Source organism: Prunus mume, linkage group LG6 (assembly GCF_029339155.1).
Source record: "Prunus mume cultivar Tortuosa linkage group LG6, ASM2933915v1, whole genome shotgun sequence".
Lineage (NCBI taxonomy): Eukaryota > Viridiplantae > Streptophyta > Magnoliopsida > Rosales > Rosaceae > Prunus > Prunus mume.
In genome coordinates, this window is record NC_142703.1 from 14933322 (window position 1) to 15074345 (window position 141024).

Genomic DNA, 141024 nt, shown 5'->3' on the forward strand with positions numbered 1-141024 from the left:
ATGAAGATAAAGAATTCTAATTTCATATAAACTTTAGCACTTGCAACAAAGTTACTATTAAGAGTCCATATGTAGAACTTGCCTATAAAAATTAGCTTGTAGATTATCTGCAATGGGCTCTTTAAATATTTATCATGGGAAATGAGGTTTGTGGATGAGAAATCAATTGCTTCCCTATGTTTGGTAAGTCCATACATGGAAAATGGTTGCTTTGCATGTGGGAAAGTATGGGGAAAGTGAAGCCCTTTTCTATCTTTGGGTTTTGTTTTCCCTCTTTATGAGAAAATTTGGGAAAATGAGCTAACATTAAATGTATATTTTTCATTTTGTCCCCATTAACAATTCAGAATCAAATATATCATTAAATGCATTTTTTTATTTGATTTAATATGGGTATAGTTGGAAAATTCTACAAACTTTGTTTTCCATTTATACTCAAAACAAGCATGGGAAAGGAAATAAAGTGATGCATCCCGGTTACTTTCCCAATATTAACAAACATGAGAAAGTCTTCCATTTTCCATCCCTTAAAAAATGACATGGGAAATGATTTCCCCTTAAATTCGTTCCGTGAACCAAATGGGGCCTTAGACAAATTTTAGGTAGAGATTAGAAAAATAGTAATCCAACCATGCTTCATGTCCACCATCTTAAAATAGGGAGACTTGTATGGGCTCCTAAATATGAGAAGAGAGAAATGATTTATAGTGGCTCCCAATAATTTAATACTGCTTCATTTTATGCATATTTTAAAATTTTAATTAATGCTAAACTTTTAATTATAGTATTTATGACCACTAAACTATGGAGTATGATTAAAGTTCAAATTTTATAGGGAGCTCCTAAAATAGCTTTTGTGTGACTGTAGCTAAATTTTAACTAAAAAATAAAGTGCATGATTGCAGATGCTCTAAGAAAAGAGTGCCGAAGAACTCTTAAAGCACTTTAAATTACGCTATTTTTACAATGTTAGATCTTGAATGCTAACATTTACAAGAATAAAGTATGCCAAAAAAACACTTCATTAAAGATAAGGCTAAACTATATAGAATTAAAGGCAAAAATATAATATGAATAGTAGAGATGCAATCAGTACATGTGGTTGAGATTTGTGGACAATCGAGGATGTTTCATCTGAGGTAGTGTGCATCATGCTTTTCCCAGGCATTGCACATGATTTCATTCATTGTCTAACAAAATACCATATAACTAATTTCCATTATTATTATTGTTTTAATCCCATATTTCTTTAATTAATTCTATTTTGAGGACAAAACGACAAGGTTTTGGTGACCGTTGAAATAAGAAGCAAGCAGCTCAAAACAAAACCGAACCCAACTCTTTGCTTTTGTTTAATGGGGTACAAGTTCTGCATCAGCAGACCATATCCTTTGCCAGAAACATGTTAGTTTGATTTAGGTATGTTGTCATTAATTAAATACTAATCAGCATTGGATTATGGGTTTTGCCTTAAGCATATGTTAAGAACGATTTGCACGTGGCTGCGAAGCGTCGGGGATGTTTCGTTTAGTCTTCTTTTATTTATTTAAATTATCATCAAGCTTAGTTAATTATGCTTTGCAGCTCTCTAAAAGGGGAACAATGCTTAGTTATTTTATGCCCCATATTCCATTGATGTACGAGAACATGAAAAGGGGAAAACAAAAGGTTTTTGCTGCATTATTTTCTTTCCGTTCAGCTAGATCCAAGCCCATCTGAAAAGGTCTGAACAATATTCCCTTGCTTTTGCTAAATTAAAGGAAAATGAGAACGCTATTTGAGAGTTTCGTTCGGAATTACTTTTAGCAATGCTGTGTTTTTCAGATGGATGATCATGCATGTCCACGCTATGATTTTTTTTCATCAGCACGAGGAACACTGGAATTGGAATTCACATATTTCTACGTTGAAAAGAGGAACCAATAATTTGTTAGTGCCGTATCTTTATGCTTTGATAAATTGACGTGAAAGCGTAGATGTACAAATTAGGTTTCAAATAGAACGGTATTTTGCAAAGTCTGGCGCAGATAAATAAAAGTGTTTTTTTCAGGCTATTTTTAGGAAGCTTCACAGTGGTGACGCGCTAAGTCGCCATATTTGATTCACTGTTCAACATATGAGAGAGAATGCTTGTGTAGTCTTTTGAGAAGGTTGGGATTCTGCATATTTTTAGAGAACCGAACTTTGTGGTTAATGCTTGTTTACTCACTGTTAAATCCTCACCGTTTGTCACTGAACCATCCTCTAGTATTCTTTAAAAAAAAGCTTACCTTGCTAAAATAATAAAAAGGGTTATTTGTAGAAATAGTCATTCCTCAATTATACTCGGAGTTACATTTTATGGTCACTTAACTCAAATATTAGTTGTAGAGGTCACTCAATTGAGTGTTGTGTTGTACAATTAGTCCCTACCGTCAAGTTCTCTAACGATAGGGACTAATGGTGCAACACAACACCTAATTGAGTGACTTTGTAACTATTTTTGGAGTTAATTGACCAAAATGTAACCCGAGTATAGTTGATGGATCATTGCTACAAGTAATCCTAACTGAAAAGTCACATTTGCCCATCAATAATCTAAGAGATGCTTGTCACGTCATCATTTTAAACTGAAAAAGTCACAGACTTAACAGTAGGGACTAAGGGTGCAACACAACATCCAATTGAGTGACATTTGCAACTAATATTTGAGTTGAGTGACCAAAATGTAATTTCAAGTATAGTTAAGGGACTATTACTACTAATAACCCTAATAAAAATGAACCCGATTGCATAATATTAAGTTGGGCATGTTTGTAGATAACCGAATTTTGTAGCAAATTGGTTGGCTCATTTGTAGCGAATTTGACAGGTTGTAATCCTTTCGTTTTTAAATCCTACCCAAAAATAAAATACCATATTGTTTTATTATACTTTTAAAAGCAAAAATGGCTTAGAGCATCTCTAAGGGAGATGTCAAATACCAAACATCAAATTTAAATTTGATGGCTAATGTGACAATTTGTCATTTACACAGTTTTACACTCTACCCGATATGTCAAATTAATAATTATTGTAACAGTCAAATCATTTAAGATGAAGAAGAAAAAAAAATGGAAAATAATAAATGAAAGTAACAGCCAGCTATCTTTAAAAAATAATAAAATATTTATTTGACATCTTGCTTTTGGGATATCAAAAGTAATAATGAACCTCTAGCTTTCATTCTACATCACTTTGACAATTCGTTTGGAGTGATGTGAGATGTTATTTGTGTTAAATGTCTATATAACACTTTTGACATATCGGCCGGAGATGCTCTTATATGATGAACAAAGCTGGAGTTTAACGTAAAAAATATTAGAATAACATTTGACAACAAGGTTTTTAGTACCCTCAAATTTATATAGAATTTAATTACTGAGTGTAGGGATAATAGCTCTTAACCACGTAAATTACAAGTGCATTGCAACTCGATTTCCCTGTTTTTTTTTCTTTTCAAGACCTCGATTTCCCTATTGACTAGTGAAGAAAGAAAAAGCAAAGAATAGGAACATACTTGAGGCAAGGGTAGAGCCCAGCCCAACCCAACCCAACCCAAATCCTTTACAGGTGGTCTCGTACAAAAACCAATGGCAACATATAAAAACCCTCTTCGAATTCTGGATGGCGCTAAATTAAACCCAAAGTCACAACACTCTATCTGCCTTTAGGGTTCTTCAAATCTCTGGACGTCCCTCTTCAATCTCAGAATCCACAAATTCTGACATCACACTCCACACCTGAATCAGAAATTAGGGATTCTCTTCTACGAGATGTCGTCGGGCGGACCCAAAGACGGGGACTTGCAACTGGTGGCGGCGCCTGAAAGGAAATTAGCGCTACCGCCAAAGCCACCGACAACGGCCAGCTCGACGGCGCTTGTGGAGTATACGCCGCCGGTGTTCAAGGAGGAGGAAGAGGACCTCGAGATCAAGCTCCGGAGGATTCTCGAAAATGTCCCCGTCCGCGTCAGCAATACCTCAGGTAGCTCCGCCGGGTCGGGCTCGGGCGACTTTCATCAGGTTTGTATATTACCTGATTCAATATCACAATGGTGACTGTTGTCACTGTATTAATTAGATATTTATGGTTATGTGATAGCTGAGGGATGTTACTATATTAGTTAGATATTTATGGTTATTTGACGAAATTACTGAACAAATTGGAGTATTTTGAGTGATGATACGTAGGGTGATTATATTAGCCTATTGGGGTATCTTGAGAAATTTGGTTATTCAGAATTTAGATAGCTAAGTATAAAACATAAGTAATGTAGTTAGGGGCCTTTGGTTTGGAAATTGAATTTACTTTTGGGCTTAGAACCCCAATGGTAAAACATTTATCTATGTCCATGGTAGAGTTTGATTCTTACCCTCAGTGGGAAAAATCTGGAATTTACTTGCCATGAGGTGGTATTTGAGTGTTTGTCATCCCATGCATAGTGTGACTGTGCAGAGACTGGGGGCCATTGAACTCTCAAGTAAGGGGTTTAAGGTTTTTCAATTTTGGGATTGAGCAAGTCTTTCTTTATTTTAGTAAGATTCACTGCTAGTATATTGAGGGTGTTGTTATATTGTATGTGCTTAGCCTAATTGCAAAAACAAGTTACTGTACATTGGGGCAGCCACGTATGTCCCATAATGTAGAACGATGCGTTACTGAGATGCAAGTGTTGCACACCCGAGTTATGCTCAATTTTTTGGCAATCAAAGAGATTCTGTCACGGAGTAAAGCAGGTTTACTATTCAGTGTTCCTTTGGGATTGGTGGAAACATTTCGGTGCCCATGTTGGCTGACCGGATTTTGAGTATGGTGGTTGCTCTGTTATATGGTTTATTTGTGTGGACAATAGGGTATCATGAAAGTGTTTAATCACTTGGATTGCAGTACATGACCTTAATTAGCAGAATTTTTTCTCTTATAGACGAATCTCTGTCTCTTTATCTTGTTTGAAATAGTATGTTCTGCTTGAACTTTGGGACCTTCCCGATTTAAACAATGTATTGTACTCTTTGAAAAGTTGTATTTTGTTATTATATGTACAAGGGATGGATAAACCTTCTATCTTGAGCAGTGCAGTAGAGTGCAGTGTTTTTCTTCTTTCAAGTTTAAATTAAGGGACAAGAAAAGCCCGGATTTGTACCCCAGTCAGCCTAAAGGAAGTTGAATTGAAGCCAACAGAGCTGTGCCATAGGGTATTGCAATAGAATACAGCCAGTTGCTAGCTGAAACTGCTTTTTTTCTCCATAGTTTTGAGTTTGATGTTGTATCAGTCTCAAGGGATGGATAGTTGATACGTTTGATCAGTATTTGAACACATAAAACTCTAATTTTCTTTTCATTCATCTGCTTTTTGCTTGATATTGGAATATTTGATTAGTTATGATTTGTTGGACACTAAGCTGGCGGCTAAATTTCATGTATACTTTCTTCTCACCCCAAATTGTGCCTGAACAGTATCGGCAGATGAGACGGAAAGAGCAAGACAGACTTGCTAGGATGGAGGTGGACTATCAAAGAAGGAAAGAAGAGGCCGAGTTCATTATGAGAAGGGAGGAAAGATTAAAATCAGCAGAAGAGCGGACAGCAAAGAAACGATTGAAACGTCAAAAGAAAAAGCAAAGGAAAAAGGAGAAGAAGATTAAAACAAGTTCAGGTGGCGAAGAGAATCAGAAAGGAGAGACCACGGACGAGGATGAGGGGAACTCTGATGATCAAACTGAACAAGCTTTTGATAAGCTATAATTCTTGGAATCCACGGGCATAAGGAACAAATACGCACCAAGTTTATTGGGATTTCGTTTTTCTGAAGTCTAGAATTTGCCATGTTTGTGACCTGAATTCGATTGTATGTATAATCCGAGATTCCGAGATGTAACAACCCGAGAGATCAGAAAAAAGATTTAGTTTAACTGGTTTGTATTTTCTTAATGGATCCATCAATCGTATTAGGCTGCTTGTCAAATGCAATGTTGAACAAAAATGATGTGGTTTTGTCTCCATGGGATGCTCACGTTCTTCTCTGGACTGGCATATGTACTAATTGTTTGCTTGCAATTGCATCGTGTTTGTTAAAGGGTTTGCTTCACCCGGTACAAGTATGATAGTTGGCAGTTGATCTGCTTCCCTGTGAATGTTACCTAACGCAGAGTGGCCCCCTTTGCCTTTGCTTCGCATATGAGCTATAAGGAAGGAAACATATAACACAAGACATTCTATATATAATCTTCTTTTTATAAAAGTTGGTTTATAGCATCTAGTTTCCAGTTAAGATGAACGATTTAGTCAAGCACTCTTCTCTTATGATAATCGGGATGGTCCGATGATTAAATACAAAACAAAATACTTATTTAATCTAACATGCTTTTGGCCTGTTTGCCCTGCTTATGTAGGAAGCACTTTTTTATAAGCGTTTTTAATTACATGTACGTCAAAATTGTTCCTAAAAATTCAAAATAATTCTTGAAGACGAGTTTTTTCAAGAAATCGTTTTTAAGACCCGTAAACACTTTAAAGTTTTTTTACCCAACACTATCAAAAATGTTCTTTTTTGTTAGAAAGTACAAACACTTTAAAGTTTTTTTACTCAACACTATCAAAAATGTTCTTTGTTGTTAGAAAGTACTTTGAGCCGTTACAAAAGCAGTGCCAAACAATCCCTTAAAAAAAAACCTTTTTATGATAAGTAGATGAGATTAGAGTTTGCAGTTAGACCAAATGGAAAGTATTAACCCAAGTATTAACCCAGAGATCCAGTTAGCAGTTTGGGCTGAGAAGTTTATTACAGTCCAAAAATAAAAAATAAAAAAAGGTACGTTTCTGTTTCTTCTTCTTTTTAATTATAGTTCATCCATTTTGTAATTTCTGTCTCCCTCCCTATCAAAATACCTCTCCAACTTCTCTCTTTTCTCTGAAAACCCTAATCTCCATGGGAGAATCTGTCCCTCCTCGTCGCATTTCCGTTCATCAAGCTCTCGGCGGTGGCCCTGGTTCTCTCTCTCTCTCTCTCTCTCTCTCTCTCTCTCTATATATATATATATATATATACATGCACACACACATAATTTATATAGATGCTTTTGATTTGTATATCAGTATAGGAATATTTCCGATTCCGATTTGGTTTGGATCCCATCTACTTCCATTGATGACGACTGAATATAATATCGTTTCTAACATTCGATAGATTTGAATTATGTAACTTCTACTTTTTTATTCAATATAATCTTGTTGATTTGATTGTAATTAATTGTGTTAATTTTGGTTCTGGTAGTTGCTGATGTGCTGCTATGGAAGAAATGGAGTGGAGGAGTTTTATTGCTAACCTCTACAGCAGCCTCGTGGTTCCTATTTGAGCGAGCTGGTTACAACCTCTTGTCCTTTGTGGCCAATGTTCTACTGCTTCTTGTGGTCATCCTCTTCCTATGGGCCAAATCTGCTTCCCTTCTTAACAGGTACCCTTTAATTCTTGACGATTTCAACTTTTTCTTTTTGGGTATACTGTACTATTGTTGTCATTATACTGAGAATTTCTGGGTTCTCTTAGCTTAGATTGGAAGTACTTTCAGTAGGAAAATATTAAATTTGAATTTTGAAGTACTTTTACTGAATATTTATTTTGCAAAGAAAGTAACCATGAACACGAGTTGAGACGGACGCAATAGAATCAATAGTTATGGGGAAGATTGGTGATGATTTAAACTGTTCTGAGCATTGATTTTAGTTTGAGGTAATTTAAAATGAATTGCAACATCTACTGTCATTCAGACCTTTGCCGCCTCTCCCGGATATGGAAATCTCTGAGGCCTCTGTCGTGAAGGCTGCTGATGCACTGCATGCTTGGATTAATCGTGTTCTGTCTATTGCACGAGACATTGCTATTGGCCGAAATTGGAAACTCTTTCTTCAGGTTTGGTGTAATTGCTTCCTGCCCTAGGTTTATGGGACAATGAGGTGAATTGGTTTTTATGGAAGGGATTGAACAGAACTTGGTTTATTTTACTATTTGGAAATTTCGCTTTGTGTGTGCAGGTTGCTTTTTGCTTGTGGCTAGTATCTTACATCGGAAGCTTCTTCAACTTCCTCACTCTTGTCTACATTGGTAAGCTCTTCTCTGCCGATTGTATCTTTATATATTTATGTGCATATTCTTGCCAGATTTACTATATTTATTTATGTACATTTATTTAAATATTGTGCAGGGGTTGTTCTTAGTCTTTCAGTGCCAGTAGTGTATGATAAGTATCAGGGCCACATTGATGAGAAGCTTCTTGTAGCAAATAGAGTAATACAAACACAGTACAGGAAAATTGATGATAGCATCTTAAAGAAAATTCCATTGCGATCAAACAAGGAGAAGAAGGTGCAGTAGGTAAGTGTGATCTCTCTTTCTCTGCACTTGCGACACACTCTTCTGTTTACCTATGTATATTATTTCTTCTTCCTCCTCATCCCAAAAAATTGTGCATTGAGGCATTAGAGGAATTAGTTGAGGCTATGCTTGTTATATATGCTGGTTTGCTGAATCCATCTGTCCTGTTGATTTGAAAGAATCTCTGGATTTTGTTTGTATGGTGCACATGGTGTAGGCTGTAGGAAGTGATCAGTGTTTTGAGTTAATGCATCTGGTGAACTATTGAAGTGTGTGGAATCTTTTCTTAAATTATGCTTTAGGATGACCATTATTTGTATTCAGAAAGGCATCTGTAATTTTTCGAACCCCATTTTACTTTTTGGTATCTGGGAAGGAATTTTTAAGAGAGATATACTAAAAGAGAAAGGATGCATGTAGAAGCGCATTCAGTCCCTTTTACTTTTCGGATGCACCTCCCATTTTCTTACTTTCAAATCTGGGAAACAGAAAAAGGAAGGCCTGAACTTTGAGTGGTTAGAGAGGAATGGAGGGCAATCTTTAGCACGAGTGGAGTGAGTATGAACATTTAATTTATGGGTGTGGGTATGTGTTGAGTGAATGGGTGTCTTATTTTGATGGACGATTGAGTAATTTCTGTACAGCTCCCATTCATTGGCAATTACAAATTTAAGTTATTCCTGTGTTTAGTGTCTGTTTCAAGAAACTGTCTTGTTTTCCTTGTGACCCTGTGATGTCTTTGTGTGTATTGAAAATCTGCATGGACACAAAGGGAGAACCACACTTTCGCTGGGGGAAATTTTGGCCCAATTTTTTGGTTATATTTATTTATACCTTTAACACACTACTTACCCTAGTCATCCTGACTCAAATTATTGCTTTCCTCTGGTGAAAATTTAAACAATTCTGTCATATCACCTCAAACCAATTTACAGCTCCTATAAATTAAAAAGGAAGGAAAAAAGAAGAAGAAAAATCACACTAGATGAACCCCTTCCTCCAACTCACTCCGACTCTCTCTCTATCTAGAAAACAAAAATGCTCAATTTGTCATTTGGATTAGTGTTATACTGACTATACATTTTGTATTTGGATTATTACTGTATTTACTTTCCAAACAAAGTATAATGTTTTCATTCGTAACTTGGTACTTTTGGTTGATGTGACAGACCAATTATCTTAAAACTGTTTTACTTTGTTTAAAGTGAAGCTCATTTGAAAGTGTAAAATTTCTGTAGACCAAGAGAACCCATATGAGTGTTACCCATAATATTTTATTTTGACGTGCATTTGCATATCAATAATCTAACTATGAATTTAACTCGGTTATTGTTTGTGGATGCATGATAAATTGAAAAGGTTTTGGTGCCTTCAAGCTCTAATTCTGAAGTACTTGCATATATTGTCTCCGAAAATCACTGTTTGTTCATACAGAGTGTTGTCATTGAAGATTGTCTTTATGATATTAGCCCTTTCTCTAGAATTTCTCGTTCCGCAATAGACATCAAGTCTTTTCCTGTTACATTTGGACTGCTCGTTCATTTTATTTCACTGTCTATGTGTACCAGGTATAAGTTTTTTTGGAGTTTTTCGTCTTTTGCGCATCAGTCAAACCATCAGATTCTGGGGATGTTAGCCGTGCTTGGTTTTACTAGTTGCTTCTGATATACTGAAACACATCAATATATGGTGCAGGGTATCACGGAGCTCAGAAAAGTGTGATGACAGCCTTAAAGACGGTTTACAACGTATGAAGTGTTACTTCGGTTATCTTTTTGTTGGCATGCTGCTATACATATTAACAGCCAGACGGCATGGTTGACAACATTTGGGTGGATCCAATTAGTGTCTACGTTTGAGTTTCAGCGTTACATTGTTTTTGGCTCTGGTGCTTATAATCTTGTTAGGTTTTTGGTCAATAGTTATTGGATTATTGGATCTTGGTGGTTGATCTTTACTTGTTATATGGGGTGAAAGAGAGAGAATTTCATCATTTTAATCATATCGATTGTTTTGGTTTGCAATCTTTTATATGTCGATATTTGAGTTTGCCTTGGAAATTCAACTTGTAGAATTTTCTTACCATCCATATTCCTTGTTTGCTTCTTGGATGGTTTTGTTGAGACTTGTGACACTTGCTACAATTACCATAGTATTTGTAATCACATAAAAATGCAATTGGAAACAAGCAACAAAAATCTGCGAATATAATACAGAACCGAGTCTGTCGTATAACATTATGGAGAAGAGAAAACATTTCAAAAATCATGGCTTCAAAGCATTTTTAACAAGAAGACACCATGCTAAAAAGATAGCGAGTCAGAACTTATGCGATCCTTGGAATGGGAATGCCTTCTGAAGGTGGCAATGTCACTGAGCGCAACAGCTCTAATGAAAAACAAGTCCCAGGAAATGAGAAAGGATGGTGTTAGCCGCTGCCTGCAAAAGGAATATACAGAGAGAAAAATCAGTCTTCTCCACTTAATCTTCTTGTATAAAAATCATAGCCAAACTTTTGGTTCAGTGGTGTATCAGAAATTATATATGAATTATGGATTGTATTGAGTTTAATGGTAACTGTATCTGAGAGTTTGAAGCATACTGGTGCTCATTACAGCAATGAAAATGTAAACAATTTCCGGCTTTTTATTATAGTGTAATAAAACGAAAGTGAGATATATGAATACCTGCACTAAGAATACATCCAAGGCAAGAACGGGACTGTAACCAGGAGAGAGACCCTGGTAATACGGATTCGCTGAGGAAGTAAGAGCCTTAGCAACTAACAGTCCCACCGTGGCTTGCATGCCAAGAACAGAAGCACCCATACCCAACAGGTTCAGTACTATGCCATTCTTTAAGCTCCTTATTACATCAGCACGAGGAGGAGCCTGCAAATTAGAAGCAGTGGACACGGATGTAGAAGGTAAAAGGTCTCATCAAAGAACAGAGGCATTTATCCTTCACAGCATTTCGAAAATTGGAATATAAGCTAACTTCAATCAGATGCTTAATAATGAGACGATTATGACAGAAGAAAATAAAGAACCAAAATAAAAGCAGATGAAGAGATCAAAAGCAGTTAATTTACTGAAATGTGATTGTTATTGCAATTTATCTGGGTGACTGGTAGACTCTGAGGGTGCCTGACTCTTTCTTTTTAATTTACCATCGATGAGCAGAACAATTGTTTTCATACTTCAGCCTATGCCCCAAGCTAGCAAAAGATATTTTTAGTTCATTTAGTCCAGAGAATGGGATAGAATAAAACCCTAATACCCGCCAAGACAAAGAGAAATAGTAGCAGTCAGGATTCAATCCATCCAAGGAGAAATGCCAACTAAAAGAAGATAAATGGGTCGACTAAACCTTGAGATTCTAATCGATGAGTAGAAATGGTTCTAAATAGTACGAATACTACCATACACATAGAATACAGGGGGCACAAGGCCTCCTTCCGGCGCAGGGCATTCTCTACGCGCTGTATCTCCTCTTCAACTCGAGTCAACAGGCGAAAGAGTAGACCTCAAAAGCCTCTGCCAACCAAGGTAAGTGTGCAATCACATAAAACTTAGAGATTTACGGGAGGCAAGGTTTAACAAGTAATCACTCCATCTCATCAATCAAGCATTGCAAGAAATTACACCTATCAGCATCCCATGGAACTTCACATCAGCACATCAAGCACAAAGTCAAAGCAGCATTTGTCCACAAAAAAGTATAATCACCTATATGTATCAATTTCAAGAAGGCACATACAATTCAATATAAACACACTAGCTTTCCCACGATTGACAATTGAAAAATACCTTTGCAGGGTCACTTGCAGTTCTTCGAAGCTTATCAGAGAGGCGAATGTACCCGAATGACCAAAACACAGAAATGAATGCCGCCACAATCCCACCGGCAGTGGCATAAAAAGTAGGCGGTGACGAAATCTTGCCAGTTATAACAACTGAAAATGAAAGAATCACAGCGGCCACAACAGTGCACACCAACTGCCCCCAAAACCCTAAACCACCCAACCTCTTGAAGTACCTGGCTGTGCTCTCTAACCTTTTGGCTACCTGCACAGTACACACACCACACAAAGCACTTTGCTTTTCAATCAATCCTCCACTACCCATTGCAAAATTCGTAATTGTCAAATCTATGGTTTCCAATTCGTGTCAATTCATTAGCAATTTTTGAAATTTCATGTTCTTATAGTTCCCTACATTTTCTCGGAAATCAAACAAATTAGAGTAAAATTGGCAAAGTAGAAGAAAGAGAACCTGAAGCAGCTTGGCCTTTTCAGATTCATCGTTCGGGGAAGTGAATGTCTGCGAAATTGGAGTAGAAGAAGCCCTTATAGTGGTGAAGGAGAGCTTTGATCCTCTGTGGTTGGGAGCAGCAAATGAAGGAAGAGACAAAGACGAAGAAGAAGAGAGAGTGCGGCTGGGCACGTGGCGGTCGGAGATTGATCGAAGAGGGAGATGATTAGCTAAGGGTCGAGCAGTGACAGCTGGCGGTGGCGCCGCCGTGAAGTAGCCGGCGCGAGCTGCCGGCGATAGCAACGTTTGCATAATTAATGGGCAAGCAAATGGCGGAGAGAGAGAGAGAGAGAGAGAGTGGGAGAGGAGTAACTTCGCTGCGGTGTGTAGCCTGTACAGTACTGAGGTGGTATCGTACTGAGGTTGGGAGGAGAGCTGAGGAGGCTATCAATGGCAATGGGCTCTTTTGTTGGGTTGAGTCGGACTGTGTTTGGCCCATAAAATGTTCACACTGAAATTTCATCAAATCTGGTCCACAAAGCCCAAAAGTGGAAAATGTGGAAAGAGGTCGAAATAGGGTACTAGCAACTTTAGCCGTCAGAGAACGAGTCGGGGTGAGCACGGTTTGAATTGGGTCGGTTTTTAATTCAAACTGATACGCACTTGAATCGATCAACTAGAACGATTCGAATTGTATTAATTTTGACATTAACTAGAAGACCAGTTGAACCAAACCAATTCATTTAGTGATCGGTTTCATCACAAGTAAACGAATTTAAGAAGAGTTGAAAATGATCTATGTGTGTGTGACTACATGTTTCATCTTTTGAATGGATACCCAAACTCTTACAATTCAATCCCCACCATACCTCAAAACGACATTGAGCTATGCTTAGAGGTAATGGCTATAGTGAAGTGTCATGTGGTTACTAACTCATGCACCTTGGCCCCTCCATATCTCTTTTGCATTACTTAGGAGAAAAGGAAATTCAACTAAACAGTAGAAACATGGGAGAATAATTACACAAAGTAAGCAATCATATAGGGTTACATTGATTCGAGCGTGAAATATACATGTGCAGTTTGGTTCAATTGGCCGTGGTTTTCTAAGAGAAGAAATTTTTCAAGGGCGATTTAGTTTGGTTGAGCTGGTTACTTATTCGTTTCAAATACCAATCCAAATTAAACCAATTGGTGCATATTGGCCAGTTTGCGGGGTTGCTCAAGTTTTTATCCATCATTAGTATAATTGTCTGCCCTGCACTGATAATATGTAACTTAAAAAGATATCTGTTTGATAATTTTAAAGTTGAACGTCATTTATCCAATGTGAAACAATTGTATTTGATTCACCAACACTAATTGCTTACATTATTCTACTAGGTGAAATGGCATAAATTCCTGCCAATGAGTTCCTAGCTCAATTGTAAGAGCATTTGTCTGCAGATTAATGGATCTTAGATTCAAATCCTAATGACACTTCCCTCTCACTTTCAAACTTTTTTAAAAAAGAGAGAGACATAAATCATCATAACCATTCCATGAGTGGCCGAGGGACATAGAGGGCATAGCAGCACTTACAAATGAAAGTAAATGGTGGATTCACAATGATCATTATCAACGAAGGCGTCTTTCTCCATTGCAGATTACAATTATGCGGATTCAATATAGATTTTTATTTTGAATCGTTAGATGGCTTGTGTAGTGGAGATTTAACGGTTTTCGCTTGTTGTATTAAATCTTCATCGCACAATAAATTTAATGGTTGAATCCGCATAATTGTAATCCTCAATGGAGAAAGACCCATCAACCAAGTATGTTGTGGACAAGGAAACATAAGCATATATACTGGGCATGGCTTTCTATCTAGCAATGATATGTGATTCATAGCCTCTTGCTTAAGGAAGGAGAAAAACCTGCGCGTGCAATCCATGCATGATATGAGAGGGCCCAGATGTCAAAAACAACTACAACTCCACTAACTAAATCACAAGAAAGTTTTAATTTCTACAACCAAACATGACACAAATGCAACCCAATTTCAACGTGCACCTCAATTCATGACCCTTTTTATGTTTATTTTTTGTTTTCAACCCAAAAGAAGTTTTGTCCATATAAGAAATGTCCAAACTCTCGTGTCACTTCAAACAAAATGGTAGCTCACATTGATTTGAACCAACATAATATAAATCTTGTCCAGCAATATTGGTCCCATGAATCAGATTCTCTCAAGCTGCGTGGACGAATAATTGGTTCTGATTATTAATATTTTATTAGAAGGACATTGTGATTAGATATTGTACTGTTTGGGTTTAACTATGATTTGATGCAGTGAGACAACGTTTTCACCACGGCATCATATCAGAGGGAGGGTCGACTCCATTTACCAAAGTAACTTCTACCCCCACCTAATCACTTGTCTTACTCATGCTTAATTAACCTGCTCAAGGATTTAGGTAAGTTTGTTAGAAGCGGATGTGTTCTTCATTTTGCACCCGAATTCAAATTCCCTTTTCACGCAGTTTAGATTAATTAATGTGCAACTTTTCTGTAACTTAATAAACATGGATTGTAGCTCTGCAACTTCAGCTAAGAAACCAAGCTTAAGTAACATTTATGGCGTAACAATCTAGATATATCAAGCTTCATACAATTTTGTTTGCAGTGTTTAGTGATTTAATTAAGAAATGTAATTAAGTTTCATGCTGTAAGCAAGTTGCTTCTAATGGCCAAAGGTGATAGGATCTATACAATCAAAAGGTAACATGTGAGCTTATGAAGTGAACCGAAAGGAAAGCTGGCTTGCTTAGCTAAAGAGAAAAGTGAATGAGAATGGGGTGGAATTCAGATTTTTATGTAGATTCACCCTAGAAGTTCTCCCTGACCAATCTTTTGACAAAGAATATATGAGTAAAAGGGATACAAAGTGCACTGGCAATCAGCAGTTCATGCTTTTTTTTCCTTCTTTTTTTGAGAGGGGGTCTAGGGTTCTTTCTCAAATTTTTTTATTTGCAGGGTCTTAAAAGTTATATTTCCACAGTTCTTGGTATGATTTTATTTGCACATACACGTGGGGTGATATGGAATTGTGTGTAGAACCTATTAAGATAAGTATATACAACAACAAATATGGCAAAAAACTAGTAGTTTGGGTGGATTGAATTCTACGCCATCTTCAGCATATTGTTGGGCCTTGGAACCATTACTATTTAAGTAGGCGGTCCCCTCCTAAGATTATTTGGAATTGCCCCAATTCTTGTCTATCTCTCCTAAGTTTGGTCCATCAAATGTCCAAGCAATATTTGTACTACACGTATGTATGATGTATATATGATGTATCAGTCAATGTATGCATCTGATGTGGAGAAGGACAAGTGCTTCTGAGTAATCCAGTGAGTACTACAAGTTTGGGGCCAATAACCATGACAAACTATTTTCCAGTTTTGTTATGTTATCATCTGAGTTTGCGTATGAGTTCAAGACCATTCAATTATCTTACAACCCAATCAACAAGTCTATGAACTTTGTTTGTGCATGCTGTTGAGAGTATATCCTACATCTTGAAAGTAAGGCTATAACTCTTACTCAGCATAAAGATACAGGAATGCTAGTTACATTTTCTTTGTGCACTCTCTTTCTACCTTCTTCATTCTCCTTTTCATTCTGCAATGTTGTATGATGATGGAAACCGTTGATTTTTGAGGTCATAAGGATATTTCCCGCAAAGTATCAACCAAATTAGAAATCGATTAGCTATTATTAATTGAATGATAATTGTACGATTTATTTATTTTTTTACTTACATGATTTTTAAAGTTTGATCTTGAAGATAGACAATTTCGATGGTGAAACTACATTGTAGAATGAGCATATGGAATGGGATAAGTGGAACGAAAAGGTATAAGGTAGAAGGTAGCTGAAAAAATACTAGATATTTGAGTTGAATGCTTTAACTTTATCACATGTCACCATAATGGTTTTGTATCAGAACTCTGTGTAGGAAATTAAAATAGTGCAGACTGACTTGCATGAACCACCTTCTGACCCTGTTGACTAGTTCTTCCCTCTCAAGCAACATCCACCATCTGAGAAACTCTTACTAGCAGTATCATTTGCCTCACTCAATTGATCAAGTACATTGATCTCTAAGCCTTTTCATTTTTATATTTCCTTGTTGAAGGAATTTTGAGAGTTGTCTCATAATTTTATATGTATACAGATGAAAAGCATACCAGTCACCAAGGCTATATAGGCACAAGACCAAGCAACCACAGCAGTTGGACCAAATTAATTAAAGGTTAATTTTGCCATGTTTAATATAAGATTAAGTACCCACAACCTCCATTTTCCAACAATAATCCATGATTAGAATAATGGGGAAGGATTATGAAAAGGGGAAGTTAGAGAATGAGGAGTGGTTTAGTCAAAAAGGGAAAACTTGATTAGTGGATTAGCTTGGGATACTACATTTTTAGTGACCACAACGGTTAGTGTAGTGGGCTCGATGCAAAGTAAAGTAAGGCAAAGCAGGTCTTATTTGTTCTGCATTTTTAGCTACTACCAACCCCTCCATTAATCCAATTCATATATGATCAACTCTAGTATATAACTGATATTGGCTTCCATCTTATATTTACTTTAAGAGAAATGAAAAAATAAAATATTTCTTCTTGTTACCATTGAGATGGGGTGTTAGTTGGATTGATCTAGATATTTGGTGTGCTCCTAAATGATCCTAAGTTCAAATCCCGACAGTACCTTTGTATGTGAGCTTTACCCCTCCCCCTTCCGAACTTTGGCAAATTTCTTGTCCATTTACACTCGACCTCAATAGTACAGATCTGTCTGTCATCTGTCATAAAATTGCATCTGTATATATCTACATATCAAATTGCATGTCATATCTTACCATAAAGTTTATCTTACAGTGATCATAACATTGCATAAATTAAATCGAATAATTATTAAGTGTAAGATTTTTGCACTCTGCATTAAATTCTGCAAGAAGCTTTATTGAAGGCTCTTGGCAAGTCATACTGCAAACTGCAAGAATAAAAAACCAGAAAAATAGAGAAAAAGAAAAAGAGAAAACCCAATGACTAAAAGGAGCTCAACTGAAACTATGCAATTAGCAAAAAATATATTTTTTCATATATGCAATAAGTTTTTTTTTTTTTTGCTTTATAAAAAAATACATATGTAAGGAGTAGTCAATACTGCGAACTGAAAAAGAAGAGAGCCAGACAAAAAAGAAAGGGTCAAGAAAAGAAAAATAAAATCCTCCCAAAACCAGTGTTTCCACAGTTATAAAAGGTGGAAGCCAGTGCAAATGGATCAAATTTCCATGTGAAGCCTCAAACAGGACGGCAGATTTTAACCCCTTCTCTGAAGAACACGTTATGGGCTCCAACTCACTTGGTTGTCCTATGTCCAATATCAGAAACAAGATTCCTCACAGCTTTTCCATTTCCAATTATGTCCAAAGAAACACCAGAGTTTACATAAAGTCTTACTGAGAGTTTGCAGAAGATAGCCAGTACCTACCAGAGCCATAATTTTATTGTCATTCCCTTGTTGGGTTAAGTTCCATTCATTTTCATCAACTGCAAATATTTTACACCATCCCTTTTGCTCTCTCCCCCCCTCCCTCCCTCCCTCTCCACTGAATTCACACCAACTTTGTTATTCATAATGCCAAAACTTTGCCTTTTTGATCTCTTCCTAGTTCCTTTTAGCAAAACTTAAACCAAGTTTGCTTCAGCTTTAGATTTGGTTTGGTGACCAAAACAACAAACTGTAGTTGGTCACCATCTCTCTCTCTCTCTCTCTCTCTCAGAGGCACAGACAGAGACTCTTTTTCTACCATGAACTTGTAAATCCCAACATGCTCAGCCTCAGCAACAAGTTCAAGCAATCATGAGCTCCAGCGCCCAAAAACTCCATTTCTGTTGGAGGGTCACTTCCATTTTTGTTCTGCTACTTAGCTCAACTTTGGCTCTAAACTCAGATGGGGTTCTCTTGCTTTCTTTCAAATACTCAATCCTCAGCGACCCTCTCTCTGTCCTTGAAAGCTGGAACTACAATGATGAAACGCCATGCTCTTGGAATGGAGTGACATGTACACAAATGGGAAACCCAGGAACACCAGACATGTTCAGAGTCACCAGCTTGGTCCTCCCCAACAGCCAGCTTCTGGGTTCGATTGCATCAGAATTGGGTTCGATCGAACACCTTCACAGCCTTGATCTTTCCAACAATTTCTTCAATGGGTCCCTGCCTTTGACCCTCTTCAATGCCTCAGAGCTTCAGGTGCTTTCTCTCTCTAACAATGTCATCTCTGGTGACTTGCCTGATGAGTTGGTTTCAGGTCTCAAAAGCCTCCAGTTTCTCAATGTTTCTGATAATGCTTTGGCTGGCAAAGTCCCTGAAAATCTCACTACTTTGCAAAACCTCACGGTTGTCTCTCTGAGAAGTAATTACTTTTCTGGTAATCTTCCAACTGGGTTCAATTCAGTTGAGGTTTTAGATCTGTCTTCAAATCTGCTCAATGGGACTCTGCCTCTGGATTTTGGTGGAGACAACTTGCGCTATTTGAACCTCTCCTACAACAAAATCTCAGGAAAAATACCAGTTGATTTTGTAAAGAGGGTTTCAGAGAACTCAACCATTGATCTCTCCTTCAACAATTTGAGTGGACCAATTCCAGACTCACAAGCTCTGCTCAACCAGAAAACAGAGCAGTTTGCAGGAAACAGTGAACTTTGTGGCAAGCCATTGAAGAGCCTTTGTCCAATTCCTTCTACTCTCTCCACACCACCCAACACTTCTTCTTCTTCTCCAGCCATTGCAGCCATTCCAAGAACATTTGACACAACCCCAGTATCAAGCACACCTGGTGGACCAAATGGTACTCAGAACCAGCCACAGAGTGGCCTCAAACCCAGCACCATCGCCGCCATTGCTGTCGGAGACTTGGCCGGAATAGCCATCCTTGGATTGGTCATTCTCTATGTCTACCAAGTCAGGAAGAGAAAACTTCTCAACACAACAAGCAGCAGTGCCACAGAGCTAGAAAAGAAACCAGAAATCTTCTCAAAAGAAGACATAGATCAGAAAGGTTTGCAATTTAGTTCATTTCTTTCAAAATTTTCCATGTAATTTCTCTTGATATTTATATTCTGTAATCTGTATCTAATACTTTTGCCCGAAATGCAGTAAAATCTGTTGCATGGTCATGCATGACAATCAAAGGGGAAGAGACATCAACAAGCTCAGACAGTGACCAAGATGACAAAAATGGGCAAGTGGGTGGTGGTGCGCAGAGTAAAAAGGGGGAGCAGTCTCAGAAAGGCGGTGTCTTGGTGACCATAGATGGGGATCGAGCAGAGCTTGAGCTTGAGACATTGCTCAAAGCATCAGCTTATGTATTGGGAGCCAGTGGCCCAAGCATTGTGTACAAGGCCGTGCTTGAAGACAAGACTGAGCTTGCTGTGAGGAGAATTGGAGAGAGTGGGGTGGTGATGATGAGAGATTTTGAGAGCCAAGTGAGGGCCATTGCCAAGCTCAAACACCCCAATTTGGTCAGGGTTCGTGGGTTTTACTGGGGGACGATGAGAAGCTCGTGATCTATGACTATGTCTCCAATGGCAGCCTTGCAAGCACCACCAACAGTAAGCTCCCTCTCTCTCTCTCTGTTTTTTGGCTTACGTTAGTGAAATTATGTGTTTTGTGCTACATTGCGCTGTTTCTCATCCTTGTTTTTTTAATTAGAACTAACTAGAATCATACTTCCATCTAATTTTTTTTACACCAATTATTATTCTTTTGAACAAGTTTAGTTTCACACAGTTTTATATGGAATTGTGAACTACCAATTATTATAGCAGTATTTTTTTTGGTACTTCCAGCATGCAAGTTGTCTTCCAGATTTAATTAAAAATTAACCCACCAACTTTATTTGTTTATTTAAAAACAATTTTGTTTCTTTATAAATGCATTGTCATAATTCTTTCTTTATTTATTTCTTGGGTGTCTGGAATTCAGAGGTCCTGTTTTGCAGTCTGTTTTTTTTCATAAATTTGATAATCTGTTTTGTAAACCCAATGGCCCATTCTCCAGCTTTATCACCTGACCTTTGATTAAAATAAAAGCTTTGTATCAGCCCATGACATTAGTTTTATTTCTTTGATTACCGCACACTCTGTCATCTGTTAATGATTCACAAGTGCCAAATTAGTGAGAAGATTCATAACTGCCCGTGAACCATGATAAAAGGTACATGGAAATCTTTTTTCTGGCCCAAATAGTCGAAAACTATTGAATTGGAGCTCAGAGAATCCCTGCGCCGAATCGGTTGAGTTGACAAGTTCTCTGCCTCTGCAGGATATAGCGGTGCTTGCTTGGAAAAAGTTAAAACAAACTTGGGCCTACTCGTTTTGCATTATTTGCTTTGTTTGATTCTTAATAAACATAGTAGTTAACTTTAACGAAACCATTAATCGCATCTCTTACGGTCACACTGAAAAATTTCTCGTACCTGTGGTCCAGGGTTGCATTCGTGCTCGTACTTTGGGATATAAATGTTTAGGAATGTACTGCCTCGTACATCTGTTACATTAGTGTCATCTATCTCAAATATGTTTGGAATTTTGTAGGAAGAGCAGGGTCGTCACCATGTCATCTACCTCTTGAAACTCGGCTGAGGATAGCAAGAGGGGTTGCTAGGGGGCTGGCTTACATCCATGAGAAGAAACATGTGCATGGGAATATCAAACCAAGCAACATTCTTTTGAATTCTGATATGGAGCCCATAATTAGTGATTTTGGCCTTGATAAGCTGGTATTAGGAAACATGGGTAGTCACAAAGCTAGCGGTTCTTCCAGGGGTTACTTTGGAAGCCTAAAATCAACCGCCACTCGAGAAGGAATGCATGATGTGCTCCCAATTGGTGGCAGCCCTGCCGCCGCTATGTCATCCTCCGGGGGTGCATCGTCGCCTTATCAAGCGCCAGAGTGCCTAAAGAACTTGAAGCCAAACCCTAAGTGGGATGTGTACTCTTTTGGTTTAGTCTTGCTTGAGCTTCTCACAGGAAGGATACTTTCGGAACGAGAATTAGTGGCACAATGGACCCCCGGTTCGTTGACTGAAGAGAAAATTCGGGCTTTAATCATGGTTGACGTGGCGATTAGGACTGAGGTGGGGGGCAGGGAAGATGCCTTGCTGGCTTGTTTGAAATTAGGGTTTAATTGTGCTAGTTTTGCTCCGCAAAAGAGACCGACCATGAAAGAAGCCCTCCAAGTCCTAGAGAAAAGTACTAGTCCTCCTTCCACTCCTTCAAACTAATGATGTATTGAGGTCCCACTAAAGTTGCCTTGTTGTGTTAAAGCATTTTCTTTTTCTTGTTTTGTTGACTTGAATGTTGCATAAAAAGCATAAATGTCGATATAGCTTAGTAATAATTTTATGGGAGAAAGCCGTTGTATTGTATGTATGTTTTGCGGATTAGTAAGAATTGATATATGAATTGTAATAAGATTGTGTTGGTGGCGATTGGCATGGAGGGCAATTACAATTATGTTCTTTTGTCGGCTTATGTTTCTATGACGTGAATCTGAACGACGTGTTAATTGACTCTTTCATCAATGTATGGACTAAGTTTCATAATTTAGCAACATGCATTTGTCTAACAAGAGAAAATTGCTCTGTTAAGTGCAGTTATCCCTACCCGTAAGGTCATATGTTCCAATTCCTCTCTTCCAATATCGCTTAAAAAAACCTACCGAATTATTTTGGATGAGTCGCATTTGGGAAAAATATGAGCTAAAGCCCAATAATTGTAGTCTATAAACTTTCACTTAGACCAGCCCAACCCAGGTTTAATTTTTGCGCCACAAAATCAAATTTCCCACCAAAAAAGCGAACATTTCAATTCAACCGTATATTTTTCCCACCAAAAAAATTTAAAAAAGAAAAATTTCAATCGTCTTTTCCCACCAAAAAGCAAAACTTAAGTGATATTTTCCAAAATCAATTTATAGACGAGATTATTATCCCCTCTCTCTCTGCTCAACTCAAATCCCATTTTCTTTTGAACTCCATGGATCGTCGAAAATCGTTGCAAATGCTTATGATCGACTCCGATTCTGATGATGTCTGGCACGCAAACGTTACGAAGGCGGTGATCGCACACGTGACACTCTTAAAAGCTTGTCACGACGCCAACAGGAGAAGTGCCCGGAAACAACGCCGTCGCAATCGGAGGCCCCTCGCTGCCGTTGGGCCCACGGGCACCGGATACGACTCATGCGTAATCAGCGACGCCGGTACCTCATTCAAGGCAAAGAACAAGAACGGGAAAAAGAAGAAGTCTCTATCCCCGCAACCAAACAACCCCCCAGCCACGGAATCGCTGGGCATTTTAGGTATTTACTAATTTCTGTGATGGTTTTTGACAGGTGGGTATTGGGTATGGGAATGACGAGGGGCACATGGAGAAAGTGAGGGGGGTCCAGTTAGGAATGGAGCTCCCAAACGTTGTGTGCGTGGATGCAAAGGGATTGGAGCTCGAAGATGATCGTCTACATCTGATCGCCAAGGCTCAGGTCCAGTTGGGTCAAATGTTGGCTGATGCTCAACTCCAGCATTTTAGTTCATCAAAATCTAATTCCCATCCTGCCCTTTAAATCGATCCTATTTTGAAGCTATCTCTGGAGACTTGGCTCCAAAGGCAATTCTGGGAATTTATGGGTGTCCAGAGGCTTTTTTTGGGTGTGCATAGAAATCACCCTTACGTATGTTGTTTCTAATTCTGTATGATTCTGATGTTGCCAACCATTGTGAACTGCATAGGCAAGGCCATGCTCTGATTTTCCATAGAGAGAGAGAGAGAGAGAGAGTGAGTGATGGTAATTTGTCAATTTCAGTCTGATTCATTTTGCCACTAAATCAATATTATTTTTCAAAATCAATTTTATAAATAAGTTAAACCCTCTCCATTTCACCATACGATTTTCCCAAAAAACAATTGAGATATGGAGGATTTTTCTTCTTCTTCTGATTCTGATGATGATTTTATGTTGTTTGTCTTCCCAATATTGCTACTTGCAGCGAGGGAGGAAGAACTCGCCAACAATGGGAGGCGGAAACGACGCCGTCTCGCTCGCGGGGTCTTTACGCGACACTGGGCCCACTGACACCGGGTCTCCCAGTCCTTTAATCAGCGATGCTCGTACCCCAATTAAACCAAACAAGATAAAAAACCAACCCCGTATCCCCGCAACCAAACACCCACGCCCACCCACCCAAGATGGAATCTCAATCGCTCCAACCCAAACAGATCTTCATCTTATCGGGCCAGAGCAACATGGCCGGCCGCGGCGGCGTTTTCAGAGACCACCATCACCACCAACATTGGGACCGCGTCGTTCCGAACGAGTGCGGCCCCCATCCATCCATCCACCGCCTCAGCGCGCATCTCCGGTGGGAGCCCGCGCTCGAGCCGCTTCACGCCGACATCGATGCCACGAAGGTATGCGGCGTGGGGCCGGGGATGGCGTTCGCGAACGCCATGAGGGAGCGCGTGGGGGTGGTGGGGCTCGTGCCGTGCGCGGTGGGCGGGACGGCGATCAAGGAGTGGGCGCGTGGGGAGCACTTGTACGAGAGTATGGTGAAGAGGGCGAGAGAGAGCGTGAAGGGCGGGGGTGAGATCAAAGGATTGTTGTGGTACCAAGGGGAGAGTGACACGTCGACGCAGCATGATGCTGATGCATACCACGGGAACATGGTGGAGCTCATTGAGAATGTGCGCGAGGATCTTGGCTTGCCTTCGCTTCCTATTATCCAGGTTAGGAGTTCTTTACTTATTTGATGTCCATTTTGGGTAGTCAGTTATTGTAAAATGCTGATGATTTTGGAGGCATGGTTTGAAACTTTGATAATATTTTGCCAAATTCATTTTTCAATGAATACTGGCACTTAAAATTATTATTATTTGGATATTATTATATGAACAGAACGTGTGTATTAGACCAGTTAATCAGGACGGTGAGTCGGTTATTTACACTGAAACTCGAATTCCCCTCTTCGTAATTATAGATTAAATTAATTTATAGTACCTTTAAAGGTTTTTAGGTTTTAGACATAAAAAAATTTTCACTTTTGGAAAAAGCAAAGTTTTTCAAAAAGAAAAAATCACTTAACTTTCAAATCAAAATACAAATGTATTGAATTCTTAGAAATCTAACAATAAATAAGGCATTTTGTCCATTTTTGCTTCTTTTAAAATTTTTCTCTTTCCTTTTGCTTTTTCCAAAATGTCCCTAATTTTAAATTATGAATTGTGCAAAAAGAGTTTTTATGGTAGGTCATTAACAGTTATTATTATTATTTTTGCATTTGCAGAGTTTGATCTTTAAAAATATTTGTTTACAGGTGGCTATTGGGTCTGGGGATGCAAAGTACATAGAGAAAGTGAGGGAGGCCCAATTGGGAATGAAGGTTCCAAATGTGGTTTGCGTGGATGCAAAGGGATTGGAGCTCAAAGATGATCATATGCACCTGACCACCAAGGCCCAGGTTCAATTGGGTCAAATGTTGGCTGATGCTTACATCAAACACTTTGTATCATCAGAAGCCGATGCTCATCCCGCCCTTTAAAAGTAAACACTCAAATTTCGTTGTGTTTGTTTGTTTGTCGGTCTCCTTTAACTTGTTGGCTGTGTGCTACAACTATAATGTCAGCAGGTCTTAAGTTCGACGACCGTCGGTGTATTACTAGACTACACTATTGTGGACTCTGTATGCTAGTGGGTTGAATGTAGCTTTTGGGCTTTTGGTCCGCTGAGCCTACGAGGCCTGATACTAAACCATTAGATCTTTGTTGATGGGTCCTATCTTTGTTTGATTACACTGCACTTTGTTTACTCGGGAGAGGTTACAATGAGGAGTTTAAAGTGAGGAGGTTATTTGAGGGGACCGATTTCACCATCAAAACATTTAAAATATTTAAGTCTCTTGATTTCTTTACATTTGTTGATGGTAAGATTAATCTCCTCAAATAGTCTCCTCACTTTAAACTCCTTATTATAGCCTCTCCGCTGTTTACTCATTGAATTAACAACATTCTCATCGTCACTTTCATCCCATTTATCAAGTGAACTGCAAAATGATGATAACTTCATAAGTAAGGTCATTGTCTTTGACTTTGAAGTTGGATCCCATTCATTAAGTCTACATAGAAAATGGTTTTAAATATAAATGAATTCGTGACATTATATTAAAAAGCACACACATGCTTATAAGCGTTTTTATGACTCATTATGCTTTTCTTGATTTCTTCCTTGTAGAATTATCCCATCATATGAATAAATCGGGTTATTTCCCCAGTAATTGTGGATGGCTTTTCTTCCTAGATGATTTCGTGCTAGATTTTTGTCTCCCTTGTGTTTTGCAAGGTTTGTTGTTCTCGGGTCTTTATCTTTGTAGATCTATCCTTTTCGTCTATATTGTGGGGGCCTTGAAGTTTTGGGATTAATGAGGTGGATCTCCATCAGTCCGTGTTGAGGGGTGGAATTGTTGATTTTGTGGATCCACTATCAATTCGTGCGTTGAGTTTAGGAATGTTTAGAAAACATTGTGACCATGTGTCCTGATAAAAGTTGAGTGAGATTTGCTTTTTATTTGAAGGTGTTTTAGGTGTTTCTGATCTCCAACTCCCAAATTAGTAGAGTTTTATCTCTCATATAATCTTCTTACAATACTGGATACAATGACTTTATGGATCTCATATAATCTTCTTACAGTACCGAATACAATGACTTTATAGATCCTCTTATGTTTTTCAATTTCCTGTGAGCTGTTATGAGTGAAGTAATTTGTAACTATCTTATCACCTTTTAAATTCCTAAAGCTATTTTACTTTTGCCACTTTATTAAGACACAAAATGCAATGCAGCAGCCACCTTCCCAAAGCTTTAAAGGTACCTGACTTCAACTTGCTTTTTTCATCTGCAGAACAAAATACAAAAGTATTAACAAAAGTTCATAACAGTCTAATTAGACAAGGGAGCCGTTCAATGATTTCTTTTAATCGAAGCGAAAACGAATTTTTATTCTAACACCAACCCCCAAAAACATAAAATCACTTAAATATATGGCACGTGGTCCCCGCCCACGCACTCTGTCTTTGATACTTGATGAGATCTCATGCTGGATCTGATAGCATATCCTAGATTTTTAATTTATTTAATTTAATTATTATTTCGCTTTCCATCTCTGCCAAGTACCAACCAACCCCGAGCCACTGAGCTCGATGAGAGGAAGAAGGGGAAATATCATTTGCTATGCGTGGGAGAGGGGATAGATGTGGCCAAGGTGGGTATTGTCAAAATAGTGTGTAAGACAACTTGCATTTACCAATCTATAGGTTTTTTGTTTTCCTTTTTCAGTAACGAGAGATTTGAATTTGGAATCTTCTTTAACGTTAAGAAAAACATACCATATATCAAAAGTTGGTAGGTACATGTATCAAGGGCTAGTAACGGGCGATTTGAACTTGAATTCTTTTTTAACATTGAAAAGAATATACAATGTATCAATAGCTAGTTTGTTTAATCAAATCTATTGTTAACCTATAAGATAAACATAAAATTTAATTTGAATTTTCAACTAAATAATGGAATTCCAAGATGATATAGATTAACCTCTACACAATTTAATTTCTATAAACAAACTCAAAAAAATGACAATTAGCGTCATTGAATTTAATTTTAATTATTAAATTATTTTAATGTACCCTATTGAGTATTTTAAGTTTTATCAACGGAAATTCTGAATGATTTTTATTTCTACCAAATATAAAGAAAAGCAGTTATTGGATAAAAGGCAAGAAAAGGAAAGAACAGGAAATAGTGATGTGGCTTGGGGGTTGGTGTTTTACCAAAAACTAAACTTATTGGAGAAAAGTCCAGAACCCCAAAACACACACTCTCTCTCTCTCTCCTCCACTCTCGCTCCTCCCACCTTTTCCCTATTTTCCCTCCCCCGCAAGACCAGCGCGTGAAACTCCCGCCTGTCTCCAACATTTCTACCTGAGTCTGAGGGCTGACCTCACACAATCTCTCTCCCCACTTTCCTTCTCACCAAACCCACCCACCCCACCCAACTATATATTCAAAACCCACCAACACACCCACACACCCACTCTCCACCGCTATAATCAACGCCAGCGTCACCAACACAATGGCCACGTCAGCACCCCACGCCCTACGCACCCCATTTCTCCGAAACCCCTCCCTCTCTCTCTCCTCCAAGCCTAATCTGTCCTCCGTTTTCCCCGTCTCTCTCTCCTCGCGCCGCCGGGCCGCACCGCGGCTCGTGGTGGTGCTCTCCGCTGCCCGGCTCGACGCCAAGCCCACCGTTCTAGTCGCCGAGAAGCTCGGCGAGGCTGGCCTCGACCTCTCAAGGAATTCGCCAATGTCGACTGCTCCTACAACCTCAGCCCCGAAGAGCTCTGCACCAAGATCTCGCTTTGCGACGCGTTGATCGTGCGGAGCGGGACCAAGGTCAGCCGCGAGGTGTTCGAGTCTTCCGGCGGCAGGTTGAAGGTCGTCGGAAGGGCCGGCGTCGGCATCGACAACGTGGATCTGGGGGCGGCGACTGAGTTTGGATGCTTGGTGGTGAATGCGCCCACGGCCAACACCGTCGCCGCCGCCGAGCACGGGATTGCTCTCTTGACCGCCATGGCTCGCAACGTCGCTCAGGCTGACGCGTCTGTGAAAGCCGGTGAGTGATTCTATTACTGTAATCTTTTCTCTGTTTTAAGAAATGTTCGTTGGGGCATTTCGTCGAACATTTTTTATTCAATTTTGGTGCGTTGTCAGGGAAGTGGCAGCGGAACAAGTATGTTGGTGTTTCTCTTGTTGGGAAGACCTTGGCTGTGATGGGATTTGGGAAAGTTGGATCTGAAGTGGCTCGGCGTGCCAAGGGGCTCGGCATGCATGTGATTGCGCACGACCCATATGCACCCGCGGATCGTGCTCGCGCCATTGGTGTGGAACTTGTGAGCTTTGATGAGGCTTTGGCATCTGCTGATTTCATATCCTTGCACATGCCTCTCACTCCCGCCACTTCAAAGGTTCTCAACGACGAGACTTTTGCGAAGATGAAGAAGGGAGTTAGAATCGTGAACGTTGCGCGTGGGGGAGTTATTGACGAAGATGCACTCGTCAGGGCACTCGACGGTGGAATTGTTGCTCAGGTTGGTTCTTACCCTTTTCATATTCAATATTCATAAGCATTTTAATACTTAGCAGGAAATTTAATGTTTTGTTCTGTTTTTGTTTTTGTTTTTTGATCTCTAGGCTGCTCTTGATGTGTTCACTGTGGAGCCACCACCACAAGGCAACACGTTGGTGTTGCATGAGAGAGTTACTGCAACTCCTCACCTTGGTGCCAGTACCATGGAGGCACAGGTGGGTTTTGTTGTTTTGCATCTGTCTCTTAATGCCTAATTTTTCTCCTCACCTGGGTATCTTATGATCTTTGGAATTTATGTGCAGGAAGGTGTGGCCGTTGAAATTGCTGAAGCTGTCGTTGGAGCCTTGAAAGGGGAGCTTGCTGCCACTGCAGTCAATGCACCAATGGTTCCTGCTGAGGTATGATTACAATTGCCCAATATATACTTGTATCTTTCGTTCTTACTGGCTTGTTTGTAGATGTTATAAAACTTTATAGTTGTTTGTTTTATGCAGTCATATCAGGGTTCTAAGAAGTCTCTGAGTAGTCGAGTTTTTGAAATTTTCGAGTTTCAGTTTCCAAATCTAAAATCTTTGTAATGTGGTAGTGTTTGGTAAAGAAGGGGTGTGGGTTCTATTCTTACAAATTATGTAAATATTTTCAAGCTGTTGCAGCGATTTACAATTTCTTTTGGCATTCTTGATTGCAGGTGTTGACAGAACTGAAGCCATATGTTGTACTTGCTGAGAAACTTGGGAGACTGGCAGTCCAACTAGTGGCTGGAGGCAGTGGTGTGAAAACTGTCAAAGTTTCATATGCCTCAGCTAGGGCTCCTGATGACCTTGACACTAGGCTGCTTCGAGCCATGATTACTAAGGGTCTCATTGAGCCCATTTCCGACGTTTTCGTGAACCTGGTCAATGCTGATTTCACTGCTAAACAGAGAGGACTAAGAATAACAGAAGAGCGAACCGTTCTCGATGGTTCACCCGAGAGCCCACTCGATTCAATCCAAGTTCAGATTGCCAACGTGGAATCCAAATTTGCCAGTGCCATATCAGAGAGTGGAGATATTACGGTGGAGGGTCGGGTTAAGGATGGGGTTCCTCACTTGACGAAGGTTGGATCATTCGAAGTTGATGTGAGTTTGGAAGGTAGCATAATACTCTGCAGACAGGTTGATCAGCCGGGTATGATTGGAACAGTTGGAAGCATTTTAGGAGAGGAAAATGTGAATGTCAGTTTCATGAGCGTTGGAAGGATTGCGCCAAGAAAGCAGGCTGTGATGGCAATTGGGGTGGATGACCAACCCAGCAAGCCAGCTTTGAAAAGGATTGGAGATGTTCCAGCCATTGAAGAGTTTGTTTTCCTCAAGTTGTAGTGTTGCATTATATTAATCTGTGCCTTTTTGTATCCTTATGCTTTTATCTCTTTTAAAGGGGGCATGGCTTTATCTTGCCTGCCCGATTTTGAAAATCCTTTGGGTTTCTGGTAGATTTAGGGTGAGAATGAAGAATAAATCAGTTTGCGATGCCTATGGATGTACTTTATTGAGTTATTATTGCCCCCAAATTTCAATTTTCTCATGTTTTGATGAATCACAATGTTGATATTGCGTGCCAAATTCCTTGCAATGCTTTTAATTTGCTTTGCAGTTGCAAAAAGTAATTATTACAAATTGCTTTCATGGCAGCTTTGAGAGAATGCAGTCCTTCCTGCAGGATGAGGGAATTAAATGACAGCTTCTGTTTTGGATGAGGGAATTAAATGACAGAATTTGGATTTCTATCGTTTAAATTTCTAGCAATTAATAATTTCAGTGTTTGACTGTAGAAATTTCCATTGGAAAGTTTAGATTGATGCCAAAAATTAATACCAAATTGTTCCTATGCATAGTAGGTATCGGATGAAAAGGTTGTTCCTACGCATAATAGGTATCGGGTGAAAAGCACTTTTTCATTGCTCGTTGAACTCATCAGAACACTGAAAATTTTCTCCATAACATGAATATTATTTCCTTATGGTGTATGTGAGAGAGAATCATCGTTCTACGGCCCATTCACCATGCACAATCTTTAGTAATCTAATGTGGATAAAAACTCATGTGGAAGTATCTGACCAAAAATAAAACTTACGTGGAAGCCTCGACTCAAGAACCAGAAAGGAAAGGAACCTGAGCTACAGTTGTTGGTAGGGAGATGTGGAGGTTTTGAACTGCTAAATAGGCAGCAATACCGGCAGCATAACCGGCAAAAGCAAAACCGCTCACCTGCACAGCAGACAATGATTTTTTTTTACCAACACCAAATAGGGAAATGAAACTTCAAATATGTTTTCGAAGACGATATTCTACACCAGTTGATTAATACCTTCCGCAAGTACCAAAAGAAGTCCACCTTTTCCATCCCCATAAAAGCAACTCCAGCTGCAGAACCAATAACTAGCATGGATCCACCAGTACCAGCACAATACGCAATCAGTTGCCAAAACTCAGAATCCTTTGGAAAGGAAGTTAGATCGTACATCCCCATAGTTGCAGCAACCAGTGGAACATTGTCTATAATTGCCGATACAACTCCTATTGAACTTGCAATCAGTTCAACATTGGGGATGTGAGCATCCAGAAAATTTGCTAACTCCCGAAGAATTCCCGCTGCCTCCAGGCTAGAATAGAAGAAAGTTAAGTTCAGAAAGTGAAACTCATGAAGCCACTTTTTAAAAGAAGCAGGGGACAACCTTTGCATATTCTGTACATAAAAAGCCAAGCCATGCAATATATATGATTGACTTGAAACTTCTTGACTGCTTAATTATATGATGCAATTGCACGAAAAAGAAGTTGACTACAGTATTTGTCTATTCACCTGCTAACAGACAACAGGATGCCAAGGAAGAAAAGTGCTCCTTGAGTGTCAATTCGTGACAAAGCCTGTGGTACCTTTAACTTTTGTCTTTCTGATTCACCATAATGTATAGCATCAGTCAGAACCCAAAGGACTCCAAGTCCCAGCAGAATACCCATGTAAGGAGGCAAACCAGTTAGGGCCTTGAACACTGGAACAAAAACCAAAGCTCCAATGCCTACAGAGAAAACAAGCTTTCCCCGAGGAGCCATCTGTTCAGATGCCATAACATTGGACGTGTCCGGCGCTTTCCCACTTACTTCACTGAATGGAAGAAAAACTCACATCATTCCTCTATTATCCATTAAGTAATTCTAAGTTATTAACTTTCATATCTCAGTTCCCCGTCTTTGGTCTGACAACACAAAAGAAGTACCTAGTCAGGGACATGAGTGCCAGCGGAACAGCAAGAGAAACGGCTGAAGGTATAAACAAGGTCTGTAAGCAAGAAAATGTGTTCATTTTATGTCAGAATATTGATAAAATAATTCTTTAAGGATGATATTTTTATGTAGACAAAATAACAGATATCTGAACAAAAAACTTGGCACATAGGACCAGAAACTCTAAATGGAATTGTCAATTTCAAGTGGTTTGCCACATAAAACAGGGGTTATGCTTATATCCACTCTAATTGATTACATAACTGCTAAATCAATCAGGTCCACAAAATTTTATAACACTATAATAAAAAAATCAATTATGTATTGTCATCCTCAACATTTGGTAAGCCAAATCCAAAAACCAATAGAGCTATCATCTTGTTGTAACTAACTTGCAGTTCAAACTTCCAAGTTCAGCATAGAACTAATATGCAGCAAAAACCAAGTTCCTAGACAATTCCATGATTGCTTGTGTACAATCTCCACTTTTATATTAGACAATACATAACCGGCATCAAGCATAAATCCCTAGCAATAGATAATGCGACAAGGTGAAAATAAATGAAATCAATAAAGAATAATACTATTTGTACCACATTTATTGACCACTTTGCTGACCACCTCTCTAATAGAAGTGGGCCCCACTAATGTATGTGGGACCCTCCTGTATTAGAGAGGTGGTCAGTAAATGTGGTACAAATAGCAGTACTCATAAATAAATAAGAGAAGAAATTTGATATATGAATAAGCTTCTCAGAATGAGGAAAAAGACCTTCATTGTTTCCAATGTGGATATCTGACCATGTATCCACAGCATAGTAGTGGTAACATCACCAATAGGAGTCCATGCACCACCAGCATTTGCTGCTATGACAACAACAGCTCCTAAAATCCTGACAACAAAATACAATTCTGTAAACGAAGTGAAAAATCATGCATCAATTTGGGGTCCATTATTGCATCAATACAACTTCATAAATGACCCATTGAGGTATGAACTATGAACATGCTAAAAATTATGACAAAAAAAAAAGATATGAACATGCTAAACTAGTGCTTAAGAGATGCCATTTCTAAGAAAAAATATGAAAATCGATCAATGCCATTAAAGGGTATCCAGGAATGAGTACCAAAAATTCAATCTCAACGTGCATGTCAAGTTGCTGTTTAAAGAGAATCTTTATAAAATAATCTGGAACAAACACAGTTGTAGTAGTGATTATCAAATTTCTAATTGATTTCATAAGTGACGCTTGCACAAAGAGGTATAAGCCTCACTTAGAAGACATACGATTTCTCAAGTGGTTATCCACAAGGTGTTAAAGATGCAACAGACAACTGATCATTTTTAGAATGAGGAGGATGATAATATTCCCGGGCTAGAATAATAATAAGTGGCAATATTGCAGGCAGGGCAATATATGGGGTAGTTTCCCAACTGACATAGAAATGTTGCAACTGTTTCCCAACTAGTAATATGCAAGATCTCATCTTCCCTTTTGTTTCTTGAGAAACCGGAGAAACAATGTCTTCATTCAATGAAAAATTTCAGACAAGAATCTCAACAGATACATTCACCTTAATATGACCTTGAAACACAGTTGCACATTCTTACCTAGAACTATTCCAAGACATTAACAAGAAAGAGTAACTTTTAAAAGTTGAAACTATTAAAAGAAAAAAGCACAGTTGCCTCACATACACAAGTAACATTACATTGGCTGATATCTGCTGAAACCAATATCAGGCAATCTTCGAAAAGAACCTCACATAGAAGAGATAGATAGTAGATGGTCAGAACATACTTGCGAAATTCGGAGGAAGGAACTAGTTTTCTCAGTAAAGAAACCATGACAATGGTAGATGTCAGGTTGTCAAGAACCGAACTAAGGCAAAAAGTCACAATACCCACCTGCAGAGTCAAGCATTAGTCTGATAGAATAAGTCGAACATACCAAATGCTCAGTAGAAAGGATTAACATACATCAACATGACAGCAGAAGCAAAGAACTCACCACCCAAAGGAGCGTCCTTGGCTTTCGAGTGGTTATATTGTCAGTAACCAGCTTAAATCCTTGATGAGAATCAACGATCTCTACAATTGTCATTGCACCAAGCAAGAAAAATACTATTTCACTGACTTCAGCAGATGCATGTTGTAACTCTGAAACAGCTATATCAGTTGAAGGAGCCTACAGAATATCAAAATTAATTCTAGGAGAAACTGTGTACAAGATATTGCAAAACCAGGTGGCAAAATATAAATCTTACCCCAATACTTCTCACCACCCACAAGCTCACAGCCATTAACAAACCTACTCCACTTTTGTTGAAGGCCAGAGATTCTTCAAAGATGATGCCCACATATCCTATTCCAAACAGCAATGCCATGGCAACATCCTGTATCACGAGTTGGTCATATCAACTTAATGTTGAAATAAAACATCCTTTTTAAAGGTGTGCAATTTTCTACAGAAAAATAACTTAAGGAATCATGGGAAAGGCACAAAAAAAAAAGGATCAGGCTGCAAAATAAGGATGTACCTGATTGGCAGCAACCCAGGAATGGTTAATTGCTACTGCCCCTGTTGCAGCTGCTGCAAGTACTGCAATAGCTTTCAGCAAATCAGTCTTTGGCCGGTAATTGGCCTCAAAATCATGTGAGCTCGTTTCGTCCAATGAACATAAAGGATCACATGATCCAGAACTTGGGGACAAATCCTGATAATATGCTAAAGGTGATCCATAAATTGTGAATACCAGCAACAAACAATGGCAAGATGCCTACACTAATTGAAACATAAAAACTTTATTTGATAGAGTCGTTTGAAAGGTTCAGAGAATTTAGTTCACTATGGAAACCAGCAACTAATAGATTATCTATTAGGTAATTCCATTCCCATGAACTAATAAATAAAATTATGTGCAGGGGCAACTGATACATTTCTAATACTAATGTCAAGGCATTAATAAAACTTTATCGCTAAAGGAGACTCCAAATCTCAACAATTTAATCAAAGTTACTAAATTTCACAAATTTAGCCGAGTATATTGAATTTTGGACCCAACTTCGCAAAATTTAATCAATCAGATATGAAAACTTGTACAACTAACAACTGGGTACTGTTAAAAAAGGAAGCTTTTGTCAAAGAAGAACCTGAAACTCTTTCTCAGAGCTGGGCTGAACTTGCTGCTGCTGAGCCGACGAAGAAGAAGAATTCGAACCTCTAGCTTTGTCTTCAGCTCTGGCCAGTATACCACTCCCCGGCAATCTTGAGCCTCGAATTCCACGCAAATATGAGCCAAAGCAAGGCTGAGAAGGAGATAAGCTTTGGGTCTGAGAAAGAAAGGGCAGTGAGCGTTTCTTCAAATGGTGGTGGGATGGAGGCAAGCGGACCCCAATTGAGAGGGAAGCCATTGGAGCTAGGTAGGGTTGAAGAGAAGAAGAAGACGATGAGAGTACTGGGTTTGGATCAGTGTAAACTGCAGAGCTTCTTTGTTATGTAATGTTTGGCAAGTTGCATGGAATTTGAAAACTATTTACAGATATGTGGAAGTAGTTGAAATGGGAGTGGAAGTAATGTTTCTTGTTGGGTTTGTTCCGCTGATGAAATATTATTATCGGAAACTTGAAAAAGTTTGGCCCTACTCGATCCTCTTCGTCCCTGCAAAACCTCTCCAATCAGCTATTAATAATTTTTCATATAAAAATACTTATTGCATTTTTCATCTTTTTAATTCCATTCAATATTCATCTTCTTTTTTTTATAGGAGTGGTATTAGAGGAGCGGATTGGCCACATTGGATAGTAATTGCTCTTAATTGCTTAAATTACAACTTGGTTGCTCTGTTTTATAATTCTGACTTGTCAAAACATAATTTTCAGTTAAACTCCTCCTGATTTCCTCATGTGTGGATTGTTTGATTAAAGAAAATAAAATCAGAGCTGCCATCCACCACATAGTGCAGTCTAAAATATTATATCTCCAAATATCCTATAATTTTTTATATAAAAAAAAATAGATACTATTGTTTTGAGTATAGGGAATTTCAGAAGAAGAAAAAGGGAAAGAAAATAAAAGGTTGACAGGCACAAAACTCTATCCAAAGCTTTGTAATTGTAATGTCCCAGGGTGACACGTGTCCTCTTACCCTCCCAAAATTTGTATGGTTTGGTTTCCTTCAACTACCACTTCCCCCTTTGCTCTCTCCAAAATTGTAGCTCTCTCTCTGAAAAATGGCTGTAGCTCAAATCTCTGCCTCTCTCTCCCTTTCCATCAGAGGTACCCTCTCTCTCTCTGTAATTGAATATTGTAATATTGAAATTTCCATATGTAATATGTTTGAGCAAGTCTAAAATATGCAACAGATGCAAGTGGTATTAGCTCAGCAGCAGCAAGTCCTGCTCGGCTTCCCCTTTTCAATTCCCCTAGAATTGGGACTGCCTTTGCTACTGGTTCTCCACTCAGTAAGCCTTTGACTTTACAGCTTTTATCTTCTCTGCTAATTGCCTTGACTTTCTGTTTAGCAATCCACCATAGCCTGTACTATCATGGGTAGCAAGATTTCAAAAACTATGGGAAAAGTTGTTTTCTTTAAAATTTATTTCATTTCTGGAATGAGGGTAATGCAGCTCAATTGGGTTTTATGAACATTTAAAGAAGCGTTGTGTGTAATTATTATTTAGTGGAAAGAAAGTATGTTGATATTAGGACTGCAAAATCCCTCTATAAATTTTTTACAGAAGCTTCTAGTTTGCAAGTTCTTGTATGCATAAGAGCATAAATGGCACATTAACTTCTTACTCACCTTGATCACTCATCTTCTAAAGTGTTAGGTTTCATTTCACTGTTTTGCTCTATTTTGTGGGATAAGAGCTGATGTTTGAATTTGTTTTCAGTCATTAGAACTGTATATCATCAAAGGAAGGCAGTATGCAAATCAATGCCACTTTCTGTAAGGTGTGAGCAAAGCACGAAGGAAGGTGGTTTGGATGTATGGCTTGGCCGGCTTGCCATGGTTGGCTTTGCTGTGGCTATTAGTGTTGAGGTAGCGACGGGAAAGGGACTTCTGGAGGTATGAACACATGCTATAGGATTTTTACATCCCACCCAAGATTGCCTTTTTACTTTCAATTGCATTCATATTTATGGGAAGTAGTGTTGGTTTCCATACACTGAACAACCGGCTTAAACCAAAGATGATTTACCAAGTGCATCAAAGATATTGAAAATTTATCCTTGATGTTGCTTTAAGTGTTGATTTAATTCTGTAGGAAGACTTACCAGACCTCAAATAAGAAATTAGAAGTAGGATCTATAGATTATTTGTGAGTTCATTTCTAATACTTGAGAGACTTGGAGCCGAACTCAGTTGAAATCTTGTCACTTTGAGCTGGTTCTTCCTACATACACCAAGTCTTAGGGTTACAATGACTATCCATTGAAATTGTGGTCCCTCACAGAGTGAGCTTCTTCTTCCTTGTCTTTAAGCTTTTGTTATCTCCTTGCTTTTAAGGAGATGCCTTCAGATCTAAAGCTAGCTTCTGATGAACTATTTCAACTCTTTTGGTTGGGGTATGGCATTGCTTATGCGGATCTTTGTTGCCGCCAACTGTTTAATGCATTACAGTTTCAAAGATTTTTTTAGTTAAATTCCCAGACGCCAGCTTTTCTTCAGTCTAGGAAATTTTGGAGCAGGGAGGCTCTCATGTCACCTGCTCATTATATCTTTTAGATGATTTGAAAACTTAATCTTACCTGAATAAGCACTCCCTGTTCCATCCCTTGGAATGTTGTACTTCATATAAAGTCACCTTATGTACAAATAGACAAAGACAACTTTCATTTTGCCACATAATTCTCAAAGAGATCGAGATTTCTATGAGATTGTTCCTTGTGTTCCTTTCCTTGTACTACTTTGAATTGGAAGCAGCCATGAAAACAGAATAACATCATAGTCACAAAGGATTTCCTTACATTCATAAAAGTGTCTTTTTTCTAAGGGAATATCATTCTCAACAACTACAATTAATGATAAGTTTTCATTTTGATTGTGCAGAATTTTGGGCTCACAAGTCCCCTCCCTACAGCTGCCTTGGCTGTTACAGCATTGGTGGGAGTTTTAACAGCAGTCTTCATTTTCCAGTCTGGCTCTGAAAAGTGAACACAGTTTAGATTGCTGTGTAGTGCTTGTATAGTTTGTAATTCTGACATGTATTTCAAACTGAACATTTGTTCATTACTGTAATTTTGTCAGAGTGGCAACAATTGCGGCACGACTTAAGGTTGAGGATGTACTTTTATTATATAAATGAGGGCTTAAGATGATACGGAGGCTTTCTTTCTGGGTTGTTGCTTTTACTTGAGCATACTGTTGCTATGTCCAAATGATGACATCAACCTAAAGCCATTTGATGATTTGTATCTAACTTTCTGATAGTGGAATTGCTTCTAAATTGTTTAGACTGGCTACCAAAAAAGCGATTGATCATCAATGAGAAGGAAAAAAAAATTACTATTAAAGTTGAATTTCTTTTAATAGACTACTGCAATTTTTTCGTCATAACTATGAAAAAAAGGTGCATGATTCCGCGAATTTCTTCTGAAAAATAAAAAATTAAGAACCATAGCATTTCACTCTAATTTCTGGATTAAAAGATATCTTAGGTAGGATTTATTAATCAGAAACTGATCTGGCAGAGAATTTCTCCTAGAAGGAGCATATTTGTGGTGCTTGTTGAGAAGGAACTTTGTTTTTTTTTAATTAGATGCAGACACAAATGAGTACATAGCTTTTCAAAAGTTTCAAATATATATTCTTTGTGAGTTCCATGAAACCAGCCAACAGAATATTGGCCATGCCCACTGATGTTGTATGAATGTTCCCTTATGATGGCAACAATTCCTATTGCAAACAAAAAAATAATCAATTTTTCTTCCCTTTTAAAATAGAATTTATTCTTTTCACCTTTTGCATAAGCCACCTATAATATTGTCCCATCTGGGTTTTGCTTTCAACTCAAGACATCTCGTTCTCTGTATAAAAACTGATTGAAACCATTGATATATTCTCTAGTTGGTGAAGTATTCATATTCCCAGGCTCTAAATCTTGTTTCACTCCTAATAAATTTTTTGATCATTTTTTTTTGGTGGCATGGGTGGAGCCATTTCTAGGCTTGCAAAGAGGTTCTTTCCAAAGAATGGAGTGAGGATTCTAATGGTGGGTCTTGATGCTTCAGGAAAGACAACAATCCTCTACAAGCTAAAACTAGGAGAAATTGTCACAACCATACCCACAATTGGTATTTTCCCAGAAACCCTTCCTTGAAGTAGCATCTATAGATTTTGATCATTCATCAATTAGAAAGCAGTTCTAAAAAATGTGTGTTCTGAATACTTACTCACACCACAGATCTCATTCCTTCTCTCATTTTCATCAACATTTGTTTCGAACTAGTCCAATCGATCAATTTACACTGGTTATATGATATACCCTTCACTTTCATGGAGCAGGCTTCAATGTGGAGACAATAGAGTACAAAAATATTACCTTCACTGTTTGGGATGTTGGAGGGCAAGATAAGGTACCAAGCTTGATCTCTTTTATATTTGTCTGTGTAAAGAAAAACTGATTTTATTGATTTCTGGATATAGTTGGAAATTATTTTGGTTCAAATATGCTTAAAATATTTACCAAGGAAATGATAATGAGTTTGGTATTGTGATCACTATCTATTGTGTTCATCTTCTCCTTGCTGCTAACCAGATAAGGCCTTTATGGAGACATTACTTTCAGAATACTCAAGGCCTTATATTTGTTGTGGACAGCAATGATAGAGAGAGAATCGCAGAAGCTCGAAGCGAGCTTCATCACATTTTAAGCGAGGTTAGTGAGGTTTGCCCGTGAGGAATAAGTTACCTGTTCTTAAATTTATGAAAAGGAGCTCTCAACTAGATCTACGCTTGCAGAATTATTGCATTTCTGTGACATTACAGCTGTACCTGAAAGAAAAGGAAATAAAAACCTTCACTTGCTGTCCCTTTTTGCAGAGTGAACTTAGCAATGCAACACTCCTGGTACTTGCTAATAAGCAAGACCTTCCAAATGCTATGTGTGCTTCTGAGATTGCCGATAAACTTGCCTTACACTTGCTCGGTCTACGTTACTGGTATGCATATGGTTTAATCTTCTTGAATATGCTTTGTAGATATTTCATTCAAATCGATTCCTTTTCCTGTTGTAGTGTGAACATCACAGTGAGGCCAGGCCTCTGTGAGCTATAACAAGAATGCAGAAGAACCTGCTATTGAAACTAAAAACAAAATCTAAAAAAACAAAGCAAATTGAGAGATTGAGCCTGTTGCAAGCTGATCATTTATTGATTCTGTGTTTGCCATGGCATGTTTAATTGATTTTGATGAAATTATCTTGTGCAGGTACATCCAAAGTACTTCTGCCACCTCTGGACAAGGACTCTATGAAGGTCTTGATTGGCTATCTAATAATATTATCACTGACAAGACATGATGTAAAAGACTTCTATAAGATTCAAACCAGCCACTTTCAATCTTTTTTATACAGTTTGATGGAATCAAATTTGATTAGCAATGCAAAGCGAACACATCATTTCTTTGCATACCCTGCATATACTTTTGCACCAAATGGAGATCCAATAGGACTTGGTTTTAAAAAATGGAGTGCATCCAAGGTTGTCTTGCTGCCTAAATGTGAATGTTGGCTGGTGGATAAGATTTGAATAGGAAAAGTATTGATTGTTCTCTTTTTTCACCATGTTGAATAAATCCACTAACTTTGAGAATAAAATGTCCAAATAAACTATGAAAATTTCTGTTGGTTTATGCAGTAAGATCAATAACAAAAAGATACGAATTTAAGAACTGAGATTTTTTTTCACCTGAACAAGGTCATTATTAAGCTAAATCATAATCTACCAAATTTATTTTTGTCTAAACTAAAATATAGTTCATGCTTTATAAGCTAGTTATATAATATAGTACTACTAGTGAAGTGAAGCCATAAGATTTTGCAGAGCAACCCAAAGTTAACCAAGTCCCATTGAAATGGTGAAGCATTTCTCCATATCATCCCCCCCTCCTAGGCCGCCCTCGTCCTCGAGGCCTTGAATCATCGAGATATAACTCAGTTCCTTCCACAGCTCCAACAGCCCACAGTTGAGTACGATCATCATGATCAGTAGTATTCATTCGGAGTACCTTATTTTCGATGACAACTCCATGATCTGCGTGAAGTCTGGCCTTCAAGTCCCCCATGGTAGTACCCTCGTGTACCACGTAGTCATAATAAGGGCCCTGAGAGCTCAAGCAGATCCTGACATGACTTTTTACAAGGACATGAATGGCAGCATTAGGGGGAATACCATAGTCTTGCAGAGTCAATTCATCCCTCAGTAACTGCCCGCAGGAGAGCTCTTGCCTCTCCGGTAGGATTGGGACTTGAAACAATTGCCAAATCAGCTGTTTGAGGTCGATAATTCTTGTAGTGCTGGGAATTGGTAGTACAGGGTATACCACACCTCTGCATACGACATGGATCGGCGTCATCTATCAAATATCAATCATTTTGTTATTAATATGTGAAAATGTGCAAAGCATATGATTATAACCTTGGACAAAGATTACAACTTAATTAGCAGTCGCAAATTAACGATTTACGAAAAAATGCTTACCACAAAAGGAGGCAAATTAGCATTGGGATCCATTGTGCTGCTAGTCAGTTCTCTCAGTTGAATGCATGCTTCATTGCGAAGGAGATTCAGCTTGTTAAATGTATCTCCTCAAGGCATTAGCATGGGGTTTGCCTTGAATGTGATTTGCATGTTTTTAATTCATGCATATTTTGTTCCAAAACTTTAGACTAAACATGAAGTCAACCCAACTTAATTATTGTCACGCATCTTCTATGTGAAAATGCAGCCAATGCCATAAAGAACAATTTAAATTTAGACTTTATTAATCTAAACATAAGCATAAGAATAGGACCATGTCAACATGAATACGATTGATGTCAAGTTAAGTTTAATGTCAATTACTTTACGTGTAACTTATCAATTATTTGGTTTAATGATATGAGTGATTTTTATTGTTTCAACAAATAAAGAAATGATATAGATTTTTATTGTTTCAACAAATAAAGAAATAGATATAGATTTTTATTTTGTTTCAACAACTAAAGAAAAAAGTCGCCGTCTGTGGGAATCGAACCCACGACCACACGGTTAAAAGCCGTGCGCTCTACCGGCTGAGCTAAGACGGCATTTGCATCACAACAGATTTTGAAAACCCTAAACTCTACACAAACGTAAAGCCACTTGAAGTAATAGCATCAACATAATCTTAAGCTTGACCGGTCGGATGAACCATATTGTTATAAGAACGTAGATCATGAATATTTGAGATGCAAGTACGTAACCCAAAAAAAAATTTATCCTGAATACATCAGAAGGTCAGAGAGCCTATATCTTAATTTTATTGTGTACATAACTGGTTATAGATTTGAGAAAACTGGAGTTTTCCCCTTAAATTCTAATCAAACTTTTCTCGCAAGGGCCTCTATGAATTTCAGGAAGTTTCATGAACATTATGAATTATTTGAAAAATATTTTTTAATTCTGATTCAAATCCATATTTTTTATATATTGTTTCATTTTGTTCATTTTATATATTTTTATTTATTAATAGTTACACAAAAAGATTGGACTTGAATTCCAAGCCCTCATGGAGTCTGAAAACCAGGCCTGAAGCCCAGAACCAACCCAATGTAAATAATCGGGCCTTTCCTTTAAGATTCAAACTAATTAACCTGTCTTTATATATTCAACAGCCCCCACCCGGCCTGAAGTAAGTCCAAGCTGAATTTTGTGCGTGTGTAATGTGCTACATTTTCACCCAATGCTTTCGCGCCTCACTTTCTTTGTCATTTTTCCCTTCAGTTTTTCTTTTTGTTGTTGGTATTTTTGAATTTATGTTTTTACAAATAAGCTCATTTAGAAAAATCCAAAACTAGCTGCTTGTCACTTTTTAATGTTTCTTCAAAAAATTTAACACACTAAGAATCAATTAAGAATGACAAGCGACTAGTTTTTGGGTTTTCTTTCCAAACAGGGCTCTGTGAGAATTTTTGTATAATATATCATGTTAGAATGAGTCTATTTGTGAAAAGCTCAGTTTTTATTATTAGGATATGAGAATTTAGAATAAACAAAAGAGAATGAATTAAAATTAAGAATAAAATTATCCAAGTAAAAATAGCCCACGGTAGTAGTGAATTAAAAAGATTTTGCAGCAAACCAAGTCCCATTGAAACGCTGAGTTATATTTCCATACCATCTCACATACGTTTTTTATCCTCAATGAGAAATAACTTAGTTCCTTCAACAACTCCGGCAACCAAGAGTTGAGCATGATCATCAAGATAACTATTATCCACCATCCAGAGTACCTTATGTTCAATGTCAACGCCTTGTTCTGTCTGAAGTTTCGCTTTCAACTCACCCACGGTAATACCATCGAAGACTAGGTACACATAACGAACGCCATCGAACTCCAAGTAGATCTCAACTTCAATTTTCTTATAGATAACAAGGAAAGCAGTAGGGGGAATGTGATAGTCTTGCAGAGTCAGTTCATCTTTCAGGCACTGCCTTTCCCATGACAGCTCTTGCCTATCTATTGGGACGGGGATGTGAAGCACTTCTGAAATCAGTAGCTTTACGTCGATAACTCTTGTAGCCATGGGAACCAGCAGAATGGATTCTCCTCCACTCCATAGGAATGTGATCAGCGAGGTCTGTCAAATACCAATCAATTTGTCATAAACTTAGAAAAAAGAAGATTAGAATTTAATTAGCAGTCACAAATTAGTGAGTTACAAGATGCTTACCGCCGGAGGCAAATAATTCATTGTGGTTGTAACTTGTACGTGTGCTTCAATGCGAAAGGGGAATGAGAGCTTGTTAAAATGTATCTCCTCATGGCAATGGCATTATCATGGGGATGGTCGAATGTTATTTGCATGCATCGAAAGGGTCCTTTTAAGTCTCATGCATATTTTGTTCCAAAACTAGAAACGAAAAAGAAATTTCAGAATGAAAACTTTAGAACTTGGTTGCTTTCACGCACTTTCGATTTCTTTTGGTTCCTCCGTTTCAAGAAATGTGTACATGACAATCCGCTTTGGTTATATTGTCGCTAAAATTACAAAATTGATGTTAAAATTTTTGACTGGTCAGTGGTCAAAGTTGGATTCTTATTATCAGAAAAAGCTATTTCATTAAGAAAATTATAAAAAGTAAGTAGATTTTGCACGTATGAAAAAGCGTTCATCCAAAACATAAAAAGGCATCGGTAAAAAACCCTTCCGATGTCTAATCAATAACCCAATCTAATTTTTATTGGCACTAAACCCTAAACTCTTGAATTATAAATGCAATTCAAGAATTTAAATAAAATATTTTTAAAAAATTCAATAACCCAATCTATGCCACAACCATCCATTAAAATGTTGAAGTACATAATGAAATGAATTAGGGTTCATCATTGGGATGACTTGTTATTTTTAGGTTTAGACCGAGTTTTTTAGACTTTTTCTTTTAATTTTTGAGTTGGGCAGGATTGAAGTTTCAAAAGTCAAGGTCCCAGCCCACTCATTGGGCAGGGCCTAGAAGTATAATTCACTTCTAGTGATAATTGTGGTATAATTCAGGGGAGAAAACGACATTTTATTCTAAAATTTATGTTACGCTAGTTACAAATTTCAGAAAATTGGAGTTTTCCTCTTAAAATTCTAATCAAACTTTTCTCAAGGGCCTCTCGTGGAAGGAAGTTGCATGAACACATTATTTGAAAAATATTCAGCAATTCCTATTCATATCCATATTCTGTTAATTATATCTTGTTTCATTGTTTCTTTTTACCTTGTATTTTTTTATTTTTAGCTGCACAAAAAGATCGGGCTTGAATTCCAAGCCCTAATAGGGTCTGAAAACCAGGACTGAAGCGCAGAATTTCGAGTGTGTGTTTTACCCAAATGCTTTCGCCTTACTTTGTCTGTCATTTTCTCGCTCTCTTCATTTTTTGTATTTTTATTTTTTGTATTTTGAATTCTTTTGGGCACATTAATTTATTTAACCCAGTTTATGACTAGGATATGAGAAATTAAAATAAACAAAAGGGCAGGCATTAACATTAAGAACAAAATGATGTGACAAATTTAAGAACTGAAAATTTTCACCCAAACAGACTATTCTTTCTCAGGCTAAATTAATTATAATTTGTCGAATTTATTTTATCCAAACTGAAATATATAGCCCATGATTCTTAAGCTAACTTATAATATAATAATAGTGAATTAATAAGATTTTTCAGCAAGCCAACCAAGTCCTCTTGAAATGCTGAATTATTTTTCCATTTTATCTCACCTACGGTTTTGATACTTAACGAGATGTAACTTAGTTCCTTCCATAACTCCGGCAGCCCAGAGAAGAGCATGATCATCAAGATCAAAACCGTTCATTCGGAGTACCTTGTGTTCAATGTCGTCAATGCTTTGTTCTGCGCCAAGTTTCGCCTTCAACTCCCCCACGGTATTACCATCATAGACTACACACACATAATAAAAGCGACTGTACTCCAAGTAGATCTTGACTTCAATTTTGGTAAGGACAGTAAGGGAAGCATTAGGAGGAATGTGATAGTTTTGCAGAGTCAGTTCATCCTTGAGGAACTGCCCTTCCCATGAGAGCTCTTGCCTGTCTGCTGGGACTGGGACATGAAGCGCTTCACAGATTAGTACTTTCACTTCGATAATTCGTGTAGCTACGGGTATCTCCAGACTGGACATTGCTCCTCTCCATAAGACTATGATCCGCATGTTCTGTCAAATAACATTCATTTTGGTATGTATGAAACTGTGCATGCATTATGCATATAAACTTAGAAAAAGAACATTAGAATTTAATTTGCAATCCCAAATGAATCATGTACAGGATAAAGCTTATGGAGTGGAAAAATGCTTACCGCCGGAGGCAAATTAGAGTCCAGATCCATTGTGCCGCTGATTAGTTGCATACTTTCAATGCGAGAGGGATCAGCTTGTTAAAATGTATCTCCTCATGTCATTAGCATGGGGTTGGTCTAATGTGATTTGCATGCAACGAACGGTCCTTTTTAAGTCATGCATATTTTGTTCCAAAACTAGTTGACGAAAAAATAATTTCGGAATGAAAACTTTAGACCGAACATGATGAAGTTACCCAACTTTTATTTCTCAGCTCACACGCACTGCAAAGTGCAAAGTGCAAACTCACTCATTTTATTTTTAAATTGTTGTAAAGAAAAGGATGAGAAACTCAACAAACTCACTTTCATTCATCAAATAAAAGACTTTAGAACAAATCTCGAATACATACATATAATCATTAGCACTATACGTATAAACTAAACTCAAACGTTATCTACTTGTATATAAAAGTTCGACTCTAAGACATCCGACACTTTACAACTTGCTCCCAATGTTTATCATGTATAGTGCCCCTTCAACCCTAAAATAAAAGAGAAAATATTGGCTGATATTTCATCATGGCTGGTTTAGGAGAGAACGTACGTCAGACAGAATAGTGATGATCTGATTTGGTGTTCCTAATTTTTATTCTCTTTTTCTATGCCGCAACCATCCATTAAAATGTTGGAGTGCATAATGAAATGAATTAGGGTTTGTCATTGGACTGACTTGTAATTTTTAGGATTAGGCCGAGCTTTTTGGACTTTTTTTTTTTAAATTTTCGAGTTGGGCAGGATTGAAGTTTCAAAAGTCAAGGCCCCAGCCTGCTCATTGAGCCGGGCCTAGAAGTATAATTCACTTCTAAGAGCATCTTCACCCACAAGGGCTAAGTCTAAGGCAAGGGCAAGTAAGGGCTGCAACTATTCACGTGAATAGTGTAAGCCTTTGCATTTGTGGTTCCACCCATGAGGGCAAAGTCTAAGGCAAGTCAAGGGCAAAAAAAAATATATGTATGCAACAAAATATAAAATTGTTATGTATTTATAGGGAAAGTGAATAAAATTGTTATGTATTTATAGGGAAAATATCCATAATTTTTTGGTATTTTTTTAAAAATTGAATTTTTTATAATTTTTTTGAATTTTTTTGCTCGTTAGATAACACCATCACGACGTGAAGCCCAGGAAAAATCTGCCCTTGGCTTGCCCGGCTGGTGGGACCAGAGCTTGCCCTGCAAGTGGTCTTATTGAGTGTATTGGACTTGCGGGGCCTTTTGATTTGATATGGAGCTGCTCTAATGATAATTGTGGTATAATTTAAGAGAGAAAATGGCAATTTACTCTAAAATTTATGTTACACGAGTTACAAAATTTCAGAAAATTGGAGTTTTCCTCTTAAAATTCTAATCAAACTTTTCTCAAGGGCCTCTCGTGGAAGGAAGTTGCATGAACACTACGAATTAATAGGGTCTGAAAACCAGGATTGAAACGCAGAATTTCGAGTGTGTGTTTCACCCAAATGTTTTCGCCTTATTTTGTCTGTCATTTTCTCGCTCTCTGCAATTTTTTTTTGTTGGTATTTTGAATTCTTTTGGGCACATTAATTTATTTAGGGCTTGTCCAATATAGATCCCTACATTTTCTATTTCCTAGACATATACCCATCACTTTATAAATCTATGTGTAAAACCCAATTTCAAATTTAAACGACTAGTATGATATAAGAGGTCGTAGTATTTCTATGTTTTTACATCATTGCCACCAAACTTCATATTTTATTTATAATTTATTTCAAGCATTTCATTAACTGTCATAATTGTAATTAATATACTCCCTATTAATAGCATATCAATCACCCCATTTCTTTTAGTTGTCATTCCCTCACACATCTCGCCCCCTAAAATTACAACAACAACAAAAAATCTGTAAATTACATATCCAATAATGTACCTATGAAAAATATAATATAAATATATACATATAAAATATAGGTATATTATTTACCAAAAAAAAAAAAACAAAGTCAGTTACTTTGTAATTGCATATATTTTTCATAATTAAAAATAGGTACACAATAATTTATATAAAATATAGGTACATTATTTAACCACAGGTAAATTATTTTACAATATACCTATAAATGTGTATAGGTACATTATTTGAAATAGATAATTATGTACACTTTTCATACTAGGTAAATTATATTTTTCATAAAACAAACAAGTAATAGGTACATTATTTTTTCAACATAATTAGTATGTACAGTTTTATTCATAAACAATTATAAAGTGGATTATTAGTCATGTATAATTCATAAAAAGAAAATAACATAAACATTTTAGTAAACAAACCGATTACCTAAATTTGAATTTATTGTTAAATTTTTTTAAAAATGTTTTAAAATTAATTCCTACATCCATTACAACCATTTGGAGATCTTTCCAAATTCAACATCTGTCATTATATACAATCCAATTAAAAACTGTTTCCATATTGATTCATACATTAATATACAAAATGCAATAATGGCTTAGTTGGGGGTATTTTTGGAATTTGAAAAGTACAATAAATCAGATTTTATGCTTAATTAGGTAACTTGCTGAGTTGGATCCTAGTCATGAGTTTTTACTTATACAAATTGGGTATTATTTATAGGAACAAAAAGTGAAAGGTTTTAGGTACGGCAAATTGAATTTGAAGGGTGTAAGCCAAATTTACTAATTTATTTAACCCAGTTTATGGCTAGAATATGAGAAATTAAAATAAACAAAAGGGCAGGCATTAACATTAAGAACAAAATGATGTGACAAATTTAAGAACTGAAAATTTTCACCCAAACAGACTATTCCTTCTCAGGCTAAATTAATTATAATTTGTCGAATTTATTTTATCCAAACTGAAATATATAGCCCTTGCTTCTTAAGCTAATTTAAAATATAGTAATAGTGAATTAATAAGATTTTTCAGCAAGCCAACCAAGTCCTCTTGAAATGCTGAATTATTTTTCCATTTTATCTCACCTACGGTTTTGATACTTAACGAGATGTAACTTAGTTCCTTCCATAACTCCGGCAGCCCAGAGAAGAGCATGATCATCAAGATCAAAACCGTTCATTCGGAGTACCTTGTGTTCAATGTCGTCAATGCTTTGTTCTGCGCCAAGTTTCGCCTTCAACTCCCCCACGGTATTACCATCATAGACTACACACACATAATAAAAGCGACTGTACTCCAAGTAGATCTTGACTTCAATTTTGGTAAGGACAGTAAGGGAAGCATTAGGAGGAATGTGATAGTTTTGCAGAGTCAGTTCATCCTTGAGGAACTGCCCTTCCCATGAGAGCTCTTGCCTGTCTGCTGGGACTGGGACATGAAGCGCTTCACAGATCAGTACTTTCACTTCGATAATTCGTGTAGCTACGGGTATCTCCAGACTGGACATTGCTCCTCTCCATAAGACTATGATCCGCATGTTCTGTCAAATAACATTCATTTTGGTATGTATGAAACTGTGCATGCATTATGCATATAAACTTAGAAAAAGAACATTAGAATTTAATTTGCAATCCCAAATGAATCATGTACAGGATAAAGCTTATGGAGTGGAAAAATACTTACCGCCGGAGGCAAATTAGAGTCCAGATCCATTGTGCCGCTGATTAGTTGCATACTTTCAATGCGAGAGGGATCAGCTTGTTAAAATGTATCTCCTCATGTCATTAGCATGGGGTTGGTCTAATGTGATTTGCATGCATCGAACGGTCCTTTTTAAGTCATGCATATTTTGTTCCAAAACTAGTTGACAAAAAATAATTTCAGAATGAAACTTTAGACTGAACATGATGAAGTTACCCAACTTTAATTTCTCTCATGCACTGCAAACTACAAACTGACTCATTTTATTTTCAAATTTTTGTAAGAAGGAGAAACTCACCGAACTCACTCGTTCATCAATTATAAGATTTCAGTCAGAACAAATCTCGAATAATATGTATAATCATATTAACAAACTATACGTATAAAGTAAACTCAAACGTTATATCTACTTGTATATAAAAGTTCGACTCTAAGACATCCGACTTTACACAACTTGCTTCCAATATATGTTTATCATGTATAGTGCTCCTTCAACCCTAAAATAAAAGAGAAAATATTGGCTGATAATTCATCATGGCTGGTTTAGGAGAGAACGTACGTCAGACAGAATAGTGATGATCTGATTTGGTGTTCCTAATTTTTATTCTCTTTTTCTATTGGCCCCTTTCAAAACATTTAACTCATGGGACACTTGAGACACACGAAACACAAGAATGGATATGAGAAAGACGAAACAAATAGATTAATCGAACGAGATGGACGAAAATTGAGATAAGGGAGTGATACCCTTAAAATAAACCAATAGTTTAACATGAATCATTAATGATTTAAGAAGGAAATTGTCAAGCACTTAGAACAAAGTTTGGCTCTTTAAAATTGAGCAGGAGCACATCCTCATAACAAATGGAATTTTGACACTTGATAAATTCCAAAAGACACAAATGTTGAAGGAATTCAAAAGAAGAAAAAATTAAAGGAATTTGACACATGTCAAAACCCCATTTGTTTGAAGCAGCCAAATTTTTTTCTTATTTTATTAACATTAATTAATAATTATAAATTAGAAGGAAGCCGCATAAACATTTGAAAAATATTTTGTAACTGCTATTTATATCCATATTATGTCGGGTGCATGCAAGAGGTCTCAAGTTTGAACTCCCATGACACCATATATTCTTTTAGGCACATTAATTTATTAAACTCAGGTTATGAACTTATGACTAAGATATGAGAAATTAGAATATTGGCGGGTGGATAAGATTTGAATGGGAAAGTAATTGTTCTCTGTTTTCACTGTGCCGTGATGTGCTGATTATTTAAGAACTGAGATTTTTCACCCAAACAGATCTTTATTGCTTATATTAATTCATCATCCAACAGATACACATTTATTTTAAATTTCCAAACACCATACTGTTAAGCTAAGTTAATTATACTCTATAGCGAATTTATTTTACAAATTTATTTTTCGTCTAAACTACTGTAGCTCATGCTTTATAAGCTAATTATATAATCTAGTACTAGTGAACTCATAAGATTTTGCAGCAAGCCAAAGTTAACCAAGTTCCATTGAAATGGTGAAGTCCGCATATCATCTCACCTACGCATTGAAACGCTCAACGAGGTATAACGTAGTTCCTTCCACAACTCCAACAGCAAACAATTGAGCATCATCAGGAAGATAAGCATTCCCCATTCGGAGTACCTTATTTTCGATGACAACGTCGTGTTCTGCGTGAAGTTTTGCCTTCAACTGATCTATGGTGGTACTATCGTGAATGACATACTCATATTGAGTGTCACCAGCCTCTAAGTAGATCGTGACTTTAATTTTTTCGAGGAGAATAATTGAAGTCTCAGGAGGAATGTTATAGTCTTGTAGAGTCAGTTCATCCCTTAGGAATTGCCCTGCCCATGAGAGCTCTTGCCTGTCTACTGGGAATGGGATGCGAAGCACTTCCAAAATAAGTTGTTTTACGCTGATAATTTTTGTAGTGAGGGAAATCAGCAGAATGGATTCTCCTCCACTCCATACGAATGTGATCAGCGAGGTCTGTCAAATACCAATTATTTTGTTATATATATATATATATAATTGTGCATGCATATAAACTCAGAAAAAGAAGACTATAATTTAATTATTATTCCCAAATGAATGATTTATTATAAGATAAAAGGGTTATGGAGTGCAAAAATGCTTACCTCCGGAGGCGGATTGGAGTCGGGATGGTAGAAGGGATCAAAATCGAATATTTCGTTGGGATCATAGTCTTCCCACATTGTGCCACTAGTTAGTTTTATGCATGCTTCAATGTGCGAAGGGGAATGATCTTGTTAAAATGCATCTCCTCATGGCATTAGCATATGGGGTTGGTCCAATGCGATTTGCATGCAGGCATGCATCGAAAGGGTCCTTTTAAGTCTCATGCACATTTTGTTCCAAAACTAGTTAACGAAAAATTAATTTCAGAATGAAAACTTTTGACTAAACATGATTAAGTCAACCCAACTTAATTGCTGGGAGTCATATCAAAAGTATCAAGCTTAGGCATTGATCTTGTGCATGTAAAAGTATCAAGCTTCGTAGCTTGAATTTCAATATGCTCAGATTCAAAGTAATGTTCGAGATTTTGAAACAATGAAAATGTTGACCATATGAATCTTTTCGGCCAGCTAGGTAGATTTATTCAAATAAAATAATTGACGGGCCGAGCAGATTAAGTAATAAAGATGTCCTTTTTAGTGTGTATGTGTGGCGTGCTAGTACCACGGTCACAAGTGGTACAATTGAGTGAAGAAATAGTGTTCTGCACTACGATCTTGACTTCTTTTCGAGTGATTGTGATTAAGATAGGAACAGATTCTCGGTTTTCAAGTTCTAGGCCTCGACCACAAGGCTTTTAGAAAAATATTCGGCAATTCCTATTCATATCCATATTCTATCAATTATATCTTGTTTCACTGTTTCTTTTTACCTTGTAATTTTTTTTTTAAGCTGCACAAAAGGATCGGGCTTGAATTCCAAACCCTAATAGGGTCTGAAAACCAGGACTGAAGCGTATAATTTCGAGCGTGTGTTTCACCCAAATGCTTTCGCCTTACTTTGTCTGTCATTTTCTCTCTCTCCAATTTTTGTTGTTGTTGGTATTTTGAATTCTTTTGGGCACATTAATTTATTTGACCTAGTTTATGACTAGGATATGAGAAATTAAAATAAACAAAAGGGCAGGCATTAATATTAAGAACAAAATGATGTGACAAATTTAAGAACTGAAAATTTTCACCCAAACGGTGTATTCTTTCTCAGGCTAAATTAATTATAATTTGTCGAATTTATTTTATCCAAACTGAAATATATAGCCCATCATTCTTAAGCTAACTTATAATATAATAATAGTGAATTAATGAGATTTTTCAGCAAGCCAACCAAGTCCTCTTGTAATGCTGAATTATTTTTCCATTTTATCTCACCTACGGTTTTGATACTCAACGAGATGTAACTTAGTTCCTTCCATAACTCCGGCAGCCCAGAGAAGAGCATGATCATCAAGATCAAAACCGTTCATTCGGAGTACCTTGTGTTCAAAGTCAATGCTTTGTTCTGCGCCAAGTTTGGCCTTCAACTCCCCCACGGTAGCACCATCATAGACTACACACACATAATAAAAGCGACTATACTCCAAGTAGATCTTGACTTCAATTTTGGTAAGGAGAGTAAGGGAAGCATTAGGAGGAATGTGATAGTTTTGCAGAGTCAGTTCATCGTTGAGGAACTGCCCTTCCCATGAGAGCTCTTGCCTGTCTGCTGGGACTGGGATGTGAAGCGCTTCCCGAATCAGTAGTTTCACTTCCATAATTTGTGTATCGCCGGGTATCTCCAGAGTGGATATTGCTCCTTCCCATAAGACTATGATCCGCATGTTCTGTCAAATAACATTCATTTTGTTATAAATGAAACTGTGCATGCATTATGCATATGAACTTAGAAAAAGAATATTATAATTTAATTTGCAATCACAAATGAATCATTTACAGGATAAAGCTTATGGAGTGGAACAATGCTTACCGCCGCCGCCGGAGGCAAATTAGAGTCGGGATCCATTGTGCCGTTGATTAATTAGTTGCATGCTTCAATGCGAGAGGGATCAGCTTGTTAAAATGTATCTCCTCATGGCATTAGCATGGGGTTGGTTGTTCGAATGTGATTTGCATGCATCGAATGGTCCTTTTAAGTCATGCATATTTTGTTCCAAAACTAGTCAACGAAAAAATAATTTCAGAATGAAACTTTAGACTGAACATGATGAAGTTACCCAACTTTAATTTCTCTCATGCAATGCAAACTACAAACTGACTCATTTTATTTTCAAATTTTTGTAAGAAGGAGAAACTCACCGAACTCACTTGTTCATGAATTATAAGATTTCAGAACAAATCTCGAACAATATGTATAATCATATTAACAAACTATACGTATAAAGTGAACTCAAACGTTATCTACTTGTATATAAAAGTTCGACTCTAAGACATCCGACTTTACAACTTGCTCCCAATATATGTTTGTCATGTATAGTGCCCCTTCAACCCTAAAATAATATTGGCTGATAATTCATCATGGCTGGTTTAGGAGAGAACGTACGTCAGACAGAATAGTGATGATTTGATTTGGTGTTCCTTATTTTTATTCTCTTTTTCTATTGGCCCCTTTCAAAACATTTAACTCATGGGACACTTGAGACACAAGAAACACAAGAACGGAGATATGAGAAAGACGAAACAAATAGATTAATCCAATGAGATGGACGAAAAATGAGATAAGGGAGTGATACCCTTAAAATAAACCAATAGTTTAACATGAATCATTAATGATTTAAGAAGGAAATTGTCAAGGCACTTAGACTTAGAGTATCTCCAACCGATGTGTCAAAAGACAGCTGGCTTTTACTTTCATTTATTATCTTCTTATTTTATTTTTTTTCTTCTTTATCTTAAATGATTTGACTGTTACAATAATTATTTATTTGACATATCGGGTGGAGTGTAAAACTATGTAAATGTCAAATTGCCACATCAGCCATCAGCCATCAAATTTAAATTTGATGTTTGGTATTTGACATCTCCCTTGGAGATGCTCTTAGAGCAAAGTTTGTCTCTTTAAAATTGAGCAGGAGCACATCCTCAGAACAAATGGAATTTTGACACTTGTTAAATTCCAAAAGAAAAAAAAATGTTGAAGGAATTCCAAAGAAATTTGACACGTGTCAAAACCCCATTTATTTTGAGGAGCCAAATTTTTTCCTTATTTTATTAACATTAATTAATAATTATAAATTAGAAGCCACATGAACATTTGAAAAATATTTTGTAATTGCTATTCATATCCATATTATGTCAATGGGGTGCATACAAGAGGTCTCAAGTTCGAATTCCCATGACATTATAAATTCTTTTAGGCACATTAATTTATTAAACTCAGGTTATGACTAAGATATGAGAAATTAGAATATTTGGCTGGTGGATATAAGATTTGAATGGGAAAGTAATTGTTCTCTGTTTTCACCGTGCCATGTGATGTGCTGATTATTTATAAGAACAGAGATTTTTCACCCAAACAGATCTTTATTGCATATATTCATCATCCAACAGATACACATTTATTTTAAATTTCCAAACACCATACTGTTAAGCTAAGTTAATTATACTCTATCGCGAATTTATTATTCGTCTAAACTACTGTAATATAGCTCATGCTTTATAAGCTAATTATATAATCTAGTATACTAGTGAACTCATAAGATTTTGCAGCAAGCCAAAGTTAACTAAGTTCCATTGAAATGGTGGTCTGCATGTCATCTCACCTACGCATTGAAACGCTCAACGAGGTATAACGTAGTTCCTTCCACAACTCCAACAGCAAACAATTGAGCATCATCAGGAAGATAAGCATTCCCCATTCGGATTACCTTATTTTCGATGACAACGTCATGTTCTGCGTGAAGTTTTGCCTTCAACTGACCTATGGTAGTACTATCGTGGATGACATACTCATATTGAATGTCACCAGCCTCTAAGTAGATCGTGACTTTAATTTTTTCGAGGAGAATAATTGAAGTCTCAGAAGGAATGTTATAGTCTTGTAGAGTCAGTTCATCCCTTAGGAATTGCCCTGCCCATGAGAGCTCTTGCCTGTCTACTGGGAATGGGATGCGAAGCACTTCCAAAATAAGTTGTTTTACGCCGATAATTTTTGTAGTGAGGGAAATCAGCAGAATGGATTCTCCTCCGCTCCATACGAATGTGATCAGCGAGGTCTGTCAAATACCAATTATTTTGTTATATATATATATATATATATATATAATTGTGCAGGCATATAAACTCAGAAAAAGAAGACTATAATTTAATTATTATTCCCAAATGAATGATTTATTATAAGATAAAAGGGTTATGGAGTGCAAAAATGCTTACCTCCGGAGGCGGATTGGAGTCGGGATGGTAGAAGGGATCAAAATCGAATATTTCGTTGGGATCATAGTCTTCCCACATTGTGCCACTAGTTAGTTTTATGCATGCTTCAATGTGCGAAGGGGAATGATCTTGTTAAAATGCATCTCATCATGGCATTAGCATATGGGGTTGGTCCAATGCGATTTGCATGCATCGAAAGGGTCCTTTTAAGTCTCATGCACATTTTGTTCCAAAACTAGTTAACGAAAAATTAATTTCAGAATGAAAACTTTTGACTAAACATGATTAAGTCAACCCAACTTAATTGCTTAGGCATTGATCTTGTGCATTAAAAGTATCAAGCTCCGTAGCTTGAATTTCAATGCTCAGATTCAAAGTAATGTTTGAGATTTTGAAACAATGAAAATGTTGACCGTATGAATCTTTTCGGCCAGCTAGGTAGATTTATTCGAATAAAATAATTGAGGGGCAGAGCAGATTAAGTAATAAAGATGTCCTTTTTTAGTGTATGTGTGGCGTGCTAGTACCACGGTCACAAGTGGTTGTGGGTACAATTGAGCGAAGAAATAGTGCTTTGCGCTCCGATCTTGACTTCTTCTCGAGTGATTGTGATTGAGATAGGAACAGATTCTCGGTCTTCAAGTTCTAAGTCTCGACCACAAGGCTTTTAGAACAAGCGCATGGTTGGATGGTGTCACCAAGCTTATAGCTTGGTGGTGGCACTGGGCTCGGTAGCTCAATGGTTTCATATATCTTAAGAAATGCAGGTATCCCAAGAAATCTGGATGGATTGGGTTGTGCTCAAGAATTGACTTTGTAAACGACAAACAAAGAAAATGTTGTTGATATAAATGGACTATCGAAATGGGGAATGCCCAAGAACTCATAACGGTTTCTGAATTCGTTTTAAACAGAGTTACACTAAATTCTCAGGATAAGCATTATAAACTATTAATTACATTATAAAAGGTTTAGAGAGTGCATTTGAGCATAAGTTGAGCTTGATTTGTTTGATTGGTGCTAGACCTTTTACACAGTTGAATGAGGCTCTTATTTATAGACTTTGTATTTCTTCGGCCGAGACAATAATTATGGTCGTGCTCTGACACCCATCCAATCAATCTCCATAGCATTTTTTTACGCTCTCTCACGATTGGTCAAAATGGGCGGTGGAAAATATGACATTCGGTTGCTTTCTAACAACTTAGGCGGTAGAGCTCTGACCTTGATCGGTTTGGCCTCTGGATCTTGCTCTCTTAGTGAGGCAAGTACTTCTACGATCACAAAGGATTTGGCCCTTGTTGTTTGTTCTCTCGGTTGGGCAAACAACTCCTTAGTCTACAAAAGCATACTTAGGCCATCTCTAGTCATGGGCTATATCCTAAATATAGCCCTAAAATAATGCAAAACCCATCTTCACCATGGGCTAAACAAAATTTTGATCAAATTTGGAGGGTTACATTTGGCCCTTTAGCCTCCAAGCCAAATGTAGCCTAACTTTAGCCTAGGCCAATTTTTTTGTGGGCCCCATGCATTTGCATTTCAACAACTAACATTAAAGCATATATATTTTTAAAAGCCTTTTTAAAAGTTTCAATTCGTGTTGTTTAAGAAAAAAGTATAAAAAATTATTGGTCATGACCATTGGAGGTCAGACCATTGAAATCCATTCTTTTTTTTTTTGGGAGTTTCACTAAAACACCCAAAATGGAGATTAAAATTATAAAAAAACCCAACACCCAAAACACTTTATAAACACACCCAAAACCCATCATTACACACACTCAAAACCCATTTATAAACACACCCAAAAAGTTGACTTTGGGTGTGTTTCTATGTTTAAATAGTACTTGGGTTTTTTTATAAATACATGTCTAGGATTGAGTTTATTTATAAATTTGTATTTATATATATATATATTTTATTTATTTAATGTGATCAGCTTTTTAAATGTTTTCAAGTGTTGTTTAAAAAAAATTATAAAAAATTCTTGGTCATGACTGTTGGAGATCAGACTATTGAAACCCCTTTTTTTCTTTTTATTTTTTTAAATGTGGTCACATATATGGAATATTGTCTCTAAATAGTAGTTTAATTAAATTAAACAATATATAGTTGTGGAATGTATGAGTGTTGTACCATATGTTTTCTCAAAATAATAAAATATGAAGGACCCTAAAATATAGCCATGCATAGCTAGAGATGGAAAAATTTACCCCAGCACTATTTTTTAAAAAATTAGTATTTTGGAGGGCTAAATTTTTAACATTGGACTACATTTAGCCCTATGACTGGAGATGGCCTTATCTCCTTTTGGATCGGGCTTGTTCCTTTCAAAACGCAAGCACTAAGTAAGCAAGCTTCTTTCCGTTTGCTCCCTCAGTGAGGCAAACCTTCTCTAGATTCGAAGAGTTCGTTCTCTTTGATTTACCTAGGCCATTCGCGTGGGTTGAAATATTTTTTTAGGCCCAAAACATTAATTCTTCTTTCTCCAGTTCCTGCCCTCTTTGAAGGCTCATGGGCGAAAAAATATAGGTCTAAGAGAAATTAATGACAAATACTTCATGGAACTGCACTTGTTTCCGAACAGATTTCCAATAACTTATTGTTGGTGTAAATAGTTCGATACAAGCCATGATATGTAAGTGGCTCAATACAAGCCATCATTGTTTCCAAACAGCCTTCCAATAAAATATGAAGGTGCTGTTGGTTTCATGCATTAACATTATAGGAACAAAATGATTTGAAAATTTAAGAACTGCCATTTTTCACCCAAACAGACAATTCTTTATTGCATATATCATATATGCATCATCCAACAGATACATATTTATTTTGATTATCCAAAGACTAAATTAATTATAACCTATCCAATTTATTTTTGTCTAAATTGAACTCTTGTAGGATTTTTCAAGTCTCCTTTATCGTCGCACTAACTTACCCAATATGACACTCAACGAGATATAACGTAGCTCCATCCTCAACTCCAGCAACCCACAGTAGAGCATGATCATTAAGATCAGTATTCCCCATTCGGAGTACCTTATTTTCGACAACAACACCTAAATCTGTGTGAAGTTTCGCCTTCAACTCACGCCCAGAAATACCATCATAAACTATGTACTCATAATAAAACCCACCACCCTCTTGGTCGTAGATCGTGACTCTAATTTTTTGAAGGACAATAAGGGTACCATAGGGAGGAATTTGATAGTCTTGCAGAGTCAGTTCATCCCTTAGGAATTGCATTCCCCATGTCAGGTCTTGCTTGTCTGGTCGGATTGGGAGGTGAAGCACGTCGCAAATGAATAGTTTCACTTCGAAAATTCTTGCTGGGACGGGAATCTGGCCACTGTATATTCCTCCTCTCCATAGGACGTTGATCGTCATGTTCTATCAAATATATCAATCATTTTGTTAATATATGAAAAACGCATACGTACGTTGAGCATATAAACATAGAAAAAGAAAATTAGAATTTAATTAGTAGTAACAAAATTAATGAATTACAAGATAAAGCTTATGGAGTGCAAAAATGCTTACCTGAGGAAAATTAAAGTTGGGATCCATTGTGTCACTAATTAGTTGTATGCTTCAAATGAGCTTGTTAAAATGTATCTCCTCATGGCATTAGCATGGGGTTGCTTCATTGTGATTTGCATGCATCGAGAGGTCCTTAAGTCATGCATATTTTATTCCAAAACTAGTATGGGGAATGATTTTTGAGGTTGGATACGATTTGGATTAATTAATAATAATATTCTGAACGAAAAATTTAAATTTAGGCCGTTGAATTTATTTAGATTTAACCTAGGCTATCGAATTGGAAATAAGCGTTAGTTTAAATAAAAACACTTGAACTTGGACCACTACTGTACCAATCCTTTGGCACCTTCCTATACCCGAATTGGAGAGAACTTTCAGGCCAAAAACTCAAAGAGTGGGTCGAAAACCCCAACATTGGAGATGGTCTAAAATGTTCATATTTTAATTTAGAAAAATATATATGTTTTTGGTAAGTACTTATGTATGTTTTTTGGTTGGAAAACAAGTAGATAAATGCATTGAATTCATAAAGATACTTGTGAAAATTTGCATAGCATGACGAAAAATGAAATGGATAGCATCGCACTACCCCATTGACGAAGAGTGACAATGTAATAAGGCAATCAAACGATTAGTCTAAGAGAACTAAAGCCTGAAAACCCTAGGATTCCAAAGGGAATTAAAATGGAAAATTAACAAAAGTTTTCATTAACTAGTAAAATATTAAAAGGCCTTTTAGGCTACTAAACGATCTCGAATGCCTGAAAAAGCTCATACATCATAGCAAAGAAATGAGTTTTACTTGTAATTTGCCGGTTTTGCCCATAAATCGGAGCTTGGGGCCCAAACTTGTAACTTGCCAATTTTGCCTTTACACGCGCGACGCTCCAACTCCTCTTCTACCGTCTCAGCCATATATTCTACATCAACCATCATTATAGAGGTACATAAATTCCTCTTCCTTTATGTGCCTATAAAAGTTCTTTCACCTCTTACAGCTACCAATGTAATCAAGTTTAGCACTATTCCAAATAAATTGAAAGGTACCTACCTACAGGTCCCCCTGCTTTATTCTATATTGTGAATGATACACAACTGGTTAGGTGCAATGACCTGTCTCCACATATATACACATATAATGCAATATATATATATTTTTTCAAAATTTTTAAATTGGGTAAGGAGCTTGTAGCTCAAATGGTTAAAAGCATGAAGTCCTACGTTTGAATTTTTAGTAAATTTAGGTTTTAGCCAAAAAAATTTCACTTTTGGAAAAAGCCAAAGCTTGTTCAAAAAGACAAAAAAACCTCTCAACTTTCAAATCAAAGACATAAATGTAAAGGATTTCTTAGAAATCCAAAAATAAATAAAGCAATTTTTCTATTTTGGCTTCTTTTACAAATTTTCTCTCTCTTTGTGTTTTTCAAAAGTCTCCCTTGATTTTTCCTTTTTCTAATATTGATTTGTATTTTTTTTATATTTAAAATATTGTAAAGATTTTAGAACAAATCTCGAATGTATACGTATAATCACTAATAAACTTAATATGATCTAATGTAGCAGATTTCGACTCCAAGACATTTGAGTTTAGGACTTGCTCAGAGAGAAAATAGTGATGTTCCAAAGTCTTATTCTCTTTTTTCCTGTTGGCCCCTCTCAGAACAGTTAACTCATAGGACACTTGAAAGCGAGTGAACAATTTGTCCATTACTTTATGGGGCATGGTTGCCCTTGAACCTTTTAATCTTTTATTTGAGAAATTTGGAACAAGTTTGAAGGAGCCATCAGTACCTAGTACTATATATTGTCGCACATAGACACCAAACCAATAATTTATGTATGCGTCTGTGAATCATCAAATAATTTTAAATTATTATATGTAATGGAAACCAATAATTTAGAATGACACCTATCATTATGAAGATAATTAGGCTTAACTAGTCCATTGTAAGTCCCTAAATGCATCCCTCAACCAAAAAATACTATACAAATTTATAAATAAACCCAATCCTAGACATGTATTTATAAAAAAACCCAAGCACTATTTAAACATAGAAACACACCCAAAATCAACCCCAAAGTCAACTTTTTGGGTGTGTTTATACATGGGTTTTGAGTGTGTATAATGATGAGTTTTGAGTGTGTTTATATGTTTAAATAGTGCTTGGGTTTTTTTATAATTTCAACCCCCATTTTGGGTGTTTTAGTGAAACTCCCAAAATACTAAGCAAAACTAGTTTAGTAGTTTGGAGCAACTGTTCCTTTAGGAGAGGTTCTGTTCAGTCCTAGACTTGTGTAGTGTATGTAAGTTTAGTATGCTATCGCCATTCTCAATAAAAAAAGTTTTCAATAAAAAAATATTTAAAAGAATAAATGATGAATTTGGTAGCATAAGGATGATTGTGATGAGAGCTTTATTTTAATGATAAATTTGTACCCTATCATTGTACTTTCAAAATACATAATGAGCCTTGCTTACATGATAAATGGATTTGATGTATAGTGGTTTGCAATAGTCTAAATAAACAATTCCATCTTACTGTCAATTTGAGGATTAACTGTTTTACCATGGAATACAGAATTTGAGTAAAAACATGAACTACATTACGGTGAAAGTAAAAAAAGAAAAAAAGTCCAATCCAAATCCCAATCATGTAAGCAAAGAAAAATCAAATCTTGGAATAGAAAAACAGTGAGCAACTTTTGACGACTTTTCTCGTTTACAGCTCACCGATAGGTTTAGTCCAAACATAAAACAGAAACGTTTTTTTATATTTTTTAATTTATAATTGTTTTGGGGAAAAGTGAATTAATTCCTATAATATTACGTAACGCCCGGGATTATTCTCCAACAAAATGGCCAGTCATCCCCGACAGTGCCAGAAGCCAGTTGCAGTTTCTGTAACGAAGGATCCAAAGCTCATTCAATTTCAAGTTCAACTGCCTCTCTCTCTCTCTCTCTCTCTCTCGATACGCATCTTCTCTGTGAAAATGCAGCCATAAAGAACAATTTAAATTAAAAGTTGCTAATTTAGATTCAAGTATAATAATACAAAACCCTAAACTTCACGTGCTTGTAGCTGTAGATGTCAAGTTAGGTTTAGGGTCAATTACTTTACTTTTACGTGTAACTTTATTTGATTTGATTACACATCAACACAAGACTTGTTTTTTCTTTTTTATCTTTTAACAGAATATGAATAATTAGCGCAAGCTTAGCAATGTTTCTATTTCACAGTATTTGAAGAGATCTTAAGTTTAAATGTCCATTAATAAGTCAAACATGACATGATTGTTAAGTTTTGGATTGATGTACATAGTTTTAGATTTAGATGTTTCTAACTTAGTCATAAAATCAAGGAAACATGAAAACAATTTAAAAGACTTCTAAATTTGTCGTATAATAAAAAAAAAGAAAAAATCAATCAACTTAAAACTTAAATAAAAAGAAAAATCGCCTTCTGTGGGAATCGACCACACGGTTAAAAGCCGTGTGCTCTACCGGCTGAGCTAAGACTTCATTTGCTTGCATTAGAATAACTACACCATCATAAATCCATTTTAGAGTGATAAATCCAATATAAATTTATGTTATGAGAACGTACGATAATGAGTATTTCATATGGAAGCATGTAACTTAAGAAAAACGCTGGGATTATCATTAATACATGATAAGATCGGAGGGCCTACATTAATATATATGTATAATTATGTTACACTATACAAAAAGCATTATACATTTTTGCTTATTAACCTTTTGAAAATAATAATAATATTCGACCGACAAAACAATCTGACGCTCCAACTTTCGAGTCATCAAGACCTCGGTTTTCCTTTTCCTTTCCCTCCACCATACGCTTGCTTGCAAATGGCGTTTGGTTTCTGCGAAGGCAGGCACAGATTTGAAGAAGCTGGGCACGCCTGCAGACAATTATCCCCTAAGCTACCGGAGACACCGTTGGTCACCAATCCCGCCGGCGGCTGTCCAATCAGGAAGTTTCCGTCCAAATACAACCTCTTCAACGACTTTTTACGCCCGTACTCCAATGGGATCCTGCCACGTAGCCGGTTGTAACGAAGCGACAGTGACGACAGCACAGGATAGCCCGCGAAATTCACTGGCGGGTACCCTTCGATTCTGTTAAATCCCAAATCGACGGCCACGAGCTCGCCTCCGCCATTACCCGCGGGCTTCGGGATCTCGACACCTGTCAGGCTGTTATTGGCCAAATCGACTTGCTGGAGCGAGGGGAGGAGAAAGAACCAGGATTGTAAGGTGCCGGAGAACGAGTTTTCACTGAGTTCGACCACTTCCAACTGAGTCAACCCAGTAAAAGCTGATTTTGGAACCGACCCGGATAAAGAATTGCGCTTTAGAGCGAGTTCCAGCAAGTTGGGGGGCAATTTTGGAAGTGATCCAGCCAGCTTGTTGAAGCTCAGATCGAGCCTTCTCAAATTGGGCAGCGAATTCATGGCGTTTGGGAGGAACCCAGATAAGAAATTGTGCGAAATGTCCAACGATTCGAGGGATTTGAGGGTGGTTATGGAGGGAGGGAGAGAGCCAGAGAACGAGTTGGATCGGAGAGTTAAACTCTGGAGCTTGGAGAGAGAGGAAATGGAAGATGGGATGGGGCCGGAGAAGGAGTTTTCAGAGAGGTCGAGGGTGGAGAGTTGGGTGAGCTGAGAAATTAGCGGGGTGAGTGTGCCCGAGTAAGCAGCCGGGTCAAGGGTGATCTGGGTGACCCTGGTCGAGTCGGGCGAGCACGTTAACCCGCATGTGAAGTGGGTTCGGCGAGGGAGGGCGCATGGGTCTGTGGTGAAGTCCCAGGAGGCCAAGCAAGACCATGGCGGGATTGAGGAGGCTTTGATTGAGGCTTTGAAGGCCTTGAGGGCTGAGATGTCTGAAGGTGCAGTGAGGGCTTGAGCTGGAGTGATGTGATTGGAGAGGAGGGAAATGAGAGGAAGGAGGAAGCAGGGGAGGAGCTTGAGGTTGTGCAGAGCCATAGCTTTATGTTTTGAGTTTGTGTTTTGAGTTTTTTTTGAAAGAGAGATGGTTTTGAGCTTTTTTATGAAAGAAATGATGTGAAGTGTGGGGTAAGTGGCTGGTAGTGTGGGTTTTGGGATTTCAATAGAGGCTTTTGTTTGTTTTTGTTTTGGGTATCTATCTGGTTGGAGAGCACTAAGATTTTGGGGTACCAAGATATTTAATTTTATTTATTTATGATGGGGGTGAATCTTCTGGCCGAAACTGAAATGGTGTTTCACATCACACACATGTGTCTACTACTTGTTGACATGTTGGTAATTTTAAAGTTTCTAATTAGGACTTTGGTTTGCTCAAAACCCACAAATTGACATTTTAAAATGGGATTAAAATCTCTCCCTTTCTTTGCTAATTTTGTTTTGAAAAGAAACTCTCATACAATAAGGATAATAATTTTCTATTCATAGCTAATAACTTTTCTAAGTATCATTGTTATTGACTGAGAACAACAAAATAGTGCTATCCTCGTTACAACTTACAATTTAGTTTTTTTGCTTGTTTTGGTATAAGATTCTGAGCTAATCTTAAGATATTTGCTTGCTGGCGAGAGTGGGTCGTGGTGGACGACCTCTTGGAAGCCATGGAAATAGCCTTGGAGGTCCCTTGGAGTCTGGCGCGACCTCTTGAGCCGCACAGAAGTGCTCGACTGAATGCTAAAGAAGAAGGAAGAAAAGAAGAAGGAGGCGAGGGCCGTTCTTTTTTAAAACAACTGGGCAAAACGCAGCGTCGTTTGGGAATGTTTTAAATGAGCCAAAACGACGTCGTTTTGGCCCAGTCTGAACAAAAATAATGCCCAGCGTATCCCTTCAGCCTCTCCTTATCTCCACAGACTCAGAATCGATTCTTTCATTCAAAAACCCCAAATTTCTTTTGTTTTCTCCTCCTCCAACCCTAAGTTCCAAACTCAATCCCCCCCAAGCCTTCAACTCCATCTCCTCCCTTGCTGCCGCCATTGAGGTGTCTTTCTGCTGCCGTCGTCGTCGCTGTGGTGGTGGTGCCGCCAGCTTCTCTCTTTATATTTGCTAATTTTCATTGTGAAATTTCACAATTCAAGTAAGTTCTAAACCCTATATATGATATATTTAATTTAATTGAAACATAATTCATGTTTATTTTGATTATATTGGTAGTTTGATTATATTGTGAGTTTTTATTTTCATTATTTTGTATATGTAGAATATATTTAATTTAATTGAAATTCAATTCATATTTATTTGATTATATTGATGGTTTGTTTATATTGTGAGTTTTATTTTGCAAGTTTTTGTATATGTAGAATATATTTAATTTAATTGAAATCCAATTCATATTTATTTGATTATATTGATGGTTTGTTTATATTGTGAGTTTTATTTTGCAAGTTTTTGTATATGTAGAATATATTTAATTTAATTGAAATCCAATTCATGTTTATTTTGATTATGTTGATGGTTAGTTTAAATTGTGAGTTTTATTTTGCAAGTTTTTGTATATGTAGAATATATTTAATTTAATTGAATATCCAATTCATGTTTATTTTTATTATGTTGATGGTTTGTTTAAATTGTGAGTATTTATTTTGAATATTTTGTATATGTAGAAGTATTATGGAACGGTTTTTTAAGAGAAAGTCATCATCGGGTTCCGGTAGTTCGAATAATGTTGATAGTTCAAATACTGTTGGTAGTTCAAGAACTCCAAGTTCAAGACAAAGTCAGTCAGATGGTGTTTTGGGTAATCTTCAAGCGGATCCTGGATTAAGAACTCGAATGATAGATTATGATGCTAATATGAGAGATGAGGTCCGAAGATCATATCTACAAAAAGGACCTTGTCAACCTAGAGGTCATAATTTCCCGATAACTAATATGTCGGGAATTAATCGACGCTTCATTCCCCAATGGTTTGATGAGTTTGATTGGTTGGAGTATAGTATATCTAAAGATGCGGCATTTTGTCTCTATTGCTATCTCTTTAAAACCAATTTTGAACAAGTGGGTAGTGAAGCTTTCACTGGAGATGGATTTAAGAATTGGAAGAAAGGGAGAGAAAGATTTAAGATGCATGTTGGACCGGTTGGGAGTGTTCATAATAAGGCTAGAGAAGCTGCTACAAATTTGATGAATCAAGCTACACATATTGAAACGGCAGTGAGCAAACACTCTGACCAAGCTCGTAAGGCTTATCGCACATGTTTGATAGCATCAATCAAGTGCACTAAGTTTTTATTGCGACAAGGTCTTGCTTTTCGTGGCCATGATGAAAGTGCCACTTCAAGTAATAGGGGAAATTACTTGGAGCTATTACAATTCCTTGCAGATAATGATGATAAAGTTAAAGAAGTTGTGATGGAAAATGCTCCGGGGAATCTCAAATTACTAGCTCCTTGCATTCAAAAAGAAATTGTGAATTCATGTGCCCTTGAAACACTTGATGCTATCATGGATGGTCTAAAAGATAGATTCTTTTCAATATTGGTGGATGAAGCACGTGATGTATCGGTGAAAGAGCAAATGGCTATGGTGTTGCGTTATGTGGATGACTCCGGGCATGTAATTGAAAGATTTGTGGGTATCCAACATGTTACCGACACTACTTCAAGTTCACTAAAGGATGCTATTGACACATTCTTTTCTCACAACGGTTTGAGCATTTCCAAGCTACGAGGACAAGGTTATGATGGTGCTAGCAATATGAGAGGTGAGTTGAATGGCCTTAAAACAAAGATATTGAGAGAACAACCTTGTGCATATTATGTTCATTGCTTTGCTCATCAACTTCAACTAGCTCTTGTTGCCGTAGCAAAGAAGAATATAGACATTGCCTCTTTTTTTGCAACGGCTAATAGTGTGGTTAATCATGTTGGAGCATCTTGTAAGCGGCGTGATTTACTTAGAGGGCAACTTCAAGAAGAGCTTGTGATAGCTTTTGAAAATGATTGTCTTATAACGGGGCGAGGCTTAAATCAAGAAACAAGTCTCAAACGTGCCGGTGACACACGATGGAACTCACACTATGGTACCTTGATTAGCATCATTTCTATGTTTTCATCTGTGGTTCATGTGCTTCAAATGGTTATTGATGATAATCCCAATGAAAGTGCGGGTGAAGCAAATAAGTTAATGAGAGAAATACGGAGTTTTGAGTTTGTGTTTCACCTTTTCTTGATGAAGGTCATATTGGGACTCACAAATGATTTGTCACAAGCATTGCAAAGGAAAGATCAAGAAATTGTTAATGCAATGGCTTTAGTGAAATCATGCAAGGAAAAGCTACATTGGATGAGGAATAATGGGTTCGATGCATTAGTTGATGAAGTATCTTCTTTTTGTGAAAAACATCATATTTATGTTCCTAACATGGAAGATGCATTTATACTTCCAGGGAGGTCAAGGCGTAATGCTCCAATAAAGACAAATCGACATCATTATCGTGTGGAGCTATTTATTTATGTCATTGATGAGCAAATTACGGAGTTAGAGGATCGCTTTAATGAGGTAAATACCGAGTTGCTTATTTGTTTGGCATGTTTGAGTCCGAAAGATTCATTTGTAGCTTTTGATAAATCAAAGTTACTTCGTCTTGCTCAATTTTATCCTCAAGACTTTTCGGATGAGGATCGTTTGGCACTTGAAGATCAACTTGAGATTTATATTCATTATGTGCGTTCCATGGGTGATTTCTCTCAATTGCAAGGGATTGGTGATCTTGCAAAAAAAATGGTGGAGACAAGGATGCATCAAGTATTCAATTATGTATATTTGCTCATTACATTGTCTTTAGTTTTACCGGTTGCAACTGCTTCAGTGGAGAGGGCATTTTCTGTCATGAATATTGTTAAGGGTCCACTTAGGAACAAAATGGGAGATCAATGGTTGAGTGATAGCTTGCTTGTTTATATTGAGAGAGATATTTTTGCTTGTATTGAAAATGAAGCTATAATGCTTCGTTTTCAAAATATGAAACCTCGTCGTGGACAATTATAGCTTGTAATATTATTTCCGTTATGAATTATGAATGAAAGTACTATGATTTCATTTTCAATATGTTTTTCAATCCTAAATTTTTATTTGGACTTTTACACTATGACCCCTTGTGGTATGATTCCTGGCTCCGCCACTGCTTGCTGGCATGGTTGTTTTCTTGTAATATAGGCTAAGAACTAGTTGCATGGTGACATCTTCCTTGTGGGATAAAGGTCTCACAATGCGTGTATGACAGATAACGTCATTGCAAAAGAAAGAAAGAAGAAAGTCTATCAAAGGTTTGGGGGACATGGGTTGGTGCTTTGTAAGAAGCTAGTGACGATCAATTCAGCAATAAGTGAAGAACATGATGTGTGTAAATGGTTGTCGGTGTAGTGTCTAGGTAGAAGTTCTCAAGTGCAAGCACCTTTGAAGCATAGTCTCACCCCTATCCTAAGATTATAATCGGGTCTCCCAATATTTACAAGCTCACAAAAAGCGGTAAGTATGAACATCGGTACAATTTAACTGAACCAATTTAATCCAGACTGAGCCACCAAATGTTTGTCAAATTCCACTATGAGTAGGTAGCAATTAAAAATTTATATATTCTGATAAATTATACCAAATTTCACTAAATATTTAAAGGTAGTGCTTAATTTCATCATCCAAGCCTTGTTTTGGTAAAAATTATTGCATGAGACTGGAATACATGATTATATGATATAAGCAAACCGTGCTTCATTTTCTCATCCAAACCTTGTTTTGGTTAAAATTATTGCATGAGATTGGAAGACAGCCATATGATATAAGCAGACCGTGCATAATTTCCTCATCCAAACATTATTTTGGTAAAAATTATTGCATGTGACTGGACACACGGCCATATGATATGAGCAATTCACGTATTATAATACGAGTGGATCGATGTGTGTAAGGAAAACAAACAGTGCTGCTGATGTTGTCTAGACCTGGGCTTTCACTGGCCCAAAACTTCAATTGGGCAACATATGCCCACCTGACCTGGCCATGATTTTCTGAGTACAAAATAAAATCAACAATTTGTATAGTAGGGCCTGGAGGCCCTGCAATATCATTGGAGTGTAAAAGTCAACTACAAACTCTACGCTACAGTAATCCACATTTTATTATATTAGCAAACCAGAAAATCCCAACCACCTGCTGCTCACATCCAAGCCATGAAACCCAGAGTCCTCCTCCTCTTCTTCTTCCTTCTCTCCTCTATTTTCTTCTCCCACGCCACCACAGCCTACCCTTCTATTCCCGGCACCACCTCTGTAGAATATGGCGCCGACACCGACGTTCTGATTCCTCCTCGCCGCGAAGTGTATGGCAATGGCCGAATCTTCGACATCAGCCACCGCTACAGCACCAACATGCCCGCCTTTGAGACCAACGACGGGGTTGGCGAGTTCCTGTGGCTACCCAAGAGCATGAAGAACGGCTCCATCGCCAACAACTCAGAGTTTAAGCTGCCCACTCACACTGGTACCCATGTCGATGCCCCTGGCCACGTCTTCGATCACTACTTCGATGCCGGCTTCGACGTCGATACACTTGACTTGGAAGTGCTTAATGGTATTTGATTCTTCTCTGTTTCATTGATATTGATCATGGGGTCTTGGGTCATGGGTTGTTTTGTGTTTGTGTTTGTGTTTCAGAGGAGGTTAATGTGGTTTTGAGTGAGTGAGCGCTATGTGTTCGACGAAATTACACAAGTTTATATATTTGTATGGTGGGTTTGGAGTTGTCTGAGGTAGGCAAGTGGGGCTGCTCGGTGTTTAAAAGTTGAAGACATGGAAAATTGGTTTTCCAGGGGGGAAAAGCTTATTACTTATGTCACTTGTGTCACTGATATTTTCTGATGATTATATGTGTTTTGTGTCAATAGGTCCTGCGTTGTTAGTTGACGTTCCGAGGGATAAGAACATAACTGGTATGTATTTCTGCTTCTGACTGTCTATTCTCCATGTGGATGAAAGCATAGCCTGCTGTTTCAGTTGATATGTCCTTATCATTCTGTCCCAATATGCATACAAATACATAGACCATGTCTACTGCTGAAGCAGAAAGCGAAAGGCCAGATACGTTAGCCTTTTGGTTGCTAAACAAACTCTACTTATAAATAAGTGAGGAGAACATATCATGTATTCTACTTCATTGTTTTCGGTTTTTGACTGTTTTATTACAGCTGAAGTTATGAAGTCCTTACATATTCCCAAGGGGGTACGTCGTGTGCTGTTTAGAACATTAAACACTGACAGGTACTTTTATACAATCGCCACTACTCACGCATATCTGTGTGTACCAGTTATGTTGTATAATTGTAGTTCTTATGGTCTTCTACCTGTCAGATATTGTTAGGTGGTTTATAATTTGATCCCTTAGTCAGTAGTTTCTAGTAACTATGATGATTCCCATGAATAAGAATGCCTTGTTTGTTCAACTAGCCATTTTCGGATAAACAAGCAAAATGTTGTCTGAGGTGACCTTATTCATATATTTTCCCAAAACTTGATTTCATCAATGATTGGACTACTTAAGTTCTACTAATTCAATTTGATTCGTAAGTCTGAAACTATTGCTGAATATTAACTAGAGCTTACTGCAATTTTAGACGGCTTATGTTCCAAAAGGAGTTTGACACCAGCTATGTGGGATTTATGAAAGATGGAGCACAGTGGTTGGTGGACAACACTGACATTAAACTTGTTGGTGAGATATACGTTTGCATTTCGTTTTTGGCTTAATTATTGTTTTTCCCTTGTACCTTTTCAAATCTCACTTTACTCCCTGCACTTTCGACTATCTCACTTTACCCATGTACTTTTACTTCATGTCTCACCTTGCAAGGCATCTGTTACAACAGACTAAGCCTTTTCTTTTTTGGCATAACATGTAGTTTACAACAGATTTATTTGTCAGGTTGATCAAACTTAACAGGCATCTGTTAAGTTTAAGTAGATAATGCCTTTAAAAAAAATTAATTAATTAAGTAGATAATGCAAGATGTATTCCATGCCCATTATATTCCTTTTATTGAGTGAGAACTTTCTCTGGTGAAACATTAGGTTCCTATTATTCGTTTGAAACTGTGACAGTATTGTTCAGTGTGCATTTGTATTTAGGGTAATATAGTCTTGTATTTGAGTTCTTTTTCAGTGGGAGATTGTTGATTTCCTTGCTTTTTATATTATCAATTTTGTTCCTCATCTGAAGCTGATGCTTTTTTCTGTTATGAAATGTAGGAATTGATTACTTATCTGTTGCTGCATACGATGATTTGATTCCGTCCCACCTTGTTTTTCTAGAAAGCAGGGTAAGAAAAATATTTGATGAATCAAGAAAAAAGTGGTTTCTCGAGATCATGACTGTTTTAGTAGGATTCGTTCCAGTTGGTAGATTGTTTGTTGCCATCCAGCCACTGTCCAATATTAATTAGTTTAGCTCCAAAAGAAGAGGTAGTTTTAATACTCTACACTAACCACTGCTCTAATGTTTCAGGAAATCATTCTTGTTGAAGCCTTAAAACTTGATGACATCCAACCAGGAATATATTCTGTCCACTGCTTACCTTTGAGGTTGCCGGGTGCAGAAGGATCACCGATAAGATGCATTCTTATCAAATGATGCATCTGCTTATGTTCTCATCTTTGTAAGTTCCGTATTTTGAAAGTCTGTTTTGAACCATCGAAACCCAATCTCATGCCAAAGGCATTTGCCTTTTTGGTTTTAACGTGGGAATATATATCAGCTCGCAATTATTCTTTTTATCATTTTGAGTTGTCATCAATTTGAGTGATAGACCTTTATTCTTTTTGTCATATTTATTGCAGGAAATGATGATCGCCCCAGGATAAGTAGCATGGAATAAAGACGCATCAAGACTGAACATAGATCGTGCTTGCAAGGAATGGGATAGACATGCAATGTAAATTATCATCTTGGATAATTGGAACACCATGTTCTAGTGGCCTACCGGTAACTGTTACCGGTAGAACATTGAACATACAATATCCAGTGCTTCTTTGAACCTTCAATATCCAACACATACCTTGGTCTCACAGATTTCTCATTTAAAAAAAAAATTCTGTTTTCCGAATGTAGTTGGATTGGACCACAATTGTGTGAAGTTAAGTACTGTTGTAGAATCCTTTGCTGCTTATGTCAAGAGAATAGATGCATGTGGAGGTAGAGACAGTGCAGTCCCATCTTAACTGGCAAAAACTTTTCACGTAAGAGTATTTCTAAGGGAGACGCTAAATACAGAATGTTAAATTTGAATTTAATGAAGAGATAAATTGATAATAATCTCATCAATGTCTCCAAAATGACATACAATTGGTGCTTTTAATTAAGGTTGTTGATAGTTGACCCCATTTGGGTACTCTACAGAAGATCAATATCACACCATCATTTCTAATTACATGCATTAAAGCTTAAACACAATTTCATTTGATGAGAATGCATCTTGCTGGGGATCCATCAGAACCCAGCAACCTCAAGGGCAAGCAGTGGACAGAATATAGTCCTGCCGGAACGCCATCGAGCTTTAAACCCTCGACAAGAATGATCTCCTGAAGCATATCAGCAATCTGATTAAAACTTTGGAGTAACAGATCAGATAGTAGCAAAAGTTCGAAAGTACAACAGGATGAAGCTCTGATTCATCAGATAAATATTCTTACACTGCCTTGTAGAAAAACAGAAGAATTGGAATCGCTTCATCATAAACAGCTACAGCCAAGTAATCAACTCCTGCATGTTCGAGTTCGAGGGGAAAAAAGGTCTGTCAGCACAACATTTGATTTGCAGATAGAAAAGAACTTGTTTAGTATTGTTACCTATAAGTTTGATGTCCGTGTTCTCAACCAACCATTTGGCTCCATCCACAGGAACTCGCCGAGTCCGTCCTGCGTGTCCCAACTCGGAGTGTCAGGCACGTACCTGTGGCTGATGTCGAATATTAGACCGTTGTCATGCACCTCTCTCCGTACAGGGGCAGGAACATCGGACACCGCCAGGTTCGGTGATGACGTGGCAGCAGCGACGGTGAAAACGGCGGCACATGGTAGGAGAAGTTGAAGAAGAAGGAAGTGGCGGGGCAGGGATGCTATGTTTTTCATGGTTTGAAACTTTGAGCTAGCTAGGAAGCATATGCTGTACTGGTGGTGTTGAACTTTATATTCTCACGATACAAATTAAGTGGATAATTTTGTTTGTCTGGTTGCTTTGGCACCTTTCATGCTGTTGAAGCTCACTTTCAGGAGTCACACGGGGCTTTTAAATAATTGGAGAATTCTGAAGTGCTCCCATCCCGTTGTTAAGTGTTTTTAATTCATGTCATATAGTTTAAGTGGATGGTATGATTGATATGTTATGAATTTTAAAGTATAATATTCACATATATAATATATGTACATATTATAAAATATGAATGAATTGTGATTATTTATTGAAGAATATGAATAATAATTTAAAAATTAAAATTTTATTTATTTGACAATACAATATTCTAAACTACTCTAATATACGCCAAGAGAATCAAACTCGAATGAAAGAAGATATACACACTTTCATAGCCCTGCATTTGTTACAAGCCGAAGGAAAGGCAGCTCGAGGATCCACGGATGACATACCCATTCGTACCATCTCAACCGCTCCCTTGCCCTTTCTACTTAATAAGGTCTTTCATGGCCCAATTATTATTACAACGTTTTCTACCGTAAAATTCGGTAAGTTGATATTTAAAACAAAGTAAGATTTGCAGCAACACAGTGGGTGGGGGGCTACGTGTAAACCCACAAGCTAATCCATTTTGCAGCAACACCAACGTGCGCATAATGTGCATGTCTATGTATAGACAGATGGCTTTAGTTTTCGGGATTACAAATGTAGAAAAAAGAGCAGAGTGCAGCCATTGAAGTGAAACTCTCTCTCTCCAACATGAAGGCTACTGAGAACCAGCCAGAGACTGAGAAAAATGGCTCTCAATGCCTTGGTACTATGAATTCCAATGTGACACTTTCTAAGCCTGACGATGGGAAAAGCTTGCTGGAGTTGGAGAACTCTGAGATTGAGAGTTTCTATCAGAGACTCAACAAGTTGCACAACTCGTCTGGGCTGAACCTTCTGTGAGTTTTCCTAATTTTTAGAGTTTTGGGCTTCTGGGTTTTCTCTTCTATTTTCTGTTTCTGTGTTCAAGTGGGTTTCAGGGAATTTCATTATGTTTTTAGCTTTTGAAATGTGTTGAAAGGCAAGCTTTTTAATTTTTTGAGACAAAAGCAAGCATTTTCTCCTTCAGACCCGCCCAGGCCGCCTAGGCGGCGCCTAGGCGGATTTTTCGAACACTAACTTTTGTTCATATATTCCATGTGTGGTTTTGAGAAAGTTGTGGGAAAAAAGAAAAGCAAAGTTAGAATCTTTGAAAAAGACGAGAAAAGTTGGAATCTTTGCTCACAAGAAGCAAAGTTGGAACCTTTGCTCACTCACAAGTTAGAACCTTCTAATTCAGAAATCAGTAGTGCCGCCATTGAATATGTTGGGCATAAAACTTCAGATAACTCTCGTCACATTCATATTTGGCTTGATTATGCTACTTAAGTATGTTTAAAAGATAGATTCAAGCTTCGATTTACTTATGCATGTGGAATATATAGGAAGCTGATATATGATTATAATGCTAATTACTGGTTTAGATATTTTATCTTATATTCTCACTTGGCGATCTCTTCTGATCGGTTTGGTTCAATGTGAAAATTAATCTGAGTATCTTTCTTTCAATGGGCAGTTTTGATCTCAGACAAACAACACTTGGATTGCATCTGTTTTGCAAAGAAGTTATTGAAAAAGAAATGAATGATACCTTCCAACCATTCAGAAGGTCTGTCTTGTGATCATTCAGAAGCTGACACTAAGCGATATCAGATAAATGAGTATGAAATTGTTGATGAAATCATGCATGTCCACTAGGTGACCTTTTATTTTCGAAATGAGTTGTGATCGCTTTTTAATGTAAGAGTTTTGTTGATTGCCTGAAGAAATTTTGATTCCTGTGAGTTGCATTGCCAACCAAATGGTCCTAAATTACTAACCCTATTTTAAGTTTAATGTTTCAAGAAATCATTCTCCTGGAAGGCCTAAAAACTTGGTGGCATATACAAATATAACCATATATTCTATCCGTTGCTTACCTTACCTTTGAGGTTTTGGATCACCAAAAAGAAGCATGAATTCGTATCAAATAATGTCTATCCTCTACGTTTATATCTTCGAAAGCTGTTGATGCATAGAAAAAGATATAGTAACGGGGACACACAAAGCCTAGAAATGATTCAAATTGACATGTTTTCAGAAAGTATTCGAGTTTCTTCAAATATAATGACTTTTATTCTGTTTTATACACACTCAACTTCCTGCGTGCAGACGTTTAAGTAATCAAGTCCTGCACTTTGCACAAAATCTCATTTGATGAGAATGCATCTTGTTGGTGATCCATCAGCACCGATCAACCTTAAGGGCAAGCAATGAACAGAGTATATTCCTGCTGGAACGCCATCAAGCTTTAAACCCTCCAGAAGAATGACCTCCTATATATATTTTAGATAAATAATTCTTAATTAATTTGTGGGGTTAGTAAATTAGAGCTTTACCACATAATCTAATTCATCAGATGAATATTACTAATTCTTACCCTGCGTTCTAGAAAAACATGATGAGTTGGAACTCCTTCATCCCAAGCAGCAACGTTTAAGTAATCAAGTCCTGCACTTTGCATGGAGAAAAATGTGTAAGCACAACAATTTTTTTTTTTGGGAAGGGGAGGCCAAAACCCGATAATTAACTTAAGAGCGAACAATGTATATCAAACTTATATCGATGGAATTAGAAGAATGAGTACTATTAACTTATGCCTTAGCCTTACCTACGAGTTTGATGTCTGTGTTCTCCACTAACCATTTTGCCCCATCCTTCATAAATCCACCATAACTTGTGTCAAATTCCTTCTTCCACATAAGCTTCCTGAAAATAAACAAGTTTACCAGTAAAGTTTCTGGATGTAACTATCAACTAGAAAGATTTAGTAAAGTTAATTAGCCAAAAAAAGACATATTTTTGATCGATACATAGATCATACCTGTCTGTATTTGATGTTCTGAAAAGCACACGACGTGCTCCTCTAGGAATATTCAAAGCCTTCATAACTTCAGCTGATACAATACAAGAAACAAAAAATTAAAAAATAATACTGCTGAGTCAAAGTCAAATCTAAGAAATTTAATTAATTTTTTGTCGATTGGAATTTGAAAAATGTTATATATCATTTTCCGGATTAAACAAATTTAATAATAACTTTAACAACTGAAGTTAATGATTTGGATCAAACTACTACAGTAAAGATCGATAAATATGTACGAGTCCTAGCATTCGTGAAGTGGATGTTTGAGTTTAGTAGATTATCGTTTTTCTCCATAGGAAAAGTTCCTAAAAAAAGATATATGTATGATGCTTTTAGTTTGAATAAAACATGAAAAGTAATTCAAATATAGTTTATAATGAATTGATTAACCAAAAAATAAAGAGATTGAATCGAAATTCAGAAAGACATGCATACCAGTTATGTTCTTATCCCTGGGAACATCAACCACCAGCGCAGGACCTATCAAAAGTTCAAAACAGTTTTAATTGGTCTGAACAAGCTGCTGCTAAATGCTTACTTAATTTAATTACCATTTAACACTTCAAGGTCAAGCGTATCAACGTCAAACCCAGCATCATAGAAATGGTCGAACACGTGACCAGGGGCGTCCACGTGCGTGCCGGAGTGGACACTGAACTTCATCATGGACACGTTGACCAGTGAGCCGTTCTTCATGCTGAGGCCGAGCCACAGGAACTCACCGAGCCCGTCCTCCACGCCGAAACTCGGCATGTCGGGAACGTACTTGTGGCTGATGTCAAATATTCGACCGTTATCATACACCTCTCTCCGAACCGGAACAGGGACACCCTCCTCCAACAACAAGCAGTCATCGGGGACAGTTGGGTAGGCCACGTCAGACGTTGACGTGGCCATGCAAACCAGGGTGCATGATAGTAGCGTATGCAGAAGAAGGAGAAGAAGAAAGAGGTTGTGAGGTGTATTGTTATTCATGGTTTGAGTACTTTGATAACAAGTGAGTGAAATGAAATGGGTTGTGTTGCTACTGTATTTATACCTAAACCGATTGGTTAGTACCGGATATCAATTTAATAGTAGTACATGATAATGTATAAAAATCAATAAATAATCGGGTAGTCGGTACCAATCAATCTTTATGCTTTATGATTAGAGAAAAATGTGAAGATTATGGTGACCTGGTGGGAAATTTCTGATTAATTACTATATTATGTGTGCGGGGGTGGTTCTTCCAGGCAAGTTTTATGTGTTGACTGTGACCTTCATATAATGTAAAGACTAATCAAGCCATTGGGAAAAAGTTATTGAGATGTCATTTTTCTGGTCTGGTGGGCTGTGAAATATTATAGTTTGGTTGCTTTTGATGCCCGGTGGAGATGCACAAGGGCCCTTGTCAAGTTGTCACTTTACCATTAGCAGAGAACAGACCCAGAACATACCCAGACTTTTTTTGTGTTTACACTCAAGGGCCGCCATTACAGGGCTTTCTCTTCAGTCTATAATCCAGGCCCAACTTAACCTGTTAAAAAGGGGGACAAAATCTTAAAAGGCATGTTAATATTCGTGTTCGTAATTCTAAGAGGATGTCTAATGCAAGGGCAAGGGGAAAGGGACTAGGTGTTGTTTTAGCCTTTTAAAATGGTACTATTCACAAAATCTAGCCTCTTAATTTTTTTGTGGTTCTAGTGGTCGTAGGGGCTAAAACTCAAAATTTGTTATTTTAGTTCATTATTATTTTATTTATGATAAAAATTAAAGCATAAGAAAACCTACACAAACATTTGTTTTTGGGAAACAATTTTGCGTCATACTTTGGAACAACAATTTTCAGCAAAATGAAAAAAGACAAACAAGTAGAAATGTTTGGAGTAATTGAGAAATTTTTAAGTGAGAAAGTGATGAACAAATGGTTAGGTTTTTATAGAGTTATGAGGGAAAAAAAGGGGCCAGCAACTGACTTTTGGGCTGTTGCACTTGAGAGCGCCACGTGGTAACCCCTCAATATAAAAAATAATATTAATAAAAAATAAATAAAAATTTCAACTTCAATTTAAAAGAACAGGTTAATGGTTCTATTGGTCCCCAAACTTTGACCGAATTTTCATTTGAGTACCTCAATTTTCAAAATGGTACCCACGGTCCCGCATAACTTAAGTTTCGTTTGAATTACTAGTCCCACCGTTACTTCTGTTAGTTTTTCGTTATATTTAGGGTATATGGGTCTTTTCAGGTTGGTTATATTATCCCCCTTCTACAACTTGACTTCGCTCCCTCTGAAATAGACGATCGAGAGAGAGCCGCCGAAAACCTAAAGAACCAAAAGTTGCAATCCATCTGTAGCTCGCATATTGGCTGAGTAAAAGTTGGAATCGTCAAGTTTGGAAGCTTGGAGAGCAGATTAGTTCGAAGGATGGCAAGTGATATGTCCGAAACATCATTAATGGAATCTAACCAAAGCCCCAAATCGGTGAAGTATGGTCATTGTGGGAGTTTGATCAAATTGAGGACTTCATGGACGGACATGAATCCAGGAAGACGCTTTGAGGCTTGTGACAACAACTAGGTAAACAATTTTAGACTATTGGGTTTATGCACAAAATTGGTATTATGTTCAGATTTTGTTGTGATGAAGAATTTGATAATAACGAAGCAGAAAAACAGAGTTGGAGGGCATTATTTTAGGTGGTTGGACAAGGAGACATGTACAAGAGGGAAGAATGTGGTGCCTGGTCTGCTTAGAAGAATAAGAATGATGGAAACTGAAATGAGGGAGACATAAGAGAGAAAAAATGTTGTGGTCAACACACTTCAATCCTTAGAAGCTCGAAACTTGGAAATGGAGGGCATAATTGAAGAAAATAAGAAGGAGTTGGATTATGCAGTCAGAGACAACAGAAGGCTTAGACTTTTGCTGGAAGACAGTATGATGGGGCATCGACAAAGAGAATGTAGGATGAGTATGGGTGCTTGTGTTTTATTTATGGCCATTGTGATGATGATGATCATGGTGTCGAACATGTCTGGAAAATGTATGGGAGTAAGGGCAGTGAAACCCATTTTGGAGCTAATGTAATTCCCGAAATTAGTTATGCAATCTTGTAATGTTATTAGTTATGCAAAAGGCTTATAGATTTTGCAATGTTGTAATTCCAGATTCATTGACCTCAATATGCATATAAGACTTGTTCAAATTAAGGCATACAAATGCACATGAAATAGTAGAGCAACCTTTCACATAAGCAGAAGAGTGAAATTTACATTCATTACAAATTCAAATGTTCACAGATAGAGCCTTTTTTGGAAAAGTGCAATCATATGACATGTTTAATACATCCCCAGATCCACCACATGTTCCAAAATGATAACTTGTTACTCAAACAGAGTACAAAACACATTGAATCATCAAAAGAGCCATGTTTACAACATAGTTTAAGTCTAAAAAGGTATCCCCAAAATAGTTACAAAACAACATTCATCTTGGTGGCTGTGAAGATGATGCACCATTGGTTGTTCCAAAGATAGAGCCTTTGCTCACTGGTTGAAATGATGATCTTCTAAAGCCTCTCATTCTCCCTCTCCCTCTACCACCCCTAGTTGATGCAACCTAGAAGCAAACATTGAGGTTATTGAAATGACATAAGAAAATGTGAGTATGAAACCATGAGGAACTATGACTTACAAGTTAGGCCATTTGATTTGGTCCAATTGGTGCACTCCATTGGATATTTGGACGTAATGCATGAGGTTGAGGTTGAGGTTGAGATGATGATCTTCCTAAGCCTCTCATTCTCCTTCTACTTGTACCATCCTTGGTTGCTGCCACCTACAAGCAAATGTTCACATATGTGATTGATGTTATACAAATGACATAAGAACATGTGAATATCAAACCATCTTCAAACTACACTTACATGTTGGGCCACTAGATTTGGTCTAATTACTGCCTTTGCTGGGATATTTGCAGAAAAAGGCTTCATTTTGGCCTTGGGCTTGAGCTTGGGATTGGGCTTGGGCTTGGGGAACATGATTTTGGGCTTGGGGAGCTGGAGCTTGGGCTTGGGGAGCATGAGTTTGGGCTTGGGGAGCTGGAGCCTGGGCTTGGGGAGCTGGAGCTTGGCCTTCTTCAGCTTGGATCTGGAATCATTACAAAATTAGATTAGGTTAGGTTATAGGTGATAACATAAAGGCAAGGAATTTGAATACAGCTTTTACCTGTTGGACCCTTTCACATCCTCTTTTATTGTGTCATTCTTGACCACATCTTGTGCACCGAATCTTGATAAAGATTCGCCTGAGCCTTGCAGGTTGTGGTTTCCAGTTGGGTGGTTTTGGATTTGGAGGTACTGGAGTTGGTATTTCCACCTTACATGGTTTTTTTGTCCTCACCTTCCTCGGCCTTCCAGGTTAGATTTTGAAGTTGGGAGGCTTAATAGCTGGTAAACCACTCCGTGGTCATTGGTCAATGAAAGGAACAGGTCCAATGATAAGACCATATGTTTTTAAGTAAGCATCTTTCTTGTACAATTTATCCACATAATCCTCTATGTCTTCATTTTTATGGAAAATAGCAGAAATTGCATGTGGGCAAGGAATCCCACATAAGTCCCATCTTCTACAAGAGCAAGTCTTTGCTCTTAGATGGACATCAAATTCTTCCCCATACAGCTGACTTACTTGATATTTCTTCTCCCCAGCCAACCTTGGTATGCATTGACTTGATGCTAACTTATTTTTCTCTATTATGTTGAAGATTCTAGGACCAACAGTATACCTCCAATGTTGACAAGAAGCCCTTCTATTAGCCATCCTAATCATAATATACATCCTTATTCTCTCAAGGCATGTTAGGATTGGCTTATCCCTTGCATCAATAATGGCTGCATTGAAGCTTTCACATAAGTTATTTAACAACAAATCACACTTATAGTGTGTTGCAAAATGATATCTTGACCAATTTTTTGCAAGCCTCTCAATTAGCCACCCCAAGCATCTGCATCCTCCCTTTTCAGATTATCCATCTCCGCTTCCCACCAAGGCAATGTGGTTGCTCTTGCAGCAGCCTATAGCAAATGTTTTAGAGCAAGTCCTGTGTGCTGGCCTCTGAAGTTGTTATACAAATGTCTCACGCACATTCTGTGTTCAGTATTTGGTAAAATTGTTTGCATAGCAGGAATTAGCCCCTTCTGTTTATCACTTATAAACACCCATGCCAAACCATTTTGGATCCCAAGTCTGCAATTAAGAGTTCTAGAAAACATATCCAACTTGCCTTGCTTTCTATTTCAACTACATCATAGGCCAATGGGAACATACTATTGTTCCCATCAACACCAACTGCAGTTAAGATCTGCCCTGAGAAGGGTCCTTTTAAGTGGCACCCATCAACACCTACGACAGGCCTACACCCTTTTAAGAAACTCTTTTTAAAACTAGCTAAACAAATATAAATCCGTTCAAACAATGCATCATCACCTGCTAGTTCAGTTTTAATTACCACAGTATTTCCAGGGTTGGTCTTCTTAATTTGCTCTGCATAATCCCTTAATCTCTCGAATTGTTCATTGTACGAATCTTTAATGACCTTCTTAGCCAATTTTTTTGCCCTATACACTTGGTTCTGTGTAACATTCATTGCATAGTGTTCCCTCACCTCATCTTGAAGTTTCCCCACAGTCCAATTAGGATTTCTTCTCATCTTATCACAAAATCTTTCTGAAATCCATGTTGAATTAGCATATCTCAACCTGTCTACTCTGCCACATGTATGATCAGCATGTATAGCCTTTACTACAAAAGTGGATTCCTCTTTATCAATCATAGATGCATAAAGAACAAATGCACAGTTTCCAGATCCACTACACACGACCTTCACCCTCCTCTTGTCATTTTTTTGAAATTTTAGCAGCTTGCCGTTTACAATGGCATACTCCTTTATTGCTTCTTTCAAGTGCTCCCGATTTGCAAATTGCATCCCCAAATGAAACTCTGGATTTTTAAGGACAATAGCTCTCCTATATTGCTTGAACTTTGGTAGGCGAATCCTCTGCTTTTTTGTGCAATGTCGACTGGTATTCTCATCATCTGAGGTGTTCCCATCAGAATATAAGGTATCAGAATCTGCCCCATTATCAAAAATCTCTCCTAGCCCTTGTGTTTGTGTTTCAGTCTCAACATTCACTTCTTCATCACAAGGCATATTGATGTCTACATTACAACCTTTGTTTGCCTCCTCATCTTCACTATCCACATACTCTGACTCTTCTTCTTCTTCATCAACTACAGCTTCACAATCTCCAAGCGAAACAACATGCGCATTAGTATCTAAAGACTCATTATTCTCCTTCATGTGGTCTTCATTAAATCTCCCATAGTTGTATTCTTCACTCTGCAAACTAGGCCATTCCACAGATGTTTGAGTCCATGTCTTTTCACTTGTTTTGTTGTCAGTATAGTATAACACTAACACTCTGTTACTTGTTATGCAGCCAACCATCTCACATATAACACTGTCATTGTTAATGAGCTTTACAATAGTTTCACCATTACTGTCATACATCTTACAATATATTTGCAAACATATCTCCTTCTTAGTTAGGTCCACTTCATATCCTAACTCTATACCTATTTTCCTTAAATCCAAGAGTGATAGATAATCATCCACACAGTTGTCCAAATAGCACAATGTCCCCCTTATAAACCCCATCTTGTACAACACCCCCATGGTGAATTTCCAAAGTGCAGAACTCACCCTTATCTGCAAATGAAGCAGTAGTCTCAGTTGAACACCAATTTTTAAAATCTTTGCTCACCTAAATAAAGACAAATCACACTAAACCCTACTAGTAGACCACAAATCTACCAGTAGGACCACCAAATGTGCTAGTGTGTGCAACTGTGCAATCAATTCACATATATCAAACTAGTAGGACCACAAACCCTTAAATTTAACAAGGATAGTAGGACCAAGTATGCACTCAATGTTTGACCAAAACACAAGGTATGCGTTCAATGTTGACATAAAGACAAAAGAAAACAGGAGAGACAATAACAAAACCCTCAATTGATGCACAGTTCGAGCAGACACAGACAGAATTCCAAAACAACAAAAAGCAATTAACATATCAAAAAGCATTCCTAGTACTTCTATTAGCATCGCATACCGTATATGGGGGGGTCTCCAGAAGTCTTGAATGCAAACTCCATCAAAGTTGTCGACAACACCTATTGACCCCACAATGAGATAACCAAGACGTATCGACACCAGATGACCTTAATACACAATGACCCAGACAAAATCAACTCAAACTCTTCAGCTTTTTTGCTTTTGTATGAAAGCTTCAGCAGAAAAGATTCGTCTGAAAGCTTCGTCTTTTTCTTCTTCAGCTTTTTCGTTCGTACAAGAGTTCTTTTTTTTTTTTTTGGTCTGAAGTACAAGAGTTCCATTATACTCATATCAGAGATCCTAAAAGGGTAAAAACCTTTTTTGTCCCTCAAAACCAACCTGAAAAGACCCATATACCCCTAAATATAACGAAAAAACTAATAGAAGTAATGGTGAGACTAGTAATTCAAACGAAACTTAAGTTGCGGGACCATGGGTACCATTTTGGAAATTAAGGTACTCAAATGAAAATTCGATCAAAGTTGGGAACCAATAGAACCATTAACCCTAAAAGAACTTACCAAACAAATTTAAAAGGAGACATGGATTGATGGGAGGCGTGTCGTAAGCCGTTAGAAAAAAGTTTGCAAGACTGACACTCAACCAAGGATGGAGATGAGATTTCCTATGGTCAGTGGGCTAAGCTAAGCTTAAACATTCTTATGAAACAGATTTTGGTAAGCGATGGGCCTTAAACATGACTATTTACTTTCATTTGACTACAGCAGCAACTAACTGTGTGTTTCTTTGTTTATCATTATTTTTTTTTTCTGTTTTTAATTAAAAAAAATTGAAATCTCTTTTAACAAAACGAAGAGAAATATACCACTCTATATATAATGAAGAGGGTCATTAATATATCAGTCAAAAGATTATGAACACATTCATTCACTCCTAGTCAGTAAAATACAGAAGTATGAACAAAATACGTTCATGTTTTATTCGGTAAAATTTTGGCAAGGTACAACTGAAAAATTCGACCACTATATAATATTTGAATATATATTATTTATATTCAATAATATGTTAAAAATATTGGTATAATACTTGAATTTTGTCTACATTATTAAATTTTTTGTAAAAAATGTGTATTAAATGTGAAAAATTTTTTGTGTATATTGCATGTATAATACATGTATTGTACATTTGCTTTTAAAAAAAGTATATTTTACTGAGTTTTTAAGATGTGTACGAAAAACAAAAGTATTATTAAAAAATATGTACGTACGTGTATATTACAAGTATAGTCAAACAATATGGGTAGAATATTTTTCAGGTTGTATTTCATTATCCAAAAGAAGGTATTTATAGTACAAGGATGTAACCTTAGTAGGGTCAAACTAGGAAACAAGATAAAAACCTAATTACACAATATCTGTACAAAAAAGAGAGAAATATAATCCTACTAAACTGAAAAAAAATATAATCCTAATAAACTAGAAAATAAATATCATAATTAAACTAGGATCTCGCTAACAAGTATTAAATAGCAAAATGCTAACATCCATTATATGAATACTTCAGACGCCAACTTATTATACAAATGTTTAGATATCAATTGACTATTAGTACTATCGTTCACAACAAATAGTTATGAACTCACACTGAGACTGCGAACCTTATTCATTCACAACGAACAAGAAAATTGGCACAGAAGTTTGTAACTGAAAAATTTGGTGTAGCAAACTGTGTCTCTGGGACTATTGTTGGACCAAATGCAGAATTGCTATATACATCATGTGCTATCTAATTCATGATTGGTCATGGATACTTCTCGAAATTGATTACAGAAGATTAAATAATTGAACTAAAGGCTGCCCAAGTCTAGAAAAACGCGTTAGTGCACTCATAAAGATAAAAACAATACTTTACCCAAAAAAAAACAAAACAAAATCTGGCACCCATTAACTTTAATGTGACTGCAATTTTGAATCACTAATTACCATTAACTTTATTGATTTATTACTCATAAAAAACCACCACCTCTTTCTTACTTAAACATTTTAACACACCCTCTCCGCTCTCATTCTACCGTACCCAAAACCATGAACCACCAACCCCTTCTGCTCACACTCTCTTGCTTTTTCCTCGCTTCCTCCTCCGTCTACAGTTCTGGGGGCGGCGGCAACACCCCGAAACCCGTACGGAGAGAAGTGTACGGCAATGGGAGAATCTTTGACATCACCCACAGGTACACACCGGACCTTCCTTTCTATGGTTCCAAGAATGGGATCGGCCACTTCCTGTGGCTCCAGCTCAGCATGAAGAATGCTTCTCTCACCAACAACTCTGAGTTCGACTTGCCTGTCCACACTGGAACCCATGTTGATGCGCCTGGCCATGTTTTTGATGACTACTTTGATGCAGGGTTTGATGTTGATCAGCTTGACCTGGATGTCCTCAATGGTAATTATGCATGATACTTAGAACAACAAAGTAATTTGTTCTATCTGTTGATGATTTATGCTCAGTATAATTGTTTTTTCAACAGGTCCTGCTCTTGTTGTTGATGTTCCCAGAGATAGCAACATAACTGGTATGCATGTCTGACTTGGTGATGTTCAAATTCTAATCTGAATTTTCAAGTACTTTTTTTTAAAATGTTTTTCAAAAGCGTAATGTCTACCTTTTACAGCTGAAGTTATGAAGTCCCTAAATATTCCCAAGGGTACACGCCGGGTCCTTTTCAAGACATTGAATACTGACAGGTAACGCAAAATTAAAAAAAGATTGTCTACTTATATTTTCTTTGTAATTTTCTTGAAATATATATGATTCTTTGATAGTTGCTTTTGTGCTGAATTGTGCTTATGTCCAAAATGACGTCGGTTTGGATTTAAGGATTAAGCGTTTTGGATTTCAGATTAAGCAATTAAGATTTTATATCAGTATGCTGAATCTGATTAACGAAATCAACACTGCAAACAAGACATATCATAAAACTGATAATCGTTACTCCGTTGTATAGGCGGCTTATGCATCGAAAGGAATTCGACTCGAGCTTTGTGGGATTCACGGAGGATGGAGCAAAATGGGTAGTAGACAACACAGACATCAAACTTGTTGGTAACACACCAATTTGTTGTATTTTTTTTGGGGTAATTCGGTTGAGGTATAAAATAATCAAGTTTCTGACCATTTTGAAAGCAAATGGTTGTGCTTGCACTGATTTTCTTTACTATGAATGTAGGAACTGATTACTTTTCCATTGCCACTTATGATGAAGCAATTCCAGCTCATGTTGCCTTTCTCAGAGGCAGGGTAAGATTCTCTATTTGATAGAATAAAGCTTCTTCTATTTGTGTTTATAAAAAAAAATCAGAGGCAAGATATATATTTTGTTTTTCAAATCAAGTTTGTCTATGATTTCCTGACTTTCTTTACAATGTGATTGGAATTTGATTAAGCTCTTTTTAAATCAAAATGCTGGTAATATATGGCTCAGGAAATCATTCCTGTGGAAGGCCTAAAGCTTGACGACATCCAACCCGGAAACTATTCTGTGCATTGCTTGCCTCTAAGGTTGCTTGGTGCTGAAGGAGCACCAACAAGATGCATCCTCATCAAATGAGATGATCCTTGTAAGTACAAAGCCATAACTTAATTTGGGTCAAACACATCATTATGGGTACATTTTTCCTTTGAATCAATTTAAATACTGTTTGTATAAATATTTGCTCATAGAAACTAGTTTAAACTTACTTGCAGGAGCAGAGAGAGAGTCTCCAGAGGTGTTGAAAGGAATAAAGAAGCAGTACAAAAGTTAGGGATATTGCTCCTAATCTTGTGGTTGGTATGTAGAGGTGCCCCTTGTATATGGCATCTAGCTAGACCTTATTGTACTGCTCATGATTCAGAGTCCAACAAAACTTCTTTTTCAACTTAGATTAAAAGAAAAAAGCAGAAAAGATGGCATAATAATTGATTATATGGAGATATCATGGAAGCCAGCCACTTCCCTAACTACCCACAAGATGAGACTATATATTTATCTGACTAGCAAGAAACAACTTTACTAGCTACATAGATGGAAGTATAATTGGAAATAAAACCAATTCTGTGTTTTAATTACTACCTAAATATGGACCATCTTCTCAGAATAGGGGCATTTAAACAGTGGGTTTCTCACTCAAACACACCAAATTGAATTCCCTTGAATATACTGGGAACTAATTCAAGGGTTTTGCTCCAAATGGCTCATTTCAAAATGCAAGTTGTTGTTCCAATTCTCCTGCTGATGCTCCAAGCAATGCAAGGTGTTCGATAAAAAAATACAAGCATTGTTACAATCTTGTGCATGTGTGCCCGAAGTTTTGCCCTGATAAATGCACAGTGGAGTGTGTCTCTTGTACCCATCTGTTCTGGGGGATCAAGCCCTCCTCCACCTGTTTCTCCCACCCCTTCACTTACACCACCAACATATTATTCTCCTCCTCCTCCTCAAGCTAAACCAACTCCACCACCATCTCCGCCAACCCCCACACCCCCAACTCCATCTCCAACACCACCAACTACAACTCCAACACTTCCTACTCCCTCGCCTTCACCTTCCCCACCACTGCCGGCACCACATTACCAATCACCTCCTCCTACTCCTTCACCTCCTACGCCGTCTCCACCTACTTCTTCTCCTCCTCCATCAACTCCTACACCATCTCCACCTACTTCCTCTTCTCCTCCTCCAACTCCTTCAACCTCACCAAAGAAGGCCAAGTGCAAGAACAAGTACTACCCCCAATGTTACAACATAGAACATGTATGCCCCAATTCTTGCCCTGGTGGATGTGAGGTTGACTGTGTCACTTGCAAGCCAGTCTCCAGTAAGTCTCCTCTCACATTTATCTTTATGATTAGTCATGATCACATATTATGATAAGCTAATGTGGTCTCAAAACTTTCAAATAAGCTAATGAGAAAGTAACTAGGATAAATTTTCATATATTAGTTCTGAAAATACTTTTCTTTCTCTTTTGGTAAATGGCGCAGAGTGTGATCAGCCAGGAGCAGTGTGCCAAGACCCCCGTTTCATAGGCGGCGATGGCATCACCTTTTACTTCCACGGCAAGAAAGACCGCGATTTCTGCCTCTTATCCGACCCCAACCTCCACATCAACGCTCACTTCATTGGCAGGCGCAACCACAACATGAAGAGGGACTTCACTTGGGTCCAGTCCATTGTCATCCTCTTTGGCAAACACCAGCTCTTCATCGGTGCCCAAAAGACCGCCACGTGGGACGACTCCGCTGACCGCCTTGCCCTCTCCTTTGATGGCGAGCTCATCACCCTTCCTGAATCCGAAGGCGCCAGGTGGCAATCCAGGAATGTCCCAACTGTATCCCTTACAAGGGTGGGTGGCACCAACAATGTCATGGTTGAAGTTGAAGGGAGCTTCAGGATCACAGCCAAGGTTGTGCCCATAACTGAAGAAGACTCAAGGATTCACAACTATGGCATTACTAAAGATGACACATTTGCTCATCTTGATCTTGGGTTTAAATTCTTCTCTTTGAGCAACCAAGTGAGTGGTGTGTTGGGTCAAACTTACAGACCCGACTATGTGAGCCGGGTCAACATTGAAGCCAACATGCCGGTGATGGGAGGGGATAGAGAGTTTGAAACTTCCAGCCTTTTCGCCACGGATTGCGCCATTGCAAGGTTTAATGGTGGCAGTATTGGCTCTGGAAGTGAAGCGAATTCTTTGGAGGGTTTGGAGTTGCCAGGCTTGAGCTGTGCAAGTGGAATGGATGGTCAAGGTGGTGTGTGCAAGAGATAGACAATCATTTTGTCTTGTCTCAAGGGGAAATAGAGTTCATGGAAACAAATAACAAGCACTCAGAGCATGCACAATGATGCTCTCTATTTCTTAGCTAAAATTTAGTTAAAAATATAAGAAAGTTATTTTAGGAGCTCTCTAAAAAATTTCAACTCCAACCATACTCCATAATTTGGAGAGTCTTAAATACTATAACTATTTTTTGATTGGTCCATCTCTATTAAAAAATAAAATAAAAAATAGTTAGCATTAAATAAAGGTTTGAAATACTCATTAAATAAATCAGCATTAAATTATAGGGAGCCACTAGGAGTCCTTTCTCTCTCCTCAGATTTAGGAGCTCCGGAGGTGGATAGGGAGCATGGTTGTAGTTGCATTTTTACAATTCCTCCCTAAAATTTGTCTAATGATGTGGTTTAGAGAGCCCATTGTGGATGCTCTCATGCCCGACTCCAATTTAATGTGCCAATTTGAATTTATTTCTGAATAATTAATAATTAAACTGTATTCTTCCCACTATTTTGGCAATTGTATAAACCTGTTGCATCAATAATCTAGTGAAGGTCTGAGGGTTTTTATGTTTTGGTTCAAATGATATAAAACCAATAATTGTTATGTCTTCTAATTTGGATTTTAATCTTGATATGGATGGCTGTGATTCAACCTCATGAAGTTAATTACATCGATGATTTATTATCCCATGAATAATTGAATCCATGTTAGAGTTTAAGTGTATATAGGGCTTTCCAACATCAACATATTCTCTTTCTTTTTTTCTTTTCCAACTTGTAGTAGTTTATTTTCTCCTTTTTATGTAATCATAGGTGCCAAGGGCTGATTGCTCATATTGGACTTTGGAAACATTTATTCTAAAAATTGTATGCATTCGCAAGGGCCTTGTAACTCAATTGATTAAGAGCATTTATCCCTACATCCGAAGTCCTTGGTTTGACTCCCCCTCCTCTCCCTCAATATCAATTATACAAAAAAGGAAAAAATTGTATGCATTTATTTCTTATAAGGGTTAATACATTGCCTGCCGAATGTGATGAATAATTTCCCCTCCCACTAAGAATTAATCACCCACAACTCCTTTAAACTGAAATTTTTTATGCTACATGCATGTTGTATACGCAACACAACAACTAAACCACTGCTGCAAGTAATCTCTTGGTTCCAATTGTAATTTCTGACATCCGTGGTAACTTGTTTTTGAAGCAACTGTGTCAATCGTATATTTTGCTTGTTTTGCATATAAAATTTTTGCTTGTTGACTTCACTGAATCTGTGCTGATATGGAAAGGAAAATGTGTGTTTCTTTCTTTTGGGTAAACTGCTGTGGTGTTTTTGGCAGTTGACCACATTTTCTTGGATAACTCTCTTATTAAAAAGATATTTGAATCCAATATGCAATGTTGAATGAATACCAGCCCCATTGAATCCATGGCTATAAACCTGCAGCAAATTCACATTTACATCATGATCAAAGATGAACTTCATATCAGAAAGAAATAATGCCCTCCTATTGCATTGACCTTTGACCTCTGACCTCAGTCAAAGAGGTTCTCTCCTCTCTAGGAGTAATGCATGAACCTGCTGCTAATATGAAAGGTTTCCACTCAGCTCTTCAGTCCAAACAATCTGGTATAATAATAATACCAGTTCATTTTAAGTTCATTTTAGGCAACCCTTAGACGGAAAATAAATATATAGTGTCATGCTTGGTGGGACCCTTGGAATTAGACTTTTAAGGGGTCTGTAATTAATCAAACTTTTAGTTATTGCTCTGCAGTCTGCAATTCTGCATCAAATAAATTCCAACCAATTTTCTCTCTTTATTCATAATTCTATGAAAATCTTTGGTGACTCCTTGTCTTATTAATATAAAATAAAAAACTTTTTTTTTCTTTTTCGAAAACCAGATACATAGTTAAGGTAGGTTGGATTGGTTTGTCTACGCAAATTCAGTTAAGTATTTTGATTTGTTGGGCTTAGGCTAATAGCTCCCAAAAGGGCCCAAACCCAACTCGTTTGTTTACGCACAACAAAAATAGGGTGGGAGGCCTAGCTGCCATAATTAGCCGTTGTTTGCCTCTTGACTTGGCGAAAGCAGCGGTGGAGCTCCCAAGGGATCGTGGTTGCAGCCACAACACAACAGACAAACCCTCTTATCATACTGATACCATAACAACAACCAAGACTAGTGTACTGTATATTATACACACCCCACCATAAAATCAGTCCCATATAAAACGGGATGCCTTCCTCTACATTGTTTATAGTAAAGACTGAAATTGAATCAATTCAAAGTGCATGAAATACATGTCATAGGACAGGACCCATTAATTGAAGCGTTGCTGAACAAGAGGACAATTTAACAGCACACCTCTTCATGCAGCAGCGTCCTTCAAGAACTTTGTCTTGATTTTTTTGAGTGTGGCTACAGCTTCTTTCATACTTATCCTTTCTTCTGGTGATTCTGCACAACAAGTAAGAGCTAATCTCATAATGGCTGATATGCAATCCCTCTTCCTCACATGATCATCATCTTTCTGCTCTGTCCCAATCCCAAGCAAATTGGCATCCACAACTTCATCCATCCTCGCATCTGGTAATACTAGTGAGTTTGCAATCCATTGCTTTATATTCATTTCCCCATCAAACATCTCATCTGTTGGCTTCCTTCTTGTGAATGTTTCCATCACTAGAATTCCGAAACTGTACACATCCCCTCTTGTTGAAACCATTCCTTCCAATCCATACTCTGCATTATGAATTATACTTATATATTCATGTCTATGATGAAATGAAAATTATACATAATTAAGGACAACATGTATAAGAATTGAAAGATATTAAACTAGCAAGTATATCACCTGGAGCCATATACCCAACTGTGGCTAGGGTCATGGTTTGGGTTATAGAATCTCCTCCACCCAAGAGTTTTGCAATTCCAAAATCAGCAACATGCGCAACCATATCATCATATAGTAGTATATTGCTCGGCTTCAAATCGCAGTGGACAATAGGTACTGAATAACCATAATGAAGGTATTCCACTGCCGCTGCAACATCTGCCATTATATTCATCCTCTCTAGGATACTCAAAGAAGAGTTTTGAGAATACAACCATTTTTCGAGGCTCCCATTAGGCATGTAGTTCAGTACCAAGGCTTTGAAATCAACTTCACTGCAACAGCTGATGATTTTGATAAGATTTCGATGACGAATATTGCTTAGCATTTCACATTCCCTATCAAAACTCTTGAAAGCCCCTTCTAGCTGTAAACTGAAAACTTTTACTGCAACATCTATTCCATCTGAAAGTGTCCCTTTATATACTGAACCAAAACCCCCACTTCCAAGTAGGTTGTTTTCATTAAATCCATTTGTGCCCCTTAGAAGTTCTAGATGTGAAACTCTTCTCCAAAGAAGTTGAGACAACGAGGTAGCCTCTCCTGCAACTTCCACATTCCTTTTCCTGCGTAGTACAAAGATAGATACAAAGGCCACAAAGAGAATTACTGATATAATCCCTAGGATGATATATTTAGCTTTCCTCCAATTTGGTTCAAGTGTACCATTTTTGCATGGTGGAACCTGAAGTCGGGCTGCACCACAGAGTGCTTTGTTTGAGACAAATGATTGAGCGGAGAAGTTTTGGAACGGTCCACCAGTTGGAATTTCTCCTTGGAGCCTGTTGAAAGACAAATCCATATACTTGAGAAGTGACAGAGCTTCTAAAGACTTGGGAATCACTCCAAACAAATTGTTTCTGGACAAATCCAAGAGTTGCAGGCTTAGCAACCCGTCAAATGAACTTGGAATAGGGCCTTCCAAATTATTATTTGCCAATGATAGATTAACCATATCCTGAAGAACCCCAATAGTGCTTGGTAGGATACCAGATAAATTGTTATTTGATAAATCTACCTCTGTCACAACTTTCAAGTTTCCAATATCTTGTGAGAGATGTCCAATTAGATAATTGGATGATAAGTCTACAGACAAGATATAGGCAAGTCTCCAAAAGGTAGATGGTATTTGGAACTCAACGAATTGGACGCCAATGATAGATCTCTTAGAGATGAGGTTAGATTTCCCAAGCAAGAAGGTATAGAACCATAGAGCTGATTACTACTCAAATGTAAGTAAGCTAGGTTATCTAATTGACATAATTGATATGGGATGTACCCTCGCAACTTGTTATCAGGCAAGAACAAAGCTTGGAGATTCCTTAGTCTTCTCAGTGAAGTTGGAATTGATCCACTCAATTGATTGCCTCTCATGGATAACAGTACCAAGCTGCTCAAGTTGCCAATACCAATGGGAATGTCACCCCTCATGTTGCAATTGAATAAAGTAATATATTGAAGCGACGATGTAGAGCAATTTCGAAAGGAATCATCAAGTTTGGCATTTAACGGATTAGCTGCCAAGGATAATATTGTCAAACTTCTAAGATTAACCAAACAAGTGAGAGTGTTTGCTTCTGGAGTCGAAGTATCAATCGTCAAATTATTATTGTGTAACTTAAGCGACTGAAGGTTTGTTAAGGCACATAGCGTGCTAGGAATAAACCCTGTAAATGAGTTTTGTGCCAATTCAAGCCGCATGAGCATAGAAGCATTGGATAGGTTAGGGATTACTCCGCTGAGGCTACCTGCTTCTGCAAGATAGAGGACTCGTAGGTTTGGAAGCCCAAGACCTAAGTTTGCTGGGAGGCTACCCGATAGCTGATTCAAACTAAGCGACAGTTCTTCGATGGTGGAGATATTGAATATTGACCATGGAATAGTGCCTACCAGTGCCACAATGTCACAATCCAATCTACAACAATTTCACTATATATGGATTTATGTAATCTAATCTAACCCTATCTAATCGTTCATGACTTTTAGTAGAAAATGTCTAAAAAAATGTAAACAGAATTTTTAATTAATACAACAATTTTTAAACAGAAATCTCTAAAAATAAAAGAAAAGTCCTAAAAAGATTTGTCTTTTGAAACAAAACACGTTTGAGGTTGCATGTCCTTATATGTTGGTTAACCTCAGATTTGAACATATTGACTTAGATAGAACGTTTATTAGGCAAGTCAATATGTTATATTCATGATTGTAAACCTTGCTATTCAATTCTAATGAATTTTACAGCAATTTTGACAAAAAAAATTGTTATATTCATGATGAACTATCTCCTTCATTTACTAAAATATGAAATAGTTAAATAAAGATAAATTATGCAACCAAAATAAAAAAGATGAATCATAATTGGATCAACATAATGAAATATCAATACCTGTCAAAGTGTTTTTGCTAAGGGATAGAATCTTCATCATTGTTAAGTTCCCAATACTTTTTGGTATGCTTCCACTGAAATTGTTTCCCTCCAAATTAAGCAGAAGAAGCTCTTTGCATTGCCAGAATTTGGATGGAAGTGGACCATCAAACTGGTTGCGACCAAAATTCAAGATTTGAAGACTCGGAAGATGTTGGCATATATTGTCTGGAAGACCACCACTCAAGTTGTTTCCATATAGAGCCAACGTAGTCAAAGAAGACATGTTGAAAATAACCACAGGAACAGTGCCTTTTAGGGCATTAAACTGCACGTACAACTTCTCCAGCTGATGTAAAAAGCCAATCTCTTTTGGAATTTCTGAAAAATCATTAAGATATATGCACATTTATATGTTAAATTCATGTTTTATGCACATATAATGCATTGCAACAAAAGCGGAGTCATATATAACTGTATCACATCAAAGGCAATGCAACAAATATACATACCATTGAAATTGTTGGAGTCAAGGTATATCCCCTTCAACATTGTTAAGTTCCCTATTTCTTTGGGTATCGCACCTGTTAAGTATGCCAAACAAAGACTAAGAATATATGTAAATAAATGAAATTAGAAAAAATACCACACTACATAATTTATAAAAAAGCTGTTAGAGTGGCTATTTTAGAGAGAAAAAAAACTCTCAACTAGTCACTTGGTCACTTTCTAATTAGTTTATTAATATGTTACAATTTTTTCACTTGAAGGTATAATAAGAAATTTTTCTATAGTATTAGATTTGAAGGGTGTTTTTTATATTTATAAAATATCATGTTATAATGGGCCTCCATGTGAAAAAGGTCATAAATATTCCCTAATATTTACAATCTATCCATGTCTTTATCCCCCAACGCACAACCAGTTTTTTTATTTGTAGCCTACAACATGTACTCACTAGTTTCATAAATGTAAGTTTTGTAAAAACTTTTTGAGTATATATAAAAAAAAAAAACCAACAGCATAGACTCAACTGTTCTTAAAATTAAAAACCAAATACATAATCCATTCAAGTGAGAATTTTTTTTAGTATTGGATGACTTGTAAGTGATTAAAACTAATTTTCTAAAGAAAAAAACATATTAGGCTTAAAGATTAATAACAAGATGTTGAAACATAATGACAATAGTGTAGATACCTTGTTGACATATATAACTGTATCACATCAAGGCAATGCAACAAATATACATACCATTGAAATTGTTGGAGTAAAGGTATATCCCCTTCAACATTGTTAAGTTCCCTATTTCTCTGGGTATCGCACCTGTTAAGTATGACAAACAAAGACTCAGAATACGTATAAATAAATGAAATTAGAAAAAACCCCACTCTACATAATTTATAGAAAAGTTGTCAGAGTGGCTATTTTGGAGGAAAAACAAAACTCTCAACTAGTCACTTGGTCACTCTCTAATTGATTTATTAATATGTTACAATTTTTTCACTTGAAGGTACAATATGGAATTTTTCTATAGAATTAAATTTGAAGGGTGTTTTTTATATTTATAACATATCATGTTATAATAGGCCTCCATGTGAAAAAGGTCATAAATATTCCCTAATATTTACAATCTATCATCCATGTCGTTATCACCCCAATGCCCAACATGTACTCACTAATTTCATAAATGTAAGTTTTGTAAAAACTTTCTGAGTATATATAAAAAAACAACATTATAGACTTAACTGTTCTTAAAATTAAAAACCAAATACATAATCCTTCCAAGTGAGAGTTTTTTTTTATAGTATTGGATGACTTGTAAGTGATTAAAAGTTAGACTAATTTTCTAAAGAAAAAAAAACATATTAGGCTTATAGATTAATAACAAGAAGTTGAAACATAATGACAATAGTGTAGATACCTTGTTGGCACATACGTACTTGATAGTTTGTTAGCGCTTAGATCTATGTTTTGCAGTGTAGACAAGTTGAAGATAGTCGAAGGTATGGTACCTGAAAACTGATTGCCATACAAATTGAAGGTTTGAAGTTTGGGGAAGGACCCAAACCACGATGGAATGGATCCCATAAAATTGTTGAATCCAAAGCTAATCAACTTCAGGCGACGCAAATAAGACAATTCATGGGGCAAAGTACCATGGAAGCTGTTATTTTTGAAGCTTAGTGCAACAAGGAATGAGAGGTTGCCTAAGTGTGGTGGAATGGTGCCTGTGAAACTCATATACGAGAGATTCAATGATGCAACTCTGAGGTGGCGAGCACCACAAGTAATGCCAACCCAGTTGCAGACGGAGGTGGTGGTTGACCAGTTGACCAAGATGTTGTGAGGATCACTAGTGATATGAGATTTCAGAGCAAGAAGAGCAGACTGGTCTGCGGTGATGTTGGTTTGTGTTGCACCTACTGTACATATAGAACTTTGGTGTACCAGCAACAACGTTATTGACAAGAGGAAACGATTTCTCTCCATAAGCACAGAAAACAGACAAGTTCCTTCCAACTACAAAGTGTTTTTCGTTTTCTTTTTTCCCCCCGAGATTGAAAACCTGAAATGATTGAATAATTTGTTGCAGTGCCAATATATGAAGGCAGAACAAGTTGACAAAGACTGGGATTGCACCCTTGGGGGATGAAATTGGCGAGTAGCCAAATGCAACGACTTAGACTTGTAAGAAAGGAAGAATGGACAAATGGATTTAACGAAAGGAACAAACTTGGAAGTGGTCTATTCATTTGTCTGTTTTCGCTGGTCTATTCATTGCAACGACTTTTACTTAAGACTCAGGGCCGGCCATGGACCTCCAATTAAAGGGGCACCAAAATTTTATATATGTTTTTGTCATTTGCTTCCGAAGTGGTCACGTAAACGCATGATTATTTTACTTCTTTGTTTTTGTCATTTGCTCTACCCAAAGCATTTTGCCCACCACAGGTCCATGCCTCTGCCGTCCAAAATTTTTCTTTTAATTATTTTTATTTATGTTTCTCATTTATCTTTGCTCTTCCCTCCTCCCAGTTTTTGTCACTGATTTTCTTCATCCTCTTCTTCCTTTCCTGTCCCCTCTCCGATTCTTTCCTTCTCTTCCCTCTTTATTTTTTCTTCTCTTGTTCTCTCTTATTTCTCTCTGTCTCTCTTTCCCCTTCCACTTTCTTTCTTATTTCTCTCTTGTTCTTTCTTGGTTTTGTTAAAAATAAATAAAAAGTCTTCAACCCTTCTTGATTTGGGAAACCAAAGGGTCTGTAGAGATTTTGACCCCCAAAAAAAAAAAAAAAAAAGGTCTGCAGAGGTAGAGAAAGACAAATATGTGACAATCAGGTAGAGAAAAAGTCATGGATTTTTTTTTTCTCACCATCCCCATCTGCGAGAGAGAGAGAGAGAGAGACAGGGATTCTTCGGCGTGGAGGGGGTGGGAAATGGGTGGCTTTGGCAGCGGGCAGTGTTTGCTGCCACAAGTAGGTGGTGCAAGAATTAAATGAACAAAAAATAGCAGGTGCAGTGCAGCAGCAAGAAAGTGGAAAACCCAAAGGAGTTTTGACCTTTAGTTTCTGTCAGGGTAAATTTGGAAATACATAATGTTTTTTTTTTATAATTAAAAATGTTGTTTTGAGTGAAAAAGAATGACATATGTAGAGAAGGTTGTTAGCATTAACATCATGAGCAATTTTTTTTTTCTTATTTACTAAGGTCATCTCCAACGCATGAGACCAAACCCAAAATATCCCAAATTATAATTCAAAATCTCTCCCAATCCAAGAAAATAAAAGGGCCAAAATTTGGAAAAATCCGAACTTGGGGTCAAATAGCAATCCAGTTATTGCTTGGATCCAAAACATTTTCAGTGGAGCCCACTTGCTATTGGCACAACCCATGTACAAGCAATTAGATTGGGGCCCGCGCTGCAGTGGTTGTCTGTTGCCTGACGCAGCAGCTTGCCAAGTGTCGCATTTGGGTTATGTTGTCGTTGGAATCTGTTGATACCCAAAAAATTCAAGGTTGGGCTTAAATAAATTTATGGCCCAGTGTGACACCTTTTTAATAAAAGACTCGGTTTGGAGCATGCGAAATTCGTCATGCACACTTGCACGAGCCACAACCACGTGCCATGCCAAATAAATATGCAATTCGTCACGCTATAGCCTATAAAATGCACTGGCTCTACGAGCCCAAGCTAATTATCCAGTCAAGCATCATATCCTTTTCTAAAGAAGATAAAATTAAAGCACGCCAATCGACATGCCATGCCAAGCAGGAAATCATTATTTCACACCCAACCACGTTACAAGCTTAAGTGGGCCCAAGCCATACAAATGTCCGGGGCTTGCTGAGTGAGTTGTGGCATGGATGGTAACGAACTTTCATGAGGCCTATTGATAAGCCAAGAAACAAAAGTTTTAGGCCGCTTGGGAGCCCCGAAACTCAAGCCTGTTTCTTGAGCCCAAATATGTGGGTAAGAATAAAAGAGAGGAAAATGGAGCCCAATACCCTAGGAAATTAGCCCATCACCCTAAATAAAATAGCCCATCATTTAAGCTCATTCCCTTGGTAGGGTAACCAATCATTTTAGCAAAAGCCCAAGCAGCCAAGAAAGTATCCATAGTCTCCAGCACTTAGCTGGAAACGTGAACCACGATGAAAGCCAAAGTGTTATGTCAGTGAGCTGCTGGGAGGCTCCAGCACATGGGCTAAGAACGAACACCAAGGTGGAACATTCAAAGAACCAGGGGATATTAGAGTGCGTAGGAGCCAAGGCACCCTTCAAACAAGTGTACATACCCATTTCTTTCCTCTCATCAGATCTAGCCATGGAAGAGGAGAGAAAAGAAGGAAGAAAGATGGCTGAAAATGGGAGTCCCCTACTGGAACAGCTACGGGAAAGGCCTAGAGCTCCCCAAACCCTGTTTTTGTGCGATTGGGAAGAGAGAATTTCACCAAATAGGATGAGTTAAAGGAATAGAAGAGAAAGGGAGGGAGAGATTTAGCAAATTGGAGAGGAACCATCTATTCTTGGGAAGAAGGAGCTTTCAGCGCTTATAAAAAGAGGCATTTCTTACCCATCATCTCAACACACACTCAAAGAGCAAGCTACATCTCTCCTCCCTAAAACCTCTGCAATTTCGAGCCATATTCCTCTATCTCTTCCCCTTTTCTCTTCTGTTAAAATATTCCACAGCTTGACAGATTTTTCGTCAAGCTGTCGGAAACTACTCAACACACCCATTATACTCCCATCTCTCTCCCTCTTCAACAAACTCTCTTAGAATCCATCCCCCCTTGTCTTAAAACCCTTGTTTCTCATACGAATTCACAGCCCTCTCTCTGTTTATGCTAAACTCATGATGGTTTTGCTCTCATGCCACAAACTTCTCATGCCAAGCTGAGAATCTACTTGTAAGCAACTGTTAGTTTTGCTGGTGAAGTTAACCGAGGTGCTTCCTAAGACTCAGCTACCCTTTCGAATCATTCTCGAGGCCTAATTCTTGAACTCAGTCCCAAAGGTAATTTTCTCTCATTTGGTTCTTTATGGCAGCTCAGGCCCACAGTAGCTGTCGGAATGAAAAAATCCCTACAGAATCCAACGACAACAATTATAATTTCATTTTTTTTATATTCTAATAGTAACTTAAATCAACAATCTAGATTAAATCTAAGCTATTTTAAAGGGTAAAAAAAAAAAAATCAAACGGCTGAAATTTAAATCTAACGGTCAAAATAATATTTTAAATTAATCAAATTCATATCCAACTCCGAACTCTATAAATATTCACTCATTTCTCAATTAATCTACCAAAAATATTTTTTCTATTTCTCAATTTATTTTTCCTTTTTCAATTTCATCAATCTCCTTTCATTCTCATACTTTTCATATTATTTCAAGCTCATCATCTTCTTCATTCTCATACTTTTCATATCATTCAAGGTTTCAATGGATAACTATGGCAAGGCCATCTTTTCCTTTATACTTAATGATGATATAAATGATGAGGAACATCGTCAGAGAGTGATACAAGTCATTGTCCACCATACTTCACTGAAGAATGAAGCCACCAAACATGGTGGGTCGGTAGTCGGTCGTGAGTACAAGTGCCATAAGAGGGAAGATTGCCATCGAAATCTCATGTTTGACTATTCCGAATTCGCATCTTGAATGATGTTGTCAACCATGAGCCATATTTTGCCAGAAAAAAAAAAGAAGGGCTCGGCCGACAAGGGCTATCCCCCGAGCAAAAGTTAATTGATGTCTTTCATATGCTCGTATGAAGATTCTCAGCTGACGTAATCGAAGAGTACTATGAATTGGGTGAAAGCACAGCTCTTGAATCACTCCGTAAGTTTTGTTGCACTGTTGAAGCCGTGTATGGACAATGGTACCTCGGGTCTCCAAATCCAGTTGACCTTTCTAGGCTATTGCACAAGGCAAGCCGTTGAGGCTTCTCAGGCAAGTTAGGAAGTCTTGATTGCATGCACTGGGAATGGAAGAATTGCCCATCTGCTTGGGCAAGCTAGTTTACCACCATTAAAAAAAAAAAGAAACACCCAATGTGCTGCTAGATTTCATGGCCTCGTATGACACATGGATATGGCATGCCTTTTTTTGGAGTCCCTAGATCCAACAATGATATCAACATTTTAGCTCATTGTCCCTAGTTCAATGATGTGGTACATGGATTGATTCCTCATGTTGATTATATTGTCAATGGAAATCAATAACATTTGGGCTATTATTTGGCAAATGGGATCTACTCCCGTTGGGCTACTTTGGTGAAGACCATCTCTTCTCTTGATAACCCAAAGAAGAAGCTTTTTGCACAAATGCAAGAAGCGTACATGAAGGATGTTGAAATATCATTTGGAATACTATAGGCTCAATGGGCTATTGTACGAGGCCCTGCATGTATGTGGTGCAAGGATAACCTCCACTCAATCATGATAATGTGTATAATTTTGCACAATATAATTGTGGAGGATGAGTACGAATATGTTGAAAAGGAATCTGATGATGAGGATACGTGTCCACAATGATCCAAGAGGGCCAGAGCAAGACAATATGAGCTGAAGCAAAACATTACATATGAGTACCACCTAGATAGGCAGACTCTCTCTGATTACATGATTTGTCATAATAGAGTTCGCTCTCCACATGTGCATCAGAGTCTCCGACATGATTTGATCGATTACCTTTGGATGAGCTTTGGAGATGGTGAATGAGGTCGACAATTGTTTCAATCCTCTTTTTGTGTTTCAATTATCTTCTGTGTTTTTTTATGTTGTGTGTTTCTTTTATGTTGTGTACTTTCTTTTGGAATAAAAATATATTTGTGGAATTTCAATTTTTTTTTTTGGGTCAAATTGTTCAAAAAATTTAATTATGAAGTTATTTAAAAAGATTAAATGAAGAAAAGTTATCCATGAAAAAATATACTTAAACCATTCTTAAACAATTTAATAAAGTTGCAGACTTAAAATTTGAGTCTAGAGGGTTGGGAGCAAAAACGGTCCGAGCAAAACCCAAATAGAGGGAAAATTTGGGTTTAGCCCCAAATGGGCTAAAGGCCTAAGGGCCTCATTTAATGTTTGGCCCTACGGCTACCAAAATGTCATTGCCCTCCTTGCTTAGACTTCTAGTCTTGTAGGAAAGCAAGAATTAATTGTAGCCCGCATGCAATGAAACCGCAATTATTTGCGGTTGCTGCGGTATTTGATTTTCAAAACTTGCGTTACCGCAAACCGCAAAGTATAGCCACACTGAAGTTGGGAAATGGAACATATGACAACTTGTAAGTAATTAGGCCTTCATGTACTACACTAATTTGTTTCAAACAACACAACGGGTTCTTCAAATCCCTCACCACCAACACTTGAGGTAACTACATTGGTGCATTGCATTTTCCTTATAGTTTGTAACTTTAATTCATTTTTCTTTTGTTGTAACTTTAATTCATTTTGCTTTGTATTTTCTTTGGTTTATAACTTGCTTATTGACTTTAATTTTCTTAGTGCTTGATGAGAGGAAAGCAAGAATGGATAATTGGGTGCTTGTCTGTTTCCACGCGTCTTTTTCATTTTTTTTAAAAAATTATATTTTTAATTATTTTTATATTCTTAATGGGTGAAACGGATCGTGTTGTGTTGTTCGTGAAATGTAATGGATCGTGTTCGTGTTTAATATTTTCCACCGATTTTCTTGATGCAGGTTAACACGAACACGACACCAATACTGCCAACAAGACGCGATCGTAGTGCTATGATTTTTCTTTTTCTTTTTTTCTGGGATTCCTAAAAACCCAACAAAACAAAGGACCAAATTCATCCACAAAGAAAATCCAACTTCACATCTGATTAGAATGTAACAACTGAAAACTAAGTCATTTAACTTAATTTAGAGGTTTAGTTTAACATAGCATGCACATAAGGATTAGGTGCGCATTTGGATATGAACTATGAAAAAAAAACAAACAACATTTGGGAATATTCTAAACATAATTAAAGCCAACAAACGCTCTCCAACCAAATTTTTCCTTTATTCATAATTCTATGATAGGGAGGGGATTTACACGCAATTATTCATTAGTGACTCTTAATTCAAAGTTAGAAAAGATACATGGTTAAGGTAGGCGGATTGGTCTGTCTACGCAATTACTCCTTTTTTGTTTTTGTTTTTAGGTACCAGATACATAGTTAAGGTAGGTGGATTGATTTGTTTACACAAATTTAGTTGTGTTTTGATTTGTTAGGCTTAGGCCCGTCATAGTATCAAGTGTGTATGATTTGAGCTTATAGGCTAATAGCTCCCAAAAGGGCCCAAACCCAACTTGTTGGTTTACACACAACAAAAATAGGGTGGGAGGCCTGGCTGCCGTAATCGTTGTTTTTTGCCTCTTGGCACGGTGAAAGCAGCGGTGGAGCTCCCAAGAGGTCGTGGTTGCAGCCACAACACAACAGAACGAACCCTCCTTTCATACTAATACCATAACAACTATCAAGACTAGTATATTATACAATAAGTCTAGACACCCCACCATAAAATCAGTCAAAAACCGAAATAAAAGTTCATGCCTTCCTCCATATTGTCTAAATTAAAGACTAAAATTGACCAAATCAAAGTGCATGAAATACATGTCATAGGATAGGACCCATTAATTGAAGTGTTGTTGAACAAGAGGACGGTTTAACAGCACACCTCTTCGTGCAGCAGCGTCCTTCAAAAACTTTGTATTGATTTTGTTGAGTGTGGCTACAACTTCTTTCATACTTGTCCTCTCTTCTGGTGATTCTGCACAGCAAGTAAGAGCTAATCTCATAATGGCTGATATGCAATCCCTCTTCCTCACATGATCATCATCTTTCTGCTCTGTCCCAATCCCAAGCAAATTGGCATCCACAAATTCATTTATCTTTACATCTGGTAATACTAGTGAATTTGCAATCCATTGCTTTGTATTCATTTCCCTATCAAACATCTAATCTGTTGGCTTCCTTCTTGTAAATGTTTCCATCACTAGAATTCCAAAACTGTACACATCCCCTCTTGTTGAAACCATTCCTTCCAATTCATACTCTGCATTATGAATTATACTTATATATTCATGCATAAGATGAAATGAAAATTACACATAATTAAGGACAACATGTATAGAATTGAAAGATATTAAATTAGCAAGTATATCACCTGGAGCCATATACCCAATTGTTGACACGACCGCCCTGAATTTTCCGGAACCCGAGATGAACCTGCGGAGACCCCGGCATCACATCCACGCCGGTTCACTCCTTAAAACTATGTCCTCGCTACTGAGAGGATTAAGGGCACGAGACTTTCTGTCGAAATTTCAGCAGAGTCTCCCCTGTAAATTTAACATTTCCCAAAATTTTGCATAAAACACATTTTATAACCCAACCGGCAGCACGCACAATATAATCTCATGCAATTACACAAATGACCTCCGGCCTTTAAATGATTCTAGCAGAACTGCCCACAATGTTTTTAAAATAACTTAATGCATCAAATATGCATATAACAAATTCAAAATCTATTTATGCACACCTTTACTCACTCAGTCTACGGGACAAGCCTCAACCAAGTTTCGGGACCAACAATGAGTTCCGAACCAATCTCAATAAGACCTCCTAAGTGGAGTCTAATCTGTGGCTGCACCTATTAACTTCAGGCCGCCTACGTACCCTACTAAGGGATCAAGCCACACGTAGTTCTTTCGTATTAATCCTGGCTCCTAATATCAACTAAACCATTACAGCCATACAAATTCATACATTCTAGGATTTATCCATCACAACACACCAAACACAATCACATAGCTCCCCCTCATACAACGGGACGCACCCGGCCTCGTAGTCTGTCAACACACCGGCTACTCCTACGACACGTGCGACTCAACACTGGCTCGCTACATTCTCACCAGCCCGCACACAATCATATCTCCTCACACGCCGGGACGCACCCGCCACGATAGAGTCTGTCAACATACCGCTACTCCTACGACATGTGCGACTCAACACCGGGCTCGCTACATTCTCACCAGCCCACACACAATCATATCTCCTCATACGCCGGGACTCACCCGCCACGATGAGGTCGCAACACGCAGCTACTCCTACGACACGCGGCGACCTCAACAGGCCTGGCTACATTCTCACTAGCCCGCACACAATCATATCTCCTCATACGTCGGGACGCACCCGGCCACATATGACAAGACCCCAATTTCTGAACTGAGATTTAACCATGCGGAGATCCCGGCATCACACCCACGCCGGGTTCACTCCTCAAAACTATGTCCTCTTTTACCAAAGAGGATTAAGAGCACGAGACTTTTTGCCGAGATTTCGGCAGAGTCTCCCCTGTAAATTGAACGTTTCCCCAATATTTCCACATATTTTATAACCCAACCGGCAGCACGCACAATATATTTCCAAGCAATTCACATAAATGGCCTTTGGCCTTCTAATACTTCAAAACAAACTACCAACATATTCCTTAAGCCAAATAATATAATCATTTACTTTCCCAACCATTTAGCATACGAGGCTCCAACCTCCTAACACAAACGCATCTCATTCTCACTAAAATAGTAGGACCAACTACCAGGTCCGTATCATACTCAATAAAACCACCTAAGTGGAGTCTAATCCATGGCTGCACCTAGTAACTTCAGGTTGCCTACGTACCCTACTAAGGGATCAAGCCACACGTAGTTCTTTCGTATCAATCCTGGCTCCTAATATCAATAAACCATTACAGCCATACAAATTCATACATTCTAGGATTTATCCATTACAACACACCAAAACACAATCATATCTCCCCTCATACGTCGGGACGCACCCGGCCACGTATGGGTCTGTCAACACGCCGGCTAATCCAAAGATGCATGCGACCTCAACACTGGGCCTGGCTACATTCTCACCAGCCCGCACACAATCGTATCTCCCCTCATACATCGGGATGCACCCGGCCACGTATGGGGTTTGTCAACATGCCGGCTAATCCAAAGACGCGTGCGACCTCAACAGGCTGACTATATTCTCACCAGCCCGCACACAATCGTATTCCCTCATACGCCGGGACACACCGCCAAGTATGGGTCACAACACGGCTAATCCAAAACGCGTGCGACCTCAACAGGCTGGCTACATTCTCACCAGCCATCATATCGTTTCACTTTGGGCTGGCTACATTCTCACCTTGCAGGTTTAAAGGCCTCAACATAATCACAATATGGGGTGGGGTAGTGTGTATAGCACTGTAAACTAACATTCTATACTCTTTAATACCTTCGTATACATACATAATTACATTCATCACATATAATCCTTTATTTCGTAAATCTCAACCCTGGTATAGCATCTGATAATTTCGCAATTTAAATCATATAATAATATCCTAAATTCGCATATAAACCATTTAACTCAACAACGCTCAAGACCTGTCACTAAGGTCATTCTAACCCTCCTGGGATGGTAGAACTACAACGAAAGTCTCGCGGTCAACCCAGGGTCAAACTACCCAAACTTGGTCAAACAGGCCCGCGGGGCCCACGACCTCCAAATTATGATCCGAAAGTTCCTATAGGTTCTACAAGGTCTAGGACACACGTCCTGCAAGTTTGGTCCAGATCGGACGGTCGGATCGCTCACGATCGCACGATCGGACGGTCACTAAAACCCTAACCCTAGGGTTGGCATTTTCGGAGTATTCCGGGACTCGCGTTTTACGATCCGTCGAATCCTACATGATCCTGGTAATACCTAGATCAAATATTATAACTTCAGGACCATGCAACGGTCTAAACCTAGCGAACCCGAAAAATACGCGATATGCGATATCCGTTCGGGACTCTAATGGTACCCAAAATGAGATCCGAGCACACCTACGCACTCATGACATCGAGAGGATCGTAGTGGGACAAAAATGCCCCTCAACTATAGTGCCCACGCGCCGGCAGCGCGTGATTGTCCAAAGCGATATCGCATCGCAGGAAAACTTCCAAATCGAGAGCCAAGACTCCTACCCTAGGTAATACACCTAATTTGGAGTCACTTTTTTTCTTGGACGTACCTCAAAACTGACCGGAAGTGGTTGAAATCTCATCCCGAATTCCGGCCGAAATCCAATTCGAAAATCGAGCTACCTACACTCAAAATTGATGCAATCCTAACCAACCATCAGCTAGATCATGAAAAATAGGTAGAAATCCATACCTCAATCACCAGAAACGGTGGCCGGAGGAGGGAGATCAAGCAGCGGTTTCGAGCGAAACCGCCAAAAACTCGCACTTCCGCGATCGAGCGGCGGCGATGTTGGGAAGGGTCAGTCTTGTGGCGGGCTGAGCCGGTCCTTTGGCACCGGTCCCTTCCACCGCCATGGACGGTGGCGGAGTTTCGAAGAGGGAGAGGGAGGAGCTGCCGTCGAGGAGAGAGAAAGACGCGCGGGAGAGAGAGAGAGAGAGAGAGAGAGAGAGAGAGAGAGAGAGAGAGTTGAGGGCTTTTTTTTCTTTTAACCAAAAACTCATTTCAAAATATTTACGATTTTGCCACTGGTGGTGTTTTGCCCGTAACTTCTTCGTTATAGCTCCGATTTAAGCCCACTACGTCTCTACGGACTCATCTTGCCGTGCTCTACGCAACGGTACAACAGAAATTTCCAAACTCCTTCCAGATAAGAAATGACCAAATTACTCCTATCCCAAGGGTAAATTCATAATTCCACTCAAATTAATTAAAACATGGGATAAATTTGGAGTCGAGGTGTTATAATGTATGGGGTGTCAACACGCCAGCTACTCCTACGACACGTGCGACCTCAACACTAGGCTTGGCTATATTCTCACCAGCCCGCATACAATCATATCTCCCCTCATAAGTCGGGACGCACCCGCCACGTATGGGGTCTGTCAACACGCCGCCACTCCTACGACACGTGCGACCTCAAGCTTGGGCCGCTACATTCTCGGCAGCCATCATATCTGTTCGCTTTGGGTGGCTACATTCTCACTAGCCACACGGGTTTAAAGGCCTCAACATAATCACAATATGGGGGGTACGTGGGGTAGTGCGTATGGCACTGTAAACTAACATTCGATCCCTTTCTATACCTTTATACATCCACACAATTAAATATATAATATATAATTTCTAATCTTATATAAACCTCAACCAATAAAGCATTCCATAAACTCCCCCGTTTAAATTCATCAATTTATATCCTAAACCCACAATATCCATTTAACTCAACAACGCTCAAGACCTGTCACTAAGGTCATTCTAACCCTCAAAGAATGGTAAGACTATCTCGGAAGTCTCACGGTCAACCTAGGGTCAAACGGGCCGCGGGGCCCACAACCTCCAAATTTCGATCCGAAAGTTCCGCTTACGATCCACAATCCTACACGATCCTGGTAATACCTAGATCAACATATTATAACTTCAGACCATCCAACGGTCCAAACCTAGCAAACCCGGAAAATATGCAATATGCGATATCCGTTCGGGACTCTAATGGTATCCAAATTGAAATGCTGAGCATACCTACGCGCTCGGATAACGAGAGGATCGCATTGGGACAAAATGCCCTCACCACGTGCCCACGTTGTCACACGCACGGCAGCGTGGTTGTCCAAAGCGATATCGCATCACCGGAAAACTTCCAAATCGAGAGCCAAGACTCCTACCCTAGGTAATACACCTAATTTGGAGTCACTTTTTCTTGGGCATACCCCAAAAACTGACGAAGTGGCGGAATCTCCTCGAAATTTGGCCAAAACCCAACTCGTAAATCGAGTTGCCTACGCTACAAATTGATCAATTCCTACCCAACAGGCAGCTAGAGCTCGGAAAATAGGTGAGAAACCATACCTCACTTGCCGGAATCGGTGGCGGACAACGGAGAACGGCCGCGGTTTCACAAACCGAGCTTTTTCCTTGTTTTCCGCAAAATCACGGCGGTAGGACTGGTGGGGAGGAAGAGGGGGCCGTCATTTTGGTACCAGCCCGTCGACTTTGGTGGCGGACGAGAGCACGGTGGCAAAACGTGGCCGGTCGTTCCATCGTCGCGAGAGAGAGAGAGACGCGCAGGGGGAGAGAGAGAGAGATGAGGGCAATTATGTCTTTTTATCAAAAATCCATTTTTCAAATATTTACGATCGTGGCATTGAGTTTCATTCGATCGTAACTCTCTTGTTACAACTCCGATTCGAGCCCACTGCGTGTCTCACGAACTTATCTCGCCGTGCTCTAAGCAACAGTACATCTGGAATTCCCAAATTCCTTCCGGATAAGAAAATGACTAAATTACCCCTATCACACGGGTAAATTCTTAATTTCACTCAAATTAATTAAAACATGGGATAAATTTGGAGTCGGGGTGTTACAATTGTGGCTAGGGTCATGGTTTAGGTTATAGAATCTCCTCCATCCAAGAGAGTTTTGCAATTCCAAAATCAGGAACATGCACAACCATATCATCATTTAGTAGTATATTGCTCGGCTTCAAATCGCAGTGGACAATAGGTACTGAATAACCATGATGAAGGTATTCCACTGCCGCCGCAACATCTGCCATTATATTCATCCTCTCTAGGATACTCAAAGAAGAGTTTTGAGAATACAACCATTTTTCAAGGCTCCCATTAGGCATGTAGTATAGTATCAAGGCTTTGAAATCAACTTCACTGCAACAGCTGATGATTTTGATAAGATTTCGATGACGAATATTGCTTAGCATTTCACATTTCCGATCAAAACGCTTGAAAGCCCATTCTAACTGTAAACTAAAAACTTTTACTACAACATTTATTCCATCTTAAAGTGTCCCTTTATATACTGAACCAAAACCCCCACTTCCAAGTAGGTTGTTTTCATTAAATCCATTTGTGCTCCTTAGAAGTTCTAGATGTGAAACTCTTCTCTAAAGAAGTTGAGACAACGAGGTAGCCTCTACTGCTGCAACTTCCACATTCCTTTTCCTGCGTAGTTCAGGGTTCTGATTGCAGCTGCACTTCTGACCCAGCTACATGTATTTCACACGCCTAGTGTCAAGTATTGAAAAATGGCCAATTTCTATAGTAGGGAGAGCTTATTGAAATTTGTACCAGGTCTTGTCTTTCTAAATCGTAATGCGTTCTTGCTGATTTGGATGTTGTTGGCTCTGTTTGTCACTTTTCCAGCTGGCTTAATGAAACAAGAGAATCCTTGCTCTGTTTTGTCTTTCTCATTTATCTGTTTAGTAAACTACGGAATGAGGAAAGTACGAACAAAATAGGAATAGGTGTGTTTTATTCAGCAAAATTTTGGCAAGATACAACCGAAAAATTAAGTCATTATATAATATTTTAATTATATTATGTAATTTTATTGATATTATTCAAAAATTTGTATAAACCACATGTATTAAACGTGAAAAATATGTATGTACTTGTATAATATGTGTATTGTACGTTAACTTTTTTAAAAAAACTTATATTTTTCCGAGTCTTTAAGATGTGAACATAAACTAAAAATATTATTAAAAATACATACATACGTGTATAATACAAGTATTAAACGGGAAAATAATAGCATCCACTATATCAGTACTTGAGACACCAACTTATTATACAAATGTTAAGATATCAATTGACTGTTAGTACTATCGTTCACAGCAAATAGTTATGAACTCACTGAGACACTGAACCTTATTCATTCACAACGAATACGAAAATTGGCACATAAGTTTGTAACTAAAATTTGGTGTAGCAAACTTGGTGTCTCCAGTACTATTGTTGGACCAAATGCAGAATTGCTATACGCAACTCATGTGATATCTAATTCATGATTGGTCATGGATACTTCTCGAAACTGATGACAGAAGATTAAATAATTGAACTAAAGGTTGCCCAAGTCTAGTAAAAAGCGTCAACGCACTCATAAAGATAAAAACAATCTGGCACCCATTAACTTTAATTTGATTGCAATTTTGAATCACTAATTACCATTAACTTTATTGATTTATTACTCATAAAAAACCACCACCTCTTTCTTACTTCAACCTTTAACACAACCTCTCTGCTCTCATTCCACCATGCCCAAAACCATGAACCACCACCAACCCGTTCTTCCTTCCATTTTGCTCACACTCTCTTGCTTCTTCCTCTCTTCCTCCTCCGTCTACAGTTCCGGGGGCGGTGGCAACACCCCGAAACCCGTAAGGAGAGAAGTGTACGGCAATGGGAGAATCTTTGACATCACCCACAGGTACACACCGGACCTTCCTTTCTATGGTTCCAAGAATGGGATCGGCCACTTCCTGTGGCTCCAGCTCAGCATGAAGAATGCTTCTCTCACCAACAACTCTGAGTTCGACCTGCCTGCCCACACTGGAACCCATGTTGATGCCCCTGGCCATGTTTTTGATGACTACTTTGACGCAGGGTTTGATGTTGATCAGCTTGACCTGGATGTCCTCAATGGTAATTATGCATGATACTTAGAACAACAAAGTAATTTGTTCTATCTGTTGATGATTTATGCTCAGTATAATTGTTTTTTCAACGGGTCCTGCTCTTGTTGTTGATGTTCCCAGAGATAGCAACATAACTGGTATGCATTTCTAACTTGGTGTTGTTCAAATTTTAATATGAATTTTCAAGTTTTTTTTTTTTTGAAGCCTTTCAAATGCATAATGTCTACCTTTTACAGCTGAAGTTATGAAGTACTTAAATATTCCCAAGGGTACACGCCGGGTCCTTTTCAAGACATTGAATACTGACAGGTAACGCAGAATGAAAAAAAGATTGTCTACTTATATTTTCTTTGTAATTTTCTTGAAATATATATATGATTCTTTGATAGTTGCTTTTGTGCTGAATTGTGCTTATGTCCAAAATGACGTCGGTTTGGATTTAAGGATTAAGCGTTTCGGATTTCAGATTAAGTAATTAAGATTTTATATCTGTATGCTGAATCTGATTAACAAAATGAACACTGCAAACAAGACATATCATAAAACTGATAATCATTACTCTGTTGTATAGGCGGCTTATGCATCGAAAGGAATTCGACTCGAGCTTTGTGGGATTCACGGAGGATGGAGCAAAATGGGTAGTAGACAACACAGACATCAAACTTGTTGGTAACACACTAATTTGTTGTTTTTTTTTTTGGGGGTAATTCGGTTGAGGTATAAAATAATCAAGTTTCTGACCATTTTGAAAGCAAGTGGTTGTGATTGCACTGATTTTCCTGACTATGAATGTAGGAACTGATTACTTTTCCATTGCCACCTATGATGAAGCAATTCCAGCTCATGTTGCCTTTCTCAGAGGCAGGGTAAGATTCTCTATTTGGTAGAATAAAGCTTCTTCTATGTGTTCTTTTAAAAAAAAATCAGAGGCAAGATATATATTTTGTTTTTCAAATCAAGTTTGTCTATGATTTCCTGACTTTCTTTACAATGTAATTGGAATTTGATTAAGCTCCTTTTAAATCAAAATGCTGGTAATATATGGCTCAGGAAATCATTCCTGTGGAAGGCCTAAAGCTTGACGACATCCAACCCGGAAACTATTCTGTGCATTGCTTGCCTCTAAGGTTGCTTGGTGCTGAAGGAGCACCAACAAGATGCATCCTCATCAAATAAGATGGTCCTTGTAAGTACAAAGCCATAACTTAATTTGAGTCAATATATTGGCAGTTATATCTGAACTGGTGTAAAGCCAAGCCTAATATTTAAGCTAATGACAGAACACATCATTATGGGTACATTTTTCCTTTGAACCAATTTAAATACTGTTTGTATATATATTTGCTCATAGAAACTTGTTTAAACTTACTTGCAGGAGCAGAGAGATAGTCTCCAGAGGTGTTGAAAGGAATAAAGAAGCAGTACAAAAGTTAGGGATATTGCTCCTAATCTTGTGGTTAGTATGTAGAGGTGGCCCTTGTATATGGCATCTAGCTAGACCTTATTGTACTGCTCATGATTCAGAGTCCAACAAAACTTCTTTTTCAACTTAGATTAAAAGAAAAAAGCAGAAAAGGTGGCATAAGAATTGATTATATGGAGAAGTCATGGAAGCCAGCCACTTCCCCAGCTATCTCATCTTGGAAGCCAGCCGCTTCCCCAGCTACCCACAAGATGAGACTATATATATATATAATATATCATTATGTTCATACATTCATTATTTTTTATACATTCAATATTTGTTTATTCTTTAATAAGATTTATGCATAAACTGCGACTTTTCTATTATGTTAGCTTCTTAACCATATATGCTAATCCTTTCTGGTTCTAGACCCCTTCTGGTATCAGAGCCATAAGAGTTGTGAGAATTCTGCCTAAGTTGCAACTCATCCAACCCAAGTGGCTGGTTTTGGATTTCTGAGTTGAAGTTCTTGGTTTCTTCTTTTCTTTCTTTTATCCTCCAAGTCCCTTTTGGTTTTCTCCCTTAAGGTCTGACCCGTGAGTCCTTTTTCCAAACGATAAGTCCTAGGTGAGGCACGAAGTGGTGGGCAGGAGACAGAGAGCTAGGGAGGTCACCGATAGGATTCTTTTAGGATAAACAGCAAGATTTAGAAGTTACTATTTATCTTCTTCTTCACTCTTCCAACCCCATACACTTGAGTATTATGAGTTGTCTCTTTAGGACAAATTCTTGTAGTTCGAGCAGTTCTAGAACCACTATAGGTCGCCTACCCGAAATAGTAAATGAAGAACAATTTGAGTATAATTCTAATAATGATAATGAACAACTAGATTTTAGAGACTGGAATATACCTAAAGTACCTGATAAAAATATATATAGGAAAAAATGGTCATTAAGTACATTTAATACAACTACACATGTAAAGACAGTAGAACAAGTATATGCTTTAAGTAAAGAACATGAGTCTTGTCAATTACTCAATCTAGATGCCATTAAAAAACATAAGCATGATGGCAATAATTTCTTGCATATTGGTCTTGTTCAAGTTGCTGCTAAACCACTAACTAGATTAGGATTACAAGCTTCTATTCTACTTTGCTTACGTGATGCTAGATTTACTGTATTTAATGATTCTGTGCTTGGTATGATTGAGTCAAGTCTTTGTAATGGTCCAGTACATTTTGATTGCTATCCTAATTTTACAATAAGTCTAAATGATCCCCATATTCTTAAAACCTTAACTCTGAATATTAAGACTTCCGGTTATAATGTTTTACCAGGTACCCAACCTATAGCTTTGATTTACAGAATATATTATAAAGTTACAGGTACAAATATGAATTTTCAAGCCCTGAATAAGAGTCCTAGAGATCACACATTATTAATACAAAGTCGTACACCCGATGCTAATATAAGTATCCCTCATACAATTAAATGGTCTGAGATTAATTTGCCTAGAGATTGGACTTTAGTTACTGAGTCTCAACCTGCACCTATACAACGTAGTTTAAATAACTTAGATTACATACAACAATATTTAGATGGCACTGTTAAAATTAATTTTGGTAATCAACCTAAGTCTAATGTTCATTTACACAATTACCTACACCTAGTCCTTCTAAAAGACATGAACCTGCTAGAAATTCATCTGCTTCTTCCTCAATACAAGAAAGAGATTTAGAAATGGAAAGAGCCTTAATTGATTTAAAATTAGAATCTTTAAGAAAAAAGGCCCAAGTAAGTCATCCCTGTTATACTCCACCTACACATGAATCCAACCCTGAGTCTCCTCCTACATCGCCTACTCAATCTGATTTTTTAGCTAGTGAAATAGCTGCAGCCCATATGTATGATATAGATAAACAATTAAGCGTCCTCAAAAAATTGAGTCGTTTAAAATTAATTGGAAAGCTCTAGATAAACATTTGCATGACCCTGCTAATAAATCTAGAAGAGAGATATATCACCAAATTATTCCTGATGCAAATATAAGACAAACAATATTCACTGAATGGAAAACTTATATGAGATCTGAGAAAAAAGAGATGTTCTATCTTGATTTTGTAGAAAGCCGGTATAGCCCTACTGAGTTAAAGACAATAACTAAAGAAAAATGGGTAAAGTTAGACCAATCTGAAGTCATATCTAGTCATCCTCCTATAGAAACTATTATGTTCAAACATGGATCCAGAACTGTTGTTGCAAGCCCTTTTAAAATAGCAGTCTGATGAGCCTAATAAGCGTATCATTGAACAAAATAATTATACAAATCAAAGTCTGATCACCATAGGAAAACAATTAGACAAAATAGAAACTAAAATAGATAAGTCTTTACCTACTGAATCTAAACTCAAGTCTACAGACAAACCCTTAGTTCAATTTCCAGATTTACAGTTAAGTCTGCTCTAAGACATCCTCTACAATAGAAAAGATAGAAGAAATGCTTAAGAACCTAACCACTGCCAAACCCGAGAAATCTGGCCTTAAAGTTATAGGAACAGCCATCCCCTTAGATACCCAGTCAGAAATTGAATCCGAGTCAAATACCGATTCTATAGACACAAGCAATATTTCAAAACTAGAAAATGCATTTAAGAATCTAGAATTAGAATCTGAATTAAAAGTACAGAAATTAACTAATCCTGTTAGCCTAACAAAAAATTGGTATCCTAAGTCTACACCACCTGATATCCAATTTGAAGAAAGAAATAATCTGAGTCAATTTTCTGTCTCTCCTGATAAATTATATGAGTGGAATATAGATGGTTTATCTGAGCAAGAAATTATGAATAAATTAACTCACATGTCTATGGTTGCCAATAGTTACAGTACTAATCATAATTTAAGACAATCTGAGATAATTCCTTTGTTAGAAACTGGTTTTATAGGAACCCTAAGATCATGGTGGGATAAGCATTTAACTGATGAATCTCGTAATAGTATTAAACATGCAGTAAAATTAGATACAGAAGGTCTTCCCTTGTTTGATGAAAATATAGGCCAAGGTATAGAAGATGGTGTTAATACCTTACTTTATACAATAATTGAACACTTTATAGGAACTCCGAGTCATACACAGTCTAGAATTCATGATCAATTAAGCAATCTAAGATGCCCCCAATTAAGCGATTTTAGGTGGTATAAGGATGTTTTCATTTCCGAGTAATGCTAAGAGAAGATAGTAATCAAGCCTTTTGAAAGAAAAGTTTATTAATGGATTACCTAATTTATTTGCTCATAAAATTAGAACTGTCTTAAGCAATGAGTTAGCCACATAGATTACTTATAATTTGACATATGGAAATATAATTAGTACAATTAATCAAGAAGGAATGAAATGTGTATTGATATGAAAATTAATAAACAAATACAGTCTGAAAGAAAATCTGCAAAATATGAGCTAGGCAATTTTTGTGAACAATATGGTCTCTTTACTCCTCCTCTAGGAAAAACAAATATAAGCCTCCTAGTCACCTTCGTAAAAAACGTCATTATAAACGTAAGAATTATTCTTATCAGTCTAATGATGAATTCTATAAGAAAAAGTCTCGCTTTAAGAAAAGATGGTCAAATAAGCCTAAAGGAAAGAACTTTAAGAAAACTTTAAGAAAAGAACCGACATGAGTAAGGTAAAATGTTATAAGTGTCAGAAATTCGGACACTATGCTAATAAGTGTAAAGTTAAAGATACTATCAAACAATTACAGATCACTGATGCAGATAAAGATAAATAAATTAAAGTTCTTGAATTAAGAGATTCTGAGTCAGGAGATCTAACCATGGTAAGTGATTCTGAGTCATCCAACTATGAGTCGTCTGATTCCTACCGAGTTCACCAAATATTCAAATAGGTTGTAAAGATAAATGTTGTAATACTCTTAAGTCTGTTTCTGCTTTAACTAAGCAAGAAGAGCAAGAAGAATTGCTAATTGATCTGATTAGTAAAATAGAACACCCTGAGTTGAAATCTGAATATCTAAAGAAATTTAGAAAAATTATAGCTCATACAGATACAACTCAACCCTCTTCCTCTACTATAAGTCTAAATACTACCTTAGAAAGGTTTCATAGGAAAAAAGAGGTCTCTTTGCATGATTTACATTCTGAAGTAAAAACTGTAAAAAAGGAAATAATTGAATTAAAACAATTAAGTTTTAAATTACAGAGAATTATGACATCCGACATAGTTTAAATTCCTTACTAGATAAGGAGTTGTCTAAAACTGATAGTCAACCAAGTAGTCCTACCCATTCTGAAGGAAATGAGGAATCTGGTCAAGCCGTTAATTTAATTAATCATGTCCCTTTTAGAAAATGGTACTCTAAAGTCAATATAATTATTAAGGATTTTGAATTAGAAACTATTGCTTTGTTTGATTCTGGTGCTGATCTTAATTGCATAAAAGAGGATTAGTTCCTACTAAATATTATAAAAATCTGCAGAATCCTAAGTACAGTCTGGAAAAATGCTACACTTAAATTATGAAATCCCTAAAGCCCATGTTTGCCAAAACAAGATCTGCTTTAAAACTTCATTTGTTTTAATTAAAACATAACTGATAAAGTCATTTTAGGATTACCCTTTATAAGCCTTTTATACCCTTTGCAAGTTGAATTTGATGGGGTCGTTTCAAACCCTTTAGGAGAAAAAGTTAAATTTAATTTTCTTACTGCTCTGAATTACATGAGCTGAAAACTGCAAAGAAAAAATAATGCAGAACTACTTCTTTAATTCTTGATAAATCAAACCAAATTAAACATTTACAGGATGAGGTAAAATCTAAACGAATTGAGTCTCAATTAAGTACTCCTAGCATGCATGTTCAAATTCAGGAATTTGAGAAAAAATTAATTGCTGAAATATGTTCTGATTTACCTACTGCTTTTTGGCATAGAAAGAATCATATTGTAAGTCTGCCTTATATAAAGAATTTTTCTGAGAAAAATATACCTACTAAAGCTCGTCCTATCCAAATGAGTCATGAAATATTAGAATTTTGTAAAAGTGAGATAAATGACTTATTACAGAAAAATATAATTAGACGAAGTAAGTCCCCATGGTCTTGCCCTGCTTTTTATGTACAGAAAAATGCTGAGTTGGAAAGAGGATCACCTAGATTAGTTATTAATTATAAGCCTCTTAATACTGTTCTTGAATGGATTCAGATATCCTATACCTAATAAAAGAGATTTAATCAATCGCCTAAGCAAAGCTGTTATATTTTCTAAGTTTGATTTGAAAAGTGGATTTTGGCAAATACAAATTACTGAGTCTGATCGGTATAAGACCGCTTTTGTAACTCCCTTTGGTCATTATGAGTGGAATGTCATGCCTTTTGGTCTTAAGAATGCTCCTAGTGAATTCCAAAATATAATGAATGAAATTTTTAATCCTTACAGTCAATTTTCTATTGTTTATATTGATGATGTGCTTATTTTTCGAGTCCATAGAATAAAGATTGGAAACACTTGCATAAATTTCTACATGTTATAAAAACCAATGGATTAGTTGTTTCTGCTAAGAAAATTAAGTTGTTTCAAACGCATATTAGATTTCTTGGATTTAATATAAGCCAATCACAAATACATCCTATAGATAGAGCCATACAATTTGCAGATAAATTTCTGATCGATTATTGATAAGAACCAATTGCAGAGATTTTTAGGATCACTTAATTATATTTCTGATTTTTATAAAAATTTGAGAAACATATGTAAGCCCTCTATTTCATAGATTACAGACTAATCCTCCTCCTTTGGTCTTCTATTCATACTGAGCTTGTTAAGCAAATCAAGAGTCATGTTAAGACACTTCCTTGTCTTGGCATTCCTACTATAGATTCATTTAAAATTGTTGAAACCGATGCTTCTCGATTATAGTTATGGAGGCATTCTTAAGCAAAAAACTGATTCTATTCCTCCTGAACAAATTGTACGTTTTCACTGCTGGTTTGGACTAAGTCACAATATAATTACAGTACATTAAAAAAGAAATATTAGCCATTGTATTATGCATTACTAAGTTTCAAGATGATTTATTAAATCAAAAATTTCTTATACGGGTTGATTGTAAATCCGCTAAACATGTTTTAGAAAAGACGTTCAAAACATTGCATCAAACAGATTTTTTGTCGTCAGGGCAGGCACTCTTGAGCATATTTGATTTTGATATTGAATTTTAAAAGGCAGTGAGAATTTATTCCCGATTTTCTTACCAGAGAGTTTTTACAGGATAAGCAATGGCCGGAAGAAAAGAAAGAGTTAAGCATAAAAAGATGCAATACAGCCAACAAATGTGCCCAGAATCCTCCCTGCATCATTAAGCCAAAAAACCATAAAAAATCACAGCTTCAGTTCATCTTCCTTTCCTAAGCTTGAGCCTCATACAATTACTCCTTTCCACTGGTCTTTCATCCTATCCCTAGCTAATCGGTTTGCCCTTTAGATCTATTGAGCCAGATGATCTAATGACCTGACCATGTGTACTTACATCTAGTTATGATCCCCTGTGCTTTTCCCTACTGCAACCGCACTTTCCCTTCTACATTTACAAGACTCCCTATGTTTTTAAAAGCACTCCTAATCTCTTTATTATTGAACCTCATGTTTTTTCTATTAATTTCGTTCAGCGAATGTTTCTGCCCTCGAACTCATTTCCCTCCTGGATTCCATTTTATGCCTTACATCCCCTACAAGTCCTAAACTACAGAGAAATACTCCATGTAAATACAAGATAATATTAAACCTATTCGAGATAAGATCTGATCTCAGAAAATCATTTATCATTCTATCTACTGTAGTCAGATCCTAAATCAAAAGAGTTGGGGTGCACATACTATGAGCTGTCCTTCCTAAATTACATTAATACAATTATGCTGATTATGTTGAGTCCTTTATTACATATTTCTGCATCAAACCCCTGAATTTTCCCATTCATGGTTTATTAATTTTGATAATAAATAAATTTCGTCCTGAACTTCCTTTATTGGTTTCTCCATTGGTGGGATACACATGGACCTAAGTCAGAAATCATTCCTCGCACAAATCACTGAGCTTATTACTATATTCTCTTCTAAAGTCAAACTCCCAACGTGATTTATTCTTTCTTTACTCATTTTATCCGCTATAAGATTTCCTTGGATTATGAAATGGTCTTACAATATTAATTGGGAATAAGGAATCCGTTTTTTTCTCTCGTCACTCTTCTGTTAAATGGTAGTGATCGTTTTGAAATACCGTATTGCTGAGTATTTTAGATTTCAGCCACCAAAACATGAGCCTGAGACACTTCACTTCCTCCCAACAAATCTCTTCGCGAAGGAAAATCTAAAACTGAGTTACAAGATATGGCTAAGAGCACTCCTACAAGCCTCACAAATGCAAGATGATGATGATGAAGACAATGAGTCACAATTCCTCTTCCAATGTGCCACGACCTCGCCCAGGGCCTGATTTGCCCTGCCCTGTTCCTAGCCTCTCGACTATTGACCCAAGATGGTCTCATTACTATCCCATGGTCAACAGACCCTAATGAAGCTTATCTTGTCGCACGTTTACGGTAGGTGTTCTTGGACAAAATTGAATGATGAATTATTTGATTCCCTGAGAAGAGCATTCGAGTTAAAGCTGAGTCAAAAGTTGAGTCAAAGTTGAGTGAGTTAAAAGCCAGTAAAGCATATGAGTTAAAGCTGAAGTCAAAAGTCGAGCCTTTAGTAAAAGCTAAAGCATCTGAAGTAAAAACTATTTGTAATTATTGCTCAGTTAAATTACCCTGGTTATTTTCCTAAGGTTAAGATCTTCTTTTTAAGGAGGCCCCGGCCCTCAGTTGTAGACAGATGAATGAAAAATTAGTTTTCTTAGTTTCAAATTGTTGCCTTCAGAACACAATGACTCTGAAGAACAGCTGAGTGTGTGCATAACTAAGAGCTATCTTTTGTAAGCATTTCATAATAAGCCTATGTCTTTATAAAATTTGAAGTATTTTAAATATATCATTATGTTCATACATTCATTATTTAATAGAAAAGTCGCAGTTTATGCATAAATCTCATTAAAGAATAAACAAATATTGAATTATAAAAAATAATGAATGTATGAACATAATGATATATTTAAAATACTTCAAATTTTATAAAGACATAGGCTTGAGAGTGCTACAAGTAGCTCTTAGTTATGCACACACTCATTGTTCTTCGGATCATTGTTTCGAGAAAATTTGAAACTAAGAAAACTAAATTTCATTACATCACAGCGGGCGAACTCAAGAAGATCTTAACCTAGAAAATAACAAAGGGTATATTTAACAGAGCAATAATTACAAATAGTTTTGCTTCAGATCTTTGGCTTGCTAAAGGCTCGACTTTGACTCGAGCTTTAACTTTCGGATCTTTAACCGGCTTTGGCTTTTCACTCAACTTTCGACTCACTTTAACTCAGATGCTTTCTCAGGGAATCAAATAATTCATCATTCAATTTTGTCCAAGAGGAACACTAAATGTAGTTCAAATCGATGCAAAGATAAGCTTCATTAGGTCTTGACCATGGGGATAGTAAGACCATCCTATGGGCCGAACAGTGGCTAGGACTAGGCCTGTCTGCAAGGTCGGGCAACCGAAGAGGATTGTGACTCATTGTCTCATCATCATCATCTTGCATTTGTGAGTTGTAGAGAGAATCGCTAGCCATATCTTGTAACTCAGTTTTAGATTTTCCTTCCACTGAAAGATTTGTCTGGGAGGAATGTGAAGAGAATGTCTTAGGCTCATGTTTTGGTGGCTTAGGGAAATCTCTGTAGAAATACTCAGCAATACGGTGGATTTCAAAACGATCCTACCATTTAACAGAAAATTGACGAGAAAAAATACGGGATTCTCAATTAATATTGTAAGACCATTTCATAATCCAAGGAATCTTATAGCGGATAAAAAAGAGTAAAGGCATAGGAAAGAATAAATCACGTTCAGGGAGTTTGACTTTAGAAGAGAATATAGTAATAAGCTCTGTGATTTGTGCAGGAATGATTTCTGACTTAGGTCCATGTGTATCCCACCAATGGAGAAACCAATAAGGAAGTTCAGGACGAAATTTATTATCAAAATTAATAAACCATGAATGGGAAAATTCAGGGGTTTGATGCAGAAATATGTAATAAAAGGACTCAACATAATCAGCATAATTGTATTGTAATTTAGAAGGAAGGGTCCTTAGCTCATAAGGGTGTGCACCCCAACTCTTTTGATTTAGGATCTGGTAGATGTATATAGAATGATAAATGATTTTCTGAGGATCAGTCTTATCTCGAATAGGTTTAATATCAACAGATTTAGTTTCATGGAGTATTTCTCAAATTTGAGGGACTTAGGGGCCAAGGCATAAATGGAATCCAGGAGGAAATGGTTCAGTGGCAAGCATTGTGATTAATAGAAGTAGAAACATGGGTTCATAATAAAGAGATTAGTGCATTTTTAAAACATAGGAGAAGTCTTGGGTCTAAATGTAGAAGAGGAAAAAGTGCAAGGCAAGAGGAGGTAAAGCAAGGGGATCATAACTAGATGTAAGTACAAATTGGTAATTAGGTCTCATCTGGCTCAATGTAGATCCTAAAGGGCTAAACCGATTATCTATAGGGATAGGAGAAAGACCAGGGAAAGGAGTAATTGTAGAAGGCTCAAGCTTAGGAAAGGAAGATGAACTGGGCTCATTTTTTATGGTTTTTTGGCTTAATGATGCAGGGAGGATTCTGGGCATTTGTTGGTCTGATTGTTTTATGCTTATCTTTTCTTTCTTCCGGCCATTGCTTATCCTGTAAAAACTCTCTGGTAAGAAAATCAGGAATAGAATTCTCACTGCCTTTAAGAAATTCAATATCAAAATCAAATATGCTCAAGAGTGCTCACAACAAGGTAAAAATCTTGATGCAATGTTTTGAACGTCTTTTTCTAAAACATGTTTAGCGGATTTACAATCAACCCGTATAAGAAATTTTTGATTTAATAAATCATCTTGAAACTTAGTAATGCATAATACAATGGCTAATATTTCTTTTTTAATAGTACTGTAATTATATTGTGACTTAGTCCAAGTACCAGAGTGAAAACGTACAATTTGTTCAGGAGGAATAGAATCAGTTTTTTGCTTAAGAATGCCTCCATAACCTATATCAGAAGCATCGGTTTCAACAATTTTAAATGAATCTGTAGTAGGAATGCCAAGACAAGGAAGTGTCTTAACATGACTCTTGATTTGCTTAACAAGCTCAGTATGAATAGAAGACCAAGGAGGAGGATTAGTCTGTAATCTATGAAATAGGGGCTTACATTGTTTTCTCAAATTTTTATAAAAATCAGAAATATAATTAAGTGATCCTAAAAATCTCTGCAATTGGTTCTTATCAATAATCTGATCAGGAAATTTATCTGCAAATTGTATGGCTCTATCTATAGGATGTATTTGTGATTGGCTTATATTAAATCCAAGAAATCTAATATGCGTTTGAAACAACTTAATTTTCTTAGCAGAAACAACTAATCCATTGGTTTTTATAACATGTAGAAATTTATGCAAGTGTTTCCAATGCTGTTCTATGGACTCAGAAAATATAAGCACATCATCAATATAAACAATAGAAAATTGACTGTAAGGATTAAAAATTTCATTCATTATATTTTGGAATTCACTAGGAGCATTCTTAAGACCAAAAGGCATGACATTCCACTCATAATGACCAAAGGGAGTTACAAAAGCGGTCTTATACCGATCAGACTCAGTAATTTGTATTTGCCAAAATCCACTTTTCAAATCAAACTTAGAAAATATAACAGCTTTGCTTAGGCGATTGATTAAATCTCTTTTATTAGGTATAGGATATCTGATCCATTCAAGAATGGTATTAAGAGGCTTATAATTAATAACTAATCTAGGTGATCCTCTTCCAACTCAAAGATTTTTCCATAAAAAGGTGGCAAGACCATGGGGACTTACTTCGTCTAATTATATTTTTCTGTAATAAGTCATTTATCTCACTTTTACAAAATTCTAATATTTCATGACTCATTTGGATAGGACGAGCTTTAGTAGGTATATTTTTCTCAGAAAAATTCTTTATATAAGGCATCAGACTTACAATATGATTCTTTCTATGCCAAAAGCAAGAGGTAACTGTAACATATTTCAGCAATTAATTTTTTCTCAAATTCCTGAATTTGAACATGCATGCTAGGAGTACTTAATTGAGACTCAATTCGTTTAGATTTTACCTCATCCTGAAATGTTTAATTTGGTTTGATTTATCAAGAATTAAAGAAGTAGTTACAGCATTAATATTTTTCTTATGCTACCATGTAATCATGTAACTCAGAACGAGTAAGAAAATTAAATTTAACTTTTTCTCCTAAAGGGTTTGAAACGACCCCATCAAATTCAACTTGCAAAGGGTATAAAAGGCTTATAAAGGGTAATCCTAAAATGACTTTATCAGTTATGTTTTTAATTAAAACAAATGAAGTTTTAAAGCAGATCTTGTTTTGGCAAACATGGGCTTTAGGGATTTCATAATTTAAGTGTAGCATTTTTCCAGACTGTACTTAGGGATTCTGCAGATTTTTATAATATTTAGTAGGAACTAATCCTCTTTATGCAATTAAGATCAGCACCAGAATCAAACAAAGCAATAGTTTCTAATTCAAAATCCTTAATAATTATATTGACTTTAGAGTACCATTTTCTAAAAGGGACATGATTAATTAAATTAACGGCTTGACCAGATTCCTCATTTCCTTCAGAATGGGTAGGACTACTTGGTTGACTATCAGTTTTAGACAACTCTTATCTAGTAAGGAATTTAAACTATGTCGGATGTCATAATTCTCAGCCTGTAATTTAAAACTTAATTGTTTTAATTCAATTATTTCCTTTTTTACAGTTTTTACTTCAGAATGTAAATCATGCAAAGAGACCTCTTTTTTCCTATGAAACCTTTCTAAGGTAGTATTTAGACTTATAGTAGAGGAAGAGGGTTGAGTTGTATCTGTATGAGCTATAATTTTTCTAAATTTCTTTAGATATTCAGATTTCAACTCAGGGTGTTCTATTTTACTAATTAGATCAATTAGCAATTCTTCTTGCTCTTCTTGCTTAGTTAAAACAGAAACAGACTTAAGAGTATTACAACATTTATCTTTACAACCTATTTGAATGTTTGGTGAACTCAGGTAGGAATCAGAAGACTCATAGTTGGATGACTCAGAATCACTTACCATGGTTAGATCTCCTGACTCAGAATCTCTTAATTCAAGAACTTTAATTTATTTATCTTTATCTGCATCAGTGATCTGTAATTGTTTGATAGTATCTTTAACTTTACACTTATTAGCATAGTGTCCGAATTTCTGACACTTATAACATTTTACCTTACTCATGTCGGTTCTTTTCTTAAAGTTTTTCTTAAAGTTCTTTCCTTTAGGCTTATTTGACCATCTTTTCTTAAAGCGAGACTTTTTCTTGTAGAATTCATCATTAGACTGATAAGAATGATTCTTACGTTTATAATGACGTTTTTTACGAAGGTGACTAGGAGACTTATATTTGTTTTTTCTAGAGGGAGGAGTAAATAGACCATATTGTTCACAAAAATTGCCTAGCTCATATTTTGCAGATTTTCTTTCAGACTGTATTTGCTTATTAATTTTCATATCAATACACATTTTCATTCCTTCTTGATTAATTGTACTAATTATATTTCCATATGTCAAATTATCGTAATCTATGTGGCCTAACTCATTGCTTAAGACAGTTCTAATTTTATGAGCAAATAAATTAGGTAATCCATTAATAAACTTTTCTTTCCAAAAGGCTTGATTACTATCTTCTCTTAGCATTACTCGGGAAATGAAAACATCCTTATACCACCTAAAGTCGCTTAATTGGGGGCATCTTAGATTGCTTAATTGATCATGAATTCTAGACTGTGTATGACTCGGAGTTCCTATAAAGTGTTCAATTATTGTATAAAGTAAGGTATTAACACCATCTTCTATACCTTGGCCTATATTTTCATCAAACAAGGGAAGACCTTCTGTATCTAATTTTACTGCATGTTTAATACTATTACGAGATTCATCACTAAATGCTTATCCCACCATGATCTTAGGGTTCCTATAAAACCAGTTTCTAACAAAGGAATTATCTCAGATTGTCTTAAATTATGATTAGTACTGTAACTATTGGCAAACTATAGACATGTGAGTTAATTTATTCATAATTTCTTGCCTGTAGATAAACCATCTATATTCCACATATAATTTATCAGAGAGATAGAAAATTGACTCAGATTATTTCTTCAAATTGGATATCAGGTGGTGTAGGCTTAGGATACCAATTTTTTGTTAGGCTAACAGGATTAGTTAATTTCTGTACTTTTAATTCAGATTCTAATTCTAGATTCTTAAATGCATTTTCTAGTTTTGAAATATTGCTTGTGTCTATAGAATCGGTATTTGACTCGGATTCAATTTCTGACTGGGTATCTAAGGGGATGGCTGTTCCTATAACTTTAAGGCCAGATTTCTCGGGTTTGGCAGTGGTTAGGTTCTTAAGCATTTCTTCTATCTTTTCTATTGTAGAGGATGTCTTAAGAGCAGACTTAGACTGTAAATCTGGAAATTGAACTAAGGGTTTGTCTGTAGACTTGAGTTTAGATTCAGTAGGTAAAGACTTATCTATTTTAGTTTCTATTTTGTCTAATTGTTTTCCTATGGTGATCAGACTTTGATTTGTATAATTATTTTGTTCAATGATACGCTTATTAGGCTCATCATACTGGTCTGCTATTTTAAAAGGGCTTGCAACAAAAGTTCTGGATCCATGTTTGAACATAATAGTTTCTATAGGAGGATGACTAGATATGACTTCAAATTGGTCTAACTTTACCCATTTTTCTTTAGTTATTGTCTTTAACTCAGTAGGGCTATACCGGCTTTCTACAAAATCAAGATAGAACATCTCTTTTTTCTCTGATCTCATATAAGTTTTCCATTCAGTGAATATTATTTGTCTTATATTTGCATCAGGAATAATTTGGTGATATATCTCTCTTCAAGATTTATTAGCAGGGTCATGCAAATGTTTATCTAGAGCTTTCCAATTAATTTTAAACGACTCAATTTTTTGAGGACGGTTAATTGTTTATCTATATCATACATATGGGCTGCAGCTATTTCACTAGCTAAAAAATCAGATTGAGTAGGCGATGTAGGAGGAGACTCAGGGTTGGATTCATGTGTAGGTGGAGTATAACAGGGATGACTTACTTGGGCCTTTTTTCTTAAAGATTCTAATTTTAAATCAATTAAGGCTCTTTCCATTTCTAAATCTCTTTCTTGTATTGAGGAAGAAGTAGATGAATTTCTAGCAGGTTCATGTCTTTTAGAAGGACTAGGTGTAGGTAATTGCTGTAAATGAACATTAGACTTAGGTTGATTACCAAAATTAATTTTAACAGTGCCATCTAAATATTGCTGTATGTAATCTAAGTTATTTAAACTACGTTGTATAGGTGCAGGTTGAGACTCAGTAACTAAAGTCCAATCTCTAGGCAAATTAATCTCAGACCATTTAATTGTATGAGGGATACTTATATTAGCATCGGGTGTACGACTTTGTATTAATAATGTGTGATCTCTAGGACTCTTATTCAGGGCTTGAAAATTCATATTTGTACCAGAACTTTATAATATATTCTGTAAATCAAAGCTATAGGTTGGGTACCTGGTAAACATTATAACCGGAAGTCTTAATATTCAGAGTTAAAGTTTTAAGAATATGGGGATCATTTAGACTTATTGTAAAATTGAAGCAATCAAATGTACCGACACATAAAGACTTGACTCAATCATACCAAGCACAGAATCATTAAATACAGTAAATCTAGCATCACGTAAGCAAAGTAGAATAGAAGCTTGTAATCCCAATCTAGTTAGTGGTTTAGCAACATTGAACAAGACCAATATGCAAAGAATATCATGCTTATGTTTTTAATGGCATCTAGATTGAGTAATTGACAAGACTCATGTTCTTTACTTAAAGATATACTTGTTCTACTGTTTATGTGTAGTTGTATTAATGTATAATGACCATTTTTTCCTATATATATTTTTATCGTACTTTAGGTATATTCCACTCTAAAATCTAGTTGTTCATTATCATTATTGAATTATATCAAATTGTTCTTCATTTACTATTTGTATTATCCATAGTGGTTCTAGATGTAACTACAAGAATTTGTCCTAAAGAGAGAATATAATACTCAGGTATGGGGTTGAGAGGAAGAAGAAGATAAATAGTAACTCCTAAATCTTGCTGTTTATCCAAAAGAACTCCTATCGATGTGACCTTTTCTCACTGTCTTTTTCCTGCCCACCACTGTTCACCTGGCTTACTACGCTTGGAAAAGGATGTCGTACTTCCAAGGAGAAAACCAAAGGGACTTGGAGGATAAAAGAAAGAAAAGAAGAAACCAAGAACTTCAACTCAAAAATCCAAAACCAGCCACTTGCTGGATGAGTTGCAACTTAGGGAATTCTCACAACTCTTACAGCACTCACATACCTAAGGGTCAGAACTAAAAGGATTAGCATATATATATATATATATATATATATATAAGTTCAATCTAAGTGGTTGGTTTAGGATTTTGAGTTGAAGTCTTTAGTCTTCTTTCTTTCTTTTGTCCGAGTTACTGTTTTCTCCTCTTACAGGTCTGACCTGTGAGTCCTTTTTCCAAACGATGTTCCCTGGGTGTGCACGTAACGAGTAAGGGTGGGCAGGGAGAGAGCTAGGGAGAGTAATAGGTTTCTCAGAATAAATAGTAAAGTTAAGAATTAACATATTTATCTTCTTCTTCATTCTTCCAACTCATACACTTGAGTAAATGAGTCGCCTCTTTAGAACAAATTCTTGTAGTTTAGCTCTAGAACTTCATAGGACGTATGCTTAAATGAAGAACAATTCGAGTATAATTCAATAATGATAATGAAATTAGATTTTAGAGATTGAATATACCTAAAATCCCTAGCCAAAATATTTATAAGAAAAAATGGTCTTTATTCATACATTTAATTCAATCATGTTAAGACTGTAGAACAAGTTTATGCTTTGTAAAGAACATTGAGGTCTTGTCAGTTATTCTTAATTTAGATTCTATTAAAAACACAAGCATGATGGTAATAATTTTCTACATATTGGTCTTGTTCAAGTTGTTGTTAAGCCTTTGAACCTAGATTAGATTACAAGCTTCCATATTGTTATGTTTATGATGCACGATTTATCTGAATTTAATGATAGTGTGCTTGAATGAATTGAAAGTCCTTATGCAATGGTCAAGATACATTTTGACTATCCTGATTTCAACGTTAGCCAAATGATCCTCATATTCTTAAGACTTTAACCTTAAATATTAGACCTGGTTATAATGTCTTCCAGTGTACCCAACTCCTAGCATAGTTTGCAGAATTTCATTATAAGTACAGCAAATTGAATTTTCAAGCTTCTAAAGACCAGACACTTAATACAGAGTTGTACGCACTACGATTGCTAATATAGAATCTCCACATACGTTAAATGGTCTGAAATTAGTTTACCTAAAGATTGACCCTAGTTATTGAAATTCATCCTGCTAGTCAAGCATGTTCCTGAACAATTAGATTATATCCACCAATACTAGATGTACCGCAAAATTAACTTTGGTAAGGCGCCTGTCCGCCGTTAAATTACAACAGTTACCTCACCAAGCTCATCTAAAAGACATAAAAGCACAGACAGCCTTTGTTCTTCCTCTCCAAGAGAGAGATTTAGAAATAGAACGAGACTTCGATAGACTCAAATGCATTCTCAGGAAAGCTCAGTGTTAATCAACCCGTTATGAAACCCAACCTCACACAGCCAATCAATCTAAACCAGAGTCTCCCTCTACTTCACCTAAAAGCTTTTCTTGCAAGTGAGATAGCTAATGCCCATATTTATGACATAGATAAACAATTGCAGGTTCCTGTTGCAAACACTGAGAAGATTAATTGGAAACCCTAGATAAGCACCTTTATGACCCTAGTAATAAAAGCTGAAGAGACATATATCACCAAATTATTCCTGATAAAATCGGAGACAAGAGATATTTAATGTTCTGGAAAAATCATATGTTTCGAGAAGATGAAATTTGTTATCTTGATTTTGTAGAAAGCCGCTATATATCTAATGAATTAAAAACTTTGACTAAAGAAAATGACAAATTTGACAAGTCTGAGATTATGGCTAGTCACCCTCCAGTAGAAACTATTCTTATTAAACATGGAATGAGAACTGAGTTGCAAGCCCTTTGTAAAGTCATCTGATTCAGCCGATGAACCCAATAAGAGATTATGAACAAAATAATTATACTAATCAAAGCCTAGTTATTGTAGAAAACAGTTAGATAAAATAGAAAATAAGGTTGATAAGTTATTTCTTCCCTATCTTAAGCTTAAAACAAAGACAAACTCTAGTTCCACTTTCAAGAACTACAACCTAAGTTTTCTCTTAAGACGTCCCCTACAATGAAAAAAAGAAAGCATGCTGAGCAACTAACCCCTGTGCCCCGAGAAATCTGGCCTTAAAGTTATAGGATCTTCCTTGAATAAACCAAGTCAGGAACATTCTGATACAGAGTCTATTGAGTCTAGTAATACAAAAAATTGAAAATGCTTTTAAAAATCTAGAATTGAATCTGAATTAAAAATAAAACGATTAACCACTATCAAAATTAATCCTACAAGCATAACAAAAACATATGGTACCCTAAGCCTCACCACCTGATATTCAATTTGAAGAAAGACATAATCTAGCCAATTTTCTGTTTTTTCGAAAATTATATGAATGGAACATAGACGCCGTTTATCTGAACAAGAAATAATGAATAAATTAACCCACATGTCTATGGTAGCTAATAGTTATATCACCTAATCATGATTACGACAAAATCTAAAATGTTCCTCTGTTAGCAATGCAGGTTTTACGTGAACCTTACGTTCTCTGGTGATAAGCATTTATCTAATGAGTCTCGAAATGATATTATTCATGCAATAAAACTTAATGAAGAATGTCTTCCTTTGTTTGATGAAAATATAGCGTGGCATAGAAGACGGTGTCAATACTCTCTTTATACAATCGCTGAACATTTTATAGGAACACCAAGTCATACGCCAGTACATGATCAATTGAGTAATTTAAGATGCCCTCAATTAAGCGATTTTAGATGGTATAAAGATGTTTTTTATTTCCCGAGTCATGCTAAGAGAAGATAGTAACCAAGCCTTTGGAAAGAAAATTTATTAATGGACTACCTATTTATTTGCCATAAAATACGCACTGTTCTGCAATGAATTAGCCATATAGACTATGATAATTTCACTTATCGCAACATTATTAGTACAATTAATCAAGAAGGTATGAAAATGTGCATGCGATATAAGCATTAATCGGCAAATACAATCTGAGAAAAGATCCTGCCAAATATGAATTAGTATTTTTGTGAGCAAGGGTGGTCTGCCATTCCCCCTTCTAGACAAATAAGTAAATAAATACAGCTCTCCTAAACATATTAGAAAAAACCGTCATTATAAGCGAGATAATTACCCATACCAACAAGATAATGAGTTTTATAAGAAAAAGAAGTTTCATTCTAAGAAAACGTTCCAAAAAGCCAAAAGATAAGAAAATGTTCCCAAAAGTAAAGGTATGATATAAGTCAAAAGTTTGGTCACTATGCTAATAAGTGCAAAGTAAAAGATGCTATCGACAATAAATCACGATGAAGAAAGAGCCAATTTACTTAAAGTTCGAACCTAAGAGATTAAGTCTCAGTGAAGAGGTAATTATGAAGCAACCTGAGTCATCCCATTATGAGTCTTCTGATTCCCAACAAAGCTCACCAGACGCCCAAATAGGATGTAAAGATAAATGTTTAATACTCTTAAATCCTATCTGTTTTAACTAAGCAAGAAGAACAAGAAGAACTGTTATAGCACTTGATTAGCAAGGTAGAAAATCCCGAGTTGAAATCAATACTTGAAAAAATTAAAGAAAATTATGACCATAGAAAATAGTATACGTCCTCTTCCTCCACTATAAGTCTTAATACAACCTTAGAAAGATTTAAAGAGAAAAGAAATTTCATTATTTACACGATTTACATGCTAAGGTAAAAACTATAAAAAGGAAATAATAGTTAAGACAGTTAAGTCATAAGTTGCAGACTGAGAATTAGATATTCTACATTAAAACCTAAATTTCTTCCTAGAAAAAGAGTTCCCCTAAGACCCGATAGTCAAACCTGGTAGCCAGATCCATTACTCAAGAAAATGAAAAAAATGATCAAGCACATTAATTAATTAATCATGTTTCCTTTCGAAAATGGTATTCCAAAGTTACATAATCGTTGAGGATTTTGAGATTACATTGCTTTATTCGACCGAGTTGATCTTAACTGCATAAAAGAAGGATTAATCCCAACAAAGTATTATATGAAATCCAAAGAGTCTCTAAGTCTGCTTCTAGAAAATTCATTATAATTAAAATATAAATCCTCAAAAGCCCATGTTTGTCAGAATAGTCTGCGTTTTAAAACTTCGTTTGTATTAATCAAAAACATAACGATAAAGTCATTCTAGGATTACCTTTCATAAGTCTTCTTTTACCCCCCGATTTGAAGGAGTAGTTTCTAGTCACTTAGGAGAAAAGTGGTTTTGAATTTTGACCTTCTGCGTAATTGCATTCTTTAAAGAACTTGCATAAAAATATGATTGTTACTAAACTGCTCTCGTTAATTCAAGATAAGACTAATCATTAGCCACTTACGAAGAAGAAGTAAACACCAAGAGAATTGAGTCTCAATTAAATAATCCTTCTTTGCAAAAAAAAAATCCAGAATTTTGAGAGAGAAAAAATTGATGAAATATGTTCTGATTTACCTACCGCCTTCCTGGCATAGAAAACATCATGTAGTAAAATTGCCCTACATAAAGAATTTCTCTTCTCTCAAAAAATATACCTACTAAAGCCCGTCCAATACAAATGAGCCAAAAAATGGTAAGCTATTGCAAAACTGAAATTAATGAGCTATTACAAAAAGACATCATTAGGAAAAGTAAGTCTCCATGGTCTTGCCCTGCTTTTTATGTACATAAAAATGCTGAGCTAGAACGAGGATCACCAAGATTAGTTATTAATTATAAACCCCTAAATACTGTTCTAGAATGGATTAGATACCTTATCCCTAATAAAAGAGACCTGATCAATCATTTAAGCAATGCTGTCATCTTTTCTAAATTTGATTTAAAGAGTGGTTTTTGGCAAATACAAATTGATGAATCTGATAGATATAAGACTGCTTTTGTTACTCCTTTTGGCCATTATGAGTGGAATGTTATGCCCTTTGGACTTAAGAATGCGCCTGTGAATTTCAAAATATAATGAATGAGATTTTTAATCCTTACAGTATTTTTCTATTGTTTACATTGATGATGTTCTTATCTTCTCCAAATCTATAGATCAACATTGGAAACACTTACATAAATTCCTACAGAGAAAACTAACGGATTGGTCGTTTCTGCTAAAATGATTAAATTATTTCAAACTAATATTAGATTCCTTGGTTTCAATATAAGTCGTCACAAATACATCGATAGACGAGCCATACAATTTCAGACAATTCTTTTGACCACTGTGATAATCGATTTAACCTACAAAGATTTTTAGGATCCCTTAATTATTATGTTTTTGATTTTTATAAAAATTAAGGAGTCAGTGTAAACCTTTGTATGATAGATTGAATGATTAATAACTTCCTCCTCTGGTCCTCCATAACTGAGATTGTTAGCAAATTAGTCATGTCAAAATCCTCTTCCGTTCAGTATTTAGGTACACCAATTCCTTTTAAAATAGTCGAAACAGATGCTTCTGAGATAGGTTATGGTGGGATCATTTGCAAAAAACTGAGTCCCTCCGAGCAAACATTGTTTTCATTCTGGTTAGGATTTGGACTACCAGTCGCAATTCTAATTATAGTATTAAAAAAGAGATATTAGCCATAGTATTATGCATTACTAAATTTCAAATTCTATGACGAAATCAAAAAAATTTAGTCAAAGCCCATTGTACAAGTATGTTTTAGAAAAAGACGTTCAAAATATTGTATCAAAACAAATTCTTTGCACGTTGGCAAGCTCTTTTAAGCATATATTTGATTTTACCATTGAATACCTAAAAGTGATGCTGTGCCTCTGATTTTCTTGACAGAGAGTTTTACAGATAAACAATGTGCCATTAGAAAGAAAAAGATAAGCACAAAGATAAATTATATGATTAACATCCTCGATTGAATCTGTCTTCCTGCATCCCTTGTAAGCCAAAAAACAACACAAACTGAGCTTGGTTCCTCCTTTCCTAAACCTGAATCTACAATCACCCCTTCCTGGTTTTTCTGCTATCCCAGTTCTAAATCGTTACAGCCCCCTAGGATCTACAATAAGCCAAATGAGACCTAATTACCAATCTGCATTAACCTCTAGCTATGATCCATTCCAATCACTCCCCAACTGCAACCCCTCTTCTTTCCTACCACCCTAAAACATCTCCCTATGTTTATAAGAGTATAGCTAATCTTTTTATCATCGAACCCCATGTTCCTAAATCTTTGAGCCCTTTTATGATTGCCCAAAATCATTTTCCCCCAAGTTTTCACTATCTTCCCACAGTCCATACAAATCTCTTAAGTTCTACCGAGAGATACTCCATGAGACCAAATCTGTTGATATTAAGCCTATTCGTGATAAAACTGACTCCCCAAATCATTTATCATTCTCTTTACATTTACCAAGTCCTAAGTCAGAAAAGCTGGGGATTCATCCTCTATGAACTCCGAGTTCTTCCATCCAAATTATAGATATTATCTGATTACGTTGAGTCCTGGAATTACATCTTCCTACATCAAACTCCTAATTTTACCCATTCCTGGTTCATCAATTTTGACAGTAAGTTTCGTTATGAGCTTCATCTTTCCTTCACTTTGGTGGGATATAGTCTAAATCGATATTATTCCCCTCCAAATCACTGAATTAATTACATATTTCTCTACAAAAGTTCAAATCCCTGAGCGTGATACATTGTTTCCAATCCCTCAACTTTTCTTTACCCGTTATAAGATTCCTCTGGATTATGAAATGGTCTTACGCACAATCGGAAGCGAATTTTTCCGTTAGTTTTGTCAAGTGGTGGGATCATTTTGAAACCCACCGTATCTCTGAGTTTGTGTATCGTGATTTTCCACAACCCATTTCCTAAGCATGAACCTGAGCCTACCTCTCCTCATTCTTCTCAGACTACTCTATATAGAAGGTAAATCTAGAACAAAATTACAGGATATGGCCAAGCAACTTCTACTCCAAACCTCTCAGATGCATGATGATGACGACAATGAGTCCCAGTCCTCTTCGGCTGTCAACCTTGTAAACAAAGCCGAGCCTGATCGCCCCATGAGATGGTCTGACTATCCCCATAGTCAAGACCCCAATGATGCTTATGCCACTTATGAGCTCAATTCTGAGATTCCCTATCATAATTGAGTTAAGCAGCAGACAAGATTGGCGATTAAGAGTAAAAGCATAAAAAGCCTGAGTGAAAGCATGAGTAAAGCAGATTCCCGAGTAAAAGCATAAAGGCACGAGTAAAAGCACAATGAACCCAGTCAAAGCATACAGCCTTGCTCATGATTATAAAGCTACTTCCGTTACTTTACTTGAGTTACTTTTAGTTTACTAAGGTTTAGATTTTGTCTATTTAAGATGGCCTTTGCATAGTTTGCAATCAGAATGAAAAAGTTTAGTTTTCCTAGTTTCAAATTGTTCATCGAAACAATGATCCAAGAACGTGAGTGTGGCGGCCAGGAACTATTCTTGTAAGCCAACATTCTCATAAGCCTATGTTTTAATAAAAGTATTTTGAGTAATTTAAAAATATCATTATGTACCAGAAAGGGTCTAGAACCAGAAGGATAAATTACAGATAGTGATAAAACAAACATAATAAAAAAGACGTAATTTATGCATGAATCTTATTAATGGAAAAACAAATATTGAGCATATGAACATAATGATATTTTTAAATTACTCAAAATACTTTTATTAAAACATAGGCTTATGAGAATGTTGGCTTACAAGAATAGTTCCTGGCTTCGCTCACACTCTATTCTTCGATCATCATTGTTTCTGAACAATTTGAAACTAGGAAAACTAAACTTTTTCATTCTGATTGCAAATGATGCAAAGGCCATCTTAAATAGACAAAATCTAAACCTTAGTAAACTAAAAGTAACTCAAGTAAAGTAACGGAAGTAGCTTTATAATCACGAGCAAGGAACTGTATGGCTTTTGACTGGGTTCATTGTGCTTTTACTCAGGCTCTTTATGCTTTTACTCAGGAATCTGCTTTACTCATGCTTTACTCAGGCTTTTTATGCTTTTACTCTTAATCTGCTTTCAATCTTGTGCATTGCTTTAACTCAATTATGATAGGGAATCTCAGTCTGAATTGAGCTCATAAGTGGCATAAGCATCATTGGGGTCTTGACTATGAGGATGAGTCGGACCATCTCATGGGGCGATCAGGCTCGGGCTTTGTTGACAAGTTGACAGCTCGAAGAGGATTGGGACTCATTGTCGTCATCATCATGCATCTGAGAGGCTTGGAGTAAAGTTGCTTGGCCATATCCTGTAATTCTGTTTTAGATTTACCTTCTATAGAGAGGGTAGTCTGAGAAGAATGAGGAGAGGTAGGCTCAGGTTCATGCTTAGGAAATGTAGGTTGTGGAAAATCACGATACACAGACTCAAAGATACGGTGGGTTTCAAAACGATCCCACCACTTGACAGAAAACTGACGGAAAAATTCGGGTTTCAATTGACACTGTAAGACCATTTCATAATCCAGGGAATCTTATAACGCGGTAAAGAAAAGTTGAGGGATTGGAAAAAATGTACCACGCTCAGGGATTTGAACTTTTGTAGAGAAATATGTAATTAATTCAGTGATTCGAGGGGAATAATATCTTATTTAGGACCATGTATATCCCACCAGTGAAGGAACTAGTAGGGAAGCTCATAACGAAACTTACTGTCAAAATTGATGAACCAGGAATGGGTAAAATTAGGAGTTTGATGTAGGAAGATGTAATACCAGGACTCAACGTAATCAGCATAATTATATTGTAATTTGGATGGAAGGGTTCGGAGTTCATAGGGATGAGATCCCCAGCTTTTCTGACTTAGGACTTGGTAAATGTAAAGGGAATGATAGATGATTTTCTGGGGGTCAGTTTTATCACGAATAGGCTTAATATCAACAGATTTGGTCTCATGGAGTATCTCTCGGTAGAACTTAAGAGATTTGTACGGACTATGGGGAAGATAGTGAAAACTGGGGGAAAATGATTTTGGGCAATCATAAAGGGGCTCAAAGATTTAGGAACATGGGGTTCGATGATAAAAAGATTAGCTGTACTCTTATAAACATAGGGAGATGTTTTAGGGTGGTAGGAAGAGGAGGAAAGAGGAGTTGCAGTTGGGGGTAATTGGAATAGATCATAGCTAGAGGTTAATGCAGATGGTAATTAGGTCTCATTTGGCTTATTGTAGATCCTAAGGGGCTGTAACGATTTAGAACTGGGATAGAGAAAGACCAGAAAAGGGGTGATTGTAGATTCAGGTTTAGGAAAGGAGGAAGAACCAGGCTCAGTTTTTGTTGTTTTTTGGCTTAGGGATGCAGGAGGATTTTGGGTAATCAAGAGATGGGCTGTAATTTCTTTGTGCTTATCTTTTTCTTTTCTACTGGCCATTGTTTATCCTGTAAAAACTCTCTAGTAAGAAAATCAGGAACAGAATTCTCACTGCCTTTTAGGTATTCAATGTCAAAATCAAATATGCTTAAAAGAGCTTGCCAATGTGCAAAGATTTGTTTTGATGCAATATTTTGAACGTCTTTTTCTAAAACATGCTTAGCTGATTTACAATCGACTCTGACTAAATTTTTTTGATTTAATAGATCATCTTAAAATTTAGTAATGCATAATACTATAGCTAATATCTCTTTTTTAATAGTACTATAATTAGATTGCGACTTAGTCCAAATACCAGAATGAAAACGAATGATTTGCTCAGGAGGAATGGACTTAGTTTTTTGCTTAAGGATCCCACCATAACCTATCTCAGAAGCATCTGTTTCGACTATTTTAAAAGAATTGGTAGTGGGAATACCTAGACAAGGAAGAGTTTTGACATGACTCTTAATTTGCTTAACAATCTCAGTATGAATGGAGGACCAGGGAGGAGGATTATTCTGTAATCTATCGTACAAAGGTTTACACTGACTCCTTAGGTTTTTATAAAAATCAAAAACATAATTAAGGGATCCTAAAAATCTTTGTAGTTGGTTCTTATCAGTTATCTGGTCAGGGAATTTGTCTGCAATTGTATGGCTCGATCTATCGGATGTATTTGTGACTGACTTATATTGAAACCAAGGAATCTAATATTAGTTTGAAATAATTTAATCTTTTTAGCAGAAACGACCATTCCGTTAGTTTTCACAATATGTAGGAATTTATGTAAGTGTTTCCAATGTTGATCTATAGATTTGGAGAAGATAAGAACATCATCAATGTAAACAATAGAAAAATGACTGTAAGGATTAAAAATCTCATTCATTATATTTTGAAATTCACTAGGCGCATTCTTAAGTCCAAAGGGCATAACATTCCACTCATAATGGCCAAAAGGAGTAACAAAAGCAGTCTTATATCTATCAGATTCAATAATTTGTATTTGCCAAAAACCACTCTTTAAATCAAATTTAGAAAAGATGACAGCATTGCTTAAATGATTGATCAGGTCTCTTTTATTAGGGATAAGGTATCTAATCCATTCTAGAACAGTGTTTAGGGGTTTATAATTAATAACTAATCTTGGTGATCCTCGTTCTAGCTCAGCATTTTTATGTACATAAAAAGCAAGGCAAGACCATGGAGACTTACTTTTCCTAATGATGTTTTTTTGTAATAGCTCATTAATTTCAGTTTTGCAATAGCTTACCATTTCTTGGTTCATTTGTATTGGACGGGCTTTAGTAGGTATTTTTTTTCCAGAGAAATTCTTAATGTAGGGCAATTTTACTACATGATGTTTTCTATGCCAGAAGGCAGTAGGTAAATCAGAACATATTTCATCAATTAATTTCTTCTCAAAATTCTGGATTTGTTTTTGCAAAGAAGGATTATTTAATTGAGACTCACTTCTCTTGGTGTTTACTTCTTCCTGTAAGTGGCTAATGTGATTAGTCTTATCTTGAATTAACGAAGCAGTTTTAGCAATTATATTTTTATGCAAGTTCTTTAAAAAATGCAATTCTAACCGAGTAAGGAATTCAAACTTAACCTTTTCTCCTAAATGACTAGAAACTACTCCATCAAATTCAACTTGAAGGGGGTAAAGGAGACTTATGAAAGGTAATCCTAGAATGACTTTATCAGTTATGTTTTTGATTAATACAAACGAAGTTTTAAAACAGGCTATATTCTGACAAACATGGGCTTTTGGGATTTCATATTTTAATTGTAATAATTTTCCAGAAGCAGTACTTAGAGATTCTTTGGATTTCATATAATACTTTGTTGGGATTAATCCTTCTTTTATGCAGTTAAGATCGGCTCCAGAGTCGAATAAAGCAATAGTATTAATCTCAAAATCCTCAACGATTATAGTAACTTTGGAATACCATTTTCGGAAGGAAACATGATTAATTAAATTAATGGCTTGATCATTTTTTTCATTTTCTTCAGAATGGACTGGGCTAACAGTTGACTATCAGTCTTAGGACTCTTTTCCAGGAAGAAATTTAGGTTTTGTCGAATATCATAATTCTCGAGTCTGCAACTTATGACTTAACTGTCTTAACTCAATTATTTCCTTTTTTATAGTTTTTACCTCAGCATGTAAATCGTGTAAAGAAATTTCTTTTCTCTTATGAAATCTTTCTAAGGTTGTATTAAGACTTATAGTGGAGGAAGAGGGCGGACGTATACTATTTTCTATGGTCATAATTTTCTTTAATTTTTTTAAGTATTCAGATTTCAATTCGGGATTTTCTACCTTGCTAATCAAGTCTATTAACAGTTCTTCTTGCTTAGTTAAAACAGAAATGGATTTAAGAGTATTACAACATTTATCTTTACATCCTATTTGGACGTCTGGTGAGCTTGGTTGGGAATCAGAAGACTTATAATGGGATGACT

General features: G+C 36.9%; 17 protein-coding genes, 3 long non-coding RNA genes, 1 other non-coding gene and 4 pseudogenes across 28 annotated transcripts; 12 read left to right on the top strand and 13 right to left on the bottom strand.

Moving 5' to 3' along the window:
• Positions 1-3628: 3628 nt before the first annotated feature.
• On the top strand, positions 3629-6097 carry LOC103335148 (PRKR-interacting protein). The gene is made up of 2 exons (XM_008238152.3): positions 3629-4043; positions 5479-6097. The coding sequence occupies exons 1-2, from the start codon at positions 3795-3797 to the stop codon at positions 5764-5766; spliced, it is 537 nt and encodes a 178-aa protein (XP_008236374.2). The 5' UTR covers positions 3629-3794; the 3' UTR covers positions 5767-6097.
• Positions 6098-6849: 752 nt separating this feature from the next.
• LOC103335147 (Reticulon family protein) lies at positions 6850-10416 on the top strand. Of its 2 annotated transcripts, none has more exons than XM_016795359.2 (6): positions 6850-7010; positions 7295-7475; positions 7789-7930; positions 8053-8122; positions 8223-8392; positions 9961-10416. In XM_016795359.2, the coding sequence occupies exons 1-5, from the start codon at positions 6950-6952 to the stop codon at positions 8390-8392; spliced, it is 624 nt and encodes a 207-aa protein (XP_016650845.1). In that variant the 5' UTR covers positions 6850-6949; the 3' UTR covers positions 9961-10416. The 2 variants fall into 2 exon arrangements, with proteins under 2 accessions (XP_016650845.1, XP_008236373.1); XM_008238151.3 differs by having other exon boundaries at positions 10088-10416.
• Positions 10417-10570: 154 nt separating this feature from the next.
• On the bottom strand, positions 10571-13072 carry TIC21 (translocon at inner membrane of chloroplasts 21). Its single transcript, XM_008238150.3, is given in 5 exon segments — positions 10571-10792; positions 10795-10831; positions 11080-11283; positions 12202-12459; positions 12667-13072. Coding segments are annotated over 5 exon segments (864 nt in total). The 5' UTR covers positions 12958-13072; the 3' UTR covers positions 10571-10718.
• A 4929-nt stretch (positions 13073-18001) lies between these two features.
• Positions 18002-22193, top strand: LOC103335145 (receptor protein kinase-like protein At4g34220). The gene is given in 4 exon segments (XM_008238149.2): positions 18002-19762; positions 19861-20247; positions 20250-20315; positions 21300-22193. Coding segments are annotated over 4 exon segments (2343 nt in total). The 5' UTR covers positions 18002-18561; the 3' UTR covers positions 21989-22193.
• A 1669-nt stretch (positions 22194-23862) lies between these two features.
• On the top strand, positions 23863-25527 carry LOC103335144 (carbohydrate esterase, putative (DUF303)). Its single transcript, XM_089054580.1, has 2 exons — positions 23863-24488; positions 25076-25527. The coding sequence occupies exons 1-2, from the start codon at positions 23952-23954 to the stop codon at positions 25298-25300; spliced, it is 762 nt and encodes a 253-aa protein (XP_088910706.1). The 5' UTR covers positions 23863-23951; the 3' UTR covers positions 25301-25527.
• An 836-nt stretch (positions 25528-26363) lies between these two features.
• On the bottom strand, positions 26364-35831 carry LOC103335143 (sodium/proton antiporter 1). 2 transcript variants are annotated; one of them, XM_008238145.2, is made up of 11 exons: positions 35323-35831; positions 34710-34886; positions 34437-34565; positions 34181-34357; positions 33971-34077; positions 32938-33058; positions 32159-32220; positions 31744-32046; positions 31249-31543; positions 31015-31148; positions 26364-26650 (listed from the first exon to the last, which is right to left on the bottom strand). In XM_008238145.2, the coding sequence occupies exons 1-10, from the start codon at positions 35581-35583 to the stop codon at positions 31029-31031; spliced, it is 1752 nt and encodes a 583-aa protein (XP_008236367.2). In that variant the 5' UTR covers positions 35584-35831; the 3' UTR covers positions 26364-26650; positions 31015-31028. The 2 variants fall into 2 exon arrangements, with proteins under 2 accessions (XP_008236367.2, XP_016650818.2); XM_016795332.2 differs by lacking the exon at positions 26364-26650 and having other exon boundaries at positions 30815-31148; positions 34710-34771; positions 35323-35401.
• EDA9 (D-3-phosphoglycerate dehydrogenase) lies at positions 27793-30477 on the top strand. The gene is given in 6 exon segments (XM_089054578.1): positions 27793-28097; positions 28100-28426; positions 28525-28901; positions 29005-29115; positions 29203-29298; positions 29589-30477. Coding segments are annotated over 6 exon segments (1797 nt in total). The 5' UTR covers positions 27793-27883; the 3' UTR covers positions 30261-30477.
• Positions 35832-36288: 457 nt separating the features above from the next.
• Positions 36289-38494, top strand: SEP1 (stress enhanced protein 1). Its single transcript, XM_016795161.2, has 4 exons — positions 36289-36448; positions 36535-36633; positions 37066-37241; positions 38226-38494. Exons 1-4 carry the CDS (start codon positions 36403-36405, stop codon positions 38328-38330), a joined length of 426 nt encoding a protein of 141 aa, XP_016650647.2. The 5' UTR covers positions 36289-36402; the 3' UTR covers positions 38331-38494.
• Positions 38495-38645: 151 nt separating this feature from the next.
• On the top strand, positions 38646-40813 carry ARFB1A (ADP-ribosylation factor B1A). 2 transcript variants are annotated; one of them, XM_016795059.2, is made up of 5 exons: positions 38646-39469; positions 39681-39751; positions 39934-40053; positions 40218-40336; positions 40605-40813. In XM_016795059.2, the coding sequence occupies exons 1-5, from the start codon at positions 39322-39324 to the stop codon at positions 40693-40695; spliced, it is 549 nt and encodes a 182-aa protein (XP_016650545.1). In that variant the 5' UTR covers positions 38646-39321; the 3' UTR covers positions 40696-40813. The 2 variants fall into 2 exon arrangements, with proteins under 2 accessions (XP_016650545.1, XP_016650546.1); XM_016795060.2 differs by having other exon boundaries at positions 39964-40053.
• Positions 40814-40949: 136 nt separating this feature from the next.
• LOC148916217 (uncharacterized) lies at positions 40950-42007 on the bottom strand. The gene is made up of 2 exons (XM_089055161.1): positions 41876-42007; positions 40950-41750 (listed from the first exon to the last, which is right to left on the bottom strand). Exons 1-2 carry the CDS (start codon positions 41906-41908, stop codon positions 41271-41273), a joined length of 513 nt encoding a protein of 170 aa, XP_088911287.1. The 5' UTR covers positions 41909-42007; the 3' UTR covers positions 40950-41270.
• Positions 42008-42389: 382 nt separating this feature from the next.
• On the bottom strand, positions 42390-42462 carry TRNAK-UUU (transfer RNA lysine (anticodon UUU)). Its single transcript has one exon. It is a non-coding gene; the product is annotated as a tRNA-Lys (tRNA).
• Positions 42463-43357: 895 nt separating this feature from the next.
• On the bottom strand, positions 43358-44197 carry LOC148916218 (uncharacterized). Its single transcript, XR_016128222.1, has 2 exons — positions 44089-44197; positions 43358-43995 (listed from the first exon to the last, which is right to left on the bottom strand). It is a non-coding gene; the product is annotated as an uncharacterized LOC148916218 (long non-coding RNA).
• Positions 44198-48968: 4771 nt separating this feature from the next.
• LOC148916219 (uncharacterized) lies at positions 48969-49870 on the bottom strand. Its single transcript, XR_016128070.1, has 2 exons — positions 49824-49870; positions 48969-49680 (listed from the first exon to the last, which is right to left on the bottom strand). It is a non-coding gene; the product is annotated as an uncharacterized LOC148916219 (long non-coding RNA).
• A 3194-nt stretch (positions 49871-53064) lies between these two features.
• Positions 53065-53933, bottom strand: LOC148916220 (uncharacterized). Its single transcript, XM_089054922.1, has 2 exons — positions 53869-53933; positions 53065-53725 (listed from the first exon to the last, which is right to left on the bottom strand). The coding sequence occupies exons 1-2, from the start codon at positions 53902-53904 to the stop codon at positions 53270-53272; spliced, it is 492 nt and encodes a 163-aa protein (XP_088911048.1). The 5' UTR covers positions 53905-53933; the 3' UTR covers positions 53065-53269.
• Positions 53934-63453: 9520 nt separating this feature from the next.
• Positions 63454-64944, bottom strand: LOC103335140 (Leucine-rich repeat (LRR) family protein). Its single transcript, XM_008238142.3, has one exon. The coding sequence runs from the start codon at positions 64818-64820 to the stop codon at positions 63633-63635; it is 1188 nt and encodes a 395-aa protein (XP_008236364.1). The 5' UTR covers positions 64821-64944; the 3' UTR covers positions 63454-63632.
• Positions 64945-65645: 701 nt separating this feature from the next.
• LOC107881847 (uncharacterized) lies at positions 65646-68883 on the top strand. The gene is made up of 2 exons (XM_089053763.1): positions 65646-65913; positions 66440-68883. The coding sequence occupies exon 2, from the start codon at positions 66447-66449 to the stop codon at positions 68823-68825; it is 2379 nt and encodes a 792-aa protein (XP_088909889.1). The 5' UTR covers positions 65646-65913; positions 66440-66446; the 3' UTR covers positions 68826-68883.
• Positions 68884-69944: 1061 nt separating this feature from the next.
• On the top strand, positions 69945-72976 carry LOC103335139 (cyclase-like protein 2). The gene is made up of 7 exons (XM_008238141.3): positions 69945-70403; positions 70717-70761; positions 71017-71089; positions 71443-71540; positions 72074-72144; positions 72330-72480; positions 72662-72976. Exons 1-6 carry the CDS (start codon positions 70004-70006, stop codon positions 72453-72455), a joined length of 813 nt encoding a protein of 270 aa, XP_008236363.2. The 5' UTR covers positions 69945-70003; the 3' UTR covers positions 72456-72480; positions 72662-72976.
• A 141-nt stretch (positions 72977-73117) lies between these two features.
• On the bottom strand, positions 73118-78277 carry LOC103335219 (cyclase-like protein 1). 2 transcript variants are annotated; one of them, XM_089054738.1, is made up of 6 exons: positions 77556-78277; positions 77440-77484; positions 76963-77035; positions 76750-76847; positions 76519-76589; positions 73118-73402 (listed from the first exon to the last, which is right to left on the bottom strand). In XM_089054738.1, the coding sequence occupies exons 1-6, from the start codon at positions 77977-77979 to the stop codon at positions 73277-73279; spliced, it is 837 nt and encodes a 278-aa protein (XP_088910864.1). In that variant the 5' UTR covers positions 77980-78277; the 3' UTR covers positions 73118-73276. The 2 variants fall into 2 exon arrangements, with proteins under 2 accessions (XP_088910864.1, XP_088910863.1); XM_089054737.1 differs by lacking the exon at positions 73118-73402 and adding an exon at positions 76134-76414.
• Positions 78278-81977: 3700 nt separating this feature from the next.
• LOC148916221 (uncharacterized) lies at positions 81978-91194 on the bottom strand (annotated as a pseudogene).
• LOC148916222 (uncharacterized) lies at positions 83475-84910 on the bottom strand. Its single transcript, XR_016128215.1, has 2 exons — positions 84165-84910; positions 83475-83758 (listed from the first exon to the last, which is right to left on the bottom strand). It is a non-coding gene; the product is annotated as an uncharacterized LOC148916222 (long non-coding RNA).
• Positions 86164-88047, top strand: LOC103335138 (cyclase-like protein 2). Its single transcript, XM_008238140.2, has 7 exons — positions 86164-86572; positions 86658-86702; positions 86802-86874; positions 87135-87232; positions 87357-87427; positions 87612-87747; positions 87875-88047. The coding sequence occupies exons 1-6, from the start codon at positions 86212-86214 to the stop codon at positions 87735-87737; spliced, it is 774 nt and encodes a 257-aa protein (XP_008236362.1). The 5' UTR covers positions 86164-86211; the 3' UTR covers positions 87738-87747; positions 87875-88047.
• LOC103335217 (uncharacterized) lies at positions 88340-90221 on the top strand (annotated as a pseudogene). Its single transcript, XR_016127782.1, has 2 exons — positions 88340-88986; positions 89153-90221. The product of XR_016127782.1 is annotated as an uncharacterized LOC103335217 (transcript).
• Positions 91195-92282: 1088 nt separating the features above from the next.
• LOC103335216 (uncharacterized) lies at positions 92283-97729 on the bottom strand (annotated as a pseudogene).
• Positions 97730-104376: 6647 nt separating this feature from the next.
• LOC148916223 (receptor kinase-like protein Xa21) lies at positions 104377-110370 on the bottom strand (annotated as a pseudogene).
• A 1385-nt stretch (positions 110371-111755) lies between these two features.
• On the top strand, positions 111756-114033 carry LOC103335215 (cyclase-like protein 2). 3 transcript variants are annotated; one of them, XM_089053749.1, is made up of 7 exons: positions 111756-112202; positions 112288-112333; positions 112433-112505; positions 112768-112865; positions 112992-113062; positions 113247-113382; positions 113572-113744. In XM_089053749.1, exons 1-6 carry the CDS (start codon positions 111816-111818, stop codon positions 113370-113372), a joined length of 801 nt encoding a protein of 266 aa, XP_088909875.1. In that variant the 5' UTR covers positions 111756-111815; the 3' UTR covers positions 113373-113382; positions 113572-113744. The 3 variants fall into 3 exon arrangements, 2 of the variants coding, with proteins under 2 accessions (XP_088909875.1, XP_008236449.2); XR_016127641.1 differs by lacking the exon at positions 112288-112333 and adding an exon at positions 113750-114033 and having other exon boundaries at positions 111758-112203; positions 113572-113652; XM_008238227.2 differs by lacking the exon at positions 112288-112333 and having other exon boundaries at positions 111758-112203.
• The last annotated feature ends 26991 nt before the right edge of the window (positions 114034-141024 follow it).

Coding starts and splice junctions, on each gene's coding strand:
- LOC103335143 (XM_008238145.2), bottom strand. CDS start 35,583: ATGGCTTCCCTCTCAATTGGGGTCCGCTTGCCTCCATCCCACCACCAT. Junction 33,059..33,970: donor CCTTCCTCCGAATTTCGCAA/GTATGTTCTGAC, acceptor TTTTGTTGTCAG/GATTTTAGGAGCTGTTGTTG. Junction 31,544..31,743: donor ATCCTGTTGTCTGTTAGCAG/GTGAATAGACAA, acceptor CTTCTATTCTAG/CCTGGAGGCAGCGGGAATTC.
- LOC148916220 (XM_089054922.1), bottom strand. CDS start 53,904: ATGGATCCCGACTCTAATTTGCCTCCGGCGGCGGCG. Junction 53,726..53,868: donor ATTTGCCTCCGGCGGCGGCG/GTAAGCATTGTT, acceptor GTTATTTGACAG/AACATGCGGATCATAGTCTT.
- LOC103335139 (XM_008238141.3), top strand. CDS start 70,004: ATGAAACCCAGAGTCCTCCTCCTCTTCTTCTTCCTTCTCTCCTCTATT. Junction 70,762..71,016: donor GAGGGATAAGAACATAACTG/GTATGTATTTCT, acceptor GTTTTATTACAG/CTGAAGTTATGAAGTCCTTA. Junction 71,090..71,442: donor AGAACATTAAACACTGACAG/GTACTTTTATAC, acceptor CTGCAATTTTAG/ACGGCTTATGTTCCAAAAGG.
- LOC103335215 (XM_089053749.1), top strand. CDS start 111,816: ATGCCCAAAACCATGAACCACCACCAACCCGTTCTTCCTTCCATTTTG. Junction 112,866..112,991: donor CACAGACATCAAACTTGTTG/GTAACACACTAA, acceptor CTATGAATGTAG/GAACTGATTACTTTTCCATT. Junction 113,063..113,246: donor TTGCCTTTCTCAGAGGCAGG/GTAAGATTCTCT, acceptor TATATGGCTCAG/GAAATCATTCCTGTGGAAGG.
- LOC103335144 (XM_089054580.1), top strand. CDS start 23,952: ATGGAATCTCAATCGCTCCAACCCAAACAGATCTTCATCTTATCGGGC. Junction 24,489..25,075: donor CTTCGCTTCCTATTATCCAG/GTTAGGAGTTCT, acceptor ATTTGTTTACAG/GTGGCTATTGGGTCTGGGGA.
- LOC148916217 (XM_089055161.1), bottom strand. CDS start 41,908: ATGGATCCCAATGCTAATTTGCCTCCTTTTGTG. Junction 41,751..41,875: donor CTAATTTGCCTCCTTTTGTG/GTAAGCATTTTT, acceptor GATATTTGATAG/ATGACGCCGATCCATGTCGT.
- SEP1 (XM_016795161.2), top strand. CDS start 36,403: ATGGCTGTAGCTCAAATCTCTGCCTCTCTCTCCCTTTCCATCAGAG. Junction 36,449..36,534: donor TCTCTCCCTTTCCATCAGAG/GTACCCTCTCTC, acceptor AATATGCAACAG/ATGCAAGTGGTATTAGCTCA. Junction 36,634..37,065: donor TGCTACTGGTTCTCCACTCA/GTAAGCCTTTGA, acceptor ATTTGTTTTCAG/TCATTAGAACTGTATATCAT.
- LOC107881847 (XM_089053763.1), top strand. CDS start 66,447: ATGGAACGGTTTTTTAAGAGAAAGTCATCATCGGGTTCCGGTAGTTCG.
- LOC103335138 (XM_008238140.2), top strand. CDS start 86,212: ATGAACCACCAACCCCTTCTGCTCACACTCTCTTGCTTTTTCCTCGCT. Junction 86,573..86,657: donor TGACCTGGATGTCCTCAATG/GTAATTATGCAT, acceptor TTTTTTCAACAG/GTCCTGCTCTTGTTGTTGAT. Junction 86,875..87,134: donor AAGACATTGAATACTGACAG/GTAACGCAAAAT, acceptor TCCGTTGTATAG/GCGGCTTATGCATCGAAAGG.
- LOC103335140 (XM_008238142.3), bottom strand. CDS start 64,820: ATGGCTCTGCACAACCTCAAGCTCCTCCCCTGCTTCCTCCTTCCTCTC.
- LOC103335219 (XM_089054738.1), bottom strand. CDS start 77,979: ATGAATAACAATACACCTCACAACCTCTTTCTTCTTCTCCTTCTTCTG. Junction 76,848..76,962: donor AGAACATCAAATACAGACAG/GTATGATCTATG, acceptor GTTTATTTTCAG/GAAGCTTATGTGGAAGAAGG. Junction 73,403..76,518: donor ATGTTTTTCTAGAACGCAGG/GTAAGAATTAGT, acceptor GATATGCTTCAG/GAGATCATTCTTGTCGAGGG.
- ARFB1A (XM_016795059.2), top strand. CDS start 39,322: ATGGGTGGAGCCATTTCTAGGCTTGCAAAGAGGTTCTTTCCAAAGAAT. Junction 40,054..40,217: donor TTCATCACATTTTAAGCGAG/GTTAGTGAGGTT, acceptor CCCTTTTTGCAG/AGTGAACTTAGCAATGCAAC. Junction 40,337..40,604: donor TTGCTCGGTCTACGTTACTG/GTATGCATATGG, acceptor TATCTTGTGCAG/GTACATCCAAAGTACTTCTG.
- LOC103335148 (XM_008238152.3), top strand. CDS start 3,795: ATGTCGTCGGGCGGACCCAAAGACGGGGACTTGCAACTGGTGGCGGCG. Junction 4,044..5,478: donor GCTCGGGCGACTTTCATCAG/GTTTGTATATTA, acceptor GTGCCTGAACAG/TATCGGCAGATGAGACGGAA.
- LOC103335147 (XM_016795359.2), top strand. CDS start 6,950: ATGGGAGAATCTGTCCCTCCTCGTCGCATTTCCGTTCATCAAGCTCTC. Junction 7,476..7,788: donor TCTGCTTCCCTTCTTAACAG/GTACCCTTTAAT, acceptor ACTGTCATTCAG/ACCTTTGCCGCCTCTCCCGG. Junction 8,123..8,222: donor CCTCACTCTTGTCTACATTG/GTAAGCTCTTCT, acceptor AATATTGTGCAG/GGGTTGTTCTTAGTCTTTCA.